Source organism: Hemicordylus capensis, chromosome 4, assembly GCF_027244095.1.
Source record: "Hemicordylus capensis ecotype Gifberg chromosome 4, rHemCap1.1.pri, whole genome shotgun sequence".
NCBI lineage: Eukaryota > Metazoa > Chordata > Lepidosauria > Squamata > Cordylidae > Hemicordylus > Hemicordylus capensis.
In genome coordinates, this window is record NC_069660.1 from 212,296,674 (window position 1) to 212,440,852 (window position 144,179).

Below are 144,179 nucleotides of genomic sequence, written 5' to 3' on the forward strand. Positions count from 1 at the left end.
TCCAAATAAAGATATATCTTATTGATTACAATGAGGAGGCATGGCATTTAAGAACACATGAGTATTCTCACATTACACAGAACACACTAGATGGTAATGATGTCTAGGCACAAATTACTTAACCTTTATTGGAAGCAATCATAACCAAAGTGGGTTCTTGAATATGTTGTAACTAGAGTGGATTCTCTAATATGTATGTATTTGGCTAGATAACGAGCCTCTTCCCACGATCCGTAAGAAGGGATCCAGGGCAGTCTGCAGCAAGAGTGGGTTACACTTACCCTCCCTGCAGACGATCTTCTCTCCTTCCCTGGGTGGGCAGATTGCCCACCCAGATGACCAGTGGCTGCTCCCAGCAGCTCCGAGGGCCAGGGTGCCGGGACAGACTGCCACATGTCGCCCCGCCCCCCAGCACTCCGATAATGCATTGTGCAGTGCATTATGGGGATCTCCCTCCCAGGGTGTGCCTGCCATGTCTGTCACATGAGCAAATAACCCCTGCTAACTTGGCAAAGAGGCACCTTTTAATGTGGTGATTCTCTTTTATTTAGCAAGGGGAGAGTAACTGGCCCTATCCACCCCCAGCACAGTACCTCCAGTGATTGTTGCTGGTGTCTATCTTATGCTTCTTTTTAGATTGTGAGCCCTTTGGGGACAGGGAGCCATCTTGTTTGTTTATTATTTCTCTGTGTAAACCGCCCTGAGCCATTTTTGGAAGGGTGGTATAAAAATAGAATAAATAAATAAAATAATAAATAAATGAAGGAAAGTCACATAATTACCTATCCAGGTGAGATGCACTGAAGCCAAATATTCAATAGAGAAAAATGGGGTGTGCTTCCAGGATCAGAGAGAGAGGATGGGCTTTTGAAGTCCGGAGACATATGCTCAGTGAACATAAGAACAGCCCTGCTGGATCAGGCCCAAGGCCCATCTAGACAGAAAACAGACTTATCTTGATGACAAACATACAAAATACTGATGTTGTGCAATTATCTTCTAAAAATAGGTAATTGGCTTGGCCATCCCTGTTAATGGGCGATCCAGTAGGAAAACAATGGGGGCCAGGTATGGATAAAAGAACTTCCAGAAGGTACTAGAAAAACTATACAGGAGATGGAGATTTTGACAAAAGAGTCAAGAATCTCCTGGGGCAACTGACTCAGCCATTTAGATACTTGAATGCAGGAATGCCAGAAATGTTGTAGATGTGCTCTGGAAGGATCCAGGCAATCATAGGAACATAGGAAGCTGCCATATGCTGAGTCAGACCATTGGTCTATCTAGCCCAGTCTTGTCTTCACAGACTGGCAGTGGCTTCTCCAAGGTTTCAGGCAGGAATCTCTCTCAGCCCTATCTTGGAGGGTTGTTGGTTCAATAAAAAAAATCTTGTCCTATAAAAAAAATAAAAAATCTTGTCCTATCTTGGAGAAGCCAGGGAGGGAATTTGAAACCTTCTGCTCTTCCCAGAGTGGCTTCATCCCCTGAGGGGAATATCTTGCAGTGCTCACACATCTAGTCTCCCATTCATATGCAACCAGGGCAGACCCTGCTTAGCTAAGGGGACAAGTCATGCTTGCTACCACAAGACCAGCTCTCCTCTCTACACCAGCTCTCCTCTCCTCATCGAGACTGCATCTGAGGGATGTCTCAGGCTGTTGGGAATGAACCATGCAGCCAGCCTGATTTTAATAGATCAAGAGTCTGTATTGGACTCTCAAGGGAGTAAAACGCATTTGCCATGCTTTCCCCTCTTTAGGGCTTCCTTGGTTATTCCAGACTATTCCTGGACACGGTTATTCCAGTCTTATTCCTCACAGACACACATCAGCCATGCCAAATACTCCTGTGGGGTGTAAACCAAATGGGTGGTGGGGTACATAATCAGATCTGAGATCCAGTTCTTGTTACACAATGGCCCACAATATTATTTGAAAGAGTGGCCAAACTGCTGATGTTGTGTAGCCTGAATTCTTGTTTCCTGAGGGCACAGAAATAAAAGCTGGAGGTCACACTGAGTTAGCTTGAACCTGCTGCCATGTTATATACTAAACAAGCAAGGGTCACTGAGGTTGAGGACAATGACAAGTCAGTAGGAAATCATTAATTGGAGACAAAGTTGCTGCTGCCCTTAAGTGCACCTAGTGTGAATCACAGAAGAAACAATGAGGAATGTAAAATAACCAACCGATCAGCAGCATAAAGTTGCCAACAAATGAAGCCTATATCCTATGCAGAGAGGTGGATTAACAGCTGCCTTTCTGTCTTTTCTGCTTTGACCTTTAAAAAAAAAAGTCTGCTACTACCTAATGACAAAGTGGGGAAATGACTTGACTAGCAAGCCAGAGGTTGCTGGTTGAATCTCCACTGGTTTGTTTCCCTGACTATGGGAAACACCTATATTGGGCAGCAACGATCTAGGAAGATACTGAAAGGCATCATCTCATACTGCGCAGGAGATGGCAATGGTAAACCCCTCCTATATTCTACCAAAGACAACCACTGGGCTCTGTGGTCACCAGGAGTTGAAATTGACTTGATGGCACACTTTAACTTTACCACTGTTTTGTACAACAAAACAACAATGTGAAAGATCTGAAATGTAGTACATAAAAACAAAACAACAGATCCTGATAATATAACCAAAACCAACAAAAAACCCCACCCCCTAAATATGTGAATATAAAGACACATTTCTTCACCCAGACTTTTAACTGATATTGTTTTGATTGTTTTAATGTTGTTTTTAGAACATTGTTTTAAAATTTTAAATTGTTTTAAATTTCTTGCTTTTAAATTTTTTGTTTTTGTTTTTAATTAATGTTTTACTTTTAATCTTGTTGTAAACTGCCCAGAGAAGTAAGTTTTGGGTGGTGTAAAAATATGATAAATAAATAATAAATAAGATGTAATTACCAAACATTTATAACAATACATATATACAAACAATAGAACAATAATATCGAAAACTATGAGACTACAACAGCTTTCTGGTATTATACGCTGTTTCAATGTGTCTTTTTCAAATGTCCAATAAGTTCAATTAATCTTCAATAAGTTTCAGCAATGGTGTCTTGCTATTGTTTTTCTGTTGGACTATGAGTATTTCTCAGACGGAATCCATCAGTTGTTTCCCTTTATCTGTCCATTCTGTCTCCTCAAAGGTTCCCAACAAGCTCACAATCTAAAAAAGAAACACTGGAGCGATGTGTGCTGGGGATAGACAGCGCCAGTTGCTCTCCACCTGCTCAATAAAGAGAATCGCCACTTTTAAAAGGTGCCTCTTCGCTCAGTTACCAAGCAGACGCTTTCATTGAGCTATCCGCCATGACTATTATCCAAGGGCTCCTTCCTGGTTAATCGAAGGCAGTGCAGATCTCATCAGGGTATATGTGAAGTTTAAGGCTTTTAAACAACAAAAAATTGTATCACGTTGTACTTACTTGCATAGAACCTAATTTGCAATTCATTGTGAAGTAAAAAAAGTCTAGTGAGCTCCATTGAACACAGTAAGATATCTGAGTAAATATAGGATTGCTCTTAATACAGTATATCAAACGTGCATACTTGGAAGCAGGATAACATTTCTTACACCTGACGATCTGGTCCACGAAAACCTTCGCCACAACAAACTTGTTAGTCTTTAAGGCGCCACACGACTCTTTGTTGGCTCTAGTCAAAACAAAACAACACGTGGCATTACAGACTAGGGAAGGTAGGCAATATTGTTTTTTTGAAAAGTAAGTCTCGGGTATAATAATACTCTTCAGATTCATCTGAAGTTAACAGTTTAATTCTAAGCATGTTTACTCATAAGTAAGCCAACTGAGTCCAATAGTGCTGACTTCCAGGAAAGCATGCATTAGATGCCTTGGAAAATCACGGAACTGATCTAAATGCCCCCAACCTAATCAACTTAGATCTAGCACGGCCAAGCGGCAGCCACAAGGCATGGCGGGAGTTGAAGTCCCAATCGTACTCGTTTCCTGCGCTTGCCGAGTTGTCACGCCCATTGAACCACAATTCCCGTAGGCACCTTCGCTGTCGCGGGGCAGAGGAAAATGATTATATCCGGGTGATAGGAGGCTAAATTCTCCACCCCCTCCCTCTTTCGGCGGCTGCCTGATGCTGCCGTATTGTCAGGGAGGGGGAGAAACCACTGTTACTTGAGGAGGGGGGAGTTCCGTCTTTCACCCCCTTCCGCGCGGGAAACAATGGAACGGTCAGCGCCTGGTGGGAATGGGAAATAGTGCGGAAGCCTCACCTCGGCAGTCTACCGTCCATCAGTTTCCCCTCCTGCATCTTTGGTCTTTACCTCTGCTAAAGCCCTAGGGCCTTTCCCTACCCGTCTCCCAGATTTTAAGCTGTTATTTTCTAGGTCGCTATCAGTTTTAACCCTTAAGATCATCCCCTGTTCTTCTTAACGCTGCTTCTTTCTCCTTTGGAACTCTCTGCTTCTTGATTGCTTGCTAGAAGCCTGGGAAGGGGAAAGTAATCGCCGTCGAGATTTGCAGTGTCGTCTCTCCTGTTCCCACGAGTCGGACAGTTTTCCTATTGCAGTGAAATCAGCTCTCCTTCCTCTGTTCGCTCACTCCGCTGTGGTGAGTAGTGATGTTGTCACCTCACTCCTCCTCCTCCCTTCCGGTAACTAAATGGAATGGTGAAGACCGAAGAAGCCCCAGCTTTTAACTGCGAAAATGTGGCAAAGCATTGGCCTGACACTGTTGGTAATTGTGGCCACGCTGGCTTGCGTGCTGCTCTTCATGCTTTGCGGTGAGTATGCCCATCTTCAAGATCCGAAGTGTTTGTCTGCTGATCTGAGACTGATAGATAGATAGATAGATATGAAAAATCAGTTTTGATCTTCGAGATGGTTTTAAGTTTTTTGTATTTTATTTGCCCGTTGGACCTCTGCACTAGCTGTTAGGGAGAAATGCTCAGACTGGTCCATAAATGGATTCATTTTAAACCTGATGTTTTTAAAGTGACTTGGAGAGGGGTAAGGCTCTTGACTTTGTGATAATGTGTTTTGTGTGATGGAGGAATATTATCAAATTCTTCATGTTCAGTAGAGAGCAAAATCTAAACACCTATTAAAAGGTCACTATTGGGGACTATACTGAAAAACTGGCACTATTCTGTGAAAGCTTGAACAGACTCAGTTAACCCCTCTGTCCATTTCTTAATTACTGAGGCAGGGTTAATAAGTTTTAAAATATTTGCAAAAGAGCTTTCGCTTTGCTTAGACTAATTTGTAATTTGTAATATATGCATTGAGGATTATGCCTCTTTTCCCAGACTGGTCATTTGATCATAAAGGTAAAGTGTGCCATCAAGTCGATTTCGACTCCTGGCACCCACAGAGCCCTGTGGTTTTCTTTGGTTGAATACAGGAGGGGTTTACCATTGCCGCCTCCCACGCAGTATGAGATGATGCCTTTCAGCATCTTCCTATATTGCTGCTGCCTGATATAGTTGTTTCCGATAGTCTGGGAAACATACCAGCGGGGATTCTAACCGGCAACCTTCTGCTTGTTATTCAAGCATTTCCCTGCTGCGCCACTTAAGATGACTCTATTTGGTCATACCAGTTGTGAAATAAAGGAAAAGAACCCATAAAATGCCACCAGAGTTGTCTATTTGGATTTCTTTTCAAAGGACCAGGGCCTGATGCTGATCAGAAGGCTTGTGGGTGTGTATAACTATAACTTTCAGTCCTGCGGTAATAAGGAACTGCTATTCTCAGTTGTCCTCTTCCTTTATTTTACACTAGTACCTCCAATAATGTGGGAGGTCCTATACTGCCCCAGTGTGCCAATGTGCCATATGATTATTTAAACCTTAGAGTCTTGGGCTGCAGACGGATGAGTTTTTTTGGTTTGTGTTTTTAGAGACTGAAGGTGCTGTGTGACATTTACCATTGCTCAATGATGTATGCACTCATTTGTTTTGATCTGATATTACCTCTAGTTGTACAAGTTTTGCAGACTTTATGAAGCACTATAAAACCTGTTTGACTAGGATGATAGTGGGGTGAGTGTGTATTTCACGGGCAATGATGCTCTTATCAGAGCACCTTTAGTGTTCTAAAAAGTATTATTCTTTGTCTCCAACATTATTCTGCAGATAACTTGAGGACATGGTGCCATTTAGACTCAAAAGATGTTCCCTAGAAATAATTGCGTGGGAAAATAGTGGCTGTGCCATTGATGTAGAAAAATAACTCACAATGGTGTTCTTTTACTTCACTAAGTTATAGGCTTTGCCTGTATAATTTCTTTTCCCTAGTCCCTCTCCCCTTCCTCCTCCTCCTCTTCCTTCTTTTTAAAGTCATCTAAGATAACCAATACAGCCAACTTCCTTTTTCTTTTTAACATGGTGACTCTTACCTATCGCCCCCCCACCCGCACTCCACATGTGCTGTGAATTTGCCTTGTCATCATATAGTTACAAAGGGGTATTGTCTGTGCTTTGAGTGACTGCCATCTTGAACCAACATGGCAGGTCAGGGGGGAAAAATCCCCATCAGGGGCCTCTGTCCCCCCTCCCATGTGCTGTCAATTTGATTTTTACTCTACTGTTATTGCAAGAGTTATAGAGGGGTGTTTTCTAAAATTTGAGTGGCTACCATCTTGAAACAAAATGGCAGATTGGCAAAAAAGATTACCCCTGTCAGGATCCCCTGGGACCCTCTCTTGTGTGTTGTGAATTTGGTTTGTGGTCAGACTGCAAGTTATAAAGTTATTAGAGTGGATCTCACACAGACACGGTGATCTCGCAAGCCTTCTTTCCTATGAAACATAGGCTAAAAATGCAACAGGCAAAGTTAGCTGGCGAGCTGTGGGATTTCCCTGCGGTACTAGCAGGTTTCATAGCATTAAGAAGGGAACCTGTGGTTTTCCGAATCCATTTTCAAATGCTCGTCCAAGGAACCTTGAGTTCCTCAGGACCTTATCAGAGGTTTCTCAGTGAGAAGCTCAGTAATGGAGGCAAATTTTTTTGGAAGATATAGGAGCTATTCTGACAATCAGTGGAAAGCGGGCTAAGGGTGCTTAGCCCGCTTTCCACCTATCGTGAGACTCACTGGGCTTGCAGCTGAGCCTGGTTGAGTCAAAGCGGGTCACCCGCTTTTGTAGCCTTCCCCTAAGCCTGGGTTAGCGGAGCGAGTGCCCCGCTAACCCGGGCTTCCCGATTGTGTGTCGCTGCAGTGCGGCTCCGCGCTGCGGCTACTCACGAGTAGACCCCCAGAGGGGAGGCGAAAAGCCGGCTCCGGGGGTTTCCCCAGCATACTGGGGCTTCCGGGGGCCACATGGCCCCCGAACTCCCCAGCCCCCGCCGGCTCCATCATGGGGCCGACAATCGTGTGGGCGGCCGATCTGGCCACCCAGGGCTCCCACCCTGCATAGCCCGCTCTCCCCACTTAGCTTCACAAACCTGGCCCGGCTCATATTGTTCTCTGTTAGCAACTCTCCTCTGGCCCCAGAAGGTACACCTCTACAGGTTTTAGGGTGCCCTCTCAGTCTCTGAGAGAAACAGGGAAACCCAACAGAAAGCCTGAATGGCTCCTTACATGAACGAAAAGTGCAAACACAGCCCAGGATTGCTTGCAGGCTAGGGCTGGCAAATTGAAACCCCTGGATTTGGAGGAGGCAATTTTTACTGGAACTTCTCTGGGATCCAGAAAGTGTCAGGAAAGTATCCCTTCCCAACAATGATTGTTCTGAGGCTTGTGCTGAGAGCTGCCAAATCAGCCTGTGGCTGGTCCTAGTGGGAGCTAGTCAGTGGCACTGCATTCCCCGCCTTGATGATGGTGTGTGGCAGTACTTTGGTGAGTCTCTTGGTGATCGCTACTGCTACCCCATCCCCACAATTAATAATTATGTCAAAACATCTGGTTAATTAAAGCAGCCTTCAAAAGCTGGGCCTGCATGACTACATCGCAGTGTGCGTTTGTGTTCTCATGCCAACATCCACAGTTCCCTATATTATTAATGGGAGCTGCTGTGAACATAAAACTACAAACCTCTCTCCCTTGGCACATTTAGAACTTGTAGCTAGGAGAGCAGAAATGATCTCCTGAATGAGCATGTAGGCATATAAAGTACTGCTGAAATCTTGAAAGGTGTTTTTTCAGGCACTCTTCAAAGGAAAGGTGCATTTAAGTTTTCTAAATATTTTGTACCTTCAGTTTTTTGACCTTCTATTCCTGACCATGTTATTTGCCCAGCTCTACAGTCTGGTACAGATCATGGTTTAAAGACTGGTATTTTATCCTTTCTCTCTCTGTCAGGGATTCCACTCCTTGATTCTATGCATTGCTAGAACCATGGATTGCCATTATACCTGACTTAGTGCTAACTATGGTTAACTCTAACCAGGATTATCTCCTAATCATGGTTTAAAGTTTATTTGCAAATCATGGTTTTGGACAATCCCAACTAGTGCTAACTCTGATTCAACCACAGTGGCAAACTCTGGTTACAGCAAATGATGCAACAGAGTGGGGAATCTGTGTGAGGAGGGAGAGGGCAATGAGGAAGTGAACAAGCCTGGCCTCCAAATCATGGGATGAAGATTTAGTAATGTGATGACTGATGAGCTTATATCTGTGTTGCATTGTCTGTCATTCAATCCCTTGAATTACTCGGAGTGAATTTGTTGTCCACACTATTGAGTGTGAACTGTGGTTGTAGTTTGACAGCTGCCAAATGGTCCTTTCCACTTTTCCCTCAAAGGAGGAGTGCTCATTAAAGGTAAAGTGTGCTGTCGAGTCAGTGTCAACTCCTGGCACCCACAGAGCCCTGTGATTGTCTTTGGTAGAATACAGGAGGGGTTTACCATTCCCTCCTCCCACGCAGTATGAGATGATGCCTTTCAGCATCTTCCTATATTGCTGCTGCCCGATACAGGTGTTCCCCATAGTCTGGGGAACATACCAGTGGGAGTTCAAACCGGCAACCTCTGGCTTGCTAGTCAAGGCATTTCCCCACTGTGCTACTAGGTGGCTCACAGAGGGCTTTAGGGATGGCTTAATTGCTTAAAAGTTACAGAGCAAATGTCCTATCAACAAGGAGGGATTATCATGCTAGAAAACTGAAGTGTGTTTGTGCAATCTCAGTGATTTACATAAAGCTAAAGGTTTAGTCCCTTTATTGAAACTTGGGGATACTAATATTGCCAGGCGGCATTCTCTTCTCCATACCAGCCCCAGGGCTGGATGAGTGTATTGTTGCAGAGTTTGACCTCATCCCAGGTGGTCAGACTCCATAGTAAAGTCAGTGCTGGTCTACCAGTAAGGGCTGTGCGATTCTGGAGCCTGGAGGGCATGCAGTCTGACTGAATGTTTGTTTCTTGGGAAGGGCCCGAGACTTGCATATGCTTTCATATTCATTTCTTGGGCTCCTTCCCAAGCAACAGACTCATGCTAGACTCATGCCCTCCAGAAATGAATAGTCCTTACTGGTAGATGAGCACTGACTTTACTATGGAGTCTGACCACCTGGAATAGGGCCAAGCTCTGCAACAATACATTCTTCTAGCCCTGGGGCTGGTATGGAGAAGAGAATGCCCCCACCCCTGGCAATATTGGTCAGTCATCCCCAAGTTTCAGTAAAGCGACTAAACTGACAACTTTATGGAAATCACTGAGATGGCAGAAACTCACTTCAGTTTTCTAGCAGGATAAAGATAGGTTTGCAGGAGGCTGAGGAAGTGGCTCTTTGCCTTCCCCGAATGCCGAGCTGGCTACTCCCAGGGCAGTGATCATGAAGTTATAGTGAGTTTAAATGAAACTGCTTCTCTGTTGGTTGGGGCGTTAAATACAAGAACTGAAAGAGAGAGATTGTATTGGAACCTAGAGCATTTCACACACACAATTTCTGAAAACTTTTTTCAGGAGTTATTTTTTTACAAGTGAAAAGTAGGTAAACTTCTCTACCACATGATCATTAGAGCTCTTCTCGCAATCTGTGAGAGGAACTCCGGGGTGGTCTGCAGGGAAGGAGGGTTTAACTTACCTTCCCTGCAGACAATTGTCATGGCTTCCCTGGGCAGGCGGATGACCGGAGGCTGGCCCGGCAGCTCCCGGGGTTGGGGTGCCAGGATGCACCACCGCATGCCGCCCCGCCCCCTGGAGCCCCAATAATGCACCGCGAGTGTGCAGTGTGTTACTGGGATCCTCCCACCCCCGAGTGTGTCAGCCGTGGCTGCAAGCAGCCACCGTTGACACATGATTAGAAAAATGAAGTTAAGGGAGCGCTTAACCTCATTTAGCAGGGAGGCTACTTAGGTGGGTTTGCTGGCGTGTAGCCACTGGGATTGGGCGTGATCCCGGCGGTTTACTCGAGCATGCAAAAGCGTGCTGGGCTTCCTTAGCTCGGTTTTGCACACTTGCGTGAAGCCTCGCTGATTGGAATTTGGTAGAGCTGGTAGGAAACCGGATTGAATTGCTCTGTATACCAGATCAGCCTATCTTGTCTATTAACTTTCTGCGGCCCCCACTTTTCTCACCCTGGTCAATTCATTTATCAGTCATAGGCTGAAATACATGCATTTATGAACCTCGGGTTCAAAGCCTATGGTTCACAAACCAGTTAAACTTGAACAAACTGATTTAAGCCAGTTTAGTTCAGTTTAATTTTGAAAGGAATAAATGACCTTAAATCCAGGTCCTTTAGCTTAACCCCTTTGTATGTTGTGGGTTCTGAACTGTAGCACGTTCTTAAAGCAATGCTGTCTCTTAAATACTGATGGGCATAATTTTTCATGCTTGCCCTTCAAGTCCTATTAACAGTTCGACTATAAGCTGTAACTCAGGCTAGCCCTTGTCAATATTTGAGGGGGGGTTTCAGTGTGAGAGTGGGCCTATCTTGCTTCCTGTGCTGATCCCCATTTGAGTGTCCCATAATTCAGAACATAGTGGCAGCATCATGTTAAAAGGAGATCAGTATCCATGTTTTTTAACATTCAGTTCAGTATATTGAATGTCCTTGTTACCTGAACTGCAATGGATTTGGGGAATGAGGACGGGATTGGAGGATCAGAGAGTGTTTTAGGGGCCTATGTTTGTGTGTAAGTAGTGGCAGGAAAATATGCAGTGCATGGAACAGAAAGATCATAGCATTGAATGTTGGACTTCTCTTTCCTTTGTAACATATAGTGGTACTTAAAGTGTTAATGTGGTGTGGCATCACTGTACTTGGGATTTCTCTGAGCCCACTCAACTTCGTTGACTGCTACTTGTGGAAGCAAAGAAACTCTCAGTGCAACATAGACATCGCATCACACTTTGAGAATCACGGCATGCGAGGGGGCAGTGAGAATAAAAGGCTTCTGATTTTGGTGGCAACCCCACACTTAGTTCTGGCCTCACTGTGGTAAATTGGGCCACTCGCCATCTCAGCCTAACGTACCACAAGGTTCACTGCCTTGGGCATCCTTCTGGGTCAAAGAGTGAGACACTATATTGCTGCCAGGCTAACATGGGATAACTCTTATGTAGATTGCTTGAGTTCCTTGAATGACTAGGATATTAATGTGATTAAAAACAAATACTGTTGAATCATCAGCTGTTAATCTAGCGCTGCTTGCTCTACTAGTCCAAGACTGCACAAAGTGATCACATCCGTGAACTGGTGTTTCATAAGAACAGCCCTGCTGGATCAGACACAAGGCCCATCTAGTCCAGCATCCTGTTTCACACGGTGGCCCACCAGATGCCTCTGGGGAGCCCACAGGCAAGAGTCCTCTCTCCTGCTGTTGCTCCCCTGCAACTGATATTGAGAGGCATTGTGCCTCTGAGGCTGGAGATGGCCCACAGCCATCAGACTAGTAGCCATTGATAGACCTCTCCACCATGAATCTGTCTAAACCCCTTTTAAAACCATCCAAGCTGGTGGCCATCGCCACATCCCATGGCAAGGAATTCGATTGATTAATTATGCGCTGTGTGAAAAAGTACTTCCGCTTGTCGGTCCTAAATTTCCCAACCTTCAGTTTCATGGGATGACCCCTGGTTCTAGTATTGTGAGTTCTAGTGTTGTGAGAGAGGGAGAAAAATTTCTCTCTGTCTACCCTCTCCACTCCATGCATAATTTTATACGATCATGTCTCCCCTTAGTTGCCTCTTTGCCAAGGTAAAGAGCCCCAGATGCTGTAGCCTAGCCTCATAAGGAAGGTGCTCCAGGCCCCTGATGATTTTGGTTGCCCTCTTCTGCATCTTTTCCAGTTCTACAATATTTTTCTTAAGATATGGTGACCAAAGCTGTACACTGTACTCCAGATGTGGCCGCACCATAGATTTGTATAAGGGCATTATAATATTAGCATTTTTATTTTCACTTTCCCTCCTAATGATTCCTAGCATGGAATTAGCTTTTTTCACAGCTGCCGCACACTGAGGCAACACTTTCAAAGAGCTGTCCACCACAACCCCAAGATCTCTTTCCTGGTTAGTCACCAACAGCTCAGATCCCATCAGCGTATATGTGAAGTTGTTGTTTTTTGCGCCGATGTGCATCACTTTACACTTGCTTACATTGAACCACTTGCTTACATTGCCATTTTGTTGCCCACTCCCCCAGTTTGGAGAGATCTTTTTGGAGTTCCTCACAATCCATTGTGGATTTCACTACCCTAAATAGTTTAGTGTCATCTGCAAATTTGGCCACTTCACTGATCACCCCAACTTCTAGATAGTTTATGAACAAGTTAAAGAGCACTGGTCCCAGTACCGATCCCTGGGGGACCCCACTTCCTACTTACCTACCTCCATTGTGAAAACTGTCAGTTTATTCCTGCTCTCTGTTTCCTGTCCTTCAACCACTTACCAATCCACACATGAACCTGTCCCCTTATTCCATGATTGCTAAGTTTACTCAAGAGCCTTTGGTGGGGAACTTTTTCAAAAGCTTTTTGGAAGTCCAAGTATACTATGTCAACTGGATCACCTTTATCCATATGCCTGTTGACACTCTCAAAGAACTCCAAAAGGTTAGTGAGGCAAGACTTTCCCTTGCAGAAGCCATGCTGGTTCTCCTTCAACAAGGTCTGTTCTTCTATATGCTTAATAATTTTGTCCTTAAGTATGCTTTCCATCAATTTACCCAGCACTGAAGTTTAGCTGACTGGCCTGTAATTTCCTGGATCCTCCCTGGATCCCTTCTTGAAAATTGGAGTCACATTGACTGCTTTCCAGTCCTCTGGTACAGAGCCTATTTGTATGGACAAGTTATATATTTTTGCTAGGAGATCGGCAATTTCACATTTGAGTTCCTTCAGAACTCTTGGGTGGATGCCATCTGGCCCTGGCGATTTGTTAATTTTTAGCTTTTCAAGACAGTTTAGAACATCTTCCCTCATCACCTCAACTTGGTCCAGTTCCTCAGCTGCTAAACCTGAAAAGCTCAATTCTGGAGAGGGTATATGGTCAGTATGCTCTACCAAGAAGACAGATGCAAAGAACTCATTCAGCTTCTCTCCAATCTCCTTATCCTCCTCAACAATCCCTTTCACACCCTCATCATCTAAGGGTCCAGCCACCTCCCTGGCAGGTTTTCAACTTCTATTTAAAGAAGTGTTTGTTATTCCCTTTGACACTTGTAGCTATATGCTTCTCAAACTCTCTTTGCCTCCCTTATGGTGTCCTTGCATTTCTTTTGCCAGAGTTAATGCTCCTTCCTTTCTCTTCATTTGGGCAGGACTTTCATTTTCTGAAGGAGGTCTTCCCTTTTATAGCTTCCCTGACTCTACTTGTTTGCCACGCTGGCATCCTCCTGAACTTGGTGGTACCTTTCCTCCTTCTTGGTATACATTCCAACTGTGCTTCTAGTGCCACTGCCTGTCTGGGTAAACAGTAGTGAGCTAGATGGACCAATGGTCTGACTCAGTATATGTCAGGTTCCTATGTTCCTATGTACTGTGGTTTTAAATAGGTTCCATGCTTTCTGGAATGATTTGACCCTCCTGACTTTCCCTTTCAACTTCTTTCTTACCAGTCCCCTCATTTTTGAGAAGTTTCCTCTTCTGAAGTCCAACACATCTGTGTTGGACTTCCTTGACAAATCTCCACTCGCTTATCAGCTAAATTGGATCACACTATGGTCAATGCTACCCAATGGTTCTGCAACTCTGACATCTCGCACCAGGTACTGGACACCACACAGGATTAAATCCAAAGTCGCCATCTCTCTGGTTGGTTCCGTGACTAACTGTTCAAAGGCACAGTCATTTAGCACATCTAGAAATTTGGACTCCTTGTCATTCCCAGCCCCAGCAGACCTAGCTTCTCCTTCCCTTCTTGGTTGTTGTTGGTTTTTTTTGGTGATTTATTTATTTATTTTATATCCTTGCTGTGAAAATGTTGCTACAGGCTTGTTGCTTCCTCCCTCCTCAAGACCAGCAAGCAACTGCCTCTCAACTGCCTTTCTTTTGCCCTACATTCAGTTGTGGAAGACTTGTCCCATCTACTGATAAATGTATTGTAGCCATCAATTATTTGCCTTAATGCAGTTACTAGACTCTAATAATTTCATTAAGGAAATTGTGAAATAACTTGACAGGACACTAAATATTGAAGTAGAAGGACCTAGTAGCCTGAAGATATTTAAATAATAATAATAATAAAAACCTCCAAGCGTGTTCTCTTTCTCTAATATGCTGTGCAGAAGAAAGCTACTTCTGTGTGTTCCTGAGCCTTGCAGATGGAAAAAAATGGAGTCTCGGTTTAGCCCTGCTAGTTCACTGCAGAGCCCGTCTGTGAGTGATGAGAGGATGGCTTCACTCAGTAATATGGGCCTGGGGAGCCATGCTGTGGTAAAGTTGCGTTACCCCGATGAATGGTTCCTTTGCACAGGGTCTCCCTCTTTCCCCCTAGCACTTCTGCCTTTTGTGCCAGCTGTTGGGAGATTCAAATCCAGGTTGGGTTTTAAGGGACAACGTCTATATTCAGTGGAACCCAGTGATTTAAAGTTGTTCCTGAACTGCAGTATTTCAAGCTGTATATTTGTGGGTGGGTTAGGGTTGCATTTTGAATACTTGCCCTCATATACACACACCCAGCATATATAAAAAAAAATAACATGTTGGAGAAAGGCTAGGCTGAACATTTCTCTCTGATGTGTTTCTACCGAACGTCATAAAGTGGCCCCAAGTTCTCATGAGCAGAGTGAAACTCAAATAGCAATTGGCAAGGTTCCAGCTCAACCCTGCAACAACTGTGTTGTGCAGCATGACTGGTGACTTCCTCTGTCTTAACTGCTACATTTTGGGTGCCATATGGCCTAGCAATGCCATTGTGCCAGGAATCCCAAGACCAGCCTCTCTCTGTTGCCCTCAAGTAATAATGCTGGGGTTGCGTAAGTTGAAAACTGATTTCATCTATGTCAGCATTCTTGTGTACTTCTCCTCCTCCACCCATCAATCAAGTCCTGCTGTGACCAAGACTGATACAGCTGTTCATCCTTATATGCTGAAATAAGGTGTGTGTACATCTCCCACTGGCAAGGATTCCTTTAACAGAAAGCAACCGTTTGTACCCCCTGAGGACATTTGGCAGTGACACGACACCCACCTGTTCTTTTTCAAGAAGAGGGGTTTTTTTCCCCTCTACTGCTGTTACGAATAACATGCTCGGAGGCTGTTCTCATGTGCTGGCAAAACTGGGCTAACGAAGCCAAGCCCGGATTTGCTTGCGTGTGAGAGCCGCCAAGATCATGCCCAATCCCGGCAGAGCCTTGGAGGCAACTCCGCCAAGCCAGCCACCCTCTTAAATGGGGTTAAGAGAGGGAGCGCTCTCTTAACCCCGTTCTGCTGACCGTCTGCCAGCCCCAGCTGCTTGCTTGGGAGACTGCGGGCAGGGCAATCGCGCCTGTGCCGGGTGCACACTGGCCCCAGCTCGCTCTGCTGCCCCCGCAGTCTGCAGACTTCAGGAGCTGCAGCTCTTCCAGGTGTTCCTTGCCCCGGCCATGCCATCCAGCAGCAGGATAAAGAGCAGGCAATTCTGTGCCCGGCTCACACCGCCGCTGCCCAGCCGGTGGGTGGCGGCTGCTCAGAGAGGTCCTTCCCCAGGCCCCCACTCACTCGCTCTCCCCTGCTCTGCTGCCCAAGAACATCAAATGGGCACCTTTCAATGGGTCCAACAAGCTCCGCAGGAGCGGGAGGAGGTTCAGCTTCCAACAGGAGGAAAGAGATGTGCTCCCGGCTGTCATCGGTCTAGCCTGCAGCTCCCTCCTGCCCCCATTATTAGGCGGCTTGTCTGGAAGAGTGTAGAGACTGGGAAGAGGGGTTGGGTTCCCTGAGAGGGAATGAAAACAGAGCTCTGCTGAGTCGAAGCCTCCCTTCAGCACCGGCTCCTCCTTTGGGATGCTCCCACCAGGGCAAAGTGCTGCCACCTGCTCAGCTCTAAAAATAGCTGGCTTGTGCAGCCGACACAGATGAAGAGAGTCCTGAGCCCCCTTCCCACTCGGACCCCTCTGAGCAAAGCCAGAGTGCCTGAATCCACCTTAGGTACTGCCAGAACTGCTGGTGCCGTACTGCTGGCTGCCACAGGCCCCAATCTGTCTGCAGTGCTCCCTGATGGCTCGCAGGGACTTTAGGATAAATCTGGCCGATACGTGAATGCATAGCCTCCATTCCAGAGGAGAAGTGAGCTAAAAGCCCCATCTGGAAATGTGCCTGGAGACCCAGGTGTAGGCAAAGGTTGCTCCTTGAGGACCAACCCACCCATCCCCTTTCAGGTGTTTTTTTCCTGTGTCGAGGGAGAGAAGGTGGGGGAAGAGAACAGCATGCTTTGGGGACTGAAAAGATGGGTTATTAGGTTTGTGGGGGAGTTCATTAAAATGAGGGAGGAGGGATCTGGACCCCTGATCATGACCCCCACCCCAGATGTTAAGGAGGCCCCGCACATGCTGCTCCACCCCTAGCCCTGCACACCACTAGGGGCGGCCCTGACTGTGTGGCTCCTGGCCGGTGGCGAGGAGTGTGGTGCGTTATGGGCGTTCCGAGGCCCTCCTGGTCTGACCCCAAATCTCTCGGCTGCCAGTAGCAGCAGGCAAACGTCCAGGATCATCTGCAGGGGAGGTACGCGTTTTAAGGCTTCCTCCTCTGCAGTGTGTTTGTGAGAAAGGGCTCTCAGTCTCAGTGGAACGTTAAAAGCGTTATTCTCAAATGCCTTAAACATTTTATAGAACCTTATGAGGATATGGTATTCACTTCCAAACTATGATGTTACATGGGCTTCTTCAATAGGGAACTGACCCTTAATGATGCGAAATAAGGAACAGTAAAACCACAAAATTAACAGATTTAAACAAAACTGTAGCTGAAATTAATAGCCTTCAGATTGTTCATTTTACTATCATTGTTTTGGCTTTTAGTGAGACTGGCTCTTTGTACAATTGATACTTTGGTGGCTTTGGATTTTAAAATGGCCTGGGTGGATTCCTTTATATTTTAACTGATTTTAAATATGTGACTTTAAAATTAGGAATTTAATTGAGCTTAATATAGCTCCATGTTAAAAAAAAAATTCAAATTGGCATCTTTTCATTGCTTAATTTGATCACTTAAATGATATTTACTACTGGAAGTAAGGGGTTTTGAAAGGGTGTGTGTGTTTGTGTTTAAAGCAACAATTTAAGGCACAATCCAGCCAAACGCTGAGCACCTATAAACTTCCTTCCCCCCACTGGATATACACTGGATCTACATTTTTGTCGATGTAAGGCACACAACCTGTATTCACAAAGTAATGGTGTTTTTTTTTTCTTTTTTGGACCTTCTGTAGGTTGGTATGTTGTCTGGCAGCTGTTCTTATCCAAATTCAAGTTTTTACGAGAGCTGATAGGAGACACGGGATCTCAACAAGGGGATAATGAAATCACTGAGCCAGAAGCTGAGCAGGATGTGCCACCTACTCCACAGAGGAGTAGACCGAAATCGACCCGGCAGCGAAGAGGACCCACTGAAGATGCACCTTAAGGTGGTCCTTGGGACTACTGGACAGTCCTCAAGCAAACTGGCAAATATGTCTGTGATTCAGTGGTCTGGTTCTACTGAAATGCTGAATGAAGAAAACCAAATAACTGTGAATTCCTTTACTCTTGGGATGTAACTATATGCTACATCAAAGATTCAGACAAAAATTGAATGGAGAGCGAGGTGGAACTGGGAAATGGAGGAGGGGTTAACAGAAGGAAAGGCCTCCCACATTTTCTGGGAGTGGAGTTGGCAGGAAATCATGCTGCTGTGTCTGTTCCTTGATGGATAGGTCTAGCTTTTTGCACCAGTGTGAATGTGATAAGCTTTTCAGAATTGAAATGGTTTACTGACAACTTTTACAGGACTGCAACTGATTGCAGCTAGTCTTTTAAGAAATGAAATCTAGCCTTCATTTATAACTTTTAATGTAGAAATATGTGTATTCCTTGGGCCTTAATCTGTGGATGCCATGATGTTCTGCTTCAGAATGGTCTGAGAATGGTTCCTTCTTCCCCACCACTCACGGGAGAAAATCAGCGTTAGGCTCACATGAAGGCTTTCATGACTTCATTAAACATAACTGAAGAATGAAACTGGGCATTTTGGTTTCACTGCATGAGTTTTCAGGTTTAAAAAAAAACACCCCAAACCTGAACATCTTGCCAGAGGGGTGTGTGTGTGTCTCTGTCTCTCATCAAGGCCTTTCTGTTTTCTGAAAACAGGGGAAAGGAGCATCTGTTACAAACACTTATTCTATGAAATGTTTTGAAAAGGAACTTAAACGTAAATAGTTGACTTTTACAATGGAACCCCCCCCCCTTTTTTTTGCATTCTTTGCACCAAAGTAATTGAAACTAGTTACATTGTTCTGACAAAGCTCTGAGGACAGCTTTAGTGATAATTATTGCTGAACGGTGTGACTGGGACCTTGTTTTTGGTGTTCCTAGTTTAACCGTCAGTTTAGCAAGTACTTTGACTTTGCCTTCTGGTGAACAGCAATCTCAGCTTGCTTTATGCTTCAAGCAGTACGAAGGTAGCATCCAACTAGCGACAGAAACTGTAATGGAAGACACTGACTTTGAACTGGTAGCTAAGAAATAGTGAGCTTCGAGCAGTACGGAAGGTAGCATCCAACTAGCGACAGAAACTGTAATGGAAGACACTGACTTTGAACTGGTAGCTAAGAAATAGTGATGATGCCTCAAGGATAATTGTGGCCGACTTTTCTTTGAACTCCAGGATGCATCTTGTTGAGTTGTGTGTGTGCATATTTCCTAGTTCAGCTCCCTGCCTAGCAGCTCTGCTCCATGAGCACTACGGAAAGGTGTCTTAATGCTTCATAGCAGATAAAAGGAAGCCCTCCGTCCTGAAGACTAAAACTGTACACTAACTCTTGTGAACTGCAACTTGGTGACCTTCAGAGTGTTGCATACGGGTTGTAAACCACCCCCTCTCCCTTTTTCTAGTTATTTGTGAACGGTTTGCAAAGTCTAACTGGGGGATTTGAAGATGACAGTATTTACGATTCATCTATAGCTTATGTTCCACCCCCTTTAGCATTCAAATAGACAGCAGCTGCCCTAATCTTTCCTCGGTATTCTGCGTTAATATATACTGGCACATATAGTGAAGATGGCACTTGGGGTCTTTCATTTATTGCACAGCAACAAATGTGGGCTTCTGCACCTAAAAAGCAATGTGTGAAGCAGCCTTTTGTCTCCCGATTTGAAGATGTTACACTCAAAATTCTCAGTATATTGATACAATTCCTGTTACTGGCTTCTTACATGCAGAGATGGTGGTAGAAAGAAATACTTGAAATTAAACAATGACAGTTGTTTTCGGTCTAGTATGCTTTGTCTAACTCATTTATTTCTCTTTCCCTCTCCCCATAGATTTGCCTTATAGGATTGCTGTAATGACAGTCTGCTTGACAATGTTGGGTTGTTGGAGGTGTTTTATGCAATTCTAAACTCTGTTGGCGGCAATCTGTGCCCAGTGGCAAACCCCTCCCTCTCACTGAGTTGCTCCTGTTGATTGTTGAGGTGCTGATCCCATCTGTTAATACTCTAACTTCTCTTCTTCTTAGACATTCTAGAAAGGTTTTATACAGTATGTAGGGAAGATATATATTATCCTATTAATGAAATATACATTGGTTAGAAGTACAACTGTGTGAGCATCTGCTGCTACCAAATATTTGTATAGTTAGAGAGCTATTTTTAATTACCTGTCCCTCTGAAGGAAGGAATGAAGAACCCTCAGGCCTGTTTCAAGAGCTGTGGTGATGGAAAAATATGAAATTGCAGTATTACAGAGATGTAATGAGGTAACTTTCAGAGCAAACACGATAACTTGAGGATCATTTTAATGAGGACTTATGGGGAGCCTAAGTGGACTTCTTGAGTGTGGCAGCTTTCCTTGGTGTTGCATTCAGTAATAGGGATAGGGGGCTCTGGGGAGGCTTGTTTACTCACGGCCCTTTTGACCAAGCTGGTTTCTTGGTTCAAATAACTCTTTCTTGAAAGGAAAACCTGAACACATTTCTTCCTAATATGGAAGAGGGAAAAGCTAATACTGTTTTATGAATAATCTTGCTGCTGTAACTAAAATTACAAAGATACTGCATCTGCTAATAACACAGCACACTGATAGCTATGTTTTGCATTTTGCATGTTTGGTCCAGCACCAAGAGGTTTCTGTACTGAGTGGACCCCAAACAGTCACAGTTTGAGAATTCTCTCTCCCCCGCCCCGCACTAATATTTGGTCACTGTGGAAGGTTTGTAACTCTAGCCAAATGTTAAATTCAAATCCTTGTTCTGTTCAGAGACCATACATTAGCCTCGATGACATTCAGAACTATTGTAAGGGCCAACTAGAAGATCCCTAAGCCCTTCTTCTTCTGCAGGAGGCCCCACCCTAGAACTGGAAGGATCCCATTTGAGGGTACTTTCCAGCAGGCTTATGAGATCACCCAGCATTCTGTGTGTGTGTCTGTCCATGTGTGTCCCCCCCCTCCCCCAATCAACTTCGCAACGCCTGGACCAATATGAACCAAATCGTGTACAGTTGTAGGGACACCTCAATGGCGTAGTTTGTGATGATGTCATCCATCCTGATCCAAGACAGATGTGTAAACTTTTGAGGTGTAAGTGGACTAACTTGTGAACCACTTAACCGATATGAACTAAATTGCTACAACTGTAGGGACACATAGGGACACCTCAACGGCAAAGATTGTGATGATGTCATCCACCCCAATTCAAGATGGCAGACATGTAAGCTTTTGAGGTACAAGTGCACTAACTTGAGGACTGTCTAACCAATTTGAACCAAATTTGGAATAGCTGTAGTGAGTGACACACAGAGACACCTCAATGGTGCAGTTTGTAATGATGACATCCACCCCAATCCAAGATGGTGGATGCATGAACATTTGAGATCTAACTTGTGGACCTCAATTTGCACCAAATTTAGTCCAGGTGTAGAGACAATGAAAGGAAAGTAGGCTGATTAGTTCTTACTAAAACAACTTGTTCTTTCTTACCAAAGAATTCAGGAGTGGAGGGGCATGTGACACCATTGCCTTTCAGCTGGATCATGCCTTGGGAGCTGCAGCTTAAATGGTAGTGTGCGCTGTCGAGTTGGTGTTGACTCCTGGCGACCACAGAGCCCTGTGGTTATCTTTGGTAGAATACAGGAGAGGTTTACCATTGCCATCTCTTGTGTAGTATGAATTGATGCCTTTCAGCATCTTCCTATATTGCTGCTGCCTGATATAGGTGTTTCCTGTAGTCTGGGAAACATACCAGCAGGGATTTGAACCAGCAACCTCTGGCTTGCTAATCAAGTCATTTCCCCGCTGCACCATTAGGTGGCTCGCAGCAATAATTTAAGGCCTCTTCCTTTCCCCTCCTGGAGCTTACAGAAATGGTATCGGGGGGTTGTTGGAGGCCATTCGGCTTAGTTGTTGGAGGCCATTTGGCTTCCCTTGTGCCAAATTGAAGTTTGTTTTTTCCAAGTGACAGCATGAAGCAAGTCCAAACAGTTTCTCCTCAACACAAATAATCTGCCTGCAGAAATGTGGCTGCTCATCCATTTGTACCTATGTGCCACCGTTTTAATTTGAGAAGTGGAACAGCCGAAGTAATTTTATTATTTTTATTATCTTTATGAATAATAATTTGCCCAAAGAGTTGCGTTACTCACCCCATGTTAAATGACTGGCTCTTTTTTTTTTTTTTTTAACTGAAAAAGCCCTGTTTGGAATTGGACCAATCATGTAATGTAAGAACACATAGCAACAAAGCACAGAAGTTCCTTAGATACACATAATATAACTGTATAACAAAGATGCTATATATGTACAGCAGATCTTTCTGCTGATGTTCCAAGCATCTATGAATCTCTTACAGCAAGGATGTACTTCTGTGAACGTTTATGACCTAAGGCCAATACTAATGTGACACAGTTCCTACATGGAAATGGCTTCTGAGCAGGAAATAACATAAAACCTGAGTTTAGACTGTGACATGCAATAATAGCAACGTGTATTTCACTTTGTCCGAATGTAGCTAAAGCTCTGTGTGCAGTCACTACACATGTTGATCTACATGCAGGTTGCATGTTGATCAATGCTTGCATGTAGGAATGATGTGTTTGTGTCACCATAAGTTTCACTTGAACTGCAAGCTGTTTCATTTGGAATTCATTTAAAAAATGAAAAAATAAAACCATGTAGCTGTAATATTGCTGTCAAACATCTCTTCAGATTTTGAAATTACTGACTCTAATATATGTGAGGAGTTGGATTTAAAAAAACAAAAAACCTTTGGGTGTGTGTTTCTGTTAGTGTTGCAAACATTTTTGTGAATATAAGATTTAATTGTTTTACCTAATACTATAGCTACAGACATACATATCACTTCTGATATGAACCGGAAGCATACAGCCATATCTCTTGTATATGAAATAAAGGAGAAAAGGGACATTGCTGAGAATACTAGAACAAGCACGTGATTTGGTTTAAGATTACGTGGACTGTGAGAAGAATGAGGACAGCTATATTGTTGCAAATAGCCCCACCCCCCGCCCATGGATCACATTTTAGATCAGTTGCCTGTAAAATCCATCTATCTTTGCCAAAATGCAACTATCATTCACTTCAGGGAAAGTTGTACTCCTGAAATGCTGGGTGGCATTTAAAGCAGCTTATGGTGCCTAATGTACCCTTGTATATGTTCCAGCTTGAGTCATGCCCCAGCATTGTATGTACTATAGATGACAACTGTAACAAATTTGGCAATCTGTTCTACTTCCATGTTCTTTGGCTTTAAAAACAAACACTATACCTAATGCTTCTCTGTGTTTGTACCCATCATGTTAATGGTATTTTCTTTCCTTAAGCTGACTGCACAATAATGTAAATAAAATGTAAATAACCCAACTTTATATGGGTGCCCAAACTTTTGGTATTTGAATTGTAAGCGCACTTTATTATTTATTTATTTTTGATTGATTCATTCCTTGCCCAATTCTAAAGGCTTAGGGTGGGTAACAAAATTTAAAACTCCCATCTGAACAGGATAAAAGTCAATTGCATTAAGGTATGAAAAGTCCATTGCAGCTGACTGGTAAGTCTGAAGTCTAAATGTCAGCCCAGTAAAAGTACTCCTGTATGTTGTGTATGAGTGTGCAGACATTTGTACACTTGTACAGCATAATGTCTGAACAGAGCTTCTTCACCAGTAGCAATACATGGTGAAAACTGAACACTAATAGGTTGAAGTAGTAAAGAAAACATTACACAACTTTAGTTGACTGTCCTATGACAGTCAGTCAGCTCTTTTCAACAATCTGCTGCTAGTGCAGTGTTTTCTCCAGTTTTTTCTTAAGAAGCAACACTGCAGTAAAACTGAAAATGTTTAATACTAGAATGCTAGCAATCTCTTACACTTATTACTGAAATTACTTAAGAATATGACAAATATTTATATATTGCTTTTCAACAAAAGTTCCCAAAGCGGTTTACATAGATATAAGTTAATTAATTTAATTAACTAAAGCTCAAAATCTAAAAAAGAAACATAAAATAGACACCAGCGACAGCCACTGGAGCAATGCTGTGCTGGGGATGGATAGGGCCAGTTGCTCTCCCGCTGCTAAAAAAAAGAATCACCACTTTAAAAAGGTGCGTCTTTGCAGGAAAGCGGGGGGGGGGGTTTCCAACCTTGGGTAATGCTGATGGATCTTGAGGATTCTATCTTATGATGAAAAGGTTATGATTTATATAGTCTGTTAATATTTCAAAATTGAAACATTAGCTGACTATCAGTTAGGAAGAAGGTGAGAAAACCCTAGGAAACCTATGCATGTTGAGACTTATTGAGCCCAATGAGATTTTCTCTGTCAACATGAACAGCATCAGGGTGTTAATTTTAAAACATAATTCCTCATACAATTGTGGCTTGCTCAATTTGGATATCTTGGGTACTGAATTGAGGGTGTGTGCAGAATTATTTATTTATTTATTTATTTAAACATATTATACCACCTAAAACACAAGTTCTCTGGGCGGTTTACAAAACAATAAACAACCAATAAAAAGATTGACATATTTCAACAATTAAAATTTAAAAAGTTAAAACTATTAAAACACAATTAAACAATATCTAATTAAAAGCCTGGGTGAACAAATGCATCTTGACTGCCCTTTTAAAAGTTGTAAGAGATGGGGAGGCTTTTATTTCAGCAGGAAGTGTGTTCCAGAGCCTCGGATATTACCAGTCTTAATTACGAAGAGAGACCTCCTCCTCCTCCTACTCCTCCTCCTCCTTATTATTATTTTAATAATTTCAATTTCTATACCGCCCTTCCAAAAATGGCTCAAAAATGACTTAAAAGTAGAAGGGGAGTGATTTGAATAAAAAGGAAGGTTATCTCAGTTTTAAGAAACAGCATAGTAAATAGTATGGAAATATGGGGGGGGGTGTACACACACACACACACACACACACCCCTATAGAAATATCACTGTAACAGATGCCACTGATTTAGATGGCCTTTCATTTTGAGGGAAGTTAAAACAACGTTGATAAATATTGCATTTTTATTAAATATTGCATATTTCCTGAGGAGAAGAGGGGAGTCTGTATGTCTCTGCTTCTTAATTTTATCATTTGGCTTCCTTTAGTTAGTGTGACTATATTAGAATTACAATGGAGAAAATATATTTTTCCCTGGCGGCTCACCACAAGGTGGCAGCTCTCAACCAGTTTCAGTAATAGTGTGAGATGCTGATTCTGAAAAGTACTAGGCTTTTTTTAGCCTCAAAATGAGGAAATGTAACAGGACAGTAACACACACACCCACTTTCTTTTTAAACAAAACAGAAAAAGTCCTGTAGTAATAATAGATGTATGATATCTTGGTTTGACTTGGGACAAATGACAGCACTGTGCGAGGGCCTAGACTGTAGGCCTTATGTTTGCTTCAGCCACAAGGCCTTTGGTTATTGGGAACACTGATGAGGCAATTTTCCAGTTCTGTGGTTAAAGGAGCATCTTTCTTGGAGCATGAATGATTTCCCAGCTCTTCTTGCAATAGAGAAGACTACTGCCAAGGATGTGCAAGGATTTTCAAAGCTGTACATACCCTGCTGCCATTCTCTGTTGCACATCTCATTCCTCCCACAACCACCATATACAAACTCAGGCTAATTCAATCACTGATCACATGGGACAGTGCTCCTGGGAGAGGCATAGTAGCAATGTAAATCAGGTTCGAAATGTGGAATTGCACTCCATTCCGCAAATCCACAGTCCTCTTGCTTGGTCCAAATGTGGCACTGCATGACATAGGAAACTCCCTTATACCGAGTAAGACCATTGGTCCATTGAGCTCAATATTGTCTACACAGACTGGCAGCAGCTTCTCCAATGTTGCAGGCAGGAGTCTCTCTCAGCTCTGTCTGGAGATGCCAGGGAGAGAACTTGGAACCTGATGCTCTTCCCAGAATGGCCCCATCCCCTGAGGGGAAAAGGGGAATATCTTGCAGTACTCACATGTAGTCTCCCATTCAAATGCAAACCAGGGTGGACCTTGCTAAGTAAAGGTGACAATTCATGCTTGCTACCACAAAACCAGTTCTCCTCCTGACTCCAAGAAGGACCCCCAGTTTTGATAGCCCCTGTTTCTACTGCAGCCCTCATATCTCATGATATCTCAGAGGATCCCCAAGCTCTCCCGAGCAGCCTTTTGGGAATATAGAAGGCTAGAGTAGAGTAAACTAAAGTTATGCTGACTCCTGGTGCCCACAGAGCCCTGTGGGTGTCTTTGGTAGAATACAGGAGGGGTTTACCATTGCCATCTCCCACACAGTATGAGATGATGCCCTTCAGCATCTTCTTGTATCGTGGCTGCCTGATATAAGTGTTTTCCATAGTCTGGGAAACATACCAGCGGGGATTCGAACCAGCAACCTCTGGCTTGCTATTTAAGTCATTTCCCCCCTGCTCAATGCAGTAGGGAAGCCCTATTGCATCAGCAGAACTCTGCTTGGAGAAATTAGAATCCAATCCATTGTGAGTTTCTTCGCACATATTGGACAAAAAAACCCCTTAAAATTGATTTAAATTGGAATACTATAAAACTTTTGTCATTTAATGAACACATGACAGATTAAAGTTAATTGTAAACAAGTCAAATAAGATTAACAAATAACAGTGTGTCAACACTCTTTCCTTTTTGGAAGAAAAGAGAATCCAAATAAGGTCTCTCATAAATCTGAGATGGACAGGGAAAACACAAATTCCAAAGGAGGCCTAATATATAGTTTCCACAACTTTCCTTGCTCTCCACACACCAGATAGGCTGATGGTACCCCCCTCCCCTCAGTCTTTAGAGACACTCTGGTAAAACTGTCATCAGAAATCCTTCCAACCATTTCCCACAATTTAGAAATTCAGTTTCCACCTTACAGCCTTCTGCAATTGCTGGTTGCTTACAGATTTTATATATTTGGGCAAAGTGTCCCCATATGAAAATTGTTTCACATGTGAATAGCTTACATGTCACAGAGAAGGCCAGTTAGGAGGCTTTTGCCTGACGTGTATGCTTTTTGCTTAAAGCACCGTTTTGACATGGGATTGCTCAGGTGAAATCTGAGGTGATGCAGTTGCAGAACGAACTGTATTGTCTCAACAAATGTCCTCAGCTTAAAAAATAAAACTCATGATTTCTGGGCCTTTGGGATATAGACCATGGCACACCAGTGCTGTCTTTAGGGCAGGCTAAGCAGGCAACCGCTCCAGGCCCCACTCTTTTAACCTCCATTAAAACTAACTGGATGGGACCCCCACACTGGCTGATTTGCCCCAGGCTCTGCACCCCACTAAGACTCCAAGGACAGCCATATGTCTGTCTGTCTGTCTGTCTGTCTGTCTGTCTCTCTCTCTCTCTCTCTCACACACACACACACACCCCACTCTCCACTCCCCCTCACATGTACAGACTTCTTATGTGACTGGAAACAGTTCTCAGAACTGGTAAACCTAGAGTTGATATCACTTGAAAGGTAAACTCCCAGAAAGTCTGCTGCTCTTCTGTGACTCTGTAACATTGGTACAGCTGGTTGTGGCTATTTTAGTAGCAGAAGATACAGGCACAGCCCCCAGGTTTCAGGGGCCACTAGCAAACTGCCCTCTATGGTCCTCTCCTACCTTTGTCCCCCTGAGGTTTATGATGGGGCTTACATTGGTGAAGGGGACTGGAGAACAGAGGTGATAACTGAGCATCTTGCTTGGTCAAGAGTGTTGTCCCACCACTGCACAAAAGCTATTGCACAGAGGTGGTCTTGGGGATCGGCAGTGGGCATTCCAAGGGCCTGAAACTCCCAGCTGTTGCCCAACAATGATGACCCCTGAAACCAGCCCTGAGAGGATATAAGGTATCAAATAGGTGAGCTTGATAATTTTTGTGTAGGTATGGGCAAATGTTTGAGTTGTACAGCTATAGTTTCCTGTTGGTACCAAAAATAATAATATTTTGCTCAATTGTCATCAGCAGCCCACTGTATTCTCTAGTCACATCTAGACTTTTCTTCTAAAAAGCACTACTGTACACAGTTGCAGTGGTGTAAATGGGTCAGAAATCATGCCCCCACCCCCCACCCTCAATCATCAGCATCCCCTGCCACTCATGCTTAGAGCAGAGTTTGTCTGAATATGGAAACTCCCTATCGGGGATGATGGGTTCTTCCATGATTTCAAGGCTGGGGCAATCCAGCCTCACAATCACAGAAGGGCCTACCATCAGAGGTAGGTTGCTTCCCTGTTCAGACAAACCCCACTCTAAGTGTGAGTGGTGAAGCCCAAGGTTGACTGACAGGTCAGAGGCAAGACCTTTGACCCTTTTGTGCTGCTGTAACCATGTACTGTACAGTGGTACTTAAAAAAAAAAAGTCTGAATGCCGCTTCGGTGTCTGACCATTGCAACCAGCATTTCACCCATGTTTTAAAAGATCATTACTTCTTGCTAAGAAGGGGTTTGGTAAATTTTAACCCAAATAAAACATGCTTTTAGGTTGGTCCCAGACAAAAGCCACCCCACAGCTTTGGTCCCAGACAGAAAACATCCCATAGTTCTGAGCTATATGAAGAGGCCTATATTGTAATAAAATTGGCGTGTTTCTACTGATGACATCATTGGTGGATTCTATGAGGGAGGGCTCCCTTAAAACTCTCAAAAGAAGGGTAGGTTCTGCTGTTATTTTCTTGAGCTTTCCAACCAGGGTCATAACTATGATAGGGCAAGGGGAGACAGTTGTCTGGGGGCCCACAGCCTTGCCCCCCCCCCGAGGCAAGTCACTTGACTAACTCCCCCAGCTGCACACCCACCCAGGCTTCCTTCAGTTGTATTCACCTTCTGAAATTGATGTGAGTGTTAAGCCCTGGAGCTACCAGAACATATCTTTCTCAACTATGCTCTTACTACCGCTTTTTAGTAATTTTACTATGCTTTTTGTTACCAGTATTCATCCTCATTTAAGATCTCTTTACTTCATGAGCTGAGCTTCAATGAAGGGGGCCCATTTTAAAATCTTGTCTCTGGGCCCACTCCAGCCTTGCTATGCCCCTGTTTCCCACTAACACTGTACAGTAAGGATCTCATTAGAGCTAAAGGAAGCAAAGTACAATATGAAACGCAAGGCAGGAAAAAAAGCAACATATGCTTAAAGGAAAATACAGTGCTCTATAACTATCCAGTGGAGTCAGGATTTGATTCTGCTTTTACAGCAGGAGCTTTGAGTGATACAGACAGATCTTATCCTCTATCATCTTAGAGGCCTGCAACAGGCCTTTGTAAATAGCTGCTCACCTGCTCGCCGGTGGCAAGAAAATGTTACCTCCAAATAACAAGGAAGAGAAGTATTACAAAAGGTTGTGTGGGTTTGTCTTTTGCACATCATATGAGTGAAAATGTGCATGTGGAACTTTTGTGGATACATTTGCTCTCTTACATTTAGCAAAGGGAGAGCAATTGGCTTTATTGGCTTTATTCAGCTTTGACATGGCATCCCTCCTGTGGCTATTGCTGGTCTCTACCTTGTTAGCCTGCTTTTCTTAAAGAAAGTATGCTTGTGAGTTCACCCATCTTGCTTGCTTGCTCTCTCTCTCTCTCTCTGTTTGCGGTGTGTGCGTGTGCACACGTATGCAGGCACATGGTGTCTGACTTCCTCTCCATCTGCAGCCCCCTGAGAGATGGGCAAAATACTTCTAAAAAGTATTTTAGATGCAAAATACCAATGCAAATGTATTTTAGACACAAAATACTTAGTAAACAACCAATACAAATACAAAGTAGTCTTTTAAAATACATCTTAAAATGCAAAATGCAATGCCTGAAAAAAGGAAACAATTTTGAGATGTTCAGTACATACCCAAACTTGTTTCCATTTCCTTTAAGCAATACAAGTTTTTCAGAGATTAAATCACTCAAGTTGTGCCTTCTGGGGCTGTGAATCATCCCAGGGACAAGAGTAAGCAGGCAGGGGGGCACTTATTTCAGTCTTTTACCTTTTGAAATGCCGCTGTGTAGCGGCAGAGGCTCTGCCCACCTGCTAAACCATCACAGGATGTGAGGTCAGGCACTGGAGGATGGCAGCAAAAGAGGTCCTCCCTCAAGCCTGGCTTACTCGCAAATGAGACAGAGTGGGTGATTTCGGGCCTCTGCGCTGCTCCACAGCAGCATTTATAAAGGTTAAAAAAAGACTGCCTGTGTGGTAATCTGCCATTGCTCACCACCCTCCATGGGTGACTGCAGGCTTTTTTTCTGTAGGGGGGTGAATAAGCAGCTGTGAAAAAGGCCAATTCCATGCTTGGAATCATTAGGAAGGGGACTGAGAATAAAACTGCTAATATTATCATGCCCTTCTACAAGACTATGATGTGGCCACATTTGGAGTATTACGTACAGTTCTGGTTACCATCTTCTTAAGAAGGATATTGTAGAACTGGAAAAGGTGCAGAAGAGGGCAACCAAGATGATCAGGGGCCTAGAGCACCTTCCTTATGAGGCAAGGCTACAACAGCTGGGGTTTTTAGTTTAGAAAAAAGACAACTGAGGGGAGATATGATAGAGGTCTATAAAATCATGTGTGGTGTGGAGAAAGTTGGTAGATTTCCCCCCCCCCCCCCTTGCATAACACTAGAACCAGGGGTCATCCCATGAAACTGATTGGTAATTAATTTAGGACTGACAAAAGGAAGTATTTTTTCACACAATGCATAATCAACCTATGGAATTTTCTTCCACAAGATGTGGTGACAGCCAACAGCCTGGATGGCTTTAAGAGGGGTCTAGATAAATTTGTGGGGGACAGGTCTATCAATGGCTACTGGTCTGAGGACTATATACAGTACCATCTCCAGTCTTAGAGGCACGATAGGGTTGCCATATTCTGGCTTTCCAAATCCAGGTGCCTAATTTGCGGCATGATGCCCCTCAATACCAGTTGTGGGGGAGTAACAGCAGGAGAAAGGGCATGCACTCGTATTCATGTCTGGTGGGCCACTGTGTGAAACAGGATGCTGGACTAGATGGACCCTGGGCCTGATCCAGAGGGGCTGTTCTTATGTAACACTAGACCTTTGGTGATCTTACAAACAAGAAAGTTCTTCAGCAAAGGGTGTGATTCCTGCTCCAAGGTCAAAGGACCACAAACATGGTCCTAACCACTGCAGCAAAGTATTTTGCAAATTATAATCTGGATTGAGTGCGGGCAGCCTATTTGTTTTCATATGAGTTGTCCTGTTTCCTTTAAAAGCCAGCACCAAACAACCCACACGTGTTATTTCTAATTCCCATTTGAAGGCACATTATTTACAGTTATTGATAGCCAGCTCAAATCTGCCTAAAAGATAAAAGCATTCATGTAGACTGCTCCTAGGAATTTTATCATCTTTCAAAAAGAAACAAAGTCTTGCAGGATAAAAAGACACTGAAAATCCATCCCTCTCTTTCATGTCCCTCTCCACTCATCCTCCTGGGTTTTTCCATTTCCACATAGCTGGAGGCAGAGATTTCAGCGGTGACTCGGAAAAGAGCCCAGAATAGATTATCCAGAACCCACAAGCTGAAACAACATCATTCCTGACCCTGCTTTGTGGAGTAAAGAACGTGAGCTTTTTTTCCAGGCTTTCATAAGGCCTGCTCTTTGAATGATTGAAATTTTTAAAATGCTCTGCGGCAGTCTCAAGTAAAATGTTAACAATGGAAAAGATTGATCTGGAGCACTCTGAGGAATGTATTTCTCACTTGAAACAATCCAAAATCATGAGCTGAGTCAGTTTCATACAATTAGATACAGGGCTGGAAAGAATCCTCAGTATATGGTTGCCCAAATGTTTACAAATTTAATTCTGGTGCCTAATAATTTTGAAATCTTTATGCAGAGCACTGCCCTGGTGGCAATTAAAACCTGGTACTGGATGCCCAAAAATTTAATCTCGTACCTGAAACTGTGGAATTACCTACATCAAAGATACAAAATGCAACCCCTGTCTGTGAACCCATGTCATACCTGTCAGATGTTATATCACCTCCACAAACTGCACTTAAAGTATGCTCTTCCGTACCTATCACGCACTGGGCACCAGTGGATCAGTGAATGGGGGAGCTGTGGCCTTGTCAGGGATCCGAGGTCCATGCACAGCTATTCACACTTTGTGTGTTTTCTGCAAGAAACACTGATATCCTGAAGAATGCTGCATATGTGCTTCAAACAGCACATCCTCAGTGCTAGTCCCATCCTAATCCCTTTGCTTCCAAAGTGCAGGCCCTCTTGGGCAAGAGCATAGCTATTTCAGACTCCCTCAGGGAAACCAAATTCACCAGGAGCATTCCCAAATGGGGCTTTTAGCTCGCATCTCCACTAGAATGGAGGCGGGTGTGTGTTCACATATTGGCCAGATTTACCCTGATATGTCCATGCCACATATCAGAGGGCACTCCATACACGATTCAGGTTCCTCCCCTGCATATTGGAGCATACCTCAATTTATGTCCGGGGTAAAACAAACCCCACTTTTTGTGTCGGGGGTATCCGGTATGTCCCAAACTTGCAGTAAAGCCTGCTGTCTGGGAAAGCTCCAGGTGACAAAATGCTATCAGAGAGGGAGTGAATCTGTGAAACTCCCCCTATTAAGAAATTGAGAGGGAGTCAACTTAATTTCTTAATAGGGGGAGTTTCACAGAGCTGGGTCCACCACTGAGAAAACTCTCTCTTGCCTAGCCATCCAGCATGAGGCACTCACAGAAGAGTAGACTTGTGTGGAGAAAGTTGTCCAGTTGCTGAATAGCATGTGCGCTTCTTCTAACACGGTGGTTACTGGGACCAAACCAGTAGTCTGTATATTAACTCTTACAGTTTATCCAAACTCATCAGGGGCGTAACTATAATAGAGCAAGGGGAGACCGTTGTCTTGGGGGTCCCTGCCTCAGCCCCCCCCCGAGACATGTCTCCCCAACCCAACACCCGCCCGAGCTTCCTTGAATATTTTTTTAAAAAATTTAGAGGAAGGTAGTGACAGTGGGGGGCACTTTAAAAATTTTTCTCTGGGCCCACTCCAACCTTGTTCTGTCCCTGAAACACATGTTAATATGGAACCTCCTTTTAAAAATGGCACCATAATTAATTTCAGTAATTATTTGGGACAGTACAAGGTGCATTTACACAAAGCCTTTTGGTTGTTCCCCCCACCCACCTAGAAACAAGTGGTTGTACTTAGAGGTATCTTTGAAGTGGCCATTGGTCTCATGAAGCCTCCCCTAAGTGGCGGGCTGCTAAGTAATCATAAACCCTGTCCTCTTGGCAGGGGCATAGCTAGGGGAGAGGGGGCCCATATTTGCCTCTCTCCCCATGGCCCCTCAGAGTGAGTGAGATAATGGAGAAAATAGGGAGGGGTGGAGCTGGGGCCCCCCCAGGTTCTTTGAATCCATCTGCTCAATTATAGTGACAACCTTGCCTCTTTGGTCTTCTGCACACTGCACAATATCTAAGCCTGTATCAGCAGATTGTATCCTAACCTATGCAGAAGCAATGGTGAATGAAAATGAACTGCCCTGTCTTTTACTCCCCAGAGCAGCCCCCTGAAGATCTATCCCTTAGGGTTGAGGGACCCTCAGGGTTGGCATAGAGTGCAGGGAGGTGCAGAGGGAGGGGTGATTCTCCCAAACTGAGTGCAAGCACTTGCTGTCAGTGGAACTGTCCGAGCATACGTTAGGGTATAGCCCTTTGTCTCTTACAATATTGGCCTGATTCACACAATTGTTCAAATCTAGGTTTAATGTGGATTACCAACATTAACATGATTGTATGTCAAAGTGATGTATGGCCTGAGTTGAATCTGAAATCCCCACCTTGGTGTAGCTTCACACAATCTTGCTAATCATTAAACCTAGATTCAAATGACTGTGAACCAAGCCATATACTATGAAAAAAGAACAAAATATCAATCATACAGTTGACATTAAAAAGATGTGCCTCAGACAGAAAAATTTGGCTCCCGCTTCCACCCTTTTCCTTTCCTTTTCCTTTCCTTTTTTCCTTTTCCTTTCCTTCTTTCTTTTTTGCAGGCCATTCATAATAGTAACAGGAGACAAGTCCATCTTATTTTACTGAGCAGAGTTTTAAATGTTTCTGCCAGATGCAGCTTCAGGGTCTGGAGCTATTTTGGGGGAAGTCAAACTTCTTCAGCATTAATACAAGATCAAGGTCTTTTGGAAGCGACTTCAATGGCCACTCAAAATATATCATGTCAGTCCATGTTCAGATACATGTTTCCTATCCAAAAGAAATATCATTCAGGAAGGTGCCTGCAGTTTTATTAATGTATGGAGGTTTCAAAGCCTGTTCCATCTCAAGGCCTCAGGAACCTTTATAAAATACAGATACTGCTATGTGGTATTTAAAAACAAATTATGTTGTGTCCTTTTAAAGTTGTTGGACAGTTGTCTATGCCGTCGAGTTGGTGTCGACTCGTGGTGACCACAGAAAGGGCATTATAAATGGCACTGTTGGAGACATATTAGTTGGTTCCAATAAAAGCATTGTCCTTCTTTAGGTTTTGTTTTATTTTATTTTATTTTAATTATTAAAATGTTTATACTACCCTTCCAAAAGGCTCAGGGCGGTTTACATTAAAACGCCATTAAAATCAATTAACAATTAAAACAGAAATTATAAAACTGTATATAATGATAATTAACAATTAAAACATCATAAAACACCAATTAAATAGCCAAAACAATTTAAAAACAAGTTTTAAAAAGCTGAGAAAGCTTGGTTGAAAAGAAGTGTTTTCAGAAGTTTCTTCAAATTGCCAGAGATGAGGAGGCTCGTATCCTTGTAGGGAGCGCTTTCCACAATCTTGGGGCAGCAGCTGAGAAGGCCCGTCTCTGTGTAGCTACCAAACAAGTTGGCAGCAACTAGAGACAGACCTCCTCAAGTGACCTCAATGGGCGGTGGGGCACATAGCGAAGAAGACGTTCTCTTAAATACCCAGGGCCTAAGCCATTTAGGGCTTTGTAAGTTATAACTAGCACTTTGTATTTTGCCTGGAAACCTATTGGCAGCCACTGTAGCTCCATCAACAGAGGAGTAACGTGGTCTCTCCAAGATGACCCAGAGACCAACCTGGCTGCCACATTCTGAACTAACTGAAGTTTCCGGACTACATACACCCACATAGAGCGCATTACAGAAGTCAAGCCTGGAGGTTACCAACAAATGTACCACTGTTTTGAGGTCATTGATCTCGAGAAACGGGCGCAGCTGGCGTATCAGCCGAGGCTGATAGAAAGCACTCCTGGCCACCGCCTCAACCTGAGAAACCAGGGAGAGGTGTGCATCCAGAAGTACTCCCAGACTGCTGACCTGTTCCTTTTGGGGAAGTAAACCGCCTTGGGATTGTTTTTAATGAAAGGCGGTATATAAATCTAACAATAAATTAAAACAAATAATAATAAGTGTGACCCCATCTAGAACAGGGAGATCAAGATCGTCTCTAGAGTTCTGACCCCACACAATAAGTACCTCCAACTTATCTGGATTCAGCTTCAGTTTATTCTCCCTCATCCAGCCCATTACTGCTTCCAGGCAGGCATTTAGGGAGGATATGCCAGCTCCTGAAGAGGTTGACACGGAGAAGTAGATCTGGGTGTCATCAGCATACTGGTAACATCCAGCTCCAAATCCCTTGATCTCTCCCAGTGGTTTCATGTAGATGTTCTCTTAAACCTCCAACTTATCTGGATTCAGCTTCAATTTATTCTCCCTCATCCAGCCCATTACTGCTTCCAGGCAGGCATTTAGGGAGGATATGCCAGCTCCTGAAGAGGTTGACACGGAGAAGTAGATCTGGGTGTCATCAGCGTACTGGTAACATCCAGCTCCAAATCCCTTGATCTCTCCCAGTGGTTTCATGGAGATGTTAAAAAGCATTGGAGAAAGTATGGAGCCTTGAGGGACACCATACTTAAGCTCAGGTTTCGAAGAGCAACAACCTCCAATGACACCATCTGAAATCTGTCTGAGAGGTAGGAGCGGAACCACTGTAAAACAGTCCTTCCCACCCCCAACACCCTCAGATGTTCCAGAAGGATACTATGGTTGATAGTATTGAAAGCCGCTGAGAAGTCCAAAAGGACCAACAGAGTCACACTTCCTCTGTCAATTCCCAATTGGAGATCATCCATCGGGCCGACCAAGGCAGTCTCCACCCCATCGCCTGCCCGAAAACCAGTTTGAAATGGATCTAGATAATCAGTTTCCTCCAAGACCAAATGGAGCTGAGAGGCCACCACCCTCTCAATTACCTTGCCCAACCATGGGAAGTTGGAAATAGGCCTATAATTGCATAACCCAGCATAAGCAGAGGGTGGGGTGGGGGGAGTTCATTCATCTCTGCTTATAGCTCTGCCTTCTTTTCACAGTCTGTTGGAGGGCTGTTCAATCAATTCCTTTATTACGGTCACAGATAACAATGATTATTAACAAACTCCTGGTGGATTTTACTGGCTATCAAACAGAACTTAGCTACATTATAGGATCTCAGGTCATTCTGGTGATTTAAAAGATAATCAAGATAAAAAGAGTCTGTACAGCCTGGATGGCAATTAATAAAAGGAGTTATATGTATATGCTGTATATCTTGGTAAAATTGGCAGTGGAGGAGCACATGAGCCGTTGTTTCAATATCACCCAATCTGCAGAGACAAGTATGTTATTTGTAGGGGATTTTTTGATATCTCCCCTCCAGGACTGCTGATTGCAAGGCATTGCATTGTGCCCGTGTAAGAGCTCTGCGGTATTTTGGCACAATTATCTGTTTTAGGTATCTGGCAGGGTTGAAGCTCAGAACTTGGTTGCCCAAATGGACACCAACCGGAATTGAGCCCTGATCAATTTGATGCTCCATATCGTATATTCTTTGTCTGAGTTTGACCCTGGCATTTTCATACCCCAGAGTTATTAATGCAAGAGGGTAGAAGCCGTAGTGGTGCAGCCCTTCATCCAACTCTCTTTCCCACCTGGAATGATAGCTGTCCTTTAACACAAGCGGAGCTAGGCCTGCAGGTGTAAAACCAGCTTCAACCAGAATTCGAAGATATTAATCCATGCTCTGGCCTCTACTTTAAGCAGTCCTGCTTCCAGACGAAGGACAGCACTGGGCACACACCAGGGTACCTGAAAAATGTTCCTCAGGAATTTAGATTGCACGGCTTCTACCTTAGAGAATATCTATCTATCTATCTACCTATCTATCTATCTATCTATCTATCTATCTATCTATCAAATTTGTATACTGCCCCAAACTTTTGTCTCTGGACGGTTTACAATTTAATTTATTAAATCAATCTTTATTACGGTCTCAGACCAGCATAAAGTATAGGAGTGATCACATGGTAAGAGTAAGATTAGATAAAAGAAGTGCTTGCATATAAAATAATACATATAAAAATACTAAAAATATTAAGCCAATGTTAAAATGTAAGAATGATTACGTGTTAAAAGTGAGATTAGATTAAAAAAAGGATTACATATAGAAATTGTAATCATAATTAATCGTAATTAATTGTAAAATAAATAAATTTTAAAAATTAAGAACATAATGACTAAAAATAGTATGCATGAAGGCTCAACGCCTGAGAGATAGTAGAAGTAAAAGGCATAAAAGAAGGCATACAATTGTAATAAGGTTAAAAGGTAGCAGAAAAATATGAAATCCTGAGTAATAAGGCTGGAAATCTGCCAAATTGAGGGTATAACAAGCAGAAAGGGGAGGCACGTGAGCAATTCCAGGGCCTGCCCAGAGTCACAAAGAGCCAGATTAAGGCTGGAGGGGCTCACTGCCCGTCACCCGCTGACAAATGCTGATCGCAGCCACACAGTACCTGGCAACGCTATATGTGATGGCAGGCTTAGAGTCAGAGAGTAGCAGGGAGCTGTAGAAGTGGCTTGGACGACCTGGATACTTGCTTAGCAATGGAAGGATGAGAGAGGCATGAATGTCTCTATAGAACGAGCAGTATAGGAGGTCATGCTCAGTAGTTTCGATCTGCCCTAAGCCACAGGGGCATAGTCGCCTGCAAATGGGGTCTCTCTATAGCAGCCTTCCAGCACTGCCAAGGGGAGGCCATGGCAGCGAGCCAAAGTGAATGCCCTTCTGTGGTTAGGGACCTCCAGTTGGGTGAGGTATGCTGCTGGAGAGTCAGAGTATCTAAGCCCATCAGTGATATAAAATTTTGGAACATTGCTGAGTTTGGCACTCAGTGTCTATAATGCGCTGTTTGATGGTTGCTTTTGCCTGATCATAGCCCATGTTGAGCAAGGTCAGGGGGGAGAGGCTTAATTTTTGCCTCAGTTGGCTGAATCTAACTAGATTGATAATCATTGTGTAAGGTTAGGGGGGCAAGACCAATTGGGCAAAAGGATAGTCTAAGCCAATAGCAGCGTGGTCACCTGCCTCAATCTTGATCAGACCTGTCTCCAGGAGAAAAGTGGCATTGGAGACACATCTCGGAACACGGAGCGCTGCTCTCAGGAATTTAGATTGTACGCGTTCCAGAGTCGCAATATTGAAGAAAGGGCTCAGTTGTGTACCATAGAGGAGTTGAGCTAGTGGCTTGGCTATGAACAGTTCAAGAGTCATGGGTAGATAATGGCCTCCTCTTGTCCGCAGGAATTGGAGAATGGCAGAGGAGACCTTAGAGAAGTTAGAGTACATGCCAAGTTGAGCTCCATATAGGAGCTGTGTTCGTACTTTGGCCGAAAAGAGCTTTATTGTGGAGGGGATAAATTGGGCACCCCTGGAACGATGGAAAGATTGAATTGCTTGTGTACTCTTGTGTGCATTCAACCTTACATCTTCCCTGTGAGTGCCCTTTCTGAATGACTTGAATACTACACCAAGGTATTTGAAATACTTAACTTGTTCTAACCTGAGCTCATTTAGTGACCAGTTCAGAATCTTTGGTCTCTTTGCAAAGAGGGCCGTTTAATAAAGAAATGCTGAGAAAAACCATCAAATTAGGACTGTGAGTCATGGGCAAACATTTCATGAGAATAAGATTGATCTTAGATATTCTTGCATCTAGACACTCTTCTTTTACCAAGAAGTCTGACATGGGGCATTTCTCCTGGTCAGAACAGAAGGAATCAGCCAGAGTCAGGCCAGTATGGACATCTGACTAGTGGCAGCTCTCCAGAGACTGAGGCAGAAGTCTTTCCCATTGGAGAGCCTGTAACTGTAGGTGCCAGGGGCTGAACCCACAATTTTCTGCATGCAAAAATATGTGCTGTGCCACTGATTAAGGGCTCCTTCAGAGGCAGATGTATTACAAATTCACCTCCTCTATGCATTTTTAGGGGAGGATTTTGAAGCCATGTTGTGACTGCTCAAAAGATTACCATGTGGTGCCTATAAATACATGGGGAGGTGGTAATTTGCAACCTCAAATTATCACCACCTAGAAACTCCAGGAAAGTGGTGGGGTGTGTTGCAGTGCTTACCCATGTGGTCCGAGGCTACATACTAGAGTCTCTGCTCACAATTCCAGGCATTGCTGAGTCTGCTTTTAAGCAGCTATTATGTGGCTCCTACTAGTTGTCAGAACCCAAGAGGGGTGTGCCCACAGAACATTTCAGTTTGGAGGCCTGCTGTTTTGGGGGGGTCCCATTTGATTCCTTTTGGGCTTATATTGGCCCAGAGTTTTTCATTGCAGGACCTATTCAGCTGGTCAATTTCTCTTCCTTGTTTTTGTTTTTTTAAAACAACAAACTTCTTACTTTAAATATAATTTTAGTCAAAGCTTATGATGGAAACAAGCAGGTTTAAAGGGGTCTTTTGGGGGGGGAGGGGTTAAAAACAGTACAAAACAAATGAATGGGCAACGAATGGGAGTTCTGAAAAACCATTTGTGTCCTGTTGGTAGCACTCCTGTTATACTGCAAATGGCTCTCATTTGAACATACAATTATTAATACCTGCTTACTCAGTTTATCATCAGAACTGTGTTTATGCCAAAGAGACCCATGTTTTTCATACAGCAGATGTTCTTTTTCTGAACAATCTCTTTTGCCTACAATCCAATATTGCATGTGTGGAAAGAGATAGGGATGTGCAGAATGTTTCGATGTTAAAACATTTTGACTCAAAATGGGCCATTTCAAGTGTTTCAAGTTCGGGGGGAATGCCCTCTAAATAAAGGGCCTGTTTCGAGCTCGGAAAAACAGCAACCCCATTTCTGGGTGAAATGTTTTGAGTGCAATTGAGTGCCATTTTCTCAGCACTGAGGATAGTTTGTTGTGCTATTGCTGCTGAAACTATCTGGATTTGCTGGATCTCAGATTGACAAAATCAGAACTTGGGTGTCTGCCTTCCTTGAGTTGTGATTTGGTTTGCTTGTGAGATAGTATTGTGGTGAGAAATGGACAGTGGCAGCTCTCTGTGTAATATTTCTTGGTGATTGCTGTGATGAGCTCCATGTCTGGCCTTGAGACTAACTTGTGCTTCACTCACTGCTCTGGTGTGCTCTGCAATCTGCATTGCAAGGTGTACTTAGTCAAAATGTGGCTGAAATTGCTCCAGTTGAGATTATGGCTATGCTTGCTGCTAAGGGTGCTGCTGTGGTAGCTGTTGCAAGGCTAGAAAGTAAAGAATCATAATTATGTGTGATACAGCAACTTGTGCCAGTGATGTTACTAAAGCACAGGCACTGTGGCTGACAGTGGATTCTGGATCAGTGATTCTTTTTTGACCATTTTTGGACTATATTTGAAATCTGTGTTGGGAGGGACAGATTCCCTTTCACTGTGTACTTCTGCAGTGTTTTTCAAGGCAATGGTGCAAAATTATGCACTCTGTGAGTGCAGCTTGTTCCGGACATAAGGAACAATGAGGAATCTTGAAACACCCCATTGTTCCCCATGAGTCCCCCCACTAGGGGAACTACCGAGCAATTACCAATCATAGAATCCTATGGGGCTTTGAGGGAAAGGTTAAAATTTTGTTTAAAATTGCCTGCTTGCCCATTTCTTTGGAAGGTTGGGTGGTAGGTAGTACCTATCATGCCCTACCACACAACCCACTTTGGTGTCCCTAGGAGCTACCCATGGGGAACAATGGGGTGTTTCAAGTGTCCCCATGATTCCCTATGGCTGAAACACTTGAAATATTTCAAGTTTTGTGTTGTCAAAATAGCTGGGTCAATCGCTGTTTCGACAAAGCTTTTGGGGCATCTGCATTTTGTTTTGAGCTCATAACAAAACCCAAAATCCATTTTGTGTACATCCCTAGAAAGAGATTTGCAAATGCAAAAATTGCCATGCATCAGGTTCTGTTCAGATATGACCCCAAACAATCCATAACGTATGCTTTGATGAAATGGGAAGGCTACATTGCTGAGCACTTCCAGCTTCTCTGCTGTTTAAACAAGGCTATATATTTGAAATGCTCGGCTTACATACTGCACAGTAAACTGCCAGTCTAAGCGTCATATGTGCTCACTGCATCGGAGCCCCTTTAAACCCTATTGGTGCAGCTTGCAAAGGTGGGGAGAGGCTCCATTGCCTACTAAGGAGTGTGTGATTGCACTCCCACTGCTAATCCCCCATTGGGAATGTTGGAAATAGCTGCAGAAGTACAATCACACACTCCTTAGTAGCTACAGAGCCTCCCCACCTTTGCAAGCCATGCTAGCGGCTTTAAAGAGGCTTGGGAGCAGCAAGCATGCCTGTCGCTTAGATCAGCGGCTCCTGCGCAGTATGCAAGTCACAAATCGCTATGCATCACAGTTATTCAGTGACACCTGAACAATGTTGGCTTGCAGATGTGACTACATCAGATAACCACAAAAGAGACTGATGGGAATTTTGCCTATTTTAAGGTACTACAGAACTACTCTCAAATACAGTTCAGACCTCCTTTTGTGCATGAATGAATTCAGCTTCTCAGAACACTTGTTATTTTCACCACCAACATTGCTCAGTTGTATACCTAACTGGTTTTTCATTGTTACAGGAATAAATTATACTACTCAAAATGGTCAACTCCGGAATAAAAAGGAGGCTGGGATTCTAAGCATGCTTGCTCTGAAGCAAATTTTGTGGGAATAAATGAGTTTTGCTTCCAAATAAGTGTGCAGGATGCAATATAAGAAGTTACAATTTATTTAGTAGCCACCTATGCCAAGTAGGGATTGTTTGAGAAGGCAATTAGAACTAAAACAATGATATTTTCTTCAGGAATTGCCACGACCTTTACAGCACTGTTTGAATGATATAATTAAGCTGAAGTAAAATATGCCCCCCACCCGCAAAAAAGGCAAAACAAGCATCTGGTTAATGGATATCCTGAAAAAAAAACATAATAAAACAAATACACCACAACATTGATGGATGCTTTTGTTAAGGTGCTTACTCAATGGACTTTATATGGAATGTTGCAACATATACATATATGTAGAGTATCATTTTATATTTATATATGTATATTCAAAATGATAAACATATTGAGATTGGTGAAAACCTTTATAGCTTCTAATCCATAAAATGAATTTAAAATATTTAATATAAAACGTCTACAAAAAATAAATGATCAGGTCATTAATTATTATTATTATATACACAATATAGAAAATATTTCCAGTTCTTTTCTAGGCATTTTTCTTTGTTGGTTGGAGTCCATTTTGTGCATTTCAGTAAGATGCCATCTGTACCAAAGAGCGTTTAAACAACTGTGCATAGTGAGAGAGTTCTGTCACCCGATTCACCATTTCTTGCAAGGATGTGGTGCTGGGATAATTTAAGGCGGCTGTCTTGGTTGATATAACAATGCTTTTAAGCAACTCACAAAGCTGGTTGCTGGAGTTCATGACACTGTTCCGTATTTCCAAAGTAGTCAACTGCCTAGTCAGGGTATCCCCAATGAACACCAGTTTGTGAGCACTTAAGATGACAAATTTGCTATGAGCAACGAAGATCCTTGGTGGCTGTGAAGCACTAATGCAGCTGAAGAAGGCATCAATGGCATTTAAAAGGGAAATGAAATGAGTTTCGCACTGGTCTGAATAAAATAAAAGCAGTTGTCTTTCTTGAGAGTCTACCAGACTGTTCATAGAGCGAAGGTCCTGAGTTGGCTTCCATTTTGAAATGTCGTTTTCCACTGGCTTTGTGATCTCTTGTTCCAGCCACTGGAACTGATTCAGCTGAAAGACAAACACGAGAGTTACTTTCAGGTACTATCAATGCATGACACAGCATCCTAATTAGGGCACTTATTAGAAGTGCATTGAGATTTGTGCACTGATTCAAAGGACAGTTCGGGCACCTTTAAAAGTGAGGAGAGCAGGTCTGTACCTGCTGCTCCACCACTCACTGCAGCTTCCTGCTGCTGCAGTGGCACACCTACCAGCATCCCTCGCACAGGGGCAACGGCACACATATGGACTCCGCACGTGGAGGATTCATAATGATAATTAATTAATCCTAATTAATTATAATGTACATAACTGCACTGCAAAACACATATTTTAGAGCTGAGCTGAAAGTTTTCCGGAGAGAATTTTGGCTCAAATGTTTTTAGTGGGGTTAGGGGACAGACCCAGTTTATCTCTTCCACCAGTTGGCTCTTTTCACTGCCACCACTAGCTTTGTGATGCTGGTTCTTCCAGCAGCTGCTTCCCCCTCCCCTGCCGGAAGGCTCTTGGGAAAAATGCTCTGTGATGTAACGATGCTTGCAGGGGACATTCTGAAGGGAAACAGCAGCTACCAGCTGGAGACCACTGGGAGGACGGGCAACTTCCACTGGTAAGCCCCCACTTTACTCTCCTTAAAAGCAGCTGAAATGCCTCCCTTGTTTTCACCACCTCTGAATGGGGCAGTAAAAATGTGGGGGAGGGCATTTCATCTCAGCACTAAATTAATAATGCAAACATTCAGCATTGTAGCCCTTGAATTATCCTTGGCAATCAGAATAAACTTCATAAACTATATTTTTGGAAAACAAAAAGAGAGGTGAACACCAAATCAGTATTGACCATATAATTCAATGACTTACAAACTAAACACATTTTGACAATGTCTTCTTCAAGGTCAGTATCTCTGTCCATTCTCCATTTCAACAATGTTGTCTAAGATTTCTCCAAAGAGACTTATTGGGCATTTTTGCCAGGCCAATATAGTCTCCATCGAGTGCCAGTTTGAGGTTTGCCCCTCTCTTGTGCCATTTTTGGTCCTGCCCCTCAGCCATTCATACCTGATGATGCTCCAGCTGCATCTTGTTCTGCTTGATGATATTTTCTTTGTCTAGCAGTTCCTTCTGTTGTCTTTCAAACTCTTCCTTCCCCTGATTGGACAATAGTTAAGAAACAAAAAGCCATGTCACACAAGGATGTCTCTTGGGATAACCAATAAATTAGCCATTATGCAGCAGGTATCTCATTAGGTTTTTCCTCTGTTTTTATTACTGATGGGGTGTGGCAGGGGGACTATAGGAGAACAGCAAGAGGTTGAAGTCTGAAATAATCCTAATAAAAGCAAAGAACAACTCTTACATGTCACCAGTAAGAAAAGCAAGAGAGGGAAGGGGAGTGTCTGATTTATCATATGCCTTAGTCCTCTTCCTGAGTCACCATCCTGTTGCTATTGTTCAGCTCATGCCCTGAAGCCTTCTGCAGCCAAAGCATGCACTCTACCACTAAGCTACGGTCCCTCTGCATAGAATTTAGGGTTACCCAAAGAAATCATTTGCCAGTAGGCTCAGAACTGAGGAAGGGAAATACATCTTCACACAATGCACAATTGTGCATGAAGTGATGCCACTACCTGTGATGATTTGAAAAGGGGATCAGACAAACTCACGAAGTCTCTCAGTGGTTATTAGCTATGAAAGCCAAATAGAGGTACCATACCCCTGAATATCAGATACAAGGGACAAACAACAGGGGGGAGGCTGTTGGCCTGCTTGTGAGCTTCCCAAAGGCAACTGGTGGCCACTTCTGGGAACAAAATTCTGAAATGGGCTTGGTCCAGCAAGGCAGTTCTTATGGGGGACTCACCTGCAAGTGCACATAATCGTAATCGTCCATCCAGCTCTTCTCTGAGCCATCACTGATGCTGCATTGGTAATGCTGCTCTTTGGAAAGCAGTGGGGGCAACGAAGTGCAGTGGTCCTGGCTTTTGTCTCCAGGATGCAAAGTCTGGGCCTGAGGACTGTCATACACATAATCCACAGTGGGCATAATGCTCTCTGACACATTTTTAAAGTGTGAGTTGCAGGGTGCTTGTCTAAAGAGCACCTCGGCATTGACGCTGATGCTGGTCGTCAGTTGCTTTGCATCATCTGGGATTGTCCGTGCCACCATAACAAATCGATCCAGGTCATCGCATTTGTTCTGGGGTTTATTGAGAGCCAGGACATTCAGAGACCAGCTGCAGCTGCTGAGGTCATGGCCAGTCTGAGTTAAAATCTGATGAGAATCTTCCAGCCTCTGCAGCTCCCTCCTCATTTTGTTGTAGAGGCTGAGATCTGGGAGGAAGGAAGCATTGGCTGTGGCTCCCTTGGCAAAATGAAGGTAGTCAACCAGCGACTGCTCCACCTTGTTGACAACTGTGTGGATCTGGTTGATGTTTTTCTCCATGTACTCATAAGACCTCCAGTCAGGGTTGACAAAGGCCATTAAGCTGGAGATGGTGGTCTCCACTGCATTCTGGTGCCTGTAAAGTCTCTCTATGGCAGTGTCAGGATCCAGCATCAGTCTTTTCTCCTGAGAAGCAGAGGCTGAAAAAGAAGATTCCTTTGATGTCGTGGAGGATGTGGACATGTTACTCCTGGTACTCCCTGTACTGGAAAATGACAACCTGTTCATTCCATCAGTCACATCCTGCAATCTTTTTGTATCCTGTGTGACCTGCGGCGGCACATCATATACACCCTCTTTTCCTTCAGGGTTTAGGCTTTCACTAAATCCCAAATGCTGACCAGGGAATGGAGCTCCCCGTGGGGTGTCATAGACATCCGACTGTGGAGCTACCTGCTGCCCAGCAAACTGAGTTTGATGGCTCACTGGGACATCATACAGGCCTTGGTGGTGTGATGTTGAGTCAGAAGGCGGAGCTGGGCTGCTAAAACATTTTTGACCAGCTTCTTTTGCAGCTGCTTTGGCCATGGGAGGAGGAACATCGTACACACCCTCCGGTCTAGCCTCATGCTTTATGCAAGGAGCCAAGTCAGGTAAGCGGTCCCTGGGATCGATGTCATCTCTGCTTACAGGAGGGGGGATGGCGTAGATCTGCAACACAAAATGCAAAGCCATGAGCCACAAAAGGACATTGTCAAGTGAAACCTGTCGTTCAAAGTAAAGTGTTAGTGAAGACATCAAGGACACTGACACATTAACATAAATATGTGTATAGCTTACAAAAGGACTCATGCATTACCACTGTAGTGTAATTTCTAATTTAGTGTGGTCATGTCCCATGCCAAACCAGTAACATGTGTGTTAAAAAAACCCATGTGGCTCAGAAGTATGACATGGGTATTTCGGGCGGGTGGTTGGCGGGCGGGCCATCGGAAGGAAGCACGGTGGTGGGCTGGAGGAGGAGGCGGGCCATCTGGCTGCCAGGAGGATCTGCAGCAGTGGGTTGGAGGAAGTGGCAGGCTGGCCGGTGAGAAAAGGTGGCTGCCAGTGGGAGGTGCTGGGCTGGATGGCAGGCGGGAGGAGGTGGCAGGCTGAAAATAAGCATGGATGGGCGGGAGAGAAAATGGCTGAGGCAAACTAGAGGCACAGATGCTCTGCACCCGGCCCAGCTAGTTTAAACGATTCCTTTAATGCTAACCAGTGCATCATGGAACTTACTTACTTATTTATTTGATTTATATACCACCCTTCCAAAAATGGCTCAGGGCGGTTAATCACAACTTAATCACATGAAGCAAAATTCCTTGAGGTGCGGTGTTGTGAAAGCCCCGAATAACACACAAAGTATAACTTCTGGTCTGGCAAACCCAAAATGCCAGCACAGTAACATCATCTTGATTTACAGACAGGTGGGTGGGTGCCCTGCCAGGTGTGGTCCTCATTTCTGTGACCTATCCACCACTCCCTTTAGGGACACAGTTGGCTGTTGCAGGGAAAGGGACCACAGAATATCTGACACAGCACCTGCTTTGTCTGCAGAAGGCCCTTGCTTCAATCTGCGGCATTTCTGGGTAGGACAGGGATGGACTCTTGTCCGGAAGCCTGGAGATCTGCTATCAGTCAGTGCAGATGAATTAGACGGACCAATGGTCTGACTCAATGCAAGGCAGTTAAAGAGATTTGCAACCCTAGTTTATACTAACATGTTTATGTTAGGAATATATTGAATTCATACAGTAAATAGTTTTAGATAGCTCAGTTTGGCCAATATAGGGGCTTGACTGCAGATATAAATTGTAAAATTATTTAGATGCTGCTTGCAACCACCACAGCCACAGCACCAACAGGAAGAAAGTTCAGGACTTGCCAAGAAAGTCATTAGGCCACCAAAATCAGGAACCGTGCATCTTGGCATGACTCAATACCAATACCAATGCCACAAACACTTTTCATACTTTATAGATGTGACACAGTGATTGTGGTGGACAAAGGCTGTGATAGACTGGCTCACAGAATAGCACAGCTCCCCCCCACCCAAGCTGGTTACATAATATAAGTGCACAGCCTGATGTGAAAGCAATAAAGAGACCTGCAGTCAGGTCTCAGAGAAACCACAGCTTATGCAGGGTTAACGAAGGCACATTGATGAGCTCCTCTCAGGTGAAGCAGACAGATGTAATCAGTCCATTGCATGCTTGTTTCTTTAACCTCTAATTACAAGAATATCTTACATAAGGTTAGTAATTATGCTCCAAAGTTTATCTTTATAACATCTTTTTAAAAAACTACTAAATAAAAGAGGTATAAGCTTGAGGGGAATGTTTGAAGCGATAAAGTTCAAAGGACTGCCTGCTCTTTCCCCCCTCTTCTTTATAGTGCAAAATGTAGTTTTTGTTTAAACATGCCTTCCATCCAGCATGAAATTACATGTTTGCTGGGGATGGAAAAGCAGTAGACTTACCCGTTTTGTGGGAGGAACATCATATACCCCTTGAGATTTTGCACTGCCTGTTGGAGCTGCTTGCACAGGACTTTTAAATGAGGTAGGGGGGACATCATATATCTAAGTAGAGAGAAAAGGCTGTCTTAAACAAAATAGAAGCATTAGGATTGCCACCATTTCAAATTAAACTTCCTCCAACCCTCCTCTTTGCTTGGTGATTGGCATGCATTCACTTGGTAATTTCTGTTGCAAACAGGATGAGGTTTGGGGTTTCAGTTCTGTTGCTTAGTTTTTAACATACGCACAAACAGTGACAGGTTGCCAGACAATGGTCATGCTTTTCGAAGAAAGATGTATAATCCCAGACTTTGCCTTCTTCTACTTCTGGAAAGGAGAGGTACATTTTTGGGCAACTGGGTTCATGTGGACACATGAACAGATTCTACGCATTCCATTTTAAGAAGGACACTGGCAGACTGGAATGGGTAATAGGAGGACCATGAAAGATGGTGAAGGGCTGGAAACCAATTCTGATGAGGCATGGTTAAAGAAGCTGGGGATGTTTCTCCTAGAGAAGAGAAGACAAAGAGGGGATAGGATTGCCGTTTTCAAGCATCTGAAGGGCTGTCACATAGAAGTGGGTGTGGTCTTGCTCTCTGTGGCTTCTGGGAGTAAGACTAGAACCAATGAGTTGCAAGTAGAAGGAAGAACATTCAAACTATGCCTTAGGAGAAATTCCCTAACCGTAAGAGCTGTTCAACAATGGAACAGTCTGTTTCACACAATGGTGAGCTCTCTTTGACTGGAGGCTTTGAAACAGAGGCTGGACGGCCATCTGTAAGGGAGGCTGTAACAGATTTCTACTCTGAGCAGGAGGTTCAGCTAGAAGACCTCCAAGGTACCTTCCAACTCTAAAATGCTATGATTCTAGAGGATATCAAGGATGAGTTTATACAGTCACAGTCAATAGAATCAGATTTTGTAGATTGTGCCTTTACTAAGTGGCAAGTTAAATGTCTGAAGGCTGCTGCTGGGCGTGCATGCACACACACACACACACACACACACTTCTCGCACATACAGGGGAGTAGCTAGGGGAGAGGGGGGCCATGTTCAGCCATCTCTCTGGCGGTCCCCCAGAGTGAGGGAGATAATGAAGAAAATAGGGAGAGATGGAGCTGGAGGGCCCTCAGGAGCTGGGGGCCCGTGTTCTTTGAACCCTTTCGCTCAATTATAGCTACACCCCTGTGCGCATAGAAAGCTACCACATTATGGAGAAAATGAAACTAGAATGCTTAGCTTACATGCTAACTTTCTTGTACAGGGGGCATCTTGTGGGAGAGCTTTCAGATGTGGGGTCCCTCACCATCAGCCTAAAGTATAAGTATGGCAAAAATGTACTGCTGTAAATGAACTCTGCTGTAAACTGACTAGTCCATTTAGTCCAGTACTCTCTCATCCAACTGGCAGGAGTTCTCTGAACTCCCAGCAGATGTCTCTCCCAGAGTGGCTAACTGAGATTCTTCTAATTGGAAATGCCACGGGCTCCCCCACCCCCGCCTTTGCTTCTTAGAAAGAAAGGAACTCATAAGGGTTAGTTCCGGAGGAGCAGTTAGTCAAGATTCTTATCACAAAGTTTGTAATAAATACCAAAAATCCGATTTATATTTGATCCACACCTAATCTAAAATCATCCAAATATCAGAAAAATTAAGACGTAGGACTACCCATTTTAGCCCCTTAAAGTCCTTAAAGAGTATTTGAATTCGCCACGAGAGAAGTTCTTTCTCAAGAGAAATGAGTATCCTGTCATTGCCAGAGAAGATAGTTCCAAAAGGTCTTCCTGTGATGAAGTCAACTGTGACAAAATTTAAACGTTATGAATTACTATCTTATGTTCCTTTCTTAGTTGTGAGCCCTTTGATGTATTTGTTTATATCAATGTAAACCGCTTGGGGAACTTCTGTTGAAAAGCGGTATAGAAATATTTGTTGTATTCTTAACAGAACTGCATAACTTTGGAAGTCACTATGAGCAATTTCAGACATTACAAAGAGGCAGGCCCAAGTTTCTCACAGAAGATACAGTCGGGGTGGGGTGGGATGCGGCCAATCCAGGCTCTCTGATGAGGGCACTTCTGTGATGCTTATGCTTGCAATCCTTTCGCACTTTAGACATTTAGATACACACTTAAACACTGTCTTAGATTTACACCTGAACATGTAGTATGTGAAGTAGCCCTTAGATGCCACAGGTGTAAAGACAGATTCAAATCTTCTCAGCTATAAAGCTTGCTGGATGACTTTGGGCAAGTTAACTACAGCCCTATCCAAACATTACGTTGTATGAGTGCACAAATGTCTGGAAACCCCTAAACATAAGTATGTGTGAATGACTGTACTGCATCCATTTTAAAAGGGAATCTGGGTATAGGTTCCTCAAACGCATGGTACAGATAGGAAGTGTACTACTCTACCTGTGTTCGACATAACGAGGCACTTCACATGACACACGTGAAGCGCCTGATGGGGTTCTGAGGGGAGAGCGGGCTTAGCCCACTCTCCCACACACACGGCTGCCAGCTCTGTCATGGAGCCAGTGGGGGCTGCGGGAATTGTGTTGCCCCCAGAAGTTCCAGGATGCCCCACGTGAGTGCACGGGGCATCCTGGAGAGACCCCCAAGCCTGGGAGGCGGCTTCCAGCGCCGCAGCAACACATGAGCAACCAAATGAGGTTAATGGAGCGCTCGCTCCATTAACCTCATTTAAGGGGAGGGGGAATTAGGTGGGTTAGCTGCCTTGGGAGCACTGGGCTCGCCTGTGAGCCTGGTGGTTCCCACAATCCCTGGAAAGTGGACTAAGCTCCCTTGGCCGGCTTTCCAGGGATCATGGGAATAGCCTCAACATGTGAATAACTATACCTGTGTACACTCATACTCGTGTTGAACGCAACATGTGAACAAGGCTTGACTCTTTGCATAAGCTACTTCACAGGTCTTGTCATGCTTTATTGCACCCAATAATTTGTTTATCTTATTTATTTGTTATTTCTCTGTGTGAACCGCCCTGAGCCATTTTTGGAAGGGTGGTATAGAAATCGAATTTTAAAAAAATAAAAAAATAAAGCATGGCACTGTTTTCTTTGGCGGGGGTGGGGGGGTTGACCACTTCTATTGTTGACCACTTAGCCATGACACAGGCACTTAGCCTAAGATAGTCTGCAAGAGAATCCTAAACAAAGAGACTCCTGAAGCAGGGCTTGATTCTACCAAGACCAGTCTGTTGACACTTGTGATTTATCTTCGAGTGGTGGCCTCCCCGCCCTATCTCCACTGAAGTATGAACACAGCTGCTGATGGTAATTGATGCCTAATCCCTAACAATTTTCATGAGGTGTGAATTAACTCCCCCACCCCACTATCATCCTCACTCTGTTCCACTGAGATCAGCACATATGTGCTCCATTTCCAGTCCCCTGAATCTTAGATGTTGAGCTGGAAGGTTTGGTGGGTTTGTGTGTGTGGAGGGGAGCAGTTTGCTGTTGTCTCCCCTCCCACACTGCTGTGTGTGTGTGTGTGTGTGTGTGTGTGTGTGTGTGTGTGTGGTGGGGAAGTCTTATGTTGTTGACCACTTAGCCAACAAGAGGCCGGAGACTGGCTCCTTCCTCCTTCTTTGGCCTGCTTCTCACATTATTTATTCTTGTATATTGTCTGTATATAGGCACATAGGCAACTGCCTTCTACCAATTCCGACCATGGGTCCATCTAGCACAGTACTGTCTACACTGACTGGCAGGGGCTCTCCGGGGTTTCAGCCAGGAGTCTTTTCCAGCCCTGCTTGGAGATGTCAAGGACTGAACCTCGGAACCTTCGGCATGCAAAGTAGATGCTGCGCCACTGAGCGACAGCCTGTGTGAGAGCCATGCTTATCTCCCCACACCCTTAACAATGTGAACATGCCCTGTGCACACCACTGGGGCCCAAGGTCAATTGCAGCTGCTCATGACGTGCAAAAGGGGAAGAGTTTGGTTCTTACAAATGTACAGGGAACACCACAGGGACATCCAGTATGCAGGCAGGCTAGCTTGATCATGCAAAAAGGCTGCTGCCTATGGGACAGTTCAGTTCAAGGGGCTCCTGCCATGGTGGGAGCCCTGCAGAAGCCCACCTGCCATATCTGGCATGACAAGCACTCTATGCAAATGGAGTATGCTTTGCAGAGCTCCCTGAGATGTCACCGAGGATTCTGGGATGCACTCTTACTTTGTGCCAGGACACCTTAATTCTTGCTCTGCCTAGGGTGACAAAAACTCTTGAGTCAACACTGTAAACAGGTACATGCCTGCTAAATATTTCCAGAATGTATGAGAGTCTAACTAAGAGAGACATTCCAGAGATCTGTTTTGCTCTTTTGGAGGGGGTAAAAACCCCCACTTTTACTGAGAAATAATATCTGAAAGAAAATACATATGAGTTGAGTATGTTTACTGCCTTCAAGCATTCGATGTGTCCAGTTGAAATGGACTGTATCCCTTGGAAAACAGATGTGGATATTATATTTTTGAGCCTCTCAACATCCAGTGAGTTTTTAAAACCCTCTGGCAACCTAGGGAGTAGAAAGGTCCAGAGAACCTGATCTACATTTAGGAAACAGATAAAATGTCAAGATCTCTTTTGTAGATTAATTCCAGTGCCGTTGACAGTTTTATGAGTACATACCCCTTGGAGAGGACGAATCGGTGGGATATCGTAGGTATCCTTCTGGTATTTGGTAGGGAACTCGTAAACATAACCTTGTCCTGACCTGACTGGAGTTACTACCTATGGGTTAAAAGAGAAAGACAGGAAAACATAAATAGTGAGGTACTTGGCCAGTCTCAGGCTGAGCATGTTAAGAGTCTCTGTGCAAGCATTTATTTTACTGACTGATGCACTTTGTCTGGTAGTTTTATTAGTGAAAAATCCAAATAAGCACAAGTTTTGATAGTAAAATATGTATTTCCAGACTAGTTGATGATGATCAAACTCAACCTTTTTTTACATTAAGCTTTTCTACCATTACTTACCTCCAGCTAATCTATATGTGTGTATGGGTAGTAGTTATAGGATCAGACATATCCATCCAGCATATTTGGCTGCACAATTCACACATGCCCATAGATTTTGTTTTGAACTGGAATTTCTGAGGCTAGAAATAAGGCTTAAAGTCAGAGTTTGGGTGGGTGGGGGGTCTGAATAGGTATTTAATAAGAGGCTATTCTTATGAGCGAGCAAAACTGGGCTAAGGAAGCCCAGCCCGGTTTTTCTTGCTCGTGCGAACCAGCGGGCTCGAGGGCAAGTCTGGTGGCTTTATGGTGGCAAGCCTGCCTATGTAGCCACCCCCTTAAATGATGTTAATGCAGTGAGCGCTCTGTTAATCTTGTTAAATTGATCGTGTCGTGTGTCAGCCGCAGCTCTTTACAGCTGCGGAGGGCATACTTGGGGGGAGGGAGGATCCCAGAAACGCACTGCGCACTTGCATTCCTGGGGCTCCACGGGGGGGGGGGGTGGACCACACAGCAGCGCTTCCCTGCGCCCAACCCCCAGACCTGCTGGGCGAGCTGCAGCCGGGTACAGGAGCACCGGAGACAAGCTGCCGCTCAACTGGGTGAGCGGCACCTACCCAGAGCCCAAAGGAGGATCGTCTGCAGGGAGGTAAGTGCTTTTGGGCTTCCTCCCTACCAAAGAGGGTTGCCCTTCCCACTTGATCGTAGGAAGAACTTCTCTGTGTACTTTCCAAAAAGTAGTTTGTGAACAAGACAACTGTGTGTTAGGAAATGCATATCATATCAGTGCATCAGAGTGCCTAGACTGACTATAACTCCATACTGACTGTACAATCGAAATCTAACTTACGTTCATCTATATTAAGTTGTGAAGGAGGACAAAAACAGTTGCCAGGTTCTGTGATGAAATTTCCAACCATCTGCCACTATAGTTTCAGATGAATCTGGGTTAACAAACAAATGCTTTGCATCTGGAATGAACCTCTGCATGGCAAATGCTCAATTCAGTGCATTGCTAACAATTATTATAAACCATCAATAAACAGAGTTTATAGAGGAAACTGATATTCCCTAAACTCTAAAAGTTATTTAGCTTCATAATTTGTTAAAGCACAGACACAGAACTGACAGATGCCTGAGGGTGGGTTGCTAAAAAGTTCTGCTTAGCTTGAGAAGAATTTTAGATGATAATTTCTGTTAATTCTCCTAGTAAATGCCAGTGAAAAATGTGAAGATCAGCACTTGGTTATAGCTCTGCTAAGAGTTATGTACAATTTCTTTGCAAACAGCACTGTTTTAATGTGCTGATCACATTCTGTAGCAATTAATTGCTCACTTTCCATCACAAGGATGGATAGGTATAGAACCATTATCAGCTTAAAATGTTATGGCTTCCCATATGAGAAATCTAATTGATGAAATAGTACATGTCTTGGGTGTAGCTCATCATGTGATGAGACATATCTGCCAATTGCCCCGATTTACCTGGGACAGCCACAAATTCCTACCATGCTTCTCAGCTCACAACAATGCAATGGAAAATCCCGATTTCCACCACCTCCCTTCAGAGAGTTATCTGTGTCTGAGACCAGCTTTGAGGGAGGAGAGCATTATGGAGAGATGTCATCTCTCTAAAGGGAGCCTGGCCATGAGGTCTCTTTCTCAGAGCGTGATGATTTCCCTGCAGGAAAGCAGGATCTGATTTAAGAGAGCACTAGATCCCCTACAGAAAGGGTAGGATTATTTGACTTGAAGTCAGAGCATTGACTTCTTTGCTTTTCAGAATAATTCCTTCAGTTTATAGAATATATCACTGAAGAAAAGAAAAGAAAAGAAAAGAAAAGAAAAAGAATATATCCCTGACAGAGCACTGATTTTGCTCTTCGGAGATCTTCTGAGATCAGATGGTTGCTTTGGCTGGTTGCCATATTCTAGCTATGCACAGAATGCCTACCCAGTGGGGGTGTGTGGGGAAGTAAAATAATTGCTCATTGTCCCTGTTTCTCATTCTGAAATGTTGGCAGGTATTGTTAAGGATTCATTTAAATGTGAAAGCTTTGTGCCAAGTCTCTCACCAAGCAGCTATTGTCATATAAGTGCAAAAATAGTGCAAGCATAGCGACTCTCTCAGTGCTCTCGTGCTTCTTGTGACTCTATATGGCCAAAGTTACAAGTTTCTCAGCTTTCTGCCTTTCTTTGAGCACACAAATGATTTTGAAGCAACACTCTTCCTGTGACTGACAAATGTACAAGCTATATACCTTAGATTTCCAATGGCAAGTTTATTATTAGCCTGACCTACTAATTCAGTATACTAAGCATACTTGTAGCAGAAATGCTTTAGAACAAATGGAGCTGCTTTTTTTTTTAAAGCACACTTTACAGGCAATCCCCCAGGGACTCTTAATTTGCAGTGATTCTGTTTTACATAAATAACAAGTCCCTATGGCATTACAAACCATCCTTCAGGAGAACAGATACGGCAAATTAGAAACAAAAGCCTCTTCCCCCAGATAGCCTTAAACTTTAATCCTTTCTCTAATGTACAGACTGCTTCCATGAGCTGTGCAGAAAGTGCTCCATCGTAGGAATGCTGAAATGCATTACTTTGGAACCAGGCCAAAGGCACCAGTAAAACATATACATACACGGGTGTGCATATTAAATGGCTCAAAATCTGGTTTGGGATTCCCCCCTGGCCCCTTAGCTAATGATGTAGCAGTACAGTTGGAGAAAGAGTCTGCCTTACATGGGCTACCCTATTCTCTCCCTGCCTATAGAGACGTGTGAGCACTTTGATGAATTCCACAGACAGTGCAGACAATTTATTTAATTTGTACCCACACTTTCATTGAGAACCCCAAAGTGGATTTCCATGAATAAAAGAACAAAACAAAACAGTGAAATTGCCTTCAAAAGCCTCCCCAGTTTCAAAAATAGTTTATCATGTGGCATGAGGACCTACTGTTTGAGACTGATGCGTAAACCCTCTTTTGGTGTGCAGATCTAATTCTGTGGCTCTTACCCGTGTTTCCCCGAAAAATAAGACAGTGTCTTATATTAATTTTAGCCCAAAAAAATGCACTAGGGCAATTAGCGGTACATCAGAAATTACTGCTAGGTCTTACTTTCGGGGTAGGTCTTACTTTCGGGGAAACAGGAAAAAGTCAGTCCCTGTCCCTGTCCCTATCCCTTGCTAGTCCTGAATAACGCTGGGATCTTTTGGGTGCCATAACTTTGCCACACAAAGGCAGGAGGCACACCTGCTGGGCCAGTAGCCACTCTGGGTACTTCTGTAATGGGATGGGTTGTTTTCTTACACTAGCTCTAGGATCCAATGAGTAAAAGACAAAATTCTACCCTATAAATATCCCTCTGATGGATGCAGTGAATTTAGCATCAAGTCATGTGGCCGGCTTAACATAGTCAGCATCTTATAACATAGGATCAGGAAATCAATTCACTGAGGCAATTCAATTCATTCGTTCATTCGATTTCTATACCGCCCTTCCAAAAATGGCTCAGGGCAGTTTACACAGAGAAATAATAAATAAATAAGATGGATCCCTTTCCCCAAAGGGCTCACATTCTAAAAAGAAGCATAAGATAAACACCAGCAACAGTCACTGGAAGTACTGTGCTGGGGGTGGATAGGGCCACTTGCTCTCCCCCTGCTGAATAAAGAGAATCACCACGTTAAAAAGGTGCCTCTTTGCCACGTTAGCAGGTAATTTAGAGGGCAAGTTGTAATTTTTTGGGACTAAATATAATATTGTCCACTAGTATGTGTAAGCCCGTTGTAATAACGGGCTCTAGTGGGGGGGGGGTTTCCCGCTGCCGCCTCACCCACCTTGGGCGCACTCCTTGGGCCGCCACCTTTGGCCGAGGCGGCGGCTCTGCCGCCATCTCGGCCGCACTCTCCGCCTGCCGTTTCTCATGGCGGCGGCCGCCGCCATCGGGGCCACTCGCCCCGCCGCGGCCACCACCTCCTTGGCCCGCACTCCTTTGGCCGAGGCCGCGGCTCCGCCGCCGCCTCGGCCGCACTCTCCGCCCGCCGCTTCTGCTCCTCCCGGTCTCCCGTGGCGGCGAGGACTCCACCTCTGGCCGAGGACTCCACCGGCGGCCGTGTCCAACATGGCCGCCCGTCTCTGGGCAGCCGTATCTTTTTCGCCCGATCTGGGCATGCGCTCCGCTCCGCGCATGCCCAGAACGGGCGAAAAAGACACGGGCAGCACGGCCGCACGTCCAAGGCTTTTATGGTAGAGGATGCTGCATTTAAAGCAAGTGAACAGTCGAGTGGAATTTTACTTTGGAAAATTTTTACTTTGGAATTTTACTATTTTGAGGGAGCCCTTGGGTGGCCAGAAGATGTAGTCCTGCTGGTGGCTCCCCCGCCCCTGCGAATGTCAAGTGTGCGTGCAAAGTGTGCATGCACCCTAACCCCCAAGCCATGCCCCCTGCGTCTGGTGTCAGATGCAGGGGGTGTGGCCACTGCCCAAGAGAGGGACTGTTTGGACACTCTCCCATGCTCCCTAGTCAGCGTCTCATCGGAATGCTGGATGGCTGGGATTCCGCCCCCCCCCCCGCAGCCCAGCCAGTGTTACAGTGAAACACTAGCTGGGCAGGAGAGGGGAGCACCTCACACTCCCAGAAGGCAAACGCTATGTTCACCGGCTGGGTACAGGAGGGGGCAAGGGGCGCCCAGGCTGAGGGGGTGCCTTAGCGGGGCCCCCAGACCCTGGCAGCTGAAGTATGGTGATCCTCCCTTGCTCAATAGTTCCTATGCCCCTGAGTGCATCTGAACACATGAGGTGGTGGCGACAACTGGAGCACTTCTGCGATCACTTTTGGAACCATGCACATTCAGAAACTGTGGACCTGGTGAGAACGTACTCAAAGACTTGAGTAAAGCACCACAGGCCAAGGGGACATTGGCTGACATTCTGACTAGATTTTAATGAGAATTCTGGTTTTGAATTGTTTTAATTTTTGTTTTAATTTGTTTTATGTTGTTGTTAAACACTCCTCAGAGACACAAGTTTAGAGCATTGTACAAATATAATACATACATACATACATACATACATACATAAAAGCTGGCTCTATTATTATTTATTCAATTTCTATATCACCCTTCCAAAAATGGCTCAGGGTAGTTTACACAGAGAAATAACAAACAAACGCTAGGAAGTCCATTTTAAATTAAAAGAACAAGTTAGGCATATGTAACACATTTTTTTGGAATAGAAACTCCTCTGCTCATGCTGCACCACCTCGGGCTTTTTAGCTTTGAAAAAAGATGACTAAGGGGAGATGTGATAGAGTTCTATAAAATCATGCACAGTGTGGAAAGAGTAGATAAATTTTTCTCCCTCCCTCTCTCTCTCAACACCAGAACCAGGCATAATCCCGTCCCAAACTGATTGCCAGGAAATTGAGGACTGACAAAAGGAAGTACTTTTTCATACAACACATAATTAATCTATGGAATTCTCTGCCAGAAGATGTGGTGACAGCCACCAGGCTTGGTGGCTTTAAGAGGGGTTTAGACAAATTCATGGAGGACAGGTCTATCAAGGGTTACTAGTCTGAGGGCTATAGGCCATCTCAAGCCTCAGAGGCAAGACGCCTCTAAATACCAGTTGCATGGAAGCAACAGCACAAGAGAGGAAATGCCCTCACCTCTGGCCTGTAGGCTTCCCAGATGCATCTGGTTGGCCACTGTATGAAATAGGATGGTGGACTAGATAGGCCTTGGGCCTGATCCAGTAGAGCTGTTCTTATGCTGTGTGGCAAGGGACCATTGAAACAGAGAAGAATTTCAAAGCAATATGTGTTCTGGCATGGGGGGCTAGCTTCAGAAGTCAAAAATCCCATTGGGTGAGCACAAGCCCTGTCAAGTGCCTAAACCACCTTCTTGGATCCCAGCCCTGGATTTTTCTTCAGAGGTACAAGGAATCTGTCAGCCTGCTTCACATCAACTAGAGTTGTACATGCAGAGAATTGCTGCAAAGCGGACATCAGACAGCCAAATTAAATTTGAGACTGGATGGATACTTTCCAAACCTAGGAGTTCTGCAGACACAAGACTGCATGTCATAGACACCAGTGCAGTTGCCACACCTTAAAGGCATGAAGTTTCTTAGGAATTGGTTTGTCCGCCCGCCCACCCACTCCATACACATTTTGACAGCATCCCTCGAGTGGCTGTTGCTGGTATCTGTCTTATGTTTCTTATGAAAAAAATCCATACTAGGTCATTTTGAAACTCAGCACCCTATACGGTAGTTGGAATTGGTTCAATGAAAAACAAAAGAGAGGGTGATGTCCTTACTGTCCTAAGTGTAATGCTTTAACCAGGACATTTCAAAATCTGAGGATCTAACCTCAATGTGTGGAATGTGTGTAGAGTCCTCTTTAGGTAAGCAAAAGGGCTACACAACATCAGTCCCTGGGATTGGTAGGCAGTATGAAGCCTCTGGATTGGCTAGGCTTTGCTTAAATACTAGGAGCTTGGCCTTCTGCCTGTGCCAGGCCAGCAAGCAATGTCTTAAGACTGCTGTACTTCAGGCTCTAGTCCTCACTCGGCTTGCCTCTGGGCTCAGAGCTCAAAAATATACCCTCCAAGCCTAGATGCTGACGCTATGGACCTGGCCTGACTCTGACGCTAAGCAACTCCCATCTCTCATATACGTGTGTTTCCTCAAATCAACAGACAAAGTATACTTTTGTGGTTATACCATCCATGCACCCATTTCAAATTTCAGCTATCAAACTTGCTTCCTCTGGAAATTCAACAGGGCAGATTCATACTTTGCTGGGGCAGCCTGGGAACAGCTAGCTCATGGCTGGATCCCATGCTGCCCCAGTTGTTTCTATCTGCAGGAAGCAATTGTGGGGGTTGGACAATGGACACGATCCCTTCCTATGCATGCCAATGTTGTATCTCCCTGGGGTCTGGTCAACACTGATGGGGAGAAGGCTCCACATCATTCACTCAACCCCCATGCTTCATTTCTACAGACATTGCCATAGCAGTGTGGGATCCAACCACACAGAAGTAACTCTTGCCACATACGAATCAGCTCTAAGCAGAAGTTTTAGAAATATTGTAAGTTATCTTTGTACTTGATCTTGGGCCTGGGCTAAGCTAACCCAGGGGTTTCCAAACTTTGGTGTCCAGATGTGGATGGACTACAACACCTACCTTCTCAGCCACAATGGTCTTTGTGGATGGGGATGATGGGATTTGTAGTCAAACAACACCTGGGCACCCCAGGTTGGGAGCTCCTGAGCTAACCTATGGATGGATCTTTAGCATGTGTTCTGTTGGGGCTCATTTTCAATTATTAGTTTACTTTCCTCAGTTCTCAAGCTTTCATAATGAAATAAGTTATGCATTTAGATAAATAAAATCCAGAGTCATACTTTAATGACTTCAGATTTTGCTACCTTATTTAAAATATAAAAATTTAAATATAAATTAAATAAAAAATACCATTCCAAAGAAAGGAAACATAATAGAACTTCCAAAGGGTGGGGTAGGGGGAAGCTTCCCCTTCTCAAGCCCCTTCCTAGCCCCCTCTTTTGACTTTCTGGTATGTAGGAATTTGCTTCCTGAGAAATGTCAGCGAACTGCAGGCTGTCATTTCTCCCTCTCTCTTTCTTTCAAAAGAATGCTTGTGGTCATCTGGTTCTTGAAAATCCTACAGCTCAAACCAGAAATTTTTTACTTGTTTACGCATTAACAAAACCAGATGGTGCAGCCACAAGTGTTCTCTCTCTCTCTCTCTCTCTCTCTCTCTCTCTCTCTCACACACACACACACACACACACACACACACACACACACACACCCCTGATAATTGCCAAACTATATGATCATTTCATCCATGCAGACTAAGTATGAGGATAAGATTCAGCTCTGGTGAAATAAGTAATGGACGTATGTCAAACATGCTGCAGTATTAACTAAATGCAGAAGAAAGGACAATGCTGAAAGTCTGTTATAATAGTTCTTAGTCCTCGAAGATTACTGACTTTGGTCTTTCCTATGCCAACTGTGTGTTCTTTTACCCAGAAAAATGCTGAATGCGCATGTACTCTGTGAAGCATCCAACTCTGTGGTTCATTAAATCCCTTTTCCTTACACAAGAGGAAAAGAATCCTTCCTGCTGAGGAAAAACAGGAGAGCATTTAAGAACCTAAGGACTGCCTTAGTGGATCAGACCAAAAGTCTCTCTGGTCCAGCATTCTTTCCACAATGGCCATTGGCCAATTTTATGGATGCTGCAGTAGGGAATGAAGTTTTAAGGAACTGTCTTGGCCCCATTAGCACATCAAGTCTATTCTTGATACATTGTTTTTACAGTGGATTTCTGATGGCATCACCACTGTGGTTTCATACCAACAGTGGAATGGAGGCCAGAATCTCACATATCTCATTTAAGCAGTGCTGAGTATTGAATTTCAGTACCACATTTATCCCATGGCCCTTACAATGAGGAAGTATTGCTAATCTCCATGTGACTGATATTCAGAGCACGCATTCAACTGAGGAGGACCAAAAACCACAGGGCTATTGTGTAGGTTACTTTTTAAAGACCTGGGTGAGTGGCTGAAGATAACCTGAACATCTTACAAACTGCAGGCCAATCCTGCAAATGATACAGCAGCTCATAAGATCAAGCAAAAGGGTCCACTGTGCAGGTGTTGCAACCTGATCCCAGCCCTAGTGATGACACAGCTGCACCAGCTCTTCCTACCCCCTTGTAGCACAGATGTGCTATGCAAAATGATTTTGGGAGGCGGGACAGTGGCAAGACTACTGACAGCTCCTTTTTCCTAGTCCAAGACTGAAGCAGCCCTTTAAAGAGCTATATTCTGCTTCCGAATCACACCCAAATGTGAACCTGGTTGCGTCACTTGGTGAGGAGAGCTGGCCTTGTGGCAGCGAGCATGAGTTGTCCCCTTTGCTAAGCAGGGTCCATCTTGTTTTGCATTTGGATGTGTGACAACATGTGAGTGCTGTAAGACACTCCCCTTAGGGGAAGGGGCCATAGCTCTGTGGTAGAGCATCTGCTTGCATGCAGGTCCCCAGTTCAATCCCTGGCATCTCTAGGTAGGGCTGGGAGAGACTCCTGCCTGAAACCTTGGGGAGCCCCGGCCCCTAGCTCAGTGTAGACAATACTGAGCTAGATGGACCAAGGGTATGGCTTAGACTAAGGCAGCTAGCTTCCTATGTTTCTCTGTACACCATGGCAATGACTGCAGAGGGCAGACACAACTTTGACAATGCCATTTGACAAGAATTAGAGTCCTGGGGTTTGACTCACACTTAAGCATCTTCCCGTCCCTTAAGTTACTTTAGAACCTGCTCAGCTTCTTCTTGAAATCAGGTACTCAGTGGCAAAGACAAGTCCCAGGAGAATAAGACTTAGCATGTATATAGTATTTTTCTTGTGTTCAACCAGATATGCAGATATTATCTCAGAAATCTTTACAACAGTCCTGTAAGCCAAGGCACTGGCTGACATCCTGATAAAATTAAACACTAAAGAGCCCCCTTGAAATTAACAGGACAAGGTAGGCATGACTAACTTGTCCTATGAATTTCAATGGGACTTCTGTCGAGTACAGTAATTTAGTCAGGATGTCAGCCATTATTATTATAGATGAGGCAGGCTGGGAGATATGAGATAGCAGAAATGGAAAAGTGAACAAACAGAAAAACTGCATGCTCTTCAGCTGTCAAAAAGCTTTTTTAGGACATTTATTTGAAAAGATATTTTATTTAGATCTTTCTCCTACTGTCTCCTAAGGAGCATGGAATGCTATATTCTTATCGCAGTCTTGTCCTCATAACTCTATCCTAAGGAGCTTAGTCTGAAAGATTGTGACACCCAAAGTTCAACCAGAGAAAGAAAGAGAATATGACACAGAGAGAGAGACCGGGGCATAAGACACGGACCTGAAACTCACCAGTCCAAACTCAATATTCCATCACAGTAGTTCCTGGCCATCAAGAGGCATTTGTTTGTTAAATCCTTCTGAAGATTAACAGCCACTTGGAATTGGATATATTCCGGAAGAACATTGGGAAATTACTTGACAAAGAGACTCTTTAAAAACAGATTGTGCCTCCTTCCATTCTTTTTAACCTTTATTATGGATTTCTAAAGATCAAAGGGAGATGATGAGTTAACAAGAGGGGTCAGATCAGAGAATAAACAAGAACGACCTCTACCCCTGCCTCCATCTTTCCAGCAAGACAGGCAGAGGCAGGTGCACTGGATTAAAGACTTTCTGATGAGGGCTCCTTCTCTTCTATTTCCAGTAGTTGACCCAAGTCAGGTCTGGTTGAATAGACCAGAAGTGGTTTCCGAAGATAACATACGCACAAAAAGAATCTAATTAAAGCTGATTGATCTTAACAAAAGAATCCAGTGTTCACTCCAGCTTTGCTGGAATGCTGTCACACTGAAACATGTAGCTAGTGAAGCTTATTATCAAATTGAGGTTAGGAATCTGCATTCACTAAACTGGAAGAAGTCAAGCTTGATACAATTTGTTTATCAAAGAATCATTTTCGTCCTATAAAGAAATGACTTCATAAACTCATCATCCAATACTTGAAGGAATCTGGAAGAATCCTCTGACTCTTTCAAGGATCAGAAAGAAAGCTGGCTGAAGAAAACCATGAGAGACCAAGTACTGAGAGAGGATTCATAAGTGTGCTTTCCCAAGAAAGACATGGCAATTCAAGTTGAGGAAAAGTGAAAAAGTACCATGAGTATAATTTGCATAACTATCTTTTTCTTTTAAAGTGTACACCACACCCAAAATGGACTGTGTGAAGAACATGTTACCACTCAGAACCATTTCAGCAATTAATATATTTCCAACTGAAAAGTATGGTTTTAAATAAGTGTGATAATAATGAAGGTAACAATGTCCTCACTTTCATTAAAAACTAGAAATAATGTAGACAAAAGTCAGCCATACATCACTTGATTAGATAAGGCATGACAACTAATTTTCGATATAATTATTCTTTTTAATTGCAGTTTGGCTCTCACAGTGGTGTTAACAAGCAATTGCTTAACCAGTCCCAATCAGCCTGTGATGCTGAACTGCAGCATCAGATGCAAACAAAGGTTGATTCACTGTGTATCTGGGAATATACAATACCTCTCTGTTAGGTCTCTTGTCTACATGCATTCCTTGAATCAACACATTACTAACATACCTGCAGTTGTACTAATTTCTCCCCTCCCCTCTGTGTCGGTTTTCCTTCCTGGCATGTGAATACAAAGACCTTTAGATAAGCAGCACTATAAAACTAAATGTTATAAATTAGAACAGAGGATAAACTTGATCTATAGCTAGCTGAAGTTTTCTTGTCCCCCTCTTAAGAACATAAGAACAGCCCTGCTGGATCAGGCCCAAGGCCCATCTAGTCCAGCATCCTGTTTCACACAGTAGCCCGCCAGATGCCTCTGGGAACCTACAGGCAGGAGTTGAGGGCATGCCCTCTCTCTTGCTGTTACTCCCCTGCAACTGGTACTCAGAGGCATCCTGCCTTTGAGGCTGGAGATGGTCTATAGCCCTCCGACTAGTAGCCATTGATAGACCTCTCCTCCATGAACTTATCCAAAACCCTCTTAAAGCCATCCAGGTTGTTGGCTGTCACCACATCTTGTGGCAGAGAATTCTATAAGTTGATTATGCGTGGTGTGAAAAAGTACCTCCGTTTGTTGGTCCTAAATTTCCTTGTTAGTGCTTAAATACAGATACCAATCCTTTTCTTCAAACAGAGCAATGTGCACACCGATGAGGAACCAGAATAACCTGCAGGTCACTTTTTTAAAAATGGCAGCGGCAAAGGGCAAGTGTAGAGCTCATCCTTGACCAATGTATGGTCTTGGATTCAATCCCTATCGTCTCCAGTCAAAAAGATCCCAGGCAGCAAGACTAGAAAGATCTCTGCTTCTGAGGCCTTGGTAGCTATTACCAGTCCAAGTAGACAAGACCTGGCTAGACAGACCACAGGTCTAATTCAGGATAAGGCAACTTCATATCTGAAACAATATTCTACTTGAAATCCCAAATCAAAAATCCTGCCTACTTAAAAAGGTAGAGGGCTGGTCCTGGTTTTATTACACATTTACAGGTGAAACTCGGAAAATTAGAATATCGTGCAAAAGTCCATTAATTTCAGTAATGCAAATTAAAAGGTGAAACTGATATATGAGACAGATGCATTACATGCAAAGCGAGATAAGTCAAGCCTTAATTTGTTATAATTGTGATGATCATGGCGTACAGCTCATGAAAACCCCAAATCCACAATCCCAGAAAATTAGAATCTTACATGGAACCAAGAAGACAAGGATTGAAGAATAGAACAATATCGGACCTCCGAAAAGTATACAATGTACTGTGCTTGATTGGCCAGCAAACTCGCCTGACCTGACCCCATAGAGAATCTATGGGGCATTGCCAAGAGAAGGATGAGAGACATGAGACCAAACAATGCAGAAGAGCTGAAGGCCGCTAATGAAGCATCCTGGTCTTCCATAATACCTCATCAGTGCCACAGGCTGATAGCATCCATGCCACGCCACATTGAGGCAGTAATTGCTGCAAAAGGGGCCCAAACCAAGTACTGAATACATATGCATGCTTATACTTTTCAGAGGTCCGATATTGTTCTATTCTACAATCCTTGTCTTCTTGGTTCCATGTAATATTCTAATTTTCTGGGATTGTGGATTTGGGGTTTTCATGAGCTGTACGCCATGATCATCACAATTATAACAAATTAAGGCTAGACTTATCTCGCTTTGCATGTAATGCGTCTGTCTCATATATCAGTTTCACCTTTTAATTTGCATTACTGAAATTAATGGACTTTTGCACAATATTCTAATTTTCTGAGTTTCACCTGTAAACTAGCTTTAAATTAATTAGCAGGTTGTGGAGCAATGGTCACATTGACCGCACTGCAATGGACACGACAGACCAGGGGTTCTCAACCATGGGTCCCCCGATGTTGTTGGGCTATAGCTCCCATCATCATCCCTAACCACAATGGCCAAAGGGATTATGGGGGTTGTGGTCCAACAAGATCTAGAAGCCCAATTTGAAAACCCCTGCTCTGGGAGACTGTTTCCCCCTATAATTTCACTCACAATTCCAGCAAATATATAAACAACCCCACAGCACAGGGCATCTGAATCCACCCTCAGTTTTTGACAATAATGTTGAGCCAACATGTGAAAAACATGTTGCAGTGAGCGGCAATATTTCCTGGTCTTGAAAGGAGTTCACACTAACAGTAGAGAATTTCTGGAAACTAAGTTTTGCTTTTGCAATGTACCAATTAACAAAAAATGTGTAGGCAGAGTGAGGAAGTGTTTCTCAGCAGAGTCAACCCACTCAGCGGCCCACATAAATGGGGTTTTATCACCTTTTCCCAGAAAAGTGACTCAGTGCGGACAGCACAAGACTTCAACACATTTCTAATTCTGAAAAGGGTATAGAAAAATATTTGGAATCTGTTCAAACAACTGTTTGGTGTCAGAGGTTAAACAGCAGAGTGTTTACAAGACCTTATGCAGTATGTCTGGGAGGAGCACACCACAAGCACAACAGCACAGTCTGCAGCAGTAGTAGGTGCCGTAGGAATAGAAATGAGCTCTTCCAGGTCACAAGGATGACAGCAATGCGGCAGCATTTCACAGGAAATATAGGAAGCTGCCTTATACCAAGTCCAATCATTGGTCCTTCTAGTTCAGTATTGTCTACACAGACTGGCAGTGGCTTCTCCAAGGTATCGCAGGCAGGAGTCTCTCTCAGCCCTATCTTGGAGATGCTGCCAGGGAGGGAACTTGGAACCTTCTGCATACAAGCAGGCAGGTGCTCTTCCTAGAGCAGCCCCATCCCCTAAGGAGACTATCTTACGCATGTAGTCTTCCATTCAAATGCAAACTGGGGTAGAGCTTGCTTAGCAAAGGGGACAATTCATGCTGGCTACCACAAGACCAACTCTCCTTCCTTGAGTAGCTACATTGGGAGAAAATTTCCCAAGTACAGTATATACCCATCACCTTCTCAGTCCCCTGCATGTCTCACCTACAAAAGTCCATGCTGCTTCTTTTGCCTTAAAAAGCAATCCCTGCATCATCAATATCAAAAGCAACCATTTGACAGCCTGGGTGGAGAAGTGAATCTATTTTGTTAGTCCCACAGAGCTTATAAAAACTCTGGGCTTTACCTCAGAATAATCTTTACAGACATTGGTCACATCAATGAATCATTTCTTACTACTGCATATTCATGGCTGGAGGACTCTTCAATTAGTGGTTTTCTGAGAGTGTCTGAAAGCTGATGAATAACCACAGGTATGAATGCAAATGGCTGAGATACATGACTGTTCTCAACAGTTACGTAGTCCACTGTAATAATAATAAGTAATAGAGGAGAACTTCAGTTTCTGTTGCAGTAGAACCAGAATACTGCTGTTACTACATATCACATCGCTTGGATTAGTGAGATCTCTTTTTAGCCTGGTATTAAAGTAAATAGTGTAATCAACACACATGCATGTTGTAGTCATCATGCGATGATTTGGATGAGACACCATTGGTCTAACACAGGGCTGCATAACTTCAGTTCTCTAGCAGTTTTTGGACTACAGCTCCCATCATCCCCAGCCACAGTGGCTAATAGTCAAAGATTATTGTAGTCCAACATGTTAAGTGGCACAGCAGGGAAATGCTTGACTAACAAGCAGAAGGTTGCTGGTTCGAATCCCTGCTGATACTATACCGGGCAGCAACAATATAGGAAGATGCTGAAAGGCATCATCTCATACTGCATGGGAGGAGGCAATGGTAAACCTCTCCTGTATTCTACCAAAAGAAAAACACAGGGCTCTGTGTGCACCAGGAGTTGAAATCGACTTGACGGTACACTTTACTTTTAGTCCAACATCTGTAGGAGGGCCAAACAATAGACAGAATGTTCATATTACTTCAAATGCTATAGCCCATTTTCATAAATTTTCTAAAAAGGGATCTGATTGTTACAAGTCGGGCTGTCCAGGGCACCAGAACTGTAAGAGGGGCAAAGAAAAATGGCTGCAGATTAAATCACTCCAAATTCAGGCTTGGTCTACATGTGCAGTTGAATGAGGAGCAAGGGAATAAAGTGGAAGAGTCCTGAGGTGGTAGTATAGACCAGGGTTTCTCAACGTTGGGTCCTCAGATGTTATTGGACTTCAGCTCCCATAATCCCCAACCAAAGGTCACTAGGGCTGGGGATTATGGGAGCTGAAGTCCAATAACATCTGGGGACCCAACGTCGAGAATACCTGGTATAGACCATTCCACTTGTGACATACAGGTAGGGGATGCTACTTTTGAATGTTGCCTTACAAAAATAAACTCCCTGCAAACAGAAAACTAGGGGCTAAGCTACACATCGAAGCTATTCTCACAATCCCTGGAAAGCGGGCTAAGGGAGCTTAGCTTGCTTTCCAGGGATTATGGGATCCACTGGGCTTGCAGGCGAGCCCGGTGTTCCCAAGGCAGCTAGCCCGCCTAATTACCCCTCCCCTTAGGCAAGGTTACCTGCTACCCAGTGTGGCAGAGAAAAGCAGAGACTCCCTTCAGGCTCAGCAATTGCCCAGCTCAACCAAGCAATCAGATCTGGGCCTAGGGGATAAGCAGGTTTGGGAGACAGCATTTAATGCTTGTTTCAGGCACCCTGCTGTCTAGAGCTGCTACTGCATACATTTGTAGGGAGAAATGTGGCTGCCAGTTGGAAGATAAACAAAACAGCCCATCTTTAGAACTGTCTTACTAGATGGTGGGGCTATTCTCATGAGCAGCAAAAATTGGGCTAGGAGAGCCTAGCCCGATTTTTGCTGCTCGTGTAAACCACCGGGCTCACAGGCGAGCCTGGTGGCTTACAAGCGACTAGCCCACATCTGTAGCCCTCCCCTAAGCCCAGGTTTGCGGAGTGAGCACTCCGCAAACCTGGACTTCCTGATCATGTGTAGTCGCAATGTGGCTCCATGCCATGGCTACTCATGAGTAGATCCTCAGTGTGGAGGCGAAAAGCCGCCTCCCGACTCTGGGGGTCTCCCTAGTATGCCCTGCGCACTTGCGCAGGGCATATTGGCGCTTCCGGGGGCTGCGCGGCCCCTGAGCTCCCAGCCCCCGCCGACTCCGTCACAGAGCCGGCAATCATGTAGGCGGCCAATTTGGCTGCCCAGGGCTCCTGCTCTGATCATGAGCGGGGAGAGCGGGCTTAGCCCACTCTCCCCGCTCTGCTGCAGAAACTGGGTCTCACTGATCGTGAGACCTGGCTCGGTGTGTCCTAAATTTTATTTATTTGATGTATATGCCCCTTTTTTGCCACAAGGTCTCAAAGCAGCTAATGAATAATTAAAAAGAAAGTACAATAAAAACCACAAGCAACATTTGCAATAAAGCATAAATAAAACTATAAAAATAAGGGCATCTTCACTAAGGTATTCTCTGATGGTTCTGCACCCTCTGAAACCATTTTTTACTCCTTGACAAACATGTTGCTAGAGTGCAAACAGGCACTTCTGAATGTGGTTATTCTCTTATATTTAGCAGGAGAAGACACCGAAGTCGTTCACAAGACCAGCCCTAAAGGGGTAGAACAGGGCTATCCCAGGTAGGACGGGTCGAGTGCAGCATTGGGATCGCTTCTGATCATGGCAGTCCACCCCTGGGTAGTCCTGCTTCTATATCCGGGCTAAAAGTGAGGTAGGACGACACATTGCCCGGATCGTGTGGGCACTCAGGCTGCCAGCAGCCATCTGTACCATAGAGCAGTGGGAGCGATCCCGCAGCAGAAATTTCTCCAACGCACCACACTGCTTACAAGGTGCATTGTGGGATCCCTGGAGGCCGGGCTTCTCCACCCCCTCCCCTGCCGGCTTCTATCTTCCCCACACCCTTCCCCAGCCCCAGCCCAGCATCCCTCATGTTGTTGCTGCTGCTGGTGTCTGTCTTAAGTTTCTCTTAAGATTGCGAAGCATTTTGTTTATTATTATTTTTCTATGCAAACCACTTTGAGCACTTAGTTGAAAAATGGTATGTCAATATTCAAAGTAGCAGTAGTAGAAGCAGTCACTTTACAGAACTGAGAGAGGATCCATTTTCTGTTCAACGATGACTGAGAGCTTTCAGAATCATTAGTGAGACACAGCGAGTTCTGTGACATCTGCATGTTTCTAACCAAAACTGTAAGTTGTTGTTCAGGTCTGCTTTTCTAAAATAAACTTTGGTTTGAAAAGCATATGGCAAGAAATTGTGGCATTGTGGGACCAAGGGTGAAATGAGGGCATTGTAGAAAATAATAATAAAAAGTCCTCCAAGTGGAAAAAATGGTTCACAACCAAACTTCAAATAGTGCAGATGTTTTTCTCCTTTGATGTTAAAATGCCATATGCATAAAGGACAAACAAACCGAATGTGCTTTCACCATAAGCAAAGCCTCTGACTTTTAGAAAGCTTATGAATGACAGCAGCAAAACAATAAAGGGCCAGGGAGAATATTTCTGGAACAAATCTGGTTTGCTATTGTTGTTTTCCTCCTCAAATCAGGCCGTGATTGCAGCTTAATTGGAAGGAAGGACATGGGAACATGAGCGACATGTTGAATAGACTCATTACTGTGTGAACCTCTGCCAACCCTGGAGGGGCGGGAGAGGCAAGCTTGCTGCTTTCCAAGGGTTTTAAAGCCTGGGCTGAGATGGAAGTTTCACGTAAACTGTAATTATGAACTGTTTGCTCTGTGATTTTTTAAAAAAATATTCTGTATTTGTATGATCTTCTGAGTGTCTTATAACTTATCTTTTTAAAAAAGGATTGTTGGAGAATGCTTTGAGCACCATGATAGGAAACCATTTTGTAAACACATAATAACTGTTGGGACTTAAGAGAATACGGAACCCCATTCTACTGCTTTTGACTAGGACTTCATTATGAGTCAGGGCTTAGCTTAGAATCTGTTTTCAATGCCAGGGTCTCAGCTCTGGAATATGCAGAATCATAATAAAGACTGCCTCTGATTATGTGCAGAGAGAATTTCTGTTCACCACTGAATCACTACAACCAGCCCCTATCCACCTGGGAATAAAAGGTAGAGATTTTAGAATAATTCTCCAAATTTTGCTAGGGCCTAGCACCTCTTTTTTAAAATGAAGGTGAGAGGGCTTGGCCTTGGCTGGCCCTCAGTCTAAATACCTGCCGCCCCTGGTTTAGGGTTTTTAGCTTAAAAAAAAAAACACAACTGGTTCTGCTAGAGGAGCCACAAAGTTGTGGATCTGGCATGTTTCCCTGAGTAGGGAGCTCCATAAAACAGGGACCACACCAAGAATGCACTGTTCCTGGCAAATGACAATTCACTTCCACTAATGGTGGAAGGGCTTTGTCACTAGCAACTTCGTTGATTCATTTATCTATGTAAACCACTTTGACAACTTTTCTTGAAAAGCAGTATATAAATATTCTTAGTTCTGGACAAGACCTTAGTTCTCTCAAGGTTCACATGGAATGCGGCTTTCCCTCAAATTCCTTGGTTCTAGGCCTGGGGGCTGCACAGCTTTGGCCCTCTAGTTGTTTTTCAGCTCCTGCTCCCACCACATCCAGTCACAGTGGCCAATAGTCAGGGATCATGAGAGTTTGTAGGCCGACATCTGCAGGAGGGCTGAAGTTGTGCAGCCCTGGTCTAGGCCATTTAGGATTGTAAAGGTTAAAAATCACTGTTTTGAATTTGTGCTGGAAACAAAATGGAAGCCATTTTAGCTTCTTCTGAGATAACGGGTATAATATGGAGATGGAGTTCCAGTGCATCGACCTTTTGCACCAACTATCCTAATGACCACTATGCGCATTGGGAGCAGAGGTAGTTAGCGAGAGTCTCCTTACCTGCCCCTGCTTTCCTCTGCTCTATGACCCCTGCCTTGACTCCTCAGGTACTTCCTGTAGTGAGTCAGTCCTCTTCCTTTCCTCCTAAAGAGAAGATGGAAACATCTCTCTCTCTCTTCCTACCTACTCAATGTGTAGCTGATAGATAGGATATGTACTTCACCAATAAATCAATTTAGTCTAGACTCTACAGTGATCTCCATGTGTGTTACTTAAATAGCTGCAACAACTAAACTCTGCACTCTGTAACTGGAGTGGTAGCTTCCTTGGTGCTTTGCTAAATAATCACAAACCCCAACAATATGGTCCCTGCACTCAGCACCTAACAACAGGCTGCTGCCATATTCTAAATCAGCTTCCAGGTAGTCTTCAAGGGCAGCTCAGATAATAATGAGGCTATTCCCACGATCAACAGAAAGTGGGCTAAGGGAGCTTAGCCAGATTTCAGTTGATCATGGGAACCACCGGGCTCATGGGCAAGCCTGGTGCTCCCAAGGTGGCTAGCTCGCCTAAAACACCCTCCCCTTAAATGAGGTTAACGGCATGGATGTTCCGTTAACCACCTTTTGTTGCTCGTGTGTCGGTGCGGTGCACGGCAGCACATGAGTAGACCCCCGACCAGGAGGCTGCAAGCATCGGGGGTCTTTCCAGGATGCCCCACACACTTGCGTGGGTCATCCTGGAACTTCTGGGGGCCGGCTGGCCCCTGATCCCCGCCACCCCTGCCGGGTCCATGATGGAGCCAGCAATCGTGTGGGCGGCTGATCCGGATGCCCAGGGCTCTGGGCAGGATCGTCTGCGGGGAGAGCAGGCTAAGCCTGCTCTCCCTGCAAAACCAATAGAAGCTCTTCTCATCAGGGGTGTAGCAAGGTTGGAGTGGGCCCAGAGACAAGATTTTAAAATGCCCCCCCCCCCGCTGATACACACACACAAACACACTTCACAATATACAGTGCGCTCACACTCACATCCCCATTATGAATACGGTGAATACTTAGTTCACATTGAATTGAGTTTCTTTTACTCAGTCTCTGCTCCTGCTGATCTCCAAGAGACGCAACATAATTTATAGGGGGTGCAACACGGGTGGGTGGGGAGTCATGTGATGTGCCTCTGGGGGGCCCCTCGAGGCAGTGGGGCCCCAAGATGACTGCCTCCCCTTGCCTAATGGTAGTTACACCCCTGCTTCTCATGGATTGTGAGAAGAGCTTCAATATCTGGTTGGTTTAAACAACTAACCCTAAGTGCAGAGTTTTTTCCAGAAACATCTGTGTAACTACCAAGTGTCCCAGTAGCTACTCAACCTAAAGCCAGGATAATGGAATCCCTAGAAGCAGAAGTAACTCGCACACCGTACATACGGATGTGGTAAGAACAGCTGATTTTATGAATCAGCCCTCAGGATCATTTTTGTACTACAAACAACCCTGACTGAAAACTTCATTTCCAATGAGGGCTTCAAACAAAGGATTATTCAAGCCATCCATCATTTTATTTCAGCATTTGAGATCATTTCTTTTAAGTGCGGTATTTTAGTGCCATAAAAGAAGCTGATACAGCAATGGCCTTAACATTCCCTGGTCATTACATCACTCTAATCACCTGCCTTGAGACGTCTTTTTGACCTGCCTTGCCATGTCTGCCAGCAGGAACTGCTGTGTTTGCATGGTTTTATGATGCACAGTGCTTCTTTAATGGAAACTGTGAGGCAGCAAAACAGCATATTTGCACAAAGGGAATTAGCTGCTTGCAAACAGCTTGCACACACTGTATAGGCAGAGTTTCAAAAAAAACGGGCCGAACTGCAGGTTCCCACATCTATATCTGGTATTTTTAAATACAGTTCATGTTGATTAATATGGGGAGAAGCTGTATAGAAAAACCAAATCCTGAAATATGAAAAAGGACATCCTTCAAATCAGAGTGAACTAACTATGCATGTGACCAGTTTTCAGAACGGATTTCTTCTTCTGCATTTGGAAAAGCTGGGGTTGGTTTTAACAAAAGGAAATTTTCTGGCAATAAGGAGGATACAAAACAGAAATGTGTGCAAAAAGGTGTCCAAGAGAGACACCTTACTCTCTTGGTCCAAGAGTGGCATTGCAGAGTTATGTCTCATAACATCAGTGACATCCCTTATCGCCATTTTAGTCCACATCTCCAGCTAACAAAGAAGAGTAAATGCAAGTAACTTTACTTGCTCACAACAATTCCATGTTACTATTATTATATGTACATATATTACTTTTAAACAACATAAGTCCTCAAAGTGGTTCACATAGTAAAAACAGTGGTTTACGCTCTCTCTCTCTCTCTCTCTCTCACACACACACACACACCCAACAGAGACATCGAGCACCACCACTGGTGAGATGCTATCTGAGCTGAATAGCAACAGCTGCTAAAAAGAAAAGAGCCACTATTCTCTCCCCACCAGCCACCCTACTTTTTATTCCAGTAAGATTACAACAGTGCATATAATATAATGGGAGCCACTACTTAAAAAGGTTTTCTCTTTGCCCAACTAGCAGGGATTTTCTTGCCTTTCCCTTCACTTGCCCCTCTAGTGATCATACTTTAAAGCAGTGGCAATTTATTGTGGCTGGGAATGCTGGGAGTTGTAGTTCAGCAACATCTGGAGGACCCCACATTAAGAACCACTGCTGTAGAGTATAAGTTCCTGGAGATAGGAGCCTGCTTTTATGTGTGTATCTTACTTTGTAAAGCACCATGGACACTGCTGGTGCAGTGGGAATGATACATAATTAGATTCAGGAATGGCTTGTGACATTTGCACACCTGTATTTCCATATGGCAATCCTAAGAGCAATGGATGCCCTTCCTAGGGCAAGTGCTGCATTTTCCTAGATACAAAACATAGCGTATCCAACACTGTAAAAATGAGATGTTCTCCACATCCTTGAAAAGAGCACCAAACCTTGTGCTACACGTTTGCGTGGAAAGAATGAGCAGGAAAGTAAGAGTCAGCCATTTGCCGGCGGTTGCAGCCTTGTGGATATTTTGACCCCCTGCTATTAATACGGCTCTTTGAGATCATAGGAGAGGGAATATTTTTAACTCCTGAGCCTTGCCATGACACACAGAATACTTGCAAGCAGAGTCTGCATTAGGCAAAGCAGGCACAGCAGCAGTTCACTTAATCTGCTGGGGACAGGTGTTGCCAGTTGAAGGAAAGATATTCATCACTTTAGATGTCAAGGCAAGAAACCTTGAGCTCAACTCTTCACAGCGCCAAGCTCCCTTACATACTTAAAGATTGTTTTACTGATCTCCCGAGGAAGGGGATTTAAGATGAGAGGCTGCCTTGTTTAGATGAGGGGGGAAGCCAGAGCAGATAAAAATCCCTTTTTAATTAGTGTTTTTTAAAATGAAGGTTTTGAGAGACTTTATATCTATATATAGATATACAGATATAAAATGGCACAGCACACAGGGTTTGCTGGGAGGGAAAAACCTTACTTATTCTGTGATGATGGGCTTCCTTTCCATGTTGTTTTCAAAACTTCCATTAATTAACCACACTAAAGATCCAGCAGACTTTCACCTTAAGCTCTTGCTAAAGTTTATTAAACTTCAGGGCAGGGTATTGATCCGGACTAAGGGTGCCGAACCAGTTCAGACGAGGACCAAACCAGTTTGGCGCATGGGGAGAAGAGCGGTAGCTTTAAGAAAGAGGAGAGCAGGTCTTTACCTGCTCTCTGGTGCCCCATGCAGTTTCCTGCTGGGGTGGAGCTTGTTCCAAGTACCCGTGCACAGCGCCAGCAAGCGGACACCGTGTGCATGATCAGCAACACCATGCTGATGACACAAACGGTGCATGTGCGGATGCCATGTGTGTGCTGGTGCCACACGTGGGTACTTGAGATGGGTGCCACCCCAGCAGGAAGCTGCATGGGGCGGCGGAGAGCAGGCAAGGACCTGCTCTCCTGTTTCTTAAAGCTCCTGCTCCCCTCCCTGTGGCACCAAAATGGTTCGGGCCTTGTCCAAACTGGTTCGGTTCCAAACCAGTGCTCAAACCTCAGTCTGTGCACATCTTTACTATGGACTGTCTCAGAGAGGTCTCTGAAATCTTCAGGCTTTCAGAGGTCCCTCCCTGGGCCCCTTCCTACTCACAAGGGTCCTCTCCTAAGGTTTGTCATAGGGCTTATCTTGGCGGATGGGATGAGGAGATTGGTGGCACTGATGGAGCAACTGTTTCAGTCAAGTCACTCTGCCACCAAAGCACAAAAAGACTACAGGCACAGAAGTGGTCTAAGGAATCAGTAGTGGGCCCTTCTGATGGTTCTAGGCCCTGTAGCAGCTGCCCATTGATGCCAACTGCTGACACCAGGCCTTGGCACTACTGAAGCACTGGCCTCTGGTGAATGTATGCACATTGCTTCCAATTGCCCAAGACATCCTCTTATCTGCAAATATGATGCATGAGCAATCCCCAAGTCCAATTGCAATTAAGTTGGTGACTGGTATGCTTCCATGTGCAAAACACTCATTTGAAATCCCCAATAGACAGAACTTAACCGTTTTGGCTGAGTTATTTGTCTTTTCTATAATTAACAGAGAGGGCTCTTTTTACTCAACATACTGCTTTCAAAATAGTTTGCTCAAGATCTGATTAATCTGGAGCATTTCCACTTCCTCGAATCCCTGCTGATATGTTTCCCAGACTATGGGGAAACCCCAAATTGGGCAGCAGCAATATAGGAAGATGCTGAAATGCATCATCTTGTACTGCATGGGAGGAGGCAATGGTAAACCCTTCCTGTATTCTACCAAAGAAAACCACAGGGCTCTGTGGGCGCCAGGAGTCGAAATCGACTTGACAGCACACTTTACTTTACTTCTTCTGCCCTTAAAATAAAAATAAAAATCTATGACTATGGAGCTATGAGTTTTGTATCTTTCGCCTAGAAACAAAAGTTTGGGGCGATATCCAAATTAGATAGATAGATAGATAGATAGATAGATAGATAGATAGATAGATAGATAGATATTCTGTGTTGCCCTCAAGCAGATAAGAAGCAGATATCCTGGCAAATAAATGTCTTTTAAAAATAATAATTCGAGGGTATCGTCATTGTTGAAGTTAGCAACCAATGTTTTACAGACTTCCTCTGTCTTTGACCGTTCTTGGCATCGGCTGGGAAGAGCACCATTCTTTGTACCCTTGATGCCCCACTGCATATCTGAGCTCACTGGGAGTGGGCTCCTGCCACCTCTCTGCAATCTATCTGGTCCTCTCCCCTGACATGTCCTAGGTGGTTTCCTTTTATGCAGCCCCAGCCATTCCCCTTCCCCTACTCATGTGCCAAGTGAGGCCTGTCAGCTCACCGACCAATTATAGACTCTGTATATATATCACTGGTCTGTTATTTGTCCCCCACAAGGAGTGGGGGACAAAGATCCTGGGGGGAGGGTCCTGCAGCTAGGCAACAGCTTGCTCTTTACTCTTCCCATGAGGTGCAGGGGCTTTTCTTCACCATTTCCTCCCACGGCCCAACCCAACCTTGCAATGCCCTTGGTCGCAAGGCCAAGGAATGGGCAGGGGTCCACATGGTACTCTGCTACAAGGGACTATCAAGAACTTGGCAAGCCACACTGAATGCGGGTGTGCTCTATTCAGCTTGGTGGGTCATAAATTGGGCAGGTCTGATTGAAGCAATTCTGGTACCATTTCAGAAGACCTCTTGCCTACTTGCATAATCTTCTCCATCTACCAGTGCTTTCCTTTCAAAGTGGATGATGATAAAGGAACAGACTCCTTTAGAACAGATTTGTGAAACATCGACTCGCCTAACTGCCTTTGGTGTAAGACCTAAATCATTACAAAATTTTAAATATTTTTGTAAAGAGCAGGGAAGTCTTATAAAAAATTGAGCTACATATGATTCACCTATACCTGTGGGCTCATAAATATTTTTAGTGCACAGAGATTGTTTCTGTCAACTAATTTCCTAGGCTATTTTAATGTACATGGGCATGAACGAATTTGTAACCCATTTGCTGCCTTGAGAAAAATCAGCTCACATTAATATAGAAAATGGAAATGAAAAATAGAAAACTAGTGGGTCAGGATATCAGAAAATTATTCCTAAGGAGCCTGAATGGCCAGAGGGGTTTTCAAAAACTCCTGGTGCAAAGTTTGAATTACTTTGCATTTAATGGGGCGTGAATCAAGGACAAGCTGGAGGGATCACGGTCTTCATCTAAAAAGGAAACAGTCAGAATTCCTGCCAACATCAACTGCAATGAAAGATTAAACCATGGCCCCTTCCAGACATGCACTTCCTGCTTCAGTATCCCTGTCCGCTGTACGTCACTGAGACACATTTATAAGGGTTGAGCAACAAGCTCTACATATTCCAGAGGATTTACTGAAGGCCTTGCCTTCCAGCTGCTCCATATCGGGTGAAACGCAGAAGATTTTTACAGAGCGGCCCTCCCTCTAATTTTCAAGAGGCAATTGCCTTGACTCATGCGATGGGCATGAGTAGCACTGTAGTGGAATGCCAAGTGTTGCTTTATTTACTCTGGGTTATATTTGAATCACCTTCTTATAATCAGGATTATCTGGACTTCCTGATCTTCCTGGCAAAGCACTATTGTCACACCTTGCATCATATTATCATTCATATATACACACACACCCCTACCTGAACCCTACTAACAAAACAAAATAATTTGGCATATTGTTGGTACTTACATGTATTAATCAGGATAAATCCAGACCACCTAATTAACAGTATAATACTAGAGATCTAAGGTCAGTGCATAAACCGACATTCAGTATTGCACTTCTGGGTTAGGGACAGTGTTCCCTCTAACAAGGATTCCTAGATGTTGTTGACTACAACTCCCAGAATCCCCAGCTGCAATGGCGTTTGCTTGGGATTATGGGAGTTGTAGTCAACAACATCTGGAAATCCCTGTTAGAGGGAACGCGGGTTAGGGATGTGCAAAATGTTTCGAGCTCAGAACGACTAGTCTCAAAATGGACCATTTGGAGTATTCAGAGTCAAAATGGAATGCCCTTCAAATGAAGGGCTCGTTCCATGGGAACAATCGGCTTGGCTGGTTGTTCTGACAGAACATTCTGGACATTTGTGTCCAGTTTTGCAGAACACAAATGCCTGGAATGTTCTGTCAGAATGAGCCGGTCAAGTTGGTTGTTCTATTGGAATGAGCCCTTCATTCCGTTTCAGCTTGGAAATGGCCCACTTAGAGGCAGGCCTATCTGAGCCCAAAACATTCCACACATTTGAGGTCTCTACATAACACATTACCACCAGGGCTCACCAATTAGTCAACAAAAACTTTAGTTCATCAATCCACTCATTAGACCAATTAAAGCTTCTGGCTGTACTAGCAATAAATCAGTGGTTATTTATGTAACCCTTATTCATCTGGACTGATAGGATTCTTCCTGAATCATCGAGGATGCAAATCCCCCAGTGCTGGGTGTCAACAGCCACTTGGAGCCAACTGTTAAGGTGAAACAAATGCCCAGGTTCCTTCAGTACTTGTTCTCGCCTTGAATACATAAAGATAGGGAGTCAAGTGCTGTGGAGTCAACTAATTCCATTGTCTCCTGTGGAGGATGGATGTTACACTGGAGGAAGAATCTTGTAGTGCTGTCCTAAATTGACAGCTCACCTCTCTTGGTTAAAAAAATCATGACCAATCATGATTTTTTAATATCTATCTATCTATCTATCTATCTATCTATCTATCTATCTATCTATCTATCTAATGGTGGCAGGAAAGAAATGGACATACTGAGACTTGATCCATTGTGGACTAAATTCCACCCTTCTTCAAGTTCAACTACTTTCTCTATCCCACAGTTATACAGTTCAAGCACATTATTTTGAAACGGATGCCTCAAGGAATATAGTACCCACCTTGTTGCTTACTGGGGAGCCATCAAGTCCACTGAAACTTCTCTGCCCAGATGGAGGCACTTGGTAAACCTCTTGCTCCTGAAGACCATGGCCAGTAGGTACTTGGTAGATTCCCTGATTCAAATAAGAAGGTGGCACTTGGTAGATAGGGTCCCGAGGAGAAGTATGTGCACTTGGCACTTGGTAGACCTTTTGTTGGTTAAAGGGTTGCTGTACAGGTCCTGAATTTGGCATGTCTTGGTTAGAGGGATTCTCCTGCACAGGACCTACCAGAAGTTTCACACGGTTGCCAGGGACAATGCCTTGTCGTCCATGTAGAGAGCAGAGCCACCATCCTTCTAGTCCACCGGTGTTCTGTTCTATCACTGTTAAAATCTCACCTTTGCGGAAGGCCAACTCCTCTGCACATTCTGGGACGTTATCATAGAGGGCTCTTGCCATAAGATTCTGTAGAGGAGAGAGGAGGGCGGAATTTAAGCATAAATCCAACTTTGCAAGAAGTAAGAATTGCGTGAGGAGAATAGGGCAAAATCATTAAACAAATGTGGCATTAAACACACACACACACACACACACACACACACACTAAGAGCTGCAGACATTTTGTACCTGATAAGAAAGTAACATACAAAATGGTGCTCTCTACCCCAGGACCTCTTTGGATTAAATCTAACATTTTAAAACACAAAGAGATAGAGGTCTGATGCAGCAAAATGGCTTTTCCTCTCCATTCTGCTGCTGGAAGCAACGGTCTCACATTGCTTCATGGTAAATGTAGATCTGCCTAAAGAATTTATAGAAGCGCATGATCATGGAAATCTTCATATGGGAAAGAAAAAAAGAAACTAGAACTCTGTATTTTTGTCTTGCAATACAGCTTCAATGCTGACCAAGGATCTCTCCATATTCCTTGAAGAATAGGAAACTGAACTTGCTAAATCCTAGTCTCAGTCTGACACGTATGCCTTAAGAAAGATACACCACCTCTTTAGAACGTTGACGTTTGCCACCTTCACAGACAAACATTAGGCAATTTATCGGAAATGTGTTATAGGTTGAAATATATTCATCACCCGCTTTAAAAAGTAAGTAAGTAGTTTCTGCTGCTCATTTGAAGGATAAAGGCCAGAAAACATGAGACATACAACGCTCTCTAGGCTTCCCAATAAGACTTTGCTTGGGATTTCAACCATTGCCGAGGCCCAGTTGTCACTTCATCCTGATACGGTGAAAGCTAGAGCAGTGCTGCTGCTTCCTGTGCCACCATGGCAATAAGGAAAACCTAGACAAGACAGGAAGAGCCGCTTCCCCAAGCCAATATCAACCCTCAGAAAAACAAGTTAACCTTGACATGGGGAGGGGCTTACACATGGGTTCTTCTCCTCCTCATGTGATACCATGCGCTCTGCCAGACTCCTTATGTGACCTGCCAGAGGAGGGATAAGCAGCACCACTGTGACTTCCATGTTACCTAACTAATGTGAGTACCAGGCCTCACCCTTTGTCCATTATAGAGCACTCCGGCTTTCAGTCTCGTTAAATAATTTTGTTACAGGAGTCTATCCCATACCTGTCTAAAAATATGCTGTCTCCATGCACAGACAAAACATACGCTGTCTGTCTCTGTCTCTTTCTTTTCTGAATCCATGGCTGTCTGGCACATTCGGTACTGAGGTTGTCAGCCAAACTAGGCATCCAGGGAAAAACAGGCAAGCTGTATAGGCTGTCATTCTTGGAAGCCTTCACAAAGGCCTGGGACACTTCATTTCTTGGCTCAGGTGGTTACAACAAAGCATGCTGGCAGCCAAAGGCATTCACAGCACAGATAGTTATGGATGAATTATGAGGTATTGGAAATTAAGGAGGAAATGAATCTGAAGTGCTAAATACACATAGACACTGCACGTATAAACACAGATCAAGCTTGCCTGTGGCTTCTGTGACGTCTTCCAGCACCTGATCGTTTATTCCAAATGGGTACTTCAAAAATGGTAACCAATTTTTAAAGTAAAAAATGGGAAGCAAGTTATAAAAGTCCAGTTACTTTTCCTTACAACACCAAAGTGGTTTAATACTGCCTCATCTACTTCAATTCAACCGCCCAGAGACGTAAGTTTGGGCGGGGTATAAATTTAATAAATAAAAATAAATTTCTTCAATACAATACAATACAATCAAGAGGATATTTGTGAAGTAATTGCTTTTATTTCATGTACTTTTCTGAATGATAAGCCATGAGACATACTGTATGCCCTGTTCCGGTATTATAAAATATGGGGGGTGAGCACACTCCCTGAAGCCCTATTTAGAAGGAATTGCTTTGATGCCCCCCGCCCCCATTGTCCATGGTTACAGTGTTTAGCTGCAAAAACAGGGCCATAGCTAAGTGGCAGAACGACAGCTTTGTGTGCAGAAGTTCCCAAGTTCAAACCCTGGCATCCGCCAGTAGGGCTGAGGAAGACTCGTACCTGAAACCTTGGAGAACTGTTGCCAGGCAATGTAGATAATACTGAGCTAGATGGGCCAACGGTCTGACTTGGTAGAAGGCAGCTTTCTATGTTCCTATGATTGGAATGCCAGTGTTTCACTGCATTTTGATCACAGGAAGAATCTGTCCACATGTACAGCACTTGTCTCTGCGTACAAATGTAGCCATGGCCAGCAGGGCTTCTGAGCACGCCATCGGGGCTTTGGAGCACCCACACTTGGATAACTGGGAAATAAGATAAGTGAGGTTGATACAATGGCACTCTACTGTATTCTCGGGGCTAGTTCACACCTGACACTTTCCTTACTACAGTTGTTCTAATGGGAGAAAACTGCATAAACTATCATGTGTGAAAAATAACACAAATGTCTGTTCTGCTAGGTATACTTTCTGCCAGTCAGTTTTTAAACAAGTGTACACACACAAAACAGATACTTGTGAGATCTTCACAAAGGCAGATGGGCTTTTCCTATACCAAGCAGTAGTATCCAAATGTAAAACAGTTCTTATCCCAGAATACGGAAATTAGGATCTGAATAATACACATACCGTCTGTTACAAAGCAGAAGGTTTCTGAAATGGCTTCAGTTAAAACACCTAACACCAAATCCAGATTCTACTTCTGGGATCAGAGTGAAAAAGGAGACAAGAATACCATAAGGCATACAAAAATTTCATTTTAGGCCAATACTGTCAATCCTGATTGGAAGCGAATCTTGAACAAAGCTCCCTAAGATTTGGGGCAGATGCGTTCCCTAGTGGTGGCATCCAAGATCTTAAACCGGAGATTCTTTGGATGAAGCTAGAATTCCATACTTGTGAAATGTTTTATTTATCTGTTTGTTTATATTTAAATGTACAGTATATACCTTTCCCCATAAAAACATGCTTCTCTCTGTGTGCTATACTCCCTTCCTTTATTATAAAAGATTTAAAAGGGCAGATAGGAATAGTTTTGTCATCTCCAGCTCTTTTGAGGACTTCCATATATTACCTCATTTGACTCTAGGATCAACAAAAGAACCCACAACCAAACTGCATCTCAATGTCAGATCACTTTCAACATCTCCCAGCCACTGAAATGTTGACAACAAGAAGCAGCTAATTTTCTGTTGCTAGGCTATTGTCAGGACTCAGCCACACCCAGATCCTGGAGAAGCCTGCTCCGAGGATGAAGATGAGCTGATACCAACAAGAGCCTTTGTCACCAATCACAATCCAGCAGCGAGAACAGTCTTTAAAGACCACATAGAGCTGGACCTACAGGAGAAGCCCGAGATCTCAGAGAGCTAACATTCCCACCCAGACACAAGGGCATCCTCTGTTGCCCCTGGAGCCTCAAACAGCAATGCTGGCACCTGATCAGAGCTGACATCCAGAAAGAGAGGTGCCTGTCCAACGGCACAATGTCTTGTCTCAAAACCAGGCACCCACAAGGCGAGGCGGTCAGGATTACAGCACCCTGGATAGCTCCCAGTGAACAACTTGCTCTGACAAAGGCCGTACATGGAATGAGGTTTGACCTGGACTGGGCCTGATAGTTCAGGCTCAGACTATCCCTCTAGGCCAGGCCTGCTCAACATTGCCCCCCCCCCAGCTGTTTTTGGACTACAACTCCAATAATCCCCAGCCACAGTGGCCAATAGCAAGGGATTATGGGAGTTGTATACCAACATCTGCAGGAGGGCTGAAGTTGAGCAGCCATGGGCTCTGCTTTCCTGCTTGGAGAGCAGGCAGTCCTCTGGCCTGGAATCTAGCACTGCTCCTCCACTCCATCTAGTCCCTTCCCATATGAGACAATAAGCGTCATTGACTACACAGCTGCATCTCCCAGGAAACCTGGACATGCAGAGAGCCGCCCATCATGAGCTGTTCTTCAGCCACCATTGGGTGGCTGATCACCATCGTATCCTCATTTTCCTCACCCCTCCAACCAGAAGTAGCCAGCAGCAAAAAAGGTAAAAAATGAGAAAAGGCTATCCACACCCCCAGAGCTGGTGAATACATGGAGGAGGAGGAGGAGGGGCGAATTGAGTTGGGGAGCCTAGGAACAAGGCTGGTTAAAGCACACCACTTTTTGCTGCCTGTTTTATGCAGAACCTATACAGCTGGTATATTCCAACTCTAACCAACTGTGACCACCTCCAGCCCAATGAGCCAGATCCCTGTTTTACTAGGTCGGCAGGAGTCAGACATCTACTTTGAGTAGTCATGCAAACCGTTCAAGTTGCCAACTTTTAAACTGGAACAAAAGCATTGAATCCGGCAGGAGAAAAATTAGAGTGACAAACTGTCAGCAACAATTTAGCGAGCCAGGAATAAGCAAAGCTAACCAAAAGAAATCATGAAAGGCCTCCCCTCTTCCCTCGAGTCAAGCTTGGCTGGAGGGGCCCACGTTTGTGTTCTTGTTCGTCATGGCCTCGTGCACTACAGGTTCAGAACCAATTTTCATATAAACGTCAAGGAAGCTTGAGATGAATATGTAGCTATTAAAACACTCCATTTCCCTTCCATTGTTTTGCCATCAGTGGTGGCAAGGATAACTAACATGCCAGCAGAGGAGGCCCAAGGTATTGTGGCATCAAATGTTGTTTTGCCCCTCCATCGTGGTGGGGCCCAGCCCTCTTTCAAAATGGACCCTTGCAAGTGCTGAGAGTGGTGCAGGGGTGGGGGGGTTGCCAGCAGCCTCCTCTTCTCTCCCCATGCTTCTGGTAAGCTTTGCTAAGAGAGCAAATAATCCAGAAGAGCTGCTCCAATGACGGGTGCAGGGAGCATCTTGCTGCCTTGCCGATGCTTCAATTATCCACTGCCCGAGGTGACCTCCTCGTCTCACCCCACAGAAGGGACTGCCCCTGTCTGCCTGGTTGGTCAACCCTGCACCGTTCTATGCTGGACTCTTCAAAATGGCCACTCTTTGAATTCTGTGTGTCCTTGACAGACAGCCAGACCCTATGTTTGTCTCAGTCTGGTTTGAAACAGCAGGTATTTCCAGACAGAGGGCTTTTCATAGGCTTGTATAATGAACTGCATGGGCAGCTATAGCTAGGCATCTACACTTAGCTGTCCTGCACTAGCTTATCCTGCTATTTTCTGCCCACCAGGGCGGAGCACTGCAGAACAATGTGGCTGGGCTCTCTCGCCATCCCTCCCTCTAAAACAACTGCTAATCCCCCTTTGTTGTGAATGCAGAATGTCTCCTAGTTGCAGCACTGAACCATGAGCAGCAGCAATCATTGGGAGGGAGGGAGAGAAGGCTGAGGGGGAGGAGGCTTCTTTTCCTTAAAGGCGAAAAATAAAAAAAAAGCTAACATACCGGGAAGAACACAACTGCAACATCATCATCATCAACAACAACTCTTTAAAAAGTTGGCTGAAAGATCACAATGCTGATCAAACTGACCTTAATAATAAAAAGAAAGACTGCATCAGGTGAGAGTGGGAAGGAAAGTATGTTCAGGTGCAGAACCGAGTGGGTTTGTGGGGACATATCATTGGGAGTCAGTCCACACATACATCACCACTTACACAACTGACCTTTTCTCTACAGTCTGTTCTAGACCATCTATATCTTTTCATCCACAAGCAAGCCCCCACCCCACCCCACCGACCACCTTCTGTGACCAACTAAGGATAGATGAAGTAATGAAAAGACACCAGTATTTCACAGATTGGCAGGCAGATCATGCAATGGAGTTGTGGGTGTGCATTTTTTGCACACAGAATTCATTTGCACACAGAATTCATTTGGATCACCTGTGACTTTTACACACATGACTTTTAACTTGCTTCTCCCTCGAATGGAGGGCGCAAGTTCACATATCAGCCGGATTTACCCTGAAGTCGCAGCAGGCTATCAGGGAACAGGTCACACACAATTCTGGCTTTCCCCAAATTAGGGCTGCACAGTCTAGCTTAGCCCGAATTATGTCCAGGGTAAAAAGAGTCCTCTGTTGCAGCAGCTTTTCCTGAAAACAACAACAACAAGGTTTCTGGTATGCCACAAGGCTTCTCCACAATGTGTGGAGGGGCCATTGCCAATAAATTGGCTTTTTCCAAAACTTGCACTTTCATGTTTTGTTTTTAAAAATATATTTGCTGGATGGATTTGTGGAAAGCCAAGAGTCAGCAGAGGGGGCTGCTTGGCAACTTGTCTCACCAGTCTTCCGCAAGGAAGGGGAGTTTGACAGCTCTGTTCCTTATTGTCTGCTTTACCGACTGTGGCTACCTTTGCTTGGGAAGAATCCGAGCTGTTATTGAAATGGGCTAAACGGAGCGCTGGTGCCCTTTCGGAACCTGTAATAAGAGAAATATAGCAAAGGGCTTTGGACACTGGAAGTACTGCTTGCTGTGTACTTCATCAAGGCTGCCTTCCTTCCCCCTCCCGCATAGCCTGCTTTTTCCCAGCAAGCTGGCTGGAAAACCAAAAGCTGGAGAGGAGAGAAATTACCTGCGATCAATCATGCAGCTTTGCCAGTGTTTACGTAGGATGGTGCATGGGCAAAATAGAGCCAGCCACACATGCTTTTGCTGGAGAAGGGGAGGCAGTGTTGTGGTGCAGGAAGCACAACTTTTGCGGGTATGCTTTGGGTGGGGGGAGATCGCGTTTGCTTCTGGCTGTGTTAAAAAAGTTTGGTGAACCTAGAAAATCTGTTCCAGGCTGGGCTCAGAGAACAGTGCTGGCAAGTGGTAGTGGTAGAGACCCTTATAAAGAAAGAATTGGTGCAATGTTCATTTGCGTGTGGGGGGGGTTGCTAATGGAGGGGGTGGCTTTTCACCACATGTTGGAAACTCAGAGCTTAATTTTCAAAAATGAGAAGTTCCAGGACTCAAGTTTTGAACTTGGTTGTAATCGCAATGGCACTCTGGACATGCTCAAAAGGCTCCCCCCCTTGCTTTACATAGTTTGGAATGGTTCTAGTGGGCCCTAGTACTAATTAAGCCTTGTCAAAATGTGAATTGTCAAGATGTCAGCCCAGGCTAGCATCTCTCCAACTTCCCATTTATTTTTGCAAGTCGAGAAAGGAAACTTGGGGATAATTCATGTGTGTGGTGCGGAAGAACTTTCTGGAAAATAGAGTCCATTGATTTTGTTCACACAAATAGATTATCCTAGAGGATCTCTCAGTTGTTATGCATGCCGTAAGGATAAAAATGACCCCCCCAAATTGGGAGTGGTTTCTACAAACATCCACGCAGATACATTCACTGAGATAACGTCTCAGATTAAGCGTTCTGTTATTTTGACTAGTCAGTCTTGCGGAATGCCAACTGTCAAACTAACAACAAAAAAGGTCTCTCACCTCCTCCTCTGGGATGTTATTGGTTGGAGAAAAAACCCAGAGCAAGTTGTGGGAACGCATGCAGGAAAAAGATCTGCAGGGAATGAGCTGAGGAGCCAACCCTACATGAAGGGTCCATGTAATCCCCTGAATTAAATAGCTGCTAATCTGTTGAGAAGTAGATTCACTCTTCAGATACCCCCATGGCTAACTTCCTACAAAATTGCCCATAAGAATCAGCTATCACTCTGGAATAAACCATTGAATGGAGAGGCTTATCATCCAAGAAACACAGTTATCTGAGTGCTAGGCCACAATGGTGGTAAAGGGAAGATACTGTTTGTGTATCCTAACCCTAAATACAGGGCAAGTTTTCTCCCTAACCCTAAATACAGGGCAAGGAGATGAAATAAATTTTCAGGAGGGATATGAACTGAGAGCCTTAAAGTAACAAAGGGAAGGAGATCAGCTACAGCCAGGGTGGGAACACTGGGTGTATTCATCCTGCCTAACAAAGTAAACAGGGAGAATGACGTCGGTAACAAGACGGTGGTAGGTGTATGCAGCCTTGAAGCAAATAGAGAGATAATGGCCAATGCACCCAGAGATTAAGACCAATTACTTCTTTAAAGACTGACTACGTCAGGTGTAAATGCCAAAAAAACAACACAGTCTAGAGCCTCACCATACTACAATAATTAATATATACCTACATTGAGAGGGCTGCTTGGGTCTCACTGACTGACTGACATTAAACTCCCAGACCAAACCACAAAAGATAAAAACATGCCGTTTTCACAGGGAAGTTCTAAACCTCTTCCAAACAATCAGAAAATTAGAAAATCCCAGAAAAAGCTCTTAATTTTCCAGAAAATGCAGAAAAAGTATCCCATTTGAAGTGCATGGGGAATGACACCTGCTGATAAACTTTGGCAGTTTTCTCAGGTGCTTTTAGAGATTTGCAGTTCGGACTTCTGCAGAGGTATGAAGACATGAACAAGCTATATTTTCTCAGTTCTCTGTGTTTCAATCTGCCCCAAATTTGGTAGTGTTTGACACCTGGTTACCCTGCACCAAATGTCAGGAAGACTGGACAAACAGCTTCGATTTTGTGACTAAACAAATGTTCAGCTCAGGCTGCCTACTCCACATTCAGCTGGGCAGATGGCCACTATTATTTTTATAGGCAACCACTGTGTCATAGAATCAGCAAGTCCTGCTTCTGCCATGTGTTGCAGTCTGTGCCAGGAATCTATAACAGGGACTTCAAAGGCTAATAATTTTTGGATACTTTTAAAGGGGCAAGACAGAGGTACATTACCCCTGGCCAAAAATGTTACCAAAATGTGCAAATAACCTTCCTGGGAATCAACTTTGAAACTGCCGTATCACAGTCATTTCTCAACAGATCTGTATAAAATCTGGATATGTGGTGTCAGCTCATTTCCCCATGCCAAACTCTGGGAGGAATGGATAGATGGTTTGGATTTTACGGCCAATAAAACATTCAGGACTCAGCATGGCAGAACGTCGTCCCCCCCCCCACCTTAACTGTACAGGTGCTCCTTTACCTATATAATTAATAGATAGATAGATAGATAGATAGATAGATAGATAGATAGATAGAAGTTTTTTAAAAGCTTAGCATTCCATTCTTCATCAGAATCTCTTGTCATGGTTGAGGAAAAGGCAAGAAATGTTCTCAGGCACGTATGCTTGTGTACATTGAGCCATATACCAGAATGATTAACTTTTTTCCCCACTTACTGCCACCTACGCACACTGAGTTTATTATTATAGCTACCAAGGAAACTATCACCCTCTCTCCAAGCAAAGCAGAAACGCCTTGTTCATTTCCATTATGGGCTGTTTCAAACTAAAAAGCTGGTCGCCTTTTCTCTTGCAAATGTTTAGACTGTAATAGGAAAAGAGAGAAGCAGGGAGGGGGAGAGAACTTAAAACAAAAAGAATGATGTAAGCGTCTCAAACAAATGCTTAAGCAAGTGGCTGTAATTTGACAACATTCTTGTTTTAAAATCAGCAGAGATTATAGTCTTTAATACTGTTTATTTCCCAATCTCTGTTTTTGTCCCAGCTAAATGAACTGGCAGCAACTGTGAATGGTGACATTGTGAACTGCATGACATAAGGTAGTTTGAGAACTGGTGTTAATGAGAGGTTAAGAGCCTAACTTATGAGCAGTATGTTGTTCATTCCCCAAAACTATGCAAGTACAAGGAACACACAGAATTCCTGAGAATCTCAGTTTTCATTAAAAAACCACCACCACCACCACCAAGTTTCTAGCCCTTATGGCTGCAAAGGTGTCCATTGAATTATCCAAAGTTAGATGAGGGACTAGACTTGCATGTGGCTGGGGTGTGGCATCAACGACCAGCACTTTTTGTGGCACAAAATTAGGAAATACAAGTAAGTATTCGGTAACAGAGTTCAGTTTTTCTAGGCACTGAACTTGCTGTACATTGGCAAGTAACTTTAAAAAACAAAAAGAATTAACTGCAGAGGACATCACAAAGTCAGCTCTTACCTCAGCCATGAACTCACAAGGTTGCCCTAGGCAAGGAAGTCACTGACTTCGAACCTCAGCCCTTGTATCTGTTATAGTGAAGAAAATTACACGACCCTATGCCTGGAAATTGAACCTTATATTAACCCTCAGGATAAACATTTACATGTACATTTTGTTAAAACCCCTTTCTTTCCTCCAGTGAGCTCAGATCAGCAAAGATGGACTTCTCGGCATCATCCTCACAACAATTATGTGGGGAGGTTAGGGTAAATGGCAACTGGCCAGAGGCAGCCAATAAGGGCAGTGAGAGGTACCTTTAAAAATCATTACTGGCAATATTGCAGGCACCTGCAAGTGGTCGGGAACAGCGGCAATCCCCACCCCACCCGCCAGCATCCCACAAGGCAGCTGCCCCGGGTACGGCACTCATCTGCCCTCTGCACATGCACGGTGGCCATTTGCATGGTCAGCAACACCTTGCTAACCATGCAAATGTCTGCCATGCATGCAGAGGGGCCAGGTGAATGCTGTAGCTGTAGCAGCCGTCGGGCAAGATGCCAGGCAGGGCACCGCTGCTCCCAGCGGCTTGCAGGTGCTGGAGGTATTGCTTGTAATTACTTTTTAAAGGTAGCTCTAGCTGCCACCCCCCTCCGCACCGCCCTCACTGGCTGCCTCTGCAACTGGCCCAAGGGCACTGGCTTGGTAGGGATATCAACCCAGGCCCTATGGTCAGAGTCTGTGGGACTGGTTGACAAAGGGGTTAGCGTCCATGTTAAACTGCCAGATAACTTTTGCTTGTGAGCATCACTGCAACATCTAAATCCATGAGCACAGAGGAAAGGATGAACTGGTAGCTCATTGGTACTGGACACAGCAACCACAGTGATTTCAGACATCCACCTGACAATGGGGCAGTTCACATGACCAGTCCTACCCAGGTAGGGCTGGTTGTGTGGAGCGCCTGGATCGGGACTGACCCACCTGGGCTAAAAGTGAGGTGGGAGGGCCCACACGCACCGTCCTGCCACACTGGGTTGTGTGGCAGCATACCGCCAGCAGCCCCGTTCACGCTGCCTGCAGCCCCTGCTACCATAGAGGCTGGGGGAAGGAGTGTCCTGGCCTCTGGAATGACTGCAATGAATGTACCATGCAAGCAGCATGGTGCATTGTGTTGCACTGTGGGCTTTCTGGAGGCCGGGCATCCTTTCCCTGGCCTCTCTCTCGCTGTGCTGCTCTGTGCATGGAAGCATGGTGTGGCAATCGTGTGGAGGAAGGTAGGACCTATCCTTTCTTCCCTCTGCCCTCCCCAGCCCAAATGGTCGTGAGAACGACCTCACTGAATATTTGTGAGCAATCAGCTTACATGTTATCCTCCCCCCGCCCAATGCAAAGATAAGGATGTCTGTGAGTGCAAAGGTCTGCCCCAATCTGTCATACATCAAGTAACCAAAGCAAACTTCTAGCTACTCATCTGATCATCTATGGCCAGTGAGAAGGCAGTGAGCAAAAGCTCATAAATGAGTGTTTTTCTCCAGGACTTCAGTGGGCCACAAATGGCATGTCTGGAATGGCATGTGTGTTAAGGCAAGCTATATTATGTGTGGTAAGGCAAGTCATTAAAATATGTATCCTACGACAAGCTATTAAAACAAAGCATTGTGGACTAGTAACTTGTGTAACTTAATTTGTCAAAGAAAGAGAGGAACAAGGTGGAAATGCACAGTGCACTAAAAGTAATACAAAGAAATATCCAGGAATAAAACAAGGTCAGAATATAAACAGAAATAAGTTCATGCTGTATTGTGCCTGTTGACAATGAACATCTCAAGTCTGGAATCTGGCAGACAGTTTTTGTCAGTTCTTTTTTAACTACAACCTCCCTTTCAACTTCCCTCATCCCCCGTCCCTGGGATAAAGTGTCTATTGTATTGTACTCTAAGGAAGGAAAACTACTGAAGCATTGCATGTAACAAATCTGTCTGCTGAAAGGCGGAGGTTCTGTGAGAACCAGGACTATTGAGATTCCAGCACACAGATAGCAACATTACAAGCCCCCAAACTGGCTTTAGTTTCCTTTCGGATCCAGATCTTTATTACAGTCATTGACCAGTACATTAGAACTAAACCCATCACCATCCATCAACCATCTAATGAATTAATTTGGAATGCAAGAAACCTATATGAATATTAAGACTTAATTACTTAACCATCACCTTCTGCAATAACAGGGGAAGCCTTTACCATTTCTCGACACACTTTGTGTGCAAGGGCACAAAATCTAGCAATACACGCAGTTACAATTACATTTTCGTCGGAGAAGAGATAAGAGACATAACATTCCTCTGACCTACCTGGTAATTAAGATTTAAAAAGGGACTACTAATTTACTACGTAAATTGCAATAACACACACATTTAGGCTTTAACTTCTTCTGAATATTTTTGAAAGGATGCACACTATTGCCACATATTGGTTCTCTTTGATATCTACTTCAGCATATACAAGCATCTCCCATCAATGGGAAGGACATTTATCAATGGTGATATTAGCAACACATGAATGCCATGTTAAGGTGTCATTTGAATCGTCTTAGATATAGAGTATATACATAAAAAAGAGATTACAGATTTGTTTGCAAATTTGTGGTTTATATATTTAAAAATAAGCAACTTCTAGAAAGTAGTATACTGTAACAATATTGAGATTCACCCAGAGCCATGAGAGTGGCATAGATGGTTGGAAAGAACAGATCTTTCTAGAGATTTTTATTAGATCTTTTCTAATCATCATCATCATTATTTACATACCACTTTTCAATTAAAAAAAGTTATGATTTACATGCTACCTATGTAATGTAATGTAATGTAATGTAATTTTATTTATAATCATTGACCAAACAGAGAGTAAAAACCGGTAAACATTAAAATATGTATATACATATATACAGTTTAAGATTGGGGTGATATCCCATTATACCTTTTAAAAGCAATATAACTAAACTTAGCTACAGGAATAGAAATTAAAGCATCTTTGTCTGAAAGCAGATGTTTTACAAGGTTAGCATCGGATTGATCTGCCAGTTTACATATTAGAGGAGCAATAAGGCGTTCCCTGGGATACAAATGGAGATTACAGTGGAGAAGAATATGTGCGACAGTTTCTATATCTCCTGACATGCTACCTATGTATCTGTAGCCAAGTAGCAACTTGCCTAGGGAGCAAGAGACTGTTAGTTCGAATCCCTGCTGCTGGTATGTTTCCCAGACCATGGGAAACACCAAGGGGCGTATCTAGGGTAGGGCAGGCAGGGCATGTGCCCCGAGTGCCACTTGAAGGGGGGCGCCATTTCTTAAAATTATTATTATTTTTTTTAAAAGGCTGCCAAAAACAAAATTGCCACCACGCATGCTCAAATGGCCTCTGTGAGGCCCTAGGCCATGCCAGGCCTAGCAGAGGCCATTTGAGCATGCACGGTGGCCATTTTGTTTTCAGCAGCCATTTTTGAAAAAAAAATTTTTTTTTAATGGCCACTGCACATGCTCAAATGGTCCCCGTGAGGCCCTAGAGGCCAGAGGAGGGAGGGGTAACCTTTGCAGACACCCCCCATGGCCTATAGGAAGCACCCTGAAGGGGCTACAGGTTAAAAAAAATTAAATTTAATATAATATAAGTCACTGTACACATATTCACTTTGGCACTATGTACAGAGAATCAGGGCTTGCGAATACTGAGCTGAAGCTTATGAGCTAGGATTGTATTCATTTGCTTTTACTTTGCTTCTTGTGATAAGTGAGTTAAATGTGATGCCTTAATAATATGGCTATTAATGGTGAGTTTGTCTTTGAATCCGAGTGAAATCCTTAATATTAAGGCCCACTGAGAGTTTCTTGCTCTCTTTCTCTCATTTTAACTGTCTTTCTGAAATACTAGAATATATTCCAAGCAGTGACACAGTTTACTCTGCATATCCTTTAATTATTTTCAGAGTATCTAGGAAAAGCCTAATTCTCCATTTATTTTTAAAACTTATGTAATAGTGATGCTACAATGCGTAGTAGAGAATTAGGCAGGCACTTCTGTTTAGTTTTTCAAGTACATCTCCACATAGTATTTGGGTATTTCATGAGCCCCAGCATACTGAAATTTGTAGTTTTCCAGCATTTTTTGGTCTGGCTACGTCCACTGCTAAATAGTTTTTGAAATTTTAAAAGATTAACAAGCTTGACTTGTATTTTTCAGCTGATATAATGGTAAAGTTATCTGAAAGATGGGTGTCAGATGTTTGGACAGGGGGTGCAATTTCAGTGCTTGCCCTAGGCGCTATTTTCCCTAGATACGCCTCTGGAAACACCCATATTGGGCAGCAGTGATATAGGAAGGTGCTGAAAGGCATCATCTCATACTGCTCGGGAGAAGGCAATGGTAAACCCCTCCTGTATTCTACCAAAAGAAAACCACAGGGCTCTGTGGGCACCAGGAGTCGACACCGACTGGACAGCAGAATCTTTCTTTTTTTCTAGAGGTATACTTCTATAAGAAGTGGATCTCAAAGCGTTTTGTGAAGGGAGGACGACTTTGTAGGACACACCTGCCAAAATTAATACCAGCAGTGCACTTTACTTGGCAGGATGGCAATATATATATATATATATACACACACACACACACACACACATATAAAAAGTGAAGGCTTCCAAGCATTGGCAAGAGCCATGAGAAGGTGCAGAGTCTTGAATACTCTGCCACCTCATTCCTGTGCATCCCCAAGGCAGCGGCTGCCACTCACAGAGTATAGCAGGACTGCCAAGCTGTCTAGAGGCAACAGTGTCGAAAGATTTTGGCCTGTGTTACAGAAAAGTATCTCAATTCACTGTTCCACCGAGCTGTCTCAGTTACCTCTGCTTCACTGTGTGCGTGAGGATATGAATATGCTGTGGTCTCAAACAACTGAAGTGAAAAAAGAAAAATTCCAAATAGTTACCTAATTTTTAAAAAAGCTAATTAAAAGTGTTGCTTTAGGGTGGGGGAAGGTTTACCACTTGCATTCGCTGTTTTGGCAAGATGACCCAGATTCTCTTCCAAGATTGGCCAGGCAATGCCAGTCTAATTTCAAAGGTGTGGCAGGCACACATCCAACATGAAAATTAGCACTCCAGATGTCTCACACTCCCATGCAAGACTTGACGTCCAACCATGCAAGATGACATCCAGGGATGATTCAGACTTCAGGGCTGACCCTAGGAAGGCACATTGAGCATTGTCTCCTACTCTAATATATACTCTTTCTTTGCAGTCAAGTTAGGGATGAGTTAGGGACAATTTCATTCTTTGTCTTTTGTGCTGGAAAGAAAGTTATTCTAAAGAACTGGTGTGAAATTCTGCCGCATTATCTTCACAGCTAAAGGTGCAAGCATGGCTTACACTTTTCTTCCCCATCTCCTTTTAACAAAAGGATGACATAATACATTTCTGCCAATATATAAACTACTATTACTCATCTGTTAGGAATAAGTGCTGTTATATTCCCCTCCTACTCACGGCACACCTTCATGTTTCAGGGCATATACTTTGCTATCCCACAAGCCATTTGCTGATTTGCTATCCTTTCCTGCTTCAGGAAATGAGGAACAATGGTGGTGGTTATTGGTCAGTAAAGAAATAGCATGACACATATCTAATGACACAAGGTCTCTGCCGTCCCACATATGTGTGCACATGAGGAGTGAGTGGGTACAGATTTGGGGTGGTGGTGTGTGGAATGGTAGATTCCTCATCTCTTCCCCCCCCCCTTTTTTTTTTTTGCAACACCACAACATGGTTGCAATTTTATGGAGAGAAGAAAAAAGCTGTGATTACAGTATCCCAGACTTCACATCAGTCCGGGGCATTGTGGACGGGAAAACAAAAGGCATCTGCCCTGTTTAGGGGGCAGCTGCCATATTTCCCCCCACAATGCTTGAGACCAACAAAATGTCCAAAGCATTGTGGCGGGGGGGGGGGAAGGAGATGGCCACCAGGAAAGATTCAGAAGCTGGTGTAGCTTGTTTAAAGTATAACAAAAGAAAGCCTGCCCAGGCATGTCCTTAGAGAGCTCTGGCAGGGTGTGGGGCCTGGGGCAAATCATCCAGTGTGGGGGCCCCTTCCAGTTAATTCTAAAGGGGGTTAGAAGAGCAGGGCCCGGGGCAGACACCCTGCTTGCCATGCCCTAAGGACAGCCCAGAGCCTGCCACTGCTGCTGTGCTAGCCACAAAGAAGAATGGAGGCTTAAAATGATATGAACGGCATGATTTCATTTGGAAACCTCATCGACTTGTTACTGCAGGCTTTTGCTGTGGAATGAAGGAATAATGGACCAAATAGGTCCCATTTGGTTTGTTTTTCTGAAACAGGTGCTCCTTCCTTGCTAAATGCCCCTCCGCATCTACCAGATGTGCAACGACAATATCAACCACGTCAACAACACAGCTCCCTGAAAAAGAAGAGAGGTTGTGTTGCAGTACTTGAACCGGTCACAAGTGCAGGAAGGAGCTGCTTCACAGAAACAGCTTGTCACATGGGCCTCTACCCACACAGATGCATTTTAAAGAGGCTGCTACTCTGCACGTCACAGGCGTCAATCAGTTCTTAACATATGCAAACATCGGAGATTTTATGGCAGTCCTTTACTAGCATACCATCTAAAGGCTCTCACCAGGGATCACGAGTCTGAAAAAATGTGCTCTAATTAATAACATGTTAACAGTGGTGTTAGTCCAAGTAAAGGTTGGAATTTTGTTTTGTTGGTTTGTTTAGGGGGTTATTATTCATTGAAATTGCCTGTGAACAAGAGTTTCAAAACAGATTTCAGGGTGGAGTTTTAGCTTTTTGTTTTCTCACACGATTATCTCAAAATCAATACATTATACCCTGACCCACGTGCATCACTAAACACACCCACTCCTGAACGTACACACACTAAGAGATCCTAGAAGTCTATACAAATATGTCTGCATGTCATAGTGTGAGAGAAAAAGGTGCTATAATACAAACACTGTGTTTTTACTTGAAAGATCACAGGTTGTTTGGAGCTGTCTGCTCCTTTCTATTGCTTCTGGCACACTGTGCTATGGCTTAAGTAGGTTAATGTGTCAGCGGGGCTGATGTCTGCAGGATTCTGCTATGCACTTGAAGAACTTCTGGTACATTCCAACTAATTCTATGCACCCTTGTTGTTGTGTGAGAGCATGCCCTCAGTCATACATGCCTTCTATGGTATTAGGTAAAGTAAAGTGTGCCATCAAGTCGGTATCAATTCCTGGCGACCACAGAGCCCTGTGGTTGTCTTTGGCAGAGTACAGGAGGGGTTTACCACTGCCATTTCCCGTGCAGTATGAGATGATGCCTTTCAGCATCTTTCCTAGATCGCTGCTGTCCGATATAGGTGTTTCCCATAGACTGGGGAAACATACCAGCAGGCATTCAAACCAGCAACCTCTGGCTGCTAATCCAGTCATTTTCCGGCTGTGCCGTTAGGTGGCATGCTGCTATGGTATTAGGGAAGTACAAAAAAGTACAACTTTAGAGTCCTATTCACACATTATACTCAATACACATACGATCAGTGCACAGGCCTGAATGCACAGTTATCCACATATTATGTCCAAAACAATACAGTAGTACTGTACACTTCCTATCTGTACCCTGCATTTGAGGGGACCTGCTTCCAGGTTAACATTTAAAATGTACACACCTACAGTCATTCACACATGGACATGTGTACAGACTCCTGTATGCACAGCAATGCAATGTCTGAATAGGGCTTAGATCAAGCAGTTATAGCAAGCAGGTGGTTGTTGGGGGTTCTCTGATCACATTTCCAGAACTCCATGGAGTTTTCCAGTGGAACCTTAGTAATGCTGATGTGATGTGCCCTTACTTATCCTGCAGAAAAGGCAAACCCCACCCTCTGCCTCCATGCTCAGACTAGTCAAGCCTCTGGAAATGTCACAAGTTCACAGAATTTTATTCATATATAGCTAGCCCCCTCCCCACACCCATTTCCTATGGATTTCCCCCTTAAAATCAGAAAGTGAAAGGGGCTCTGAAGGGTACAATATCCTTTGTGTACACTGTGAGCAACGAGCAAGAAAACAAATAAAAAAACAGAGGCAACAGGAGGCAGGGAACCAAACATACCAAGTATGATCTCACTATGATTTAAATGCTGCCACACCAAAACCCAGAAGCATGTGGAAAACCTAACTTAATTCCCTCAGGCAATCAATGCAGTTCTTGGTGAAAGGAGATTGGATGTTGGGTGCTGTGTGAGGCAGAAGACTAGGAAAAACAATGGGAGGAGGAACAGAGAAACACAACCAAACTCAACTGAACTGAAACGTTTTGTGGCTGAAACTCTCTCCACTCAAAAAATGTTTTTGCCAATAAGCAGTCTGTGAAATATGAAATTAATGCACATTTACCTCACAACAGTGGAGGAAACTAATTATAATATGGTTGAAAAGAGGCTAAGACCTCTCTTAGGAGTGGTTCACAGATTATCAGTCTACCTGAAGAACCACTCCTATGAACCTGCTCATGCTTTGAATTCACCACTGGAGCTCCTAATCCATATGGCCCCTGTTTAAACAGGGTTTTGGAGTACATGCAGAGGGGCAATTCAGATGAAGCCCCCCACATACACACACAGAGTTAAAGGCTGCCCCAAGAGATGTCCACCAGGTCATCCTGCAGTGATGTCAGGTTAGCCGTACTCTCCGGGAATCCCCAGCATTTTTGTGTGTGCAGGCATTATTCACCTGAACTGACCAACTGCAACAATCAATGCTACAGAAAGATCTTATCAGACACCATACATACCAGGGATCTAACTAAGAGAGTCCAGGTATATCCCTGTTATGTCTCTGAAACGTCATAATTTAATAGAACCATCACACAATTTTATAACAATGCCAAACTTCCACAAAGAAAGAGGAAAAAATCTCTCTTCAACACCTTTTCCAGCAATATGTGAAAACTCAGACAGTCAACTGATCATCACAGCCATTTTAACTCTACAAAGAATTAGCAGGGGAAAGAACAAACTCTGTCTGCTGTTACAAATGACAGACTCCTCCTGCATACACATCTTATTTGAATCTATGGATTAAGCATCCTGTCCCCCAATGCTTCATGGTTTCTTTAAAAAAATTTTTTTTGAAGTGAGTTAGATGGCATTCACTGGGAAGCAAGACTTATTCCCACGAGTTTGAAGCATTCCTCAAAGGCTATTGTCTTTGTATGCGTCACAGGGTTTCCCGCTGAAATTTCCACTTCCCAGTCAATGGGGCATATCTTAAGAAAGGCCTATTAATATGCTGACTACATTCATGTAGGCTAAATCCATTCTTAGTTCTCCCTTCTTTTGGTGCACACTAATCCGCCCTGGTTGTATGAATGAATGAAAGGGTGTAAAACACAAACTTCAAACAGCAGGAGTTGGCCTCTTCCTTAGAGACTAAAACGTTAGATCATTTTCACCATTCTACACAAACGGTGTTTCTCAACTGAAATTTTAACAACCTTGGTTCCTCTCATTTGTATGCCATACCCAGATATAAAGCTCGGCTAGGGAATTAATTTGAAAACAAAAATGCATGGCAATTTCTCTTGCTGTTCAAACTAAGGAAAAGGAACAGAAATGACATCATTTTTTTAAATGAACAATCTGAGCAGGGCAGATTCCTGTCATATACAAATTGTCACAAGTTAATGGACTTCAGTTCTTGGCCTAGTGAGTATAAGTCTAGCATTTATGATAAAAGCAACCATTTTGTAGAATAAGCATCATATTCTCACCTGGTTGGCAGAACAGAATCTGTGCCATAAAATAAGTCTCTCCACAATATGCAGAAAGCAAATAAAAGTGAATCAATAGTTTATAATCTCTATTCACATGGAAATGGCGGCCATCAGAGTTACAGTGTTACTTTCTGCAAACACCGCTGTAACTGTGAGTGGCCTGACTGACAGGTGGGCAGGACTTCTGGACCCACTTTGAGTACATTGTCTCTGCTAATAACATCTGGAGATGTTTGTTATGTTCAACAGATCTGTGTACAGTGTACAGATCTGTATGCATGTACTATTATTCATGTTATGTTGAACTCATATACCACAGTACACTTCCTATCTGTATCCTGCATTTCAGAGGGCTTGTACTACTTAGGAGTAATTTAGTCTGCATGTCAGCCACTGTTTTAATAGGAGCGCAGACTCATAACTCCAAAAGACGATTGGCAGTATTGCCACCAATATTGCCTAATTGCGCACTGAATCATTTGTTATCTATTCCTTATAATTCTAGGATACCTTATCCCCTTTTTCAGCACAGTTCCAAGACTAAAACAGCTGATACTTAGTTATTTTATTTTATTTTTATTTATTGTTAAATATGTATACCGCTTTTCATTGAAGCAATCCCAAGGTGGTTCACATAAAAATTAAAAACAAGACTATAGAAATGACATAATTAAAATATTAAGCTAAAATATAAAAACAAATCTGACTAAACAGATTTAAAATACAAGCATAAGAATCGTACAAAATACAAAGAAGCAGCAATAGGGACAGTAGTGTCCCCAGTAGTGTCACAATCTATAAGAAATACAAGGTAGATACCAGGAACAGCCACTGGAAAAAATGCTGTGTTGGGTTGGATAGGGACAGTTGCTCTGCTCCTGCTGAAAATAAGACAGTCACCACTTCAAAAGGTGCTTCTTCACCCAGTTAGCAGGGGTTCAATTAGTTTATAGTGAGGTTAAATACTGCTGCTCTCTGAGATACTTTGAGGAAGGTAGAGATATTACTTCAAATAAATCGAAGTCACTAGAAAGGTATTTCTGCTCACAATCCAAAGCAAGAAATTAATTACACTTTGAGAATGTTTACACAACTTGCCCATATTTAAAAATAAATAATATTTTAAAAACAATTTTAAAATTGTTTGTTTTTAGTCACAAACAAAAATTCATTCATAGAACAGTAGAATTGCATTTGCCCAAATGCACACAGTCTCATGTAACTGCATCTCCATAAAACTACAGCTCCTAGTTTAGGCAAACTCTTCATGTTCTCCAGATAAATGAGAATGTCCTGTAATTCTAATTAAGGATGTCCCTCACAACCTCTTCAGTTTGCATTTGTTCTGTTCGCTCATTAAAACAGACTCCCTAAAATGTACTGTCCATTCTTCTTGCATCCACTTCATCAGAATGCAAGACTGTAACAGGAGAAGTATAGCGTGCGGAATTTATTACAGACTACGAAGAATGTCCAAGAGCTTCATTTGTTATTTTTCTTTTCTTGAATCAATGCTGAGGCATAACATGTAACCTTTAAATATTAGGCAACTAGAGTAGTCTAAAGGCTGCTGTTTAATACGCCTTGCGATATCAGCGCTTTAAAAAAAAGTATCAAGATTTTACAGATCTCATTTACCATACTTTGTATCTTGACAGTCACAGGGTAATGTCAGGAATGTCAGGAATAAACATAACAGTGGGGTTTTGGTCCACAGAGTACATGCCATTCTTTTTTCCTTTTACATAGCTAAATGCCTCAGGTCTTTCATTGCCTTGGTTACAGACAGCTTTTTGCAAGCATTTACGGTTAGAAATACAGTAATTATTCCCAGTGACACTGTTCTGTTTGCCTTGGAATGCAGACTTTATATTTAAGGCCCTGCTGCAGTCCAAATGGCAGGCACTACAAACCAATTTGTTCAGGTTCCTTCCTTTCCTTCAGATTATCTAAAAATAGATACCCAGTACCTCCAACTTTCTGTGGTAGTATGCACACGCGCGTGCACACACACAGTCCCTGCTTTGTACAATGTGAACTGTCTTGCTGGTCAATTCTGCTTCTGACTGTTAGTGCTAGCAAACAGTTATTGCCAGAGAACTCCCGTAGGGCCAGTATTTCAAGGCCTGTGTACATGTTAGTTCAATTGTACATGATGAAGGTACAGGCGATAATTAGAAGTCCCAACATTTTCTTAGTTGTGTCCATCCATCTGTGAGAAAATCTGATGAGAAACATTTATGCGGCCTGCAAGTACAAATAATGGACTGAGAAAATATATTTCAAGTGCCAGGTTCAAATCATGACATCTCCAAAATATTTCTGATAGCAGGCCTCTTCCTGAATGTTCAGAGAGTCATTGCCAGTCACATCAGACAGTATTGGGCTAGATGGACAACTGTTTTATTATTATGGCAGCTTAACAGATGGTCCCAATCTACTTTTCTTATCTTTCGACAGGTTAAATATTACATCAGTGCAATAGGTCAGAATGTTCCAGAACTTCTTGCCATGTGCCATAGCACAGCATCTTCAGCCTGCCAAGTATTACTTATTACACAGACCTAAATATGCAGATCTGAAATTCAAGCCTCACCATGTGGTTCTGATGACATAACTAAGAACCAGCTTGCACTTGAAGTATGTTACCTTTTGAATTCACGCTAATATGTGTGAAGTTGTATATCCCCCATGATTCCCACGTTTTTACATGATGAAATAGTGTTATGTATGCCAGAGAAGGAAATCTCTCCTCTCACTCTGTTTAAGTCCCTCCTATATATATCACGTTTTTGTGTATAGGAACATAGGAAGCTGCCATATACTGAGTCAGACCACTGGTCTATCTAGCTCAGTATTGTCTACACAGACTGGCAGTGGCTTCTCCAAGGTTGCAGGCAAGAATCTCTTTCAGTTCAATCTTGGAGAAGCCAAGGAAAGAACTTGGAACCTTCTGCTCTTCCCAGAGTGGCTCCATCCCCTGAGGGGAATATCTTACAGTGCTCGCACGTGGTCTCCCATTCAAATGCAACCAGGGTGGACCCTGCTTAGCTAAGGGGACAAGTCATGTTTGCTACCACAAGACCAGCTCTCTTCTCTGTTTTGACTGGGCTAGCAGATAAAGCTAAGGTGACAAAGCTATTGTATTATTATCCTGTATTTAATTGAAAATTCCTACAGAAGCATTTCTGCACCTGTATGAGTAGCTGCAAAGTAAAAGAAAATGGCCACCGTGTATGTGCAAATGGCCTGTGAGGCCCTGAGCCATGCCAGGCCTCGCAGAGGCTATTTGCGCATGCACGGCTGCGGACAAAATGGCCGCCGCACCAGCATACGGAGGCCCGAATGGGCCGCAGAAGTGATGACCAAGGCTGGTGGGGGGAGGGGGAACCTTCACAGACACCTCCCCCCGGTGGCCTAGAGGAAGCCTCCCAAAGGTGCTAAAGGTAAAATTAAAAAAAAAATTGCAACCCCCTTTGGACCAAACTGAACCCGGGGGGTAGGTGTTTGAAGGTGACCCCTCCCCCCGAACTGGTCCAGTCAGGTTTGAGTCAGGTCCAGACTCAAACTGAACTGGGCCAACCGGTTCCGTGTACATCCCTAAGAAAGGTAGGATGAGAGGAGAGTGATCGTGTGGGAACCGAACCTGGGTAGGACGGCTTTTTAATCATATGACCCTTGATAAAATGCTGGGGACAGAATATGGGTTGGCTGCGTCCATCCTACCCAGCTCCCACAAAGGCCCCCCAACTTACCTTAATCTTTGCATACCCACAATCACCAATCAGGAGCGCACACTGCTCTTCTACCCTGGCTGGATGCTTCTGCTACCCTGTTGAGGATCGTGTGAACTCTCCCCTCCTCCTACCTTGATCTTTGTATGCACTGCTGATCATGAGCACACATGACTCTCCTACCCTGGCTAGACACTCCTCTACCCTGTTTAGGATTGTGAGAACAAGCCCAAGATACATTCATGGGTTACAATAAGACAAACCAGATCCTCAAATTTCTGTGCTCTACAGCATCTGAATGTAAGAACACTCGCAGTGTGTCATTTTCAACCATACACCCAGTACACAGGAGAGCAGTGCCAACCTCTTCAATAGTTCCCATTGCACCAACTTTCAAAAATGATACGATCCCCCTGTGAAGCCTGCCTTTGGGTCATTTGGTTTAACCTGAGAAGCAGCTCCAGAGAGAGATGTGGAGACACATTCAAAACTGGACCTCAAAACATTTCTCCTGCCATATACTGAGTCAGACCACTGGTCTATCTAGCTCAGTATTGTCTACACAGACTGGCAGTAGCTTCTCCAAGGCTGCAGGCAAGAATCTCTCTCAGCCCTATCTTGGAGAAGCCAGGGAGGGAACTTGAAACCTTCTGCTCTTCCCAGAGCAGCTTCATCCCATGAGGGGAATTTCTTGCAGTGCTCACACATCAAGTCTCCCATTCATATGCAACCAGGGCAGACCCTGCTTAGCTATGGGGACAAGTCATGCTTGCTACCACAAGACCAGCTCTCCTCTATGAATTCATGTTGAAGCTGTTGAAATCCAGGCTTCTCAACCTTAATTTCTTCCCCTCTGGCCAGATACTTCTGGCGATTCCCCTCTCTGGTGGCTGCAGCTGGCTCTCAAAGTGCAGACCTTAGAGCCATTTTCCAAACTACCATTTTCTGTCTTGGGAATGCTCCCACAAGTCACTCCCATAAGAAAAATTATAGAGTGGGAAGGAAGGATTGATATACCAGTTTCTATGCATGTCAGACTTTGGCATGCTGAGAACATAGGAGAGGCTTGCAAGGAGACACCAGGATAAATCTTTCCTACGTTACAAGCTTTTTTCCATGGGAGCAACTTGTGGGAGGACTCCTGCAAATGAAGCTCTGACGTAATAAGTAGTCCTTAATAATCCTGTTAGCTACAGATCTGGAAATTGTTTCATTTCTGGGTCAGTGGAGAGGAGGCCTGTAGTGCAACTAAGAACGTGTCTGCAAGGGAACCTCGCTTGTGGATGGTGGCTGCTCCACAACTCTGTTATCCCTTAACAGCAGTGTTTCTCGAACCTGAGTCCCCAGATGTTGTTGGACTACAATGGCCCCAAAGGCCACTGAATATATAATCAGTTACCTTAACTGACGCAGTGGGGAAATGCTTGACTAACAAGCAGAAGGTTGCCGGTTCGAATCCCCACTGGTACCATATCGGGCAGCAGCGATATAGGAAAATGCTGAAAGGCATCATCTCATACTGCGCGGGAGGAGGCAATGGTAAACCCCTCCTGTATTCTACCAAAGAAAACCACAGGGCTCTCTGGGCGCCAGGAGTAGAAATCGAGTTGTTGGCACACTTTACTTTACAATATGTCCTGTCATCCTAATAACAAGACTTCTAACTAGGTGTCACTAGTCAAGGACATTGGACTAGATGAGGGCAGCACATACGGTAACTGATTATATATTCAATACAACTATTGGGATACTACTCCAGATCTTATAAATATAGGCTTTTTACTTGGCTTTTTACCCAGGCTTTTACATAATCGTTTTTACTGCTGCTTCTGGGTGTTTTTATTTGTTGTATTGTTTTATGCTTGTTTTTATATGTTTTTATACTCTAAGCATGTTGTTTTTATTGTGTTTTTATTGTATGTTTTTAACTTTTGTAAACCGCCTTGGGGCTATATTTTAACGAAAGGCGGTATAAAAATGCAAAAATAAATAAATAAAATAAATAAATAGGAAAACTGCTAGAACATTTGCACATTTACAGCTTGTGAGCAGAGTCACATCTGCAGACCAGATAGTAGAATGTGTGTCTCAGACATATGCTTGATTACTCCCACTAAAAATGAATGTAGGAAAAGTGACTGTGGGATGTGGTCTAAAGGAACAGTAACTTGACCCAGGCCAACCTACTGAGCTTTATGCTTGGGCAAGAATTTGAGTCTGAACTATAAAGGTGGTGGTTTTGTTATACAAAAAACCAAAAGGTTTTATTTTCAAAAAGGAAAACACAAAATATATAGGCTGGATTCAAACATAATGTGAAACCATGGCCTATGCCATGAGTACTTATGAGCCATAAGTCCAGAGCATGAGATCGACAGGACAAGAACTTGCACTATGGCTTATTTAAGCTTTCATGCATATAAAAGGCAAACCATGGTTTACAGAAGTTTCTGGAGCTGGAATCCAGAAACTTCAGCCCTCCAGCAGTTTCCAGAGGACTACAGATTCCATCATCCCCAGCCACAGTGGCCAATAGTCAGGGATGATAGGAGTTGTAGGTTGACATCTGCAGGAGGACCAAAGTTAAGCAGCCCTGGGTTACAGTATGCTTTTGTTTTCCATATGCTCAGGATCTGGCATCATGCACTCCTATCTCCATGGAGCAGCATACTCTTGACAAGGAGCAACGGCTTTACATGTGGTTTGTCAGTAGTCTGTTAATTCAGACATAACGAGAAACCAGCAGTGGCAGCTAATGGTTCCGGGGACTGGGGGCAGCGGGTGGCGCTCGGCAGGGCAGGTGATGGGTGGAGCCACAGGTAGTGAGAGGTGGAGCCAATTGTGGGCAGCTGCGGACATGGAGCCAGAACTAGGCAGGTGCCTAAGCAACAACTGGCAAAGTTCAGATTTTTAGCTAACGTGTGGGATCTAAAAATATAAACATATTCAAAAGCATACAAATCTCAACTGCTCATCAGCAGAGATAAAGAGAAATATGGAAAACATCAGTTGCTAATAGTGCTTAAGAGGACTACAGTAGTGTACAAATTTGTAGCTAACACAACAGGATCAACACACACACACACACACACACACACACACACGAAAAGAACTGAGCAAGCTACAAGTAAAGCATAGACCATCTACAAAAGGCTGCTTTTGCGGAAAGTAAATGCATTCTGAAATCACCAAGGCAGCTCTGTCTGCCGCATTATTTAAAAAATGATTACTACTACTACTAACCACCACCACCAAAAAGAAGAAAGAACTCTGAGCCAAAGTGGTACAGTGGTGAGCTGGACTAGACTGGAGAAATCCAAGTTCAGATTCCCATTTAGCCATGAAACTCACTGGGTGACTCTGGGACAGCTGCTTATCTCTCAGGATAACCTCCCTCATAGGGCTGTTGGGAGGATAAATGTAACCAGGTGCACCACTCTTGGCTTCTTGGAGGAAACACAGGCTATACATGTAAAAGCAAACAAATCCATATAAGCCACAGGTAAAGCAGAAACCAGCTACAAAAGTAGAGAACAAATGCATTCTGAAGTTACAAGGGCAGCTCTGCCTGCCTATTTCAAAAATGCATACCTAAATAATAGAAAAATCACAGGTTTTTAAATGATGTTTGCTCCAGCTACGAACCATCTCCTGGATACCATGGGAAGCAAAGCTGTATGGGGACATCCTCTCCCTACTCCATGTCTGTTGATCAGCTGGGTAACTCTCTGCCAGCCTTGGGTGCCCACCACCTAGCCTGGCTGTCCATCCCAGCAAGCAGCAAGTGTGTGTGTGTGTGTGTGTGTGTGTGTGTGTGTGTGTGTTTTAATAGAGATCACTTCCTTAATCCTTGCCCAATGAACCTTAATCCCCAGTGGACATATGAAAGTTACAGATATTGGCCACAATCAAGAGAGAAAAATGGTTAGTTAGCTCTCTGCATAGCAATTTGATTTTTAAAATTATTTTCCTTCCCAAAGAATCAATTCCTTCTCTACACCACAACCACACAGAAAGCCAGTTCTGCAATTATTTGAGAAGTAATTTGGACTCAGAAATCCATGCATATGCCCTAAAAGAACTTTCAAGTGGAAAGTGCTACCCTGTTATGCAAGGAGGAAGCCTGAAAGTGCTTAACTCACCGCTAACGAGCACACAGAACTCCCTGGGTGGGCAGATTGTCCACCTAGATGAGCATCAGCTTCGCTTGGGCGCTCCTGTGCCCGGCTGTGGCTTGTCCGGCAGCTCTGGGGGTTGGGTGCAGGGAAATGCTGCCGTGTGGTGTGCCACTCTTGGAGCCCCAGTGCACAGTTCGTGAGTGCATGGTGCATTCCTGGGGTACCCCCTCCCCGAGTGTGTCCGCCATGGCTTCAAGAAGCCGCAGCAGACACACGATCAGAAAAACGAAGTTAGCAGAGCACGCACTCCACTAACCTCGGTGGGGGGCATCTAAGTGGGCTTGCCACCAGGAGCTGCACAGATTCCATTGCAGCACACGACCAGCCAAAACTGGGCTGGGCTCCCTTAGTCCAGTTTTGGCTGGTCATGAGAATCGCCTCATTGTATTCTAGGTTGGTCTACTTTTAACAAAGACTGTAGAATCAGTTCTTCAGGTCACATCAACTTTAGAAACTACTAGTCACAAACAATTAACTTCAGTGTAGTGTCACTGAAGTCAAAAGAACTACAGTACTCCAGATGAATAATCTGTGGACTTCAGCTTAAGAATGTTAGCCATGAGTAAACAGTTTAAACAAATACTTCAGACTTCCTAGGAAAATGTAAACACACTAGTCTGGCAGAAAGGTTTTATGGAGGCCTCCAACCTCCTGTCTTTTATGGCTCTTTCCTTTCCTTTTGTCTAGCTTGTTCCATCCAGAATTATGAAACAACCTTCTGTCCCGAAGTCTAAATAGGGAGCAGAAGCATTACAGAACATGGAGGGTTTTAGCTGACTGCAATAATTCATTTATTAATCATTCTATTTATTGAGCAAGACTACATATGAAATAGGATAATCTTTGGTAGTGTGGGGGAAAGGATAACAGGAAATGTCAAGGTGCTTTCTAAACATAAAAGGATTACTGTGCAATCAGAGTACCCCATATACCCAACTGAAGTCAATGGTAAAATGCCTATTTAAAAAAAGAGTCCAAGTATTGCAGTTCAAGGACTTGCTTTCAGGTAAATATGTTCTGAACTGAAGTACATGACCCTGCAACTCATGAACTATTGAAATTAATGGACAAACTGTCACTAACATTAGTCAGTCACTGAATAATATTCCAGTCATATACAATTACCTGGAAGCAAGTCCCCTGTATTTGATGGGTTTACTCCCAAGTAACTGCACAGGATTGCAACCTTATAGCCCTATGGTGATTTATTCAGGAAAGGGCTTGACATATCCCGGCTGCCAGAAAGTCATGGCACCTACAAATTTAACCATGGCACCTAGTCTAGCATATTCAGAGGCAGAGTTATTTAATAAAATTTCTATTTGCCCCAGGCAGCCCTTTTGTTGTTCTAAGTATGTTACTTGTAAAAGGGATAAGAAAAACCTATTTACCACCCGCCCCACAATATCCATCATGAAGTCACATTTTGTCAAGTGTCCATTGTCTGGTCCCTAAATTCTTGAGCTGAAGATCCAAATAAAATCTGTCAAGGCTTGACTCAGAAACTGGTCACATTCAATGGGGCTTACTCCCAAGAAAGTGTGTCTTTAGGTGGCCAGATTTGGCTAAAAAAAGCCAAATTCTGGCTTACGGCCCATTTGACCCACGAATATACCCCTTAGGTTCTGGCAACCCTGGTGTGTCTAGGACTACTATGTTAATCTCAAACCTGGGCAATGGGAATCTACCCCACAGATTAAAGCCCTCTTCTGATGTTAAAAAAAGGGACGCTCTACCAACATACAACATCCCCAGAGCATGCCCATAAGCCCCACTCCAGTGCTGACATGCTCAGGAAGCCGCACCCCTGCACTCGCCGTGCTTGCAGTGTTTCATTTGCAGAGACAAATGCTGTAAGCATGAAGAGATTCTGTCCATCACAGGAACACTGGGGCGCCCCAGCATTCCAATCACGGAATAAATCTCTTCAGGCTTACGTGTTTCTCTCTGCAGACGAATGCTGCAAGCATGGACAGTGCAGAGGTGAGGCTTCTGAGCACATCAGTGTCAGAGCTTAGTGGTGCACTCTTGGAATGTATGTGGGTACAGGAATCCATTTTTAAAAGACATCTGAAGAGGGCTGAAATGTAGCCTACAAGCTGCTACGCTACAATGCCCAATTCACACAGTGGCCCACCAGATGCTGCTGGAAGCCTACAGGCAGAAGTTGAGGGCATGCCCTCTCTCCTGCTGTTACTCCCCTGCAACTGGTATTCAAAGTCATCCTGCCTCTGAGGCTGGAGGGGGTCTTTAGCCCTCCGACTAGCAGCCGCTGATAGACCTCTCCTCCATGAAGTTATCGAAACCCCTCTTAAAGCCTTCCAGGTTAGCAATAGCAATAGAACTTACATTTATATACCGCTTTATAGCCGGAGCTCTCTAAGCGGTTTACAATGATTTAGCATATTGCCCCCAACATTCTGGGTACTCATTTTACCGACCTCGGAAGGATGGAAGGCTGAGTCAACCTTGAGCCCCTGGTCAGGATCGAACTTGTAACCTTCTGGTTACAGGGCAGCAGTTTTACCACTGCGCCACCAGGGGCTCTTTGTTGACCATCACCACATCTTGTGGCAGAGAATTCTACAAGTTGATTATGTGTTGTGTGGAAAAAGTACTTCCGTTTGTTGGTCCTAAATTTCCTGGCAATCAATTTCATGGGATGACCCCTGATTCTAGTGTTATGTAAGAGGGAGAAAAATTATCTCTATCTACTTTCTCCACACCATGCATGATTTTATAGACCTCTATCATGTCTCCCCGCAGTCGTCTTTTTTCTAAACTAAAAAGCCCCAGGTGTTGTAGCCTTGCCTCATAAGAAAGGTGCTCTAGGCCACTGATCATCTTGGTTGCCCTCTTCTGCACCTTTTCCAGTTCTACAATGTCCTTCTTTAGATGTGGTGACCAGAATTGTACGCAGTAATCCAGGTGTGGCCAAACTATACATAGTTTTCTATAAGGGCATTGTAATATTAGCAGTTTTATTTTCAATCCCCTTCCTAATGATCCCTAGCATGGAATTGGCTTTTTTCACAGCTGCCGCACATTGAGTCGACACTTTCAACGAGCTGTCCACCACGACCCCAAGATCCCTCTTCTGGTCAGTCACTGCAGCTGAGATCTCATCAGTGGATATTTGAAGTTGGGGGTTTTCAGTCCAATGTACATCACTTTACACTTGTCAACATTGAACCACATTTGCCATTTTGTCACCCACTCACCCAGTTTGGAGAGATCCTTTTGGAGCGCCTCACAATCTGTTTTGGATTTCACTACCCTAAATAGATACCCTAAAATATCCTTCTTTGTCTCTCCTCTTTCCAGGGCTTTCTTATATGCTGCTATTTCTGAATGTGCAGGGGGGAAAAACATCAGAAGAATTACTTGTACTCTAGTAAGTTGTACACTAAGTGGGGTGCTTCCTACAGACAGAGGCTCCAGGCCGTACCTGAAACAGCAGTGAGCCCTTCTTTAATGACGATTTGCTTTTCCTCAATAAAATAAGTAAGTCATCAGTGATTCAACCCAGGATGTGGCAGCACAAGATTTTATCAAGGGTCTAACATAGGTATTTGCTACTCTTATAACTTCCCTTCTCCACCCCTCTAGGAAACATCCTTACATGTGATCACTGGCACTCAGATCCTTCAAAATAGAATGGAAGTCAGAGATAGACACCGCCTCTTCCTGAGCCTGAAACCTGGCTGAGAGACTGGTTGATCTTTGACCTTGGCTGTGCTTTCAAGGCATTCTGAGAGCCTCCAAAGCACAGCAGCAAGTCAGAATTCAGACCTCATCTCCCCTCTGACCCTAGAATTTAAGAGAGAGATGTCCAGCATGCCTCTAAAGCTCAAGGCAAAGGTAGGGACCCTTGAACTCCTGAACATTTCTGAAGCAGAATGCAAAAGTTGGAGTCCCCACCACCATGTCTTCTGTGCATGCCAGAGAACCTAAGGTAAAAGCAAGGTTAGTGGAAGCCACAAAGAATGGCTGGCTACCAAGACTAGCTAAAATTTGCAAACTCCTGCTCTTTTTCAGATATACTGTATTCCAGGAAAAGAGCTGGGTAGAAATGAACACACCGTAACTGTGTGTCCTTCAAATGTCTCCTCCTTTTATCACAACCCATGACTATTTAACTTTGAATGTAATCTTAGCAATCTTAGTTTTGGCTCATTACTAATTTCTATCTAAATTCCACTACAGCTTGAAGACTTATGGACGTTCTGACACATGTTTATTATTACAACATGTTTATTCATACAACAATGCATGAATTATCATTATTACTATGTATTATTCTTATTTGTTTTTGCATTATAATCATAGGTTAGGGCTAGCACTGAGCTGCACATTGCACAAACATGTAATAAGAAGATCATTTATGGCCAGACCAACTCACAGTATCTTCCAATTTCAGATTACAGCTTGTAAGGGAAAAAAGCTTTCTTAACTGTTTTGGTTTCATGTTGACCTTGACAGGTTTCCTCTCCCTTGGCAAGAGAATAAACATTTCCCCCCTTCCCTTTTTGGAAACTCCAACCAACAAGACTGAAAGCAATGTATTTGCTAATCTGATTCCCCGGAGTACGCCTGTACACTACACAGATATATTTAATCAACATACAGTTATGTCTGATTGCTTCAGCACTTTCATGATCATTGCTTTGCAGAGTTCCTTGAGATAAGAATTTTCTGAACGTTTTCTAGACCCCAGAGATTAGAAAGACCTCAGTGGTGGTTGTTTCCAGATATACATCCAGTTTTTTGCTCAGAGCATTTGAAAGCATTGATCCCCAATGTTAAGTGTGATTTTACCTAACTAGCATACAGTCTTGAAAGAGGAATAAAAATAACAGCAAGCAAGGCAAGAAATCACTCTGAAATGTGACACTCTATGGTTTCCATAGGTTGCAAGTCTAACTAAATAAAAGTGTCGGTTCCTTGGTAAAAGTAAAAAATCTATAATTTTGGTAAAAATAGGCAAAAATGCATAATCTTATATTTAATCTATTTCTGTTTATTTCATTTGATAAAATATTAACTGTACAACATTCAAGAGGATATACAAGGTTGTCTTTTTTAAACCCTATCAACAACCCTGTAGAGCTGTTTAACTGACAGCCCACATGCTTCATAGTTGAGAAGGGCTTTCAACTCAAGTTCTCCCCATCCCCTGTATCCACCTTGCTGGGTCTTTAAAACCGCACGATCAATGAATTATTCCATATCTTACAAAAGCAAAGTTAGAAGGTCAGATCATCTGCATACATTTGTATGTACAGTGGGGTACAGTCCTGTCTCCTGTCCATTCAAGTCAGCAAGGAAACCTCCCCTTAATACCCCAGTCATTTTCTATCCAATAGATCTGTTCCTGGTCTAATTGTTATGATTTTTGGAAGAAGAAGAAGAAATACTGCTTTGTGTTTCATACAGCCACTGTCCAGGGTTACACACTGAAGGTAACATTTTGGCCTCAATTCCATTAATGATAGACCCTTTCAGAAATCTCAAGGTAAGATTTTTATGATGCCTGGCTACAAGCACCTCTGCATATTAAAAATGCATAATTCTGTTAACAAAAGGTTTAAATTGTCTGCATTAATACAGAACCAAGGTGGGGGAGGGGAGAGATAAGGTTTTGATAAGTATACAACAACATTTAGGTAACTCATTGACTTGGAAAGAATACATTTCAAAAGGGACTTGCTTCCCACAAAGTGCTTTGGATCAGGCTGGACGTCTGCAGATTTTTAATAGTGGCTAGCCACTGACTCTGGAGCAACTGAGCCTGAGTGGATGGGGCTACTCTACAAGCAAGTGGTTGGAGGAAGACAGCTTTAACTACCTTTCAAGTCGCAGTCGACTCCAAATATCATGCCTGTCAGTAGGGTAGTGTGAGATTTGCTAGGATGGGGGCAAAGAGAATCTCGTTTGCGAACAATGGCAGCAAAACACCCACTCCCTCCCCCCGAAAGAGTTTTAAAGCGTGGAATAAAAACAATCTATAAAACATGGTAACTTGCAAGGAATATTAAGCCTCCTCGTATTATTTTTCTGAAATGTCGTTGGTTGCCAGCTGACACACCAGAGATTGGGGGAAAGTCTTTGACAGATTCTTAGGACAACTTTTGCTCGAAACTGAATGGGGGGAGGGGGGGCATGTTAACTTTGTTCTTCTGTCCCTTCCTTCTTCCTATATATCCTCCAAATAACAGTATCTCAGTCATTCATTTGCTGTTGAAGATGTAAAACATCTACCGGTCCGCGCACATTTGCCATCACAAATGGGGGGAGGGGACGGAAGACTTTCCAAAAGAACCCATTTTCATACCTTGTACTTCATTCTTGCCAGCTTGAGCAGAGATCTTCTGCGTACTCAGTCCGAATGCATTGAGACGGCGCCGGTTTTACGCTCCATTGAACGCCTCCTTACGAGAAAATGAAAATAGCCCTCCTCGCGTTGCTGTCGATGAGCTCGCCTGAAACGGTCCAGTGTTGGCGCTTCTAACTTTCCACCGAGTCTGAGTTCATTGTTTTGTTTGGGGCAGGCAGACCGCTGAGCTCATTTGCATATCTCCCCGCTATTGGCTAGAAGGCCAGACGTGCTGGGGAACAAGGTAATAGACCCTCTCGCTGCCCCCTCCCCTTAGGAAGGAGCACTTCAACGTTACATGCTTTGCTACCGCCAGGGAGAAGCAGCAGCAAAAGAGGGACTTCTTTTTAAAGACCGACTCCTTTATCTGTAAAGACGTCGCGCTCAAAGCAAGGCCTGACAGTCCGGCTTCCTGTGACCTGAAACCGGATTCATGATTAAGCCTTTCACCTCAGTCAACGCTTGCAATGGACTTTCGGAACAAAGAGATTTCTGTCTATTAGTGTGGGTTTTCTGCTTTGCTTCTTTCGGTGTCTTTGTCGGAGGATTTTTTTGTTCTTTATTCACAATTTTCAAAGCGTCCATCTCATTGTCAGGCTCACAAAAGAGCTCCTTAAAAAGATTAGAAAGGCGTTTCTGTCAGAGAAGTCACACAGAGTGCTGGCGTTCCCCCCCCCCAACACACACACAGCTCTCATCTTTCAAAAATTTAGAACTGTTCTGGAAATTGTACTGCAACCCAAAACGTAAAAGATACAGATTCAGTTTCACACATGTGCGTTTGCAAGACAAAATATGATGTACTGTATTTACCTGAATCCAAGACTAGGTTTTTTCCGAGTTCTTTGGTGTTAGAAATGGGGGAGGGGGGAGAGCCATCGTTCCTTTTGGGTAATATTTTAAGGTGGTTGTCTTAAATTCAGGGCCATCTTTATTTATTTATTACATTTATATCCCTCTCTTCCTCCAAGGAGCCCAGAGCAGTATACTACATACTTAAGTTTCTCCTCACAACAACCCTGTGGCTAGTTTGAGAGCAGGGGCGTAGCTATAACTGAGCGAAAGAGTTCAAAGAACACGGGCCCCCAGCTCCTGAGGGCCCTCCAGCTCCATCCCTCCCTATTTTCTTCATTGTCTCCCTCAATATGGGGGGCCGCCAGAGAGAGGGATGAACATGGGCCCCCTCTCCCCTAGCTACGCCCCTGGCTGAGAGAGAAGTGACTGGCCCAGAGTCACCCAGCTAGTTTCATGGCTGAATGGGGATTTGAAGAGAGGGGTAGAAACAGAATACAAAAATACCAGGTTCAAATTTCATTTCTGCCACAAACTCACTCGGTGGACTTGGGGGCTGCAATCCTAAACATGCTTACTAATGAGTAAGCACTATTTAACCACAGTTTATTCTAACTAAACTAGAATATTTAGTTCTAAGTAAATATGCATAGGAGTGCACTTCATGACAAGCAATTATTTCTCAGTCCACCACTCATGAATGAGGATGAGGATGAGAGTCTTTTAAACAAGGTTCTTATGTAAGGCAAACGATCCCAGACTTCTAACAGCTGAGGCATATTTTCCTGTGTCTAAAATAAGGGAGAATTTTTATTTTAAAAAAACAGGACAACTTTTAAATAAAGGGGGACTTCACCACCTATCTGCTAATTCTCTTGAGAGATAAATGCACAGCTTTGGAGCAAGAGTGTTTTTCCAAGCTGCTTCTTTAGTGGTGTGGTCTCTCCCCTCTACTGTTTTCAGTTATTTCCCTTCCCCCTCACTGATGAGATGGCCCCAAAACAGGGGGCTGTTAACCCTACAATCCATTATCTCTACAATTAAAAAGTCAAAAGTTCATTTTGCATGGGAAAAAGCTCCTTATTTACATGTCAATTAGCTGTTGGGGGATAAATTGGATTAAATGGAGCAAATACCTGGTACTTGGCATTTCTAAAATGATGACCCAGTTGGAAAAGCCATCTGGGTTCACTTGGGGGCAGGACAGAGATGAATCAAATGTGAAATGCTGTTGCCGTTCTTTATAACTGGGCCTCTTTACTGAGATGACTCCTGGCCAGACGCTCACTATCTTGACTGGGAGGAACTCCAGCCAGACAAAATGATTTGGACTGAAAAACCTCCAGTCTGATTCTCAAAGCATTCCACTGGTACGAACCCCACTGGCTGCACGTTTGTTTCTTTTATTCTGACCAACTTGGACCTGCACCAGTATTTCTAAGTCACAGATGGGCTCGGATTGCTTCCAGTGATCTAAAAATGAACAGTAGGCTGTATTCTGTTACCAGATTACTATACATGGATTCTATTTCAGAGCAGCTTTGGCTGGCTCTTGAGTAGCTCTCTAGAGGACCCTGAGATTGATCTCTGTCCATGCCTGCTCCTGCCCTCTTCTTTGGACATGTCACCGCTTGTTTTGCCAACTATTTTGTGCAGGGAAATCCAAGTTAAAATCTAGACAGGTGCAATTTATTTACATGCAGCAAAATCAATTCATTGTATACCTGAAGCATTCCTCTGCCCCCCCTCCCCCACTTTCTCCTGGGTAAATTTTAAAAAGGAATGAGGATGCTTACTAAAATCTCGTCTTTGATATGATCCTCCTGGATTAATCTATGATAAGTTTGGAGCAGACAATGCTTTTAGAAAAACTAGAACAGAAAAGGGATTGAGTGGCGTGGTCCTCTATGGCAATTGGTTTTCAGCCATTTAGTCACTAGTAATAAAGCTGTGCTTGGAGTTCTGTCTTTATGCTCCAATACAGGGGTTTCCCATGATGATGAGAGTTGTAGTACAACATCTCTAGGTGTAGTGGCTGAAAGCCATTGTGGCTAGGGATGATGGGAGCTGTAGTCAGGGGCGTAGCAAGGTTGGAGTGGGCCCAGAGACAAGATTTTAAAATGCGCTCCCCTCACTGAAACGCAGCTCATGAAGTAAAGAAATATCTCTATCTCTATCTCTCTCCCTCTCCCTCTCCCTCTCCCTCTCCCTCTCCCTCTCCCTCTCTCTCTCTATATATATATATCTCCTACATGCCACAATAGAACATCATCCTAAATTATTTTTTTAAAGGTTTTGTAAATTGTGGATGATACAAGTCATTTAATGGCGCTAGAGAAAGGCATGCTGTTCTGGTAGCTCAAGGTCTTAACATTCACATCAATTTCGGAGGATGAATACAACTGCAGGAAGCTTGGGTGGGTGCGCAGCTGGGAGAGTCAGTCATGTGACTTGCCTCTGCCCCCCCCGGCAGTGGGCCCCCAGACAACTGTCTCCCCTTGCCCTATTATAGTTACACCCCTGGCTGTAATCCAACAATATCTGGGGGACCTAAGGCTGGGAACCCCTGCTCCAATAGAAACAGGAGGACGGTGACAAGAGCCTGTCCACTATTGCTCTTTCCCCATTCCCAGCAAATTCCTTCCCCAGAGAAGCCGGCCAGAGTCTGATTTTTGGAGGGATTTTTATTCATACTTAGTCTGATGAGTTATAGTTTATCTTCTGTGTGTCAAGAAAATGCAACAATATTGTGAACTGAGAGTTAAGATGTGGAGGAGCAACCATCAGCCTTCTGAGAAGAAGAAGCTGCCTAGGGTTTTGGAGATTGGCTGCTGGAGTTGCTGCAGTGAGGGGCTGTGGTGGGTGGGGGCCACTGTTGTAATGGCACTGGAAATAAAGTGTGAGTTCATAAGAAGCTTCCTGAGGAAGCTAGTGATTGTACTGAAACTCTGTGACAACACTCTCCATGCCTTTTCACCTCTGTTTTCAGCTGGTTTTCTTATCAGCGGTTGCTTGTGTAGTGCTTTTTCTCTCAAGCGAAGCTCAGGATGCTACTCCTGGTACCCTTCTATTCTGTATACACAGTGCTTGGGTGCCTTGAATCCCATGGTTTTCAGTACCAAGTATATGCTGATGACACACAGTGCTACCATTTGACCCCAGACCTCCCCCCCCGCCCCCCGCCCTCCAGTCTCTACATCTCCAACTGCCTGTCTATGTTTCTACTGGGGCATCCTATCACCATCTTAAATTCAATATGACACTGGAACATTGGAAGCTGCCATATACTGAGTCAGACCATTGGTCCATCTAGCTCGGTATTGTCTTCACAGACTGGCAGCAGCTTCTGCAAGGTTGCAGGCAGGAATCTCTCTCAGCCCTATCTTGGAGAAGCCAGGGAGGGAACTTGGGACCTTCTGCTCTTCCCAGAGTGCCTCCATCCCCTGTGTGGAATATCTTACAGTGCTCACACTTCTAGGCTCCCTTTCATATGCAACCAGGGTAAACCCTGCTTAGCTAAGGGAACAAGTCATGCTTGCTACCACAAGACCAGCTCTCCTCTCCTATGACCAAGACTGACATTTTTTCCTCCTGAGACCTCCTCTCCTCACTTCCCATCAGCATTGACTGACAAGATTATTACCTGCACTATTCTTGGCGGTATTTTAATTCCTCCTCGTCCTTTGCCTGCTATATTCAAGTCATTGAGCTTCTCCTGCATCCCTCCCCACACCTGTGCCTGCCTCATAAAAGGGCCACACCTGCAGGTGATACTTCTCAAATCTCTTCGAATCTCCACACTGGCAACACCTTCTACATCCAGCACAAACTCCTCGTCCTTACCTTTAGAATTTTCCATGCCTCGCCCTCTGCTACCTCCCTGCCCTCTAATGCAAATACATCTCTTCAAGTGGCTTTGCATTCATCTCTGCCACCCTCAAAGTCTCTGGCTGTCTTAAATGACTGCTCAATCTCCAGGCTTGTCTGTTATGCTTAGGATGCCCTCTTAAGACACCAGCATGAGGCTACTTCCCTTTCTTCCTTCAAGTCCCTGATCAAAAGCAACATCTCCCATGATCCAGAGCCCCTGGTGGCGCAGTGGTAAAACTGCCGCCCTGTAACCAGAAGGTTACAAGTTCAATCCTGACCAGGGGCTCAAGGTTGACTCAGCCTTCCATCCTTCCGAGGTCGGTAAAATGAGTACCCAGAATGTTGGGGGCAATATGCTAAATCATTGTAAAACCGCTTAGAGAGCTCTGGCTATAAAGCGGTATATAAATGTAAGTGCTATTGCTATTGCTATGATATCTTTGGCTTAACTACTTAGGGCCAAATAGCAGATTATGTTAGATGCAGGGGTGTAACTATAATAGGGCAAGGGGAGACAGTTGTCTGGGGGCCCACTGCCTTGGGCCCCCCCCCCCGAGGCAAGTCACATGACTGACTCCCCCAGCCACGCACCTGCCAGGGCTTCCTTCCATTGTATTCGTCCTCCGAATTGATGTGAGTGTTAAGACCTGGAGCTACCAGAACAGCATGTCTTTCTCTAGTACCATTAAGTGACTTGCATTGTGTTACCACTATTCAGCCTCATTTAAGATTTCTTTACTTCATGAGCTGAGTTTCAGGGGTGGGGGCATTTTAAAATCTTGTCTCTGGGCCCACTACAACCTTGCTATGCCCCTGGATAGATGTGAGCCAGTTCCCATCTAACCAGCCCACCCATCATGTGAGGAGGAGCATGTACACACACACACACACACACACACACACACACACACACACTGTGCTGTTTACCCTACATAGTCACATGGGGGCAAAACTTTTGAACTACCCCATATCAGACAATTAACAATACTACTTTTAATGTAAGGGCAAATTAGAGGTGCAAGGCAGTTCTGCATCGGCCCCCCAAATGAGTGTGTAGGGATGATGGAACAGCAGACTAGATGAGAGGAGATGTGCACTAACACACTCCTGTTCGTGTAGTGGCCACTGTGGGTAGCATCCAAAACACCTCTGCATTTGGGGCAGTGATTATTATTATTTAATTTAAATAGCAGTAGGGCCAGTGCCAGACTACTTTGTGCTCTAGGCAAGGCTAAGTACTTGCACACTCCCCCCCCCCAATTTCAACTTCGATTTTCAAAAACATGTTTTGTAGAAAAAATGAAAAGCACAAAACTTGAAACTGCTAAATTTATATTAAATTGCAAGAATGCGTAATACATCAATTTTTGATGATCTTTCTCAAATACAAAAGAAAATATTTTGGCACACAAATCATTTTGAACTAGAAGGGCACTCGGTAGAGCGCATACCTCCGCCAAGGGCAACACAACCCTCAACACCACATCAAAATCTCACTTTGTGTGCCTTTTCCTTTGCAAATTTTGTCACCAATTCCATCAGATCAAGTGCTGATGCCTGTTCATGTTCAATTGATATTGCTGCCAAGCCAACCAATCTCTTTTGCAACATGGTTGAGCGTATGCAAGTTTTTATAAGTTTGAGCTTTGAGAAATTATGTTCACCACTTGCCACTGATACTGGAAGTGTGAGAAGGATCCTTAGAGCAATGGAAACATTAGGCACATTATCTGGGAGTTTTTATTGTAGTATGAAGAGAAGTACTCCTTGTGTACTCCTTGAAGACTTCGGAAGTCTTCAAGCTATTGCTATAAGTTTACAACATAGATCTTCAGTATCAGTATCTTTGTTTCCATTATACATCAATGATTTTTCCAAATTCTTGCAGGCCTTAAGTATATCTTCAGTAGATTTTTTCTTTATAATTTACGAATTAAGTTTAACAGTATTGTTAGTGTTGAAAACAATGAACTGTTTCCCCCCTCATATTTCTACACATTATTCTGGTTTCTCGCACTCTTCACACATTGACACTCTACATTCTGCCCCGCTCTGAGGTCTGTGCCCTAGGCGGCTGCCTAGTTGGTCTAATGGTAGCACCGGCCCTGAATAGCAGTGTGTGTGTGTGTGTGTGTGTGGTGGTGGGGGTGGTGGGGGTGTAATCAGAATATGGTGAAGTGGGTGGGTTTTTTAAGTCTTTGCAGCCCATGTCATGGTCCCAACAGATATCATACTTCTCTGAAGCTCCTATTTGCCCATTGGCAGTTTCCCTCCCAAAACAAACAGTAGCTTTGTGGGGGGAGGGGGATATTTTAATTGGGACTGCAGCATGGGCTGAAGGGGTCAACTTCCCCTTCCTGTTATCCCAATCCTGATTCCCTCCTCAGCAGCTCTTTGAGACAAAAATGAAATAAAAATACATGGCCAGACTACTCGGCCCTTGGTCTTTGCCCCCAACTCATATAGAGATAAAGACCAAGGGCCAAGTAGTCTGGCCATGTATTTTTATTTTATTTTTGTTTTAAAGAGCCGATTTGATAAACCTCCTGAGGTTATTTCTTCTTAAAGCTGGATACAATTATTTTAAATAAATACATATATTCATTTAAATATCTTGAGATTTTTTTAAAGAACAGTATTTTTTACTAAGAATAATAAATATATAACATATTTTTTATTTTTTAAGAATAATATTTATACAATAATACAAGAATAGTAAATATATAAAATATTTTAAAGCATATTTTTAAGAATAGTATTTATTTATACAATAACTCCAGTCTTATCCCTTGACTTTCTAGGGTGGTTAAAGGAGCATTTCCAGATGGGGCTTATAAAAAGGAGGGTGTGTTATCACATATTGGCCAGATTTACCCTGAAGTCCCTGAGAGCTATTAGGGAACACTCCACACATGATTTGGGATTTTCATTAGGCATTGGAACATAGTCTGATTTGTGTCTAGGGTTAAAAAAAAAAAATCCACATTTTGTGTTGGTTTTTTGGGGGGCAAATTCAAACTCGCAGTAAACCCGCAGTAAAGTTTGCTGTCTGGAAATGCTCCAGGAGATCTTTCACTCAGTGTTCTCTCTAATTTTTTTCATCTGTGTGCGGAATGAATTTTTTTCTGGGCGGAAGTATCAAGGCAGTGTGTGCGCATGTATATGCAGAGTGGGACCGTCCTGATTCAGTCTGAGCGGGATCTAAAATTAACTGAGCAGACATAAAAAAAACTTGGTGAACACTGCTTTCACTATGTATCTTGCAACAAACCTATAAGTAGTGTGAACAACAAACTCAATGTTTTAAAGTTGGGATTTCAGTATTTAAAGGTTGCCGTGTCAAACCCAACAATACTTAAAATATAGTGCTGCTCTTGGGGTTTTATTTGAGATTATTTTTATTCTCCTGAGATCAAGAACTTCAGTTCAATGGAATTGTTCTTACACAATCCACAATCTGACTGTGTTTCCCGAGACTTTAAACATATCAGAAACTGGATACAGTTTGAAAGGGACATTAGGAAATGTGAAACTATGACCCTTACACATTAATAACCAAGTAGAACAAACTCTGTAACGGGCATATTTGTGGTTAATACAACTACTTAGGTTTTCTGAATGACCTTGTAAGATGTTAATGGTTTTACAGCCTAATATTATGTTACAGGTCCCTTTTGGAAAGTTGAGCCTCTGTGTATTAGCCGTTCAATAAAACCATATACAGAAAAGGCTACGTGAAGAGGGGCAGGCTGGAGCTCAGTACCCAGGCCTGGATTTTACTTTTTTCTTTTAAGCTCTTGAATACTGATTAGAGTCTTCGGAGTTCAGTGAAGTGAAGTAGCTTCTAATCTCTGCTATAGAACAAAGTCTGTTGACTTTGTGATTTAGCAGCCCATTGTACTGGTTTGATGTGTGAAAGTGAAGTGAGGCCTTTTCAGTTCTCCCCTCCCCCATAATCTTGGTTCCTTAATGTCTAATCAAATTTACTACAATTTGTTGTGGTAAGAACTGTGTGGTGTAGTGGTTAGAGTGCTGGACTAGGACCGGGGAGACCCGAGTTCAAATCCCCATTTAGCCATGATACTAGCTGGGTGACTCTGGGCCAGTCACATCTCTCTCAGCCTAACCTACTTCACAGGGTTGCTGTGAGGAGAAACTTAAGTATGTGGTACACCGCTCTGGGCTCCTTGGAGAAAGAGCAGGATATAAAATGTAAATAAATAAATAATATAACTAATTTGCCTACTTTCCTTTCACTATAATCTTAATTGATAATTACCATCTTGACTAGTTAGGCCACCTCAGCCTTAAATGTTCACACATCTGCCATCTTGAACTGGGGTGGATGACATCATCACAAACTATGCTGTTGAGGCGTCCCTATGTGTCCATACACCTGTAGCAAATTTGGTTCAAATCTGTTAGGCGGTTCACAAGTTAGCCCACTTGCACCTCAAAGGTTCATGCATCTGTCATCTTGAATCAGGATGGATTAGGGGGATCTTTTCTTTTTTTCTTTTCTTTTTTTACAAAGGTGTGGGGAAGTGGGGCACAGCCACTTTCCCTTGGGAGTAGGTTGTTTACAACTCAGGCTTACTCATGAGCAGAGCCAGCAGGATCAGGATTGATCCAGTTTTTGGAACAATTCTTCCTTTGTGATAATGACGAATATCAAAACCCTCATGGGCCGCGCCCGCTCATGAGAGTGTCCGTCCATGGGTGCTCTCCTGTGTTGCTGTGTGTTGGGAAGTGTTGGGCAGGGGTATTCCAGAGACTGCTTTCCTCATCCCAGGGACAGTGTCCATGCTGCCACAGAAACATGCCCCCTGCCTGGCCATCCACGCCTGTGCACAGGTGCACCCTCGCCAGCGGTCCTTGCAATTGGCCCCACTGCCCCGGGGTTGGGGGAGAAGAGGAAAGTGCCCTCTCCTGTGATTCTTTGCGTCCACTTATTTGCCTATGGCGCATATGCAGACCTGAGATTTTTGAATTTGTGTAAATGAATCTCTCAGTGGGCCACTCCACGGCCTTGCATGTAGCCAGACTATGGCCCACTGGGTGTCAAAATCTCCTCTGGGGTGTGTGCAAGGCTTCAGAGGGATTCGAGAAGAGGGAGGTAGTGGAGAATCAGTTCTATTTTTTACCACAGAGAGTTGGGTTCATTGGTGGGTGAGTGGGCTGGCTATACTCGTGAGCTCACAGTCCATGGGTTGGGAATTACCCTTCTACAGGCACGACACAGCACAGCCATATTCTCAGTAGAGGGCTAGCCTGCTTGGCAGCAATCTGCCAGGCAGCAGATTTCGGATGGGTCTGTATGGGTCTGCTTTGCCAGGGTCACCCCTCATGACATCTTCCCTGGTTATGTGGGATAGACCTTCCAGAATCGTTTGCACTCCCCCATCTGCATATCCTAAACTAGCAAATGTGGATTTCCCCCTCCCCTCCAGTAATGAAAGCAGAATTCCAGGTCCCACCCACACCCAGCCCCCAAACCACTGGAGAATCTGTGCTTATGTGGTGCTTTCAGGTTGTGGGTCAAATTGAGGGGTGGGTGGGTTGTGCCATCACTGGCAGAAGAAGCACTGGCATTGCAGGGCAGTTAAAGGACTTTAAATACCTTTTCTCTGCTGTGGATGGGCAGAGCGCTCTGAAAATTTATGATTGCACTTGGCACGCCCCCTTCGAGATCATTGCCAGTTGCAGCTGCCCCACTGACGTGTTGGTGCTTTGTCCCACAGACTGGCCCTGGAGCTGGCTGAGATCGGCCTCGGAGGCCGAGAAGCAAGGAAGGGCTCCACTCTCCTGCAACTGGAGTTTGGCGAGCCGTGGTTTGGTGAACATTTGTGGCATGATTTGGAGTTTCAAATGGAAACCTCGGCCACATTTACCTCCGGCTAGCCATTACATCTGAATGCCAGCCACAGAATGCTGGGTCTAATAATCTGGATCTCATAATCTTACTTTCCTTAAGAAAAGTAGGCTAAAAATGGTAATTCCAACACAAACTCCTGCTTACAGTAATGGTAACTGTGCATGCAATTATAAAAGTAACACCACATCACTAAGCACTTCCTCCCTCATTCCTGTTCAAGAGTAGATCAATGATGTATTAAAACAAGTTTTTCAAACTGCTTTTCTCATGACCCTGGTAAAGGCAGTTGTGATCCTCACAACTCCAAAAATAATAATTAGCCAATATCCCACGCAGTGAAACCTCAGTGTTAGAAAATTGCCCAGACCCAGGACCCCTTGGAGACCTGTCCTTTTTTCCTTATGGCAGTGGTGAAACTCCTTAATCCAGTGTGCTGGCACTTCTGCAATGGTACTTCCATTGGAAGCATGAAGCAAGTGCCTGCACACTCTTTTAAGGAGTTTCACAACAGCCAACTTCCACAACAGCCCTGGGGCTGCGTGTGGAGCCAGCGTGGTGTAGTGGTTAGAGTGCTGGACTAGGATCGGGGAGACCTGAGTTCAAATCCCCATTCAGCCATGAGACTTGCTGGGTGACTCTGGGCCAGTCACTTCTCTCTCAGCCTAACCTACTTCCCAGGGTTGTTGTGAAAGAGAAAATCAAGAATGTAGTACACCGCTCTGGGCTCCTTGGAGGAAGAGCGGGATATAAATGTAATAATAATAATAATTTTACAGACACAAAAGCCCCGGTGGCTTGCCAAGTCAAGGTTTCACTGCACAGAATGTTGACCACTGATTCTCATAATCATTTTAATAAAACCACAGTGTCCGCCCCACCCCTCCCCACCCCACCCCGCCCCAGGTAGGGGTGTGTACGGAACCAGTTTGGCCGATTCAGTTCTGGGTCCGGCCAAACTGGGTGCGGTCTGGTTTGGCCACTGAATTGGGCTGAACTGGTTTGCGGGCTGGTTCAGGGGAAATACTTGTAAAGTGGTATCCAGCAATAGTGCCTCTTTACTTGCAAATACTTGTAAAGAGGAATAATTGCTGGATTCCCCTTTACAAATATTTCTCCTGAACCAGCCTATTAAGGTGGGGGGTGGGGAGAGAAAGGGTACTTAGTATCTTCTCTTTCCAGGCAGTGGGGGCAGTGGAGACATTGGTAGCAGAGGCAGCGGTGGGGACTCTTCCAAACTCCCCACCAGCCTCCTGAAGAATAGCCCAGGCTGCAGCTGGAGGCTGCCAGGGAACTTCAGGAGGCCCCTGAGGGGGTTGGAAGAGCCCCTGCTACTGCACCACCACCTCTGCCACTGATGTTTCCACCTCCTGCAAAGAGAAGATACTGAGTACCCTTTCTTCCCCCCTCCCCGCCTTAGCATAGGGAATGCCCCTTTACTTTTAAGGGGGAATCCTCGCCAGATTCCCCTTTACGTGTATATCCCCCAAACCGGTTCGGACAGGTTCTTTTAGAACCATGGCTGGTCTGGTTTAAACTCGGAACAGCACCCTCCCCTTTGGGAGGCCTGTCTGGTTTGGACCAGCAGAAACAGGCCAGTTCTATTCGAAACGTGGTTTGGATCGAACTAATTTGCACATCCCTAGCCCCAGGGCTTATTGATAGTGTTTTGCAGCTCATCATGTCTCCACAGCAGTAAGAAAGCATTCTCATTAGTGGACTGGGCTGCATTCACAACTACTACGTGGTGTTAAATTTAGCAATCTTACCAGAAATAAACTATTAATCCTATATCTGACTGACTGTAATGTCATTTTAAAAATGTGGATTACATTTTAAGAGATCATCAAAATTTTAATTAGAAAGGACCCAGTGCCCTAACATCCCTTGATCCCATACTGGGTTGTAACCTGTACTTTAAAAAACAAAACAGCATTAAAATATACTTTCTGAATCAGCCACTTCATATCTATTTAACTCCATAGCCAAGTCATGCATTTAGCCAATTCTTTCAAGGTGGTTGTCTGAACATGTGTCTGAAAACTGCAAGAGGACTTTGATGTGATGTTGAGACACTGGATTTGGTTCAGAATTGGGACAACAACAAACTGTCTGTCCTGCTTCTTGCAATATATTAAGCTGGGTCTACACCACTGCACTCTCACTATAAATCTTATTTTTTGTCTTTTGGTTTATTGTCCTTGTGCAGGCCTATCACCCATCCTTGCGTCCTCCCTCTCACCCCGTCTCCTTCTCCCTTCTCCATGTGCAGCTTGGTTTATGAATTTTGTGCATCACATTCATTTAAGGATGAGATGAAACTACTCTGTTTTTCATGAACATTTTTGACAGTTCTGAAAACTATTTCCTTTGTTGATATTTGGCATTTCCTGTGAATATGTTTGCTTATTAATTTAAGATACCCTTGCTTGCCTTCATTCTCAATTTCCCTCCATGGTAAATTGAAAAGTAACAGCCACCTTGCTGGATCAAACGCTCTAGTCCAGCATTCTCTTTTCAAGAGCAACCATCCAGATGCCTCTGCAAACTCAAAGATGGTGTTTTTTCCAACCTCTGGTCCACAGGGGTATATTGCTTTTGAACATGAAGGTTTGGCGCTATTACTATATTCTCCAAGACTTTGATGGAGGATTGTTTTTAAAAGCCATCTAAACTAGTGGTCTCCTGTACTTCCCTTCTTTCCCCTCATGACTGATCACTATCAAACAGACAAAGGGAAGGGTAGAAAGATCTGTATCATGAGACTTGGGACTGCATTTGCTTGTGTATACATGTGCAGTGCTCAGACTTCCCTCCCGCTAAAGAGTTAACAGGGAGTGAACCCTTGTCTTGACTAATAGGCTAGTGAACCCCAGGGCAGCCAATCAGTACACCAGGTGGGTGGGACCTAGAGAGTGGTTGCTGGGAATTCTGGGAACAAGAAGGGCAGTCTTTGTTGGAGAGAAGCACATGAGGAAAGGCTTAGTGAGAGGCAATGGAGTTTGCTTCCTCATGGTCAAAGCCAGCATGGAGGTTTCTCCCATGGAATAACTCTGTAGATCCTTAAAAGAAAGGATTGCAGGAAGCATGATTCTCCACAGAAATTGGGTGAGTTCAAGGAAAAGTGAATTCAGCATAGGGAACAGTTTGTTAGTCAGACTGCACGTTAGGAACTTATATTTCTTTGGGGGAGTGTTTTGCATATTCCTGGTACTGTTTTATTATAGTTTACCTGCAACGTAATTGAAATAAGAAACACTAGCCTACACCCATCCTACCTAAGATGTTGCAAAAGACTCTATAAGCATTTAAACGTGCTTAAAGACAACTTATTTTTGTAACTTATTATTTTTTAACTGTATTTAAAGCTGAGAAAGCCTCAGATGGAAACAGTCGGTAGTAATTGAATAAAACTGTTTCCTTTAGTTCTTTTCTTTTTACAAGCCTCTCAGAGTTGGTTTTTAACTCAGGAAAAGTGGGGGGCGAAGGGGGATTCCTCTGGTGCAATCACATCCTCAAATGGTCAGCAGCTGTCAGTTTTCTCACCACGTGCAGGCTTGCATGTGGAATATTTTTGTACTTGTCCAAGAGCAAAATTAAGCGAGTTTTCCCTGGGATTCCACTCCAAGCCCAGGGAGGTTCAAGCTCTGTTGATAAGAGTGGTGGCGGCGGCAGCATTTTGAACCTACCGATAATACAGACTAGGTTCAAACAGGTTCGGCTTAAGGTCATTCCAAATTGGCAGATTAGCACTTGCAGTTCTCATTGATGTTCGTGGTACTCAAATCTTGGTGATCTCGGTCTATATCCCGCCAGAAGGGTCCAGCTCTATGACTTATGATGTCTGGGATAAGTTAGAGGATTTTATATCCTCTCTCGAAGCAAAGTACCCTGGCTCACAGATTTTATTTGCAGGGGATTTTAATGCCTGGCTTGGGTAGGATAATAACTCCCTTTTGAGTAGATTTCATTGTCATTTTGAGGATGATTTTGTTCCTTTTCCACTGCTGTCTAGACTCTCCAGAGATGCTAGATTAAATTTGAGAGGGTTTAAACTACTAACGATATGCTACTGGCTTGATCTTCATATTCTAAATGGTGCTATAGAGTCGGATCATCCAGCCCATTTTACTCATTGGACCGGCAATAATCCTTCGTTGATTGACTATATGGCCATTTCCCGTAATATGATATCATATTTGGCTTTTTTCAGTGTGATTCCTCGCCCTGAAAGTGATCATCTTCCTCTTGAGTGTTGCTTTTGGGTAACTGACTGGACACCTGTGCTAGACTGTGTAAATGCCAGTGGAAAAACTGAAAAATTGGTTCCAGGTAGAAAGTGGACAAAAAGCAGTGCTTTGCAAGTTTCTGCTTTGCTGCACTCTGTGGAGATGTCTAAATGGCGGGACTGGATTTTAAAATTATCCCCTGTTTATCAGATGGAAGACATCCTTGGTTACTATGAAAATATTGTGAATCGTATTCTCCTGGCCATGTCAAATTCTAATATGGAGACTATGCACCCAACCCGACTCCCATCCAAGCGATGGTATGACAAAGAATGTCGGGCAGCAAAAAAGGAATTGGTGGGAGCTTTTAAAAGCTTTACTATTGACCCTGGTAGCTTTCCTAGAGTGGAGGTTGCAAAAAAGAAAGCACAGTATAAACAACTAATTAAGAGGAAGAAGGAGGTATCAATCAAAGAGGGTTGGAAATTTTTGATAGAGGTGGCCAAGGAGAGAAATCAGATTAGGTTTTGGAAATTGGTGACCCCTGCATTAAATAAATCAACACCTTGTCTCCCAGCATGTATTTCTGTTGAAATCTGGGGAGCCCACTTTCGTACATTGTATCAAAAACCAGCCATCAAAGTCCGTGGCAGCACTGACTTTGAACAGCAACTCCAGACTTTGGATACCCCAGTGTGGGCTCCTGTAACACATGCAAAGGCGGAGAGGCTGATTAGTTCATTCCCTTCGGGAAAAGCCCCTGGAATCGACAGTATCACTCTAGAGGCTCTTAAAGCAAATATGACCTGGTGGGTCCCGCTCCTCTCCTCTCTCTTCACGGCTATAGATGTAACAGCGTTAATACCAAATGAGTGGAAAGTAGCTATAGTGGTCCCAATTTATAAAAAAGGACTTAGGAGCAATCCAAAAAAATATTGTCCAATCAGCTTGCTAAGCATAATTAGCAAAATATATGCTAAACATCTGTACTTAAAGCTAAAAGATTGGCTTGAGGAAAGGGATATCCTGGCTCTAGAGCAGGCGGCTTTAGAGAGGGGAGATCCACTTTGGATCATGCCCTGGTTCTTCAGTTTCTGTCGGCTAAGTATTCAACAAAGCCACACAGAGGACTTTTTGCAGCCTTTGTTGATTTAAAATCAGCGTTCGACCTTAACCCTCGAGAAAGACTCTGGAAAAGACTCTGGGATTTGGGCATCGAGAAAAGACTGCTCTTGTTAATTTTTACTTTATATTCTGGTTCCACTCTAAAGGTACGTTACAACCTCCAAGGGGCTTTGACTGCTGCAATCCCCTCAGATAGAGGGGTCCGCCAAGGATGTATACTAGCCCCTATGCTATTTTTTATTAATTATTATTATTATTATTATTATTACTATTTCAGTTTCTATACCGCCCTTCCAAAAATGGCTCAGGGCGGTTTACACAGAGAAATAAATAACCTGTATATCAATAACCTGTATATTAACCTCTATATCAGTTCTATAGTCTCTTTTATTTCCTCCCCTTCCTCCCAAGATCGCGAATAGGCATATCTCTGTTCTATTATATGCGGATGATATGGCGATTCTTTCGCTAACACCAATTGGCCTAAAGCATGCTCTCCTTCTGTTAGATAAATACTGTACACAGGAGAACTTGGAGATCAATTATCAAAAGACAAAAGTCATGGTCTTTGCTAACCGGCCCAGAGGGCATCAGTGGTCAATAAGATCACATAGGATAGAGCAGGTTAAGTCCTTTAGGTATTTAGGAGTTCTATTTCATTCTTCCTGTTCACGTAAACCTCACCTCGACTCAGCAGTTTTAAAGGCCAAACCAGTAGTTAAATCAATACTCTCTTAGTATTACACTAAGGGTGCATCCTGTGTTCCGGCCATGGTCAAACTATTCTCGGCAAAGGTTTTGCCTCAACTTTTTTATGGAGCTCAGTTGGGCATAGTTAAAAATCTTGATCGATTGGAGGCACTGCAGTCAAAATTTTGAAGAGCTGTACTGGCTGTTCCCAGATGTGCCCCCACAATGGCTCTGAGAAGAGAGGTCGGAATGATTAGGCTACAGACACGCTTATGGAGAGTCATTATTCTTTACTGGTTAAAAAATTATTTTTTGCAGGAGGATTTGGTTGCTTTTATAAAACAGGACTCCTTTAAATTTAGATGGCACTTTGAGGCCATTGATAAGCTGGCCCACTGTGGATACTCCCTAGAGGCCATACAGGAGCCACCGCCACCAGCGGGCCCAGTCTCCCCGCCGCGGCCGCCTTTGCCCTCCTCAACATGGCCGCCAGCGGGCCGGGCCCAGTCCTCTTGCTGCTGCCACCATCGGCCCCAGTCAGCCCACCGCAGCCTCCGCCGCCAGTGGGCCCAGTCTCCTCGCCGGCGGCCGCCAGCGGGCTCAGTTCCCCCGGCTGCAGCCACCGCCGCCAGCGGGCCCAGTCTCCCTGCCGCGGCCACCTTTGCCCTCCTCAACATGGCCGCCCGTGTCTGGGCGGCCGTATCTTTCACGGACATTCTGGGCATGCGCTCTGTGCATGCCCAGAACGGCCAAGAAAGACACGGGCCGAGAAATGACACGGGATCACGCTCAAGCCTTTTATTATAGAGGATACCTTGGTTTGAAGCTGAGATGAGACCTCCAGTCAGGAGCCAGCAGCATGCCGGTGAGTCAGGGAGATGGGAGGGAGAAAGTGAAGGCTCAGCTGTTGGCCAGCTGACAGGGGCCCCTCCCTCTGGGGCCCAGGGCCATCCTTGTCTCCTACCCCTTGTTCAGTGATAGCTAAGCCCCTTGTGAGGCCAATGATGATGGCTGGGTTTCCTGCCTGTGCTTGGCCCGCCCCGTCACAAGCCAGTGTTATTGGGAGAGAAGGAAGCATCTGAGCTATGTGGGGAAGAGAGCAGAAGGAATGGAATGTGAAGATGTGGTGTGCTCTTGTTGTTTATGGCTCCTAATGACATTTAAAAAGATTCTTTCAGTTCTGAAACAAAGCCTAGTCATCTTCTTCTGCCCTGAATGCTCATTTCTTTTTCTTTCCCCCTCTTTCTGTTTGGCAGCCATCTCTTTATTACACAGACACACACCAGCAGTTTAACTTAGTATGACTTAGAATGCCAAGCATCTCGCATGTGCCAAAAGCAGAGGGTTTTTTTTTGTCCATAACAAAAGCAGAAAAGGAAAAGGAAAAGAAAAGAAAAGAAAAAGCAAAGCACAACAGACTTCCTTATAAGAACCCAGCATCTGAGCTCTTGCTAACGTGCAGCCTTTCTTTAACCACAGATACCACTGAAGCAGCCCAATATGACTTTTTCTCTTCCTCCTCTAGTCTTTTTTCAAGCAGAACTTTCTGATTTTCTCCATGCTCCACCCAAATTGTTGGGAAATCTGACTTTTAAAAGGCAGAACAATAGTGTTACTGTGACCCAGTCCTCTTGGTGAACAATACAGGAAAAGACTCAATAGCGTATTCAGGCTTTATTCAATTCTTGGGGAGAGGATAGTTATTCTTTGTTTTAGCATTTTCTGAAACACCCACAGTTAAAAAAAGTTAAAGAAGAAGGCAGTAGAAATTCTGAACCCACACATAGGGACAAATTAAGAGCCAGAACATACTGGATCAAATCAAGGGACATCTGATTGAACATTTTGTTGCCAGCAGCTCCCAATGAACTCGGGACCAAGTTCACAAGCAGTGTATGGCCATCCCTATTGTTGACTTCAGCTTCTGGTGCTCAAAGGTATCCTGCCTCTAAACATGGAAGTTCTGTTTAGCTGTAACAGTTCACAGCACTTGATAGAATTATCCTTCAGAACTTACCAGGACTCAGTCTGGGAACCTGTTTGCAATGCCACACTTCAGTGTTGGAGAAGAGATGATGATGATGATGATGATGATGATGATGATGTAGTATGTTATTTATGGTATTTTTATACTGCCCTATATAAATTCTCAGGGAGGTTTACAATTCAAACAAAACAACAACTAAAACCTAAAAATCATATTAAATTAAAATTTGTGGTGGTGGTGGTGATGAGGATGAGGATGAGGAGGAGGAGGAGGAGGAGGAGGAGGAGAAGAACCACCACCACCACCACCACCAATACCACCACCACTGTGCTGTCCTCAGAACAATGCTGTGCTGCTGTGCAGTGTTGTGGTTTCCCCAGTACTTTAAGAGAAATGGAGCCTGGAAACCCAGCCATAGAGCTCTAGGGTAAGTGCTGAAAAGGATGACACTGCCTGGCACTCTGTGCGCACCTTCCCAGATGCCACTGAGGCGTTACAAAGCTCCACTTTGCTTAATAGCCCCCCTCCCCAGCGCTAGAAAAAGCACAGCACTGTGCAGTGGGAAATCACCTCTGCACAGTGCCGGGGGCGGAGTGGGAGTGGCATATCTGGCTTTGGCTAAAACTTCTCACAGCCCTAAGAAACAAAGAGCCACACTCAGAGTTGATTGATGGGAGGCACCACTGGTTCCATTCCTGGGCCTTGCAATGAAGAAGACTGTGCTAGAGGCAGAAAGAAAGGCAAGCAAATCATGATGAAGAAGCGACTAGTACTGGGACCAAGATTGACCCAACATCACATGGAAGACTGAAAATTCCCAGATCTTATTTGTCTGTTTGGTAGAAGTTGGGTGTGTGTTGAAGAGGAAGTGGAGGATTCTTTTTTTGACCTTCTGTTTGCAGAAAACCAGTGCATGTGCTTAAAATGAATGTGTGCACAGGTAACAGCAGAACAGCACCACTCTATAAAACAGAGTAGAAAGTAGCAATTCCGACTTCAGGAAGGGCATACCCAGAGCTGAATAGTAAAGCCCAACTCCTACTATGTAAAACAACAAAACTGTAGTCAACATCAAAGTGGAAATGTTCCTTCTATTTAGAAGCTATTATTATGATGATGCTATTTTACACACAGTCTACCAGATGTTATTGATGGATTTGGTACTTTAATTATCGGGCCCGTATCTGGGTCTTATCAGTTTTTGCTTTTATAACATTTGTTTGTAGTGATTGTTTCTGGACTGCAAAAATTAGACCTTCAATTTCTTTCTTCAGTGTCCCCTCTTTAACCGCTGCCATGCTGTGCTATTGTTGACTTACAATTGTTTGTCATAAAAGAACTGACCGTGCAATGGTTTGTTGTGCCATTTTGCTCATCAGTTCCTCATCTGCTGTTTTTGTATTCATCCTTCAATTCCTTTATTTTCAACAGTCCTGCCTTACTCACTTCCTGTAGCATTTCTTCTTAGCTTTCATTGATGTATTCCACCAATGCTCATTTTTCTTCTTCAACAGACTGTCTGACTTGCAACAGTCCATGTCCACCTTCATTTCTTGGGAGGTACAGCCTATCAACATCACTTATTGGGTGCAGGGCAATTTTATTATTATTGGTGGTTTGTTTTTTTACACAGACAGGTGTTATTGATTGGTTTGTTTTATCCAGATATCGAGTCCTTCCCAAGGACCTCGGATGGCTGAATTTTATTATCAATTGTTGTTGTTATTATTATAGATATCATCACAGAATTATTTATTATTATTATTTATTTACACAGTCAGACACGTGTTATCGACTGGTTTGTTTTATCCAGACATCAAGTCCTTCCCAAGGACCTGGGATGCCAGAATTTTATTGTCAATGGTTATAGATATCGTCGCAGAATATAGGCTGTTCCCAGTAATGCTGCTTTTTGTAATTGGCTGATGGTGATTTCTGTGGCACCTATGGTGTTGAGGTGCTCTTCAAGTTGTTTTGGAATTGCACCTAGGGTGCCAGTTACCACTGGGATTATTTTGGTCTTCTTCTACCACAGCCTTCCAATTTCAATGTGTACATCTTTGTATTTTGTGATTTTTTCTATTTCTTTTTCTTCTATTCTGCTATCCCCTGGTATTGCTATGTCGATTATTTTGACTTGTTTTTCTTTCTTCTCGACTACAGTTATATCTGGTGTATTGTGTGGCAGGTGTTTGTCTGTTTGTAGTCGGAAGTCCCATAATATTTTTGCATCTCCATTTTCTTCAACTTTTTCAATTGTATGGTCCCACCAATTTTTGGCTACAGGTAGCTTGTATTTTTTGCAGATGTTCCAGTGTATCATCCCTGCTACCTTGTCATGCCTTTGTTTGTAGTCAGTCTGTGCGATCTTTTTACAAAAGCTGATTAGGTGGTCCACGGTTTCATCTGCTTCTTTACAAAGGCGGCACTTGCTGTTTGTTGTTGACTTTTCTACTTTTGCTCTTATTGCATTTGTTCTTAGTGCCTGTTCTTGTGCAGCCAGTATTAAAACCCTCAGTTTCTTTCTTCAAGTTGCCATTCTTAAGCCATTGCCAGGTCTTGATGATGTCTGATTTTCCACTTATATTGTGCAAATATTGACCATGCAGGGGCTTATTTTTCCATTTTTCTGCTCGGTTCTTGACTTGTTCTTTCTTGTAGGCCTGCTTTCTTTCATTGGTGTTTAATTGTTTCTCATTATTGACCTTATTTCTCATTATTGCATCTTAAGTGCATCTTTTTCACTGTCCTTTATATATTCTGCAAGGCCTCTTTTCTCCTCCTCTACTGTTTGATGGACTTGCAGCATTCCTCTTCCACCTGAGCTGTGAGCGAGGTATAGCCTATCTACATCACTGCGGAGGTGCAGAGCATGATTGATGGTCATGATTTTCCTGGTCTTACGATCTAGTGTCTCTAGCTCTGCCTGGGTCCAGGCTATTATTCCTGCAGTGTATCTGATAACAGGTATAGCCCAGGTGTTTATGGCTTGTATGGTGTTCCCGCCAGTGAGTTTGGACTTGAGGATTTTTCTAACTCTCCTGATGTATTCACTTCCAATTTTTCTTTTAACTTCAGTATGCGCAATGTTATCAGCCTGGAGAATGCCCAAGTATTTGTAAGGTTCTTTCTCTTCCAGGTTCTTGATGTTGCTTCCATTGGGCAGTTCTATTCTTTCTGTTTTTGTTATTTTTCCTCTGTTCATTATTAATGCAGCACACTTGTCTAGTCCAAGCTCCATTGCTATATCACTACTGAATATACGGACAGTGTTTAGCAGTGATTTGATTTCTGACTGAGACTTTCCATACAACTTCAGATTGTCCATGTACAGCAGATGGTTTATTTTACTTGATGTTTTAGATGTTTGGTATCCGAGGCCTGTTTTGTTTAGTATTTGTGAAAGTCGAGTCATGGCGATTACAAACAACAGAAGAGATAGTGAGTACCCTTGGAAAATGCCTCTTCTAATGCTAACCTGTCCAAGTGTCTCACCACTGATTGTTAACTGTGTACTCCACATACTCATTGCTTTTTAAATAAATATCTGAATGTTTTTGCTGACACTAGTTGTTTCTAAACATTTTAGTATCCATGTGTGAGGCAATGAGTCGAAGGCTTTCTTGTAGTCAATCCATGCAACACTTAGATTTGTTTTTCTTCTCTTGTAATTTTCTAATATCATTTTGTCAATTAGCAGCTGGTCTTTTTTTGCTTCTGGTGTTCGGGCAATTTCCTTTCTGTTCAACTGGAAGCTGTTTGTTAGTTAATAAGTGTTGCATCACTTCATCTGCTATTATTCTAGTTAATAATTTGAACATGGTTGGCAGGCAGGTTATCGGTCTATAATTACTTGGAACTGCACCTTTTGCTGGGTCTTTCATTATGAGATGAGTTTTCCCAGTTGTTAGCTCTTGTTCAATATCACCGCCTTGCAAAATGTGATTGAACTGTTTTGATAGTTGTTTATGAAGGCTTGTTAGGTGTTTAAGCCAAAAGTCATGCAGTTCATCATCGCCTGCTGCAGTCCAATTTTTATTTTCTTTGCTCTTTCACTTATTAATTCTGGTGTTATTATTAGATCTTGCATTTGTTGGTTACATTTTTCGACCTCTTTCACCCAGCCTGCTTTTTTATTATAGTCTATTGGATTGTCCCATAATTTCCCTCAGAATTGCACTGTTTCTTCTTTATTTGGTGTTTCTACGTTTCTTGTAGTTTCTCCTTCTATGCTTTGGCAGAAACGTCTCTGATTTGATTGGAATTGGAGATTCTGCCTGTGTTGTGTAATTCTGGCTTCGTATCTGCTAATCTTCTTTGATACTGCTGTTATTTGCTGCTTTATTATTTCCAGGACTTCTCTAATTTTCCTTGAATCTAGGTGGTATTTTTGGATCAGATACTGTTTGGTGTTTTCATTCTTCAGCTTCTTGTCTTTCATATCTTTCAATTTACTAGCATCTGATCTAAGCCTGGCGACTTTATTTTCTAATCTAACCTTCCATTTGGGTGATGTACTACTTTCTTTTTTTACAGGTCCACTGATCTTATATGCAAGCTCTTGTGTTGTTGTTGTTGTTGCTGCACTGTACATTAGTTGGTTTGTTTCTTGCAAATTATTGGTCATTATTTTTGCAAGTGCAGCATTGACATCTTTTAATACCTGAGCAAGTTGTTTTTTGGCAACTTTTTTTAGAGCTGGAAGTCGAACCCTGGTGGTTGTTTGGTTCATGTGCTCAGTTGTTTTTTGCTTTAGTTCTTGTTGCTTTTCTGTTAAATGGCATTTGGGTTTTTGAGGTGAAGGCAAAGGGGTGGTTGCCTGGTTTTGATTTTGAAACAGTTCAGCAACAGTGGCATCCTCTATTTCCAACACCTCCTCCTCCACCTGCGCCTGAGCAACTTCTTCAGTTGGTGGTAAGTCTTCTTCCATATCTTGAGCCTGTGTTGCTCTTTGCAGTTCTTCCAGCTCAACTTCTGTGAATACTTTATTTCTCATTATGAATCTTCTCTGGTCTGCTAGCTTTTGTTCTGTTATTTCTGTATCTGGATGGTTCTCTTTCCAAATTTGGTACATTCTTCTTAAATAACCTCTTCTAGTTGGACTAGACTTGTAATAGCTGATCATTATTTCCTTGTTGGCGTTTTTTTGTATATTTCCCCCCGGTTAAGCGACATTTCTTCCAGTAACCTTGCAGTCTTCAGCCCTGGTTGCTCAACTGAAGATCCTGAGTCCTGTAGCCCACTTGCCACCGGATGTCCAGGGACTCCAGTACCTGGCACGGTCCTTGTTGACCCGGGCGATGACCGATCCGGTATAGAATTATTAAGGTTACCTCTCACCATATTGTTGATGGGAGAGGCACTCGTCATCTGGCTCTTCTGGTGAGACCTGTCCAGTATGGTTGGACCTCTGGCATAGCTCTCACCTTCCTCAGAGCACGCAAGCCCCACAACTACGCCAAGGTAGTGCCTCACTGGGGGATATTATAATTATAATTATAATTATTATTATATTTAAATTAATTTTGTAGGTTTGAACAATTTGATAGTTCTGGAGGTTTGAGTCTTCACTCCTCTATTGGTTTTGGAGAATAATTTCTGCAAGCCTGTATCTCCAAAGTCTTGTTAATTTGTTGGCCTAAGAAATCTTATAATATGTTCCTTAACTATCAAATTAGTATATGGAGTTATTCCAATTTTCTTTGTGAAGTAATGGTTGATTAATTCTAAGTGCACATTTTCATGCAAAGACACATATATACAAGAAATAAAAATGTATCTTTGTAAAAAGTTATGTAAGATTCTATTTTAAACTCATATGGTCCTAATTTTCTAAATTTACTGCCTCAGAGCTAATGCCAAAGTGCTACATCTGATTTATGGAAATACTTTAGCACATTTTTCCATCATGATATTGTTGAATGCATTTATGGCTCTTTTTGTTATTGTTAGGAAATATTATAGACTGAAAAATATTTTTAAAATAATACTTTAAATAGTTTATTATGAAATACCGTAAGACATACAGTTAATGAGGAATCTAGTAAACAATGCAATGCATTTTAAGAGCATTCCACATCATTTACCAACTTTTTTTTTTTTTTTTGGTATTGAACAAGTTGATCCATCTGGTAAATGGATATTAAAAAATTTCTGCCAAACCACTTTTTCAAGTGTAAGCTACATTTTTTTTGCAAAAAAATATTTAAGCTGTAGCTTTGCTATTATGTACCTCTAACCATAAAAGCAGTGAACACACACACACACACACACACACACACTTCAAAAAGAACCACAAAGAGTAGGATGCTCAGAAAATATTTCATTAAAGAATTGTTAAAAATATTAATCCCAAACAAACGCATTTTCCTTAAAATGAATCTGGATGGAAGGCATCTACTGAAGTCTGGAATCTAGTTTTCCATTCCAGAAAGCATTTAAGTGTTTGTAAAATGACAGCATGCAAAAGTGTTTTGATGAATTCAAGCTCTGACAAGGGCAAAGGCAAGAAATGTTAAACCCAGAGAGGATCAGAATTTAAAAAAATGTTTCTGAACCTTGTAATAGAAGTGATGCTGTGGATTAATCAGAATATGCCCTTGTGATAGGATCACAAGTTATTTCCATCTGTTTAAAAACAACAACACCTCTTGTCAAAGCAGCAGTTTCAGTATTGTTGAAAAGTTTCCAGTGTTCTTAAGAGACTGGAGACGGAGTGTAACAAAAACAGGGCCAAGAAGAAGCTTGCCTTTCTAAACTGAAGAAAGTGATGACATAGCTTCCATCTAATACCTTTTAAAGGTGTCAACATCTGGTTCTCACACACATCTTGTTCATTAGAAAATCATGGTTAAATTTAAATTTTCTCTGTTTGACACACCTTCCATTTTAAAAATTTTATTTGTAATGTATTGTTAAATTTGTATACTGCTTCTCATTAAAACAATCCTAAGGCGGTTCATCTTCCCTGCTCACAAACCCTACTTCAAAAGATCAGAAGTTGGTTGTTGGGGTTATTTCTAATTTCTATGTATTCATCCTCATTGTGATATAATAGACTGGTTTAAAAGTCATTCCTCCTCCATTAGGAATCCCCAAAACTGTAGTTCTCCAAAAGGGTTAGAGATCTTGAATCAAACTTCCACAAACTACAATTCCTAAGATGCTTTGGGGGAAGCCATCCCAGTTAAAAAAAATATAAAGCAGAGGTGGGCAACCTGAGGCTCTCCAGATGTCATTAGACTACAACTCCAATCAACCCCAGCTGCAATAAATTACAGCTCAGGTTAATCACCCAGGTATAAAGTGTATATACATTTGTAGTGTTTGGTGTACCCTTCGAATAAGATATCCAAATCCTGATGACATTGCCAGTAATGCTGTAAATTATTGCAACATTTTTCTTTGTGGAAATTAGTTCAGAAAAGCAAGGATTGATGTCTCCAGTTTTCCTTAGGATATTCAGACTAAATTGTTTGTCAGACAGGAATAGTTTGTCCCCCATCCTTACTTGAAAATGATGTCAGGAAGCTTTAAATGGGCCAGGGGTGTAACTATAATAGGGCAAGGGGAGACAGTTGTTTGGGAGCCCACTACCTGGGGGCCCCCGCCTGAGGCAAGTCACGTGACTGACTCCCCCAGCCACGCACCCGCCCGGGCTTCCTTCAGTTGTATTCATCCTCTGAAATTGATGTGAGTGTTTAAGACCTGGAGCTACCAGAACAGCATGTCTTTCTCTAGGACCATTAAATGACTTGCATCATCCACAATTTATAAAACCTTTCAAAAACTTAATTTAGGATGATGTTCTATTGTGGCATATAGGGGTGTGTGTGTATATATATATATATATACTAGCCAACTCCGCACAGAGCATCTGTGTGGCGCTTTGGGGCCGGCTGTTTCCCCCTTCCTCTTCCTCCTTCCCCAGTCTCTCCTCTCTTCCCCTTCCCTCCAGCCCATGCTCTCCAGCCCTCCTCCCCTCCCATTCCTCCCCACACACAGAGCTGCGGCGGGCGGCCAAGAACCAAGAATGTTGGGGGTATTGAGTACTGGGGGTATTGTAATGTTGGGGGTATTGAGTGTTGGGGGTGTTGAGTACCCAGAATGTTGGGGGCAATATGCTAAATCATTGTAAACCGCTTAGAGAGCTTCGGCTATAGAGCAGTATATAAATGTAAGTTCTATTGCTATTGCTATTGCTAAGAAGGGCCCCACTGCTGCCGTTTTGACTCCCTCATGTCCGCCCGCTGCCCACCGCTGTCTTTCTCTCCCCCACCCGCTGCCCGCCGCCGCCTTTCTCTTCCCCCGTCCGCCGCCGCCTTTCTCTTCCCCCACCCGCCACCACCTTTCTCTTCCCCCGCCCACCGCCGCCTTTCTCTCCCCCTGCCCGCTGCTGACTTTCTCTGCCAGCCCGCTGCCCGCCGCCTTTCTCTCTCCGCCCGCTGCCCACTGCTGCCTTTCTATTCCCCCGCCCGCTGCCTGCCACTGCCTTTCTCTTCCCCCGCCCGGCACTGCCTTTCTCTCTCCCCACCTGCCACTGCCTTTCTCTCTCCCCACCCACCGCCGTCGCATTTCTCTCCCCCGCCCGCTGCCCGCCGCCGCCTTTCTCTCCCTGCCCACTGCCTGCCACCGCCTTTCTCTCCCTGCCCGCTGCCTGCCGCCGCCTTTCTCTCCCTGCCCGCTGCCTGCCGCCTGCCGCCGCCTTTCTCTCCCTGCCCGTTGCCTGCCGCCGCCTCTCTCTCCCCCACCCGCTGCCCGCCACCGCCTTTCTCTCCTCCCTCCTCCACCCGCAGTCGCCGGTGGCCACTGCCGGCACTTTCTTCCCCCTCTCCTCCTCAGTCCTCACTGGGCACACATGTCCCACTCACCCCCTCTTGTGCCAGGCCACGGCCAGTCCTTCCTACTGCCTCCCACCTCCCAGCCCAGGCTGCAGCTGAGAGGGCCCCTCCTCACAACAGCCAGGCACCTCCGCAGGCCAAACAGAGCCCAGCCAATCAGGTGCCTCCGCCAGCCAAACAGAGCTTAGCCAATCAGGCGCCTCCCTCACTGGCATGCATTGCCTTGCCACATCTCCACGCTGGCTGGCTAAGAGAATTAATTATAATTTATATATATAAATTATATATATAAATTTTACTATGCTTTTTGTTACCACTATTCAGCCTCATTTAAGATTTCTTTGCTTCATGAGCTGAGCTTCAGTGAGGGGGGCATTTTAAAATCTTGTCTCTGGGCCCACTCCAGCCTTGCTACGCCCCTGAAATGGCCTGAGCAGATGTTTGTCTCTATTATCAGCTGTGGTGATGCAGCAGGGAAGCAGCTTGCCTTGACGGCAAGAGCAAATCCCCATACAATTGTAGTCACCTGTATTGGACAGCAGCGATATAGGAAGGTGCTGACAGGCATGATCTCACACTGTGTGGGAGGAGGCACTAGTAAACCACTCCTGTATTCTACCAAGAAAATCACATGGTATGTGATCGCTAGGAGTCGACACTGACTCACCCGCACAATTTCCTTTCCTTGTCTCTATTGCCTTGCAGCGTCAGTGCCATGGAAGAAAACCAATGGTAAAGAAACCAGGAATAGTGGAGCTGAATCTGTTGTTTGTGGGGGGGTGGGGGGGGGTGGCGGAATTCAAGGGTTGGATCCTAAGGAGAATAAGCAGAAGGAAGCCTTTTCAAGTGAACCTTCAGTGCCTTCGCCTCAGCACAGCAGCTCCCATGAGTCCTCCAAAAATCCACTCCTGAGAGACAGGAGAGCATCCGGAGCAAGATGCTAAGGGCCCAGAGGGCTCAGGGGTGAGAGGGGATTGGGGAAAATCACTCCATTCTTGTGTGAACAAAAGTACCTTTCTCAAAAGTTTCTATCCGTTGTGTTTCACAATACTGTAACACATAGATTACTGTTATCTGTGAGTAATAAAGGGCTGTAATTTATTCCTTAATCAGTAAACTGAGATGCCTAAGATTCCCCACTTAAAAAATCCTAGTACTTTGTTATCATAATCCCCATCTCATTTTAAAAGGGTTATTTTAAGGATCCCCCAATTTTGGGGGGTGGGGGGGAGTAAAAATAGAAACAAAGGCATGTGGATCAGACCAAGAGCCATCTACACCAATATTTTGTTTCCAACAGCAGCCTGCCAAGGCCTTTGGGAAGTCACAAAGAACATGAAAACAATGACTTCCCTTTGCATATATTCCCACCATTTAACACTCAGTAAAAGACTGCTTCAGAGCATTGAGGTGCCATTGTCAAGACCAATAGCCACTAGTAGGCTATCCTTCATGAATTTCTATAATCCTTTCCCCAAACCTCCTAAGCCAGTAGGTGGTTTGGGGAAACCTCCCCAAACCTCCCCATTGTCATATCATAGCCCCATTCACACATTATGTTCAATGCATGTGCAATCTTTGCAATGTATGCATGTACAGAGCTGTAAACACATAAGGTAAACCATGCACAGTTGTATTCCAATCTGTACCCTGCATTTGAGGGGGCCTGTACCGAGGTTCACGTTTCAAATAAATGCATGTTCAGCCATTCACAATGTGTAGAGAAAGCTTTTGCACCTACAACAACAACAAATATTTATATACCGCTTTTCAACAAAAGTTTCCAGAGTTTTACATAGATAGATAGATAGATAAGATGGATCCCTGTCCCCAAAAGGCTCACAATCTAAAATAAACTTAAGACAGGCACCAGAAACAGCCACGGGAGGGATGCTGTGCTGGGGATGGAGAGGGCCAGTTACTTTCCCCCTGTTAAATTTATTATTTTATTATTTAAAATAAATAAAGAGAATCACCACATTAAAAAGGTGCCTCTTTGTCCAGTTAGCAGGGGCCTACAACATCATGTCTGAATACAAACATGTAGACATGTAGTAGTGAATTCAGTAAGCTAATTATGTCCCATATCATAATTAGTGGCTGACATGATGAGGAAAATTACTAAAAGTAGTCTCATTGGAATTCATTTCAATGGGATTTGGGATGTGCACAAAACTGGTTTTGCCAGTTTGGTTAGAATCTGGCCTGGATTTGAGCTGGCCTGGCTCGGTTTTGTGCCCAGTTGAACCGGACCCGGTTAAAGTTTAAACAAAGCCAGTTCAACTGGCTTGGAGAT

The 144,179-nt window shown here is 43.8% G+C and overlaps 2 protein-coding genes and 1 long non-coding RNA gene across 4 annotated transcripts; 1 reads left to right on the forward strand and 2 right to left on the reverse strand.

The window, feature by feature from the left end:
• Positions 1-2,907: 2,907 nt before the first annotated feature.
• On the reverse strand, positions 2,908-4,398 carry LOC128324446 (uncharacterized). Its single transcript, XR_008306862.1, has 2 exons — positions 4,265-4,398; positions 2,908-3,672 (listed from the first exon to the last, which is right to left on the reverse strand). It is a non-coding gene; the product is annotated as an uncharacterized LOC128324446 (long non-coding RNA).
• On the forward strand, positions 4,138-23,443 carry SMIM13 (small integral membrane protein 13). The gene is made up of 2 exons (XM_053249013.1): positions 4,138-4,773; positions 17,783-23,443. The coding sequence occupies exons 1-2, from the start codon at positions 4,698-4,700 to the stop codon at positions 17,974-17,976; spliced, it is 270 nt and encodes an 89-aa protein (XP_053104988.1). The 5' UTR covers positions 4,138-4,697; the 3' UTR covers positions 17,977-23,443.
• An 18,748-nt stretch (positions 23,444-42,191) lies between these two features.
• NEDD9 (neural precursor cell expressed, developmentally down-regulated 9) lies at positions 42,192-114,800 on the reverse strand. Of its 2 annotated transcripts, XM_053250061.1 has the most exons (7): positions 114,437-114,798; positions 80,057-80,503; positions 52,838-52,939; positions 48,139-48,240; positions 45,096-46,328; positions 44,294-44,383; positions 42,192-43,244 (listed from the first exon to the last, which is right to left on the reverse strand). In XM_053250061.1, the coding sequence occupies exons 1-7, from the start codon at positions 114,446-114,448 to the stop codon at positions 42,735-42,737; spliced, it is 2,496 nt and encodes an 831-aa protein (XP_053106036.1). In that variant the 5' UTR covers positions 114,449-114,798; the 3' UTR covers positions 42,192-42,734. The 2 variants fall into 2 exon arrangements, with proteins under 2 accessions (XP_053106036.1, XP_053106037.1); XM_053250062.1 differs by lacking the exon at positions 48,139-48,240 and having other exon boundaries at positions 114,437-114,800.
• Positions 114,801-144,179: the final 29,379 nt, after the last annotated feature.

Excerpts from the sequence above, each read along its gene's own strand:
- SMIM13 (XM_053249013.1), top strand. The coding sequence starts at position 4,698 with ATGTGGCAAAGCATTGGCCTGACACTGTTGGTAATTGTGGCCACGCTG. Across the intron at positions 4,774-17,782 it reads GCTGCTCTTCATGCTTTGCG|GTTGGTATGTTGTCTGGCAG; the intron begins GTGAGTATGCCC and ends GACCTTCTGTAG.
- NEDD9 (XM_053250061.1), bottom strand. Across the intron at positions 52,940-80,056 it reads GCTCCCCAGTAAGCAACAAG|GTAGTAACTCCAGTCAGGTC; the intron begins GTGGGTACTATA and ends TTTAACCCATAG. Across the intron at positions 46,329-48,138 it reads ATGTTCCTCCCACAAAACGG|ATCTACGCCATCCCCCCTCC; the intron begins GTAAGTCTACTG and ends TTTGTGTTGCAG.